The sequence below is a fragment of the Dipteris shenzhenensis genome, chromosome 8 (assembly GCF_047967505.1).
Source record: "Dipteris shenzhenensis isolate YYH24624 ecotype China chromosome 8, Dip_SZ_1.0, whole genome shotgun sequence".
NCBI classification, from domain to species: domain Eukaryota; kingdom Viridiplantae; phylum Streptophyta; class Polypodiopsida; order Gleicheniales; family Dipteridaceae; genus Dipteris; species Dipteris shenzhenensis.
In genome coordinates, this window is record NC_141603.1 from 18,413,601 (window position 1) to 18,550,747 (window position 137,147).

At 42.5% G+C, this 137,147-nt stretch overlaps 2 protein-coding genes across 2 annotated transcripts; both read right to left on the reverse strand.

Moving 5' to 3' along the window:
• Positions 1-3,470: 3,470 nt before the first annotated feature.
• On the reverse strand, positions 3,471-30,260 carry LOC147899217 (uncharacterized). The gene is made up of 5 exons (XM_087377662.1): positions 29,753-30,260; positions 5,944-6,211; positions 5,407-5,798; positions 4,477-5,303; positions 3,471-3,882 (listed from the first exon to the last, which is right to left on the reverse strand). The coding sequence occupies exons 1-5, from the start codon at positions 30,258-30,260 to the stop codon at positions 3,556-3,558; spliced, it is 2,322 nt and encodes a 773-aa protein (XP_087233788.1). The 3' UTR covers positions 3,471-3,555.
• Positions 30,261-37,080: 6,820 nt separating this feature from the next.
• LOC147899218 (uncharacterized) lies at positions 37,081-81,642 on the reverse strand. The gene is made up of 11 exons (XM_087377663.1): positions 77,957-81,642; positions 77,610-77,849; positions 77,364-77,496; positions 64,330-64,482; positions 63,870-64,129; positions 63,399-63,462; positions 63,038-63,244; positions 47,456-47,694; positions 39,296-39,374; positions 38,481-38,621; positions 37,081-38,334 (listed from the first exon to the last, which is right to left on the reverse strand). Exons 1-11 carry the CDS (start codon positions 81,640-81,642, stop codon positions 38,038-38,040), a joined length of 5,499 nt encoding a protein of 1,832 aa, XP_087233789.1. The 3' UTR covers positions 37,081-38,037.
• Positions 81,643-137,147: the final 55,505 nt, after the last annotated feature.

A 137,147-nucleotide genomic window follows, 5' to 3' on the forward strand; every position in this document is an offset into this window, starting at 1 on the left:
TAGCAATAGGAGCGAAAGTGATGATCACAGAAAATATAGATCTCATAATCGGAGCTACAAATGGCGCTATTGCAAGTGTCATATCACTAGAAATAGATAATAACACAAACAACATTTTAAAAATTCATGCCAAGATCTTATCAACAAATGAAAAAATCACACTAAGATGATCAAAACATAAACGGAAGGTATTAAACTCAATATGGTATCACAAAACAACTTTTCCAATCACACTAGCATATGCAATTACGAGACACAAGTCACAAGGATGCACACTCAAAGGAAAGGCTCTTGTAGTAATACAAAAATCATTTGCACCAAGACCAACATATGTCATGCTTTCACGAGTCACCACTCGAAAAAACTTAAGAATCTTAAATAAAATCAATCCATCTGACTTCATTCCAATGCTTAATCAATAGAAAATCCTTTTATAAAATATTCATCAATACAAGAGAAGAGAAACTATTGATATACAAACTAATATGCAGGATCTATCAAAAAACTTATTTGAAGAATAACCAACAATAAAATATGGCAACATCAGACGAGGTACATTTTCAATATTAAGCATTGTAGTATTTCTTCACATTAGTTTATATTCTAATTTATAATAGATTACTATTTCGCAAATCTTTAATCAAGTCAAAAGTAAAGCCCAATTGGCTCAACAAGATCAAGAGAAATCAACAAAAAGAACAAAGGGACAAAATTATTTCTTGTATATAGCTCAAATGCATCATGCAAACATGGCTGGAAAGGAACCAAATGAATACATTTATGGATGGAGCACACTACAAGACCTTAGGGATTTCATGGATAACAATCAACATGAAGTACAACAATGGAAGGCAGAACATGGGGACAAAGAAATAAGAGCAAACAGTTAGTAACCCAATTTTATTTATAAAAATTTATTAAAATTTAAAATTTAAAAATAGAATAAATAACATATACATAATATCAATTCAAACATAATGCAGGTCTAACTAAGTACATAATTTGAAAAATCACAAAAGAGGACGATAACACTACTCCAATGATGTTGAGAACAGAAGCACAAGCTATAATAGATAAGCACTCAGAAGGAATTTCAGCTTATTGCCTTGAACTTCTACACTTTGGCTACAATGTAAGCTTAGCGGAACTCCTCAAAATAGATCGTAAGACTGAAAATGTCATACTAGCGGAGTTTAACAACATGTAATTCCAAACAGATGATCAAAAAAAAGCAAAAGTGTTGCCATTTACCATAGAAGGTATAACTTCCATTATTGATTTAAATTTTGCAAAAGAAGCATACGGTGAACATTTTGAGTTTTTCTCGACTCCACCAAAGAACAATATATTTTAGCCCCCTACAGGTACATTCTTGACTCCATATCTTAAAATACATACAAACTTCATCTTCTAACACACAAGAAAAACTCATCGTACTGCATTTTGCTATTTCAAATAGGAAAGACACAGAAAAAGGCACAAAAGGCCGATATTACATGTATTCTATTCTATGTATTGCTACAGAAAAAAGATATATTGGACAAACTAGAAATCTTGAAAAACGGATAGCACAGCACCAAACCAATCCTCCATTAAAATTGAGCATGATGTTAACAGGTACAAACTGTTTCACTCGAACTTCAAAATAGAAATCCTAGCCACCACAAACTTTAAAAGCAAAGCGGATACACTCGAAGAGAAATACATAAGAGAACTCAACACAACCGACTCGAAATATGGCTACAATAACCTCAGTGGAAATCCAACATCTACAAAAAAATTTTACTTTCTCAAAAATAGAGACATAATCTAGTATATTTAAGTAGAAGCCCATTTTCAATACATGTAAAGGACTTCCTATTTCAAACTATAGTTAAATCATACTCTTAAAGGACTCTTAATTCATAACATATATTACTCAATTTTTTTCGTTTTCAAAGCATTTACTACTTTTTTTCAATACACATAAAATAATTCATGTATGAACTGTTATTTAAAAATGCTTATAAAAACGTCATGTTTTTAGTGATATATAACTCCATTTATAACAATTCCAATAATAACCACTTTTAGGTGTACTAGATAAATTTTCATGTATTGTTACTCTTATAATAATATTATAGTGTATTTCAAAAAATTCTACTATTATAGTGCTCTTCTTCATATCATAATTAGTTCTTCTCAAATTGCAAGTTTACATAAATCTAAGTTCTAAATTCACTTTAACAATCAAGTGAAGATCGAAAATATTATTTAACAATTTTTACAAAATAGCACTAAATTCATTTAAATATATAGTTAGATGAGGACCTTGCTCTCCATTTTTGTATGTCTCCATTTTGTAGGGTGTCCAAGCGAGTGGTGTGAACCAGCCTGATAATCTCAACCTCATTGATGAAGCCTGGGCTGGACTTTGGACTCTGGAGTCTTCAAAGATGTAATGATGAGAACGCACGAGCAAGGACAATGCATTAATTAGGGAAGATAACTCACGAGACATCATCAGTTGACATGAGAGATGTAGAAAGAGCAGCAATTCATCGGATATATGGATCTTGGTCAAGCGTTTCAGTCCATCATAAATTTAATCAAGAACTTAGAACTTAGAAGCATACACAGCAATCTGTCAACTTCTTTTGGGACGGCAATCCGTCAATTTCATGCAAAGTGCAACTCCAACTGATGATCTTTCGATCGACACTTAAAGCATTTAACCATGGCAACTTGGCAACTTGGCAACTGCAGCCAAGTTGCCAACAATCTACGCACAGTTCGAAGTTCAAACTTCAAAAGATCTCTGCAACTCCGGAAATTGAAGTACAGAAAGTCGCCGCCGAATCGCATCATATCATCTCTTGTAGCCTCTCAATTGTCAATTCGGCGCTATAATCTAATCGGTCGAGCGTCCGTATCAAACAGTGAACACCACTGATGAGAAACATAAAATTTCCAAAAGCATCGTGTACTACAAGAAATCTGGATGATAAATCGCATCAAATCACTGAGGAAAAGTCGTGAATCCACTGGTGATATGATATTCATGATATCAAATCAGCCAGGGCGGCAACATCAATCCAACCGCTACTGCAAAAGGTAAGCTGAATCTAGGGGAGCGAAAAACTAAAGAGAGATGAATCCAAGTTTGAATGTGTGCATTCATTCTGTAAAAACGATGTGTAAACAGATTTTGCGCAGCCACAGATAGATTGTACATCAAAACAGATCTTGTTGTAGAATTGTATATCAAGTTTGATCGATTGTACATCAAGACAGATCTTGCGCAGCCAGAAATGGATTGTAGAACTTTGATAGATTGTACATTAAAACTGATTTTGCGCAGCCAGAACTGGATTGTAGAATTAAATATCAAGTTTGATAGATTATGTATCAACTTTGTCTAAACCATCATCTTTGATTGATTGTATATCGACTTTAGAGTAGAAACTTTGTCTAAACAGATTTTGCGCAGCCATAATAGATAGTCAGATTGTAGTATCGTATATCAACGTTGTCTTAAGATAGATTGATTGTTATGAAGCATGCTAATTAAGTCTTTTACGTAGTTAGATTTTGGACAGAAGGGAGCCCCAGACGATGACGATGAATCTTCGAATGGGGCTGGTTGATGAGATTGTTGGCGAGCTCTGTCGACGACGGATTATTGTCGTAAGAATTGAGATGATCTAATTGTTGTTGCAGTGACGATGTTGTGATCCGACGTTTCTTGTAGCTGGCTTTGAAGCAAGCTTGCCGTAATCTCTTGGTCCTCTCGGCTAGCTCCAATCCTGGCATCTCCTCCATCGCCTTCTTCTGTTCCTCCAGCTCCTTCACTGCCGTCTTCAGCTGCTCCGACCACTTCACTCCTTGCTCCTTCGCCAGATCCTGCTTCATCATCATCATCGTCAATCATTCTCACTCACCCCTCCGTTCTACCATTTTCCATCCTTTTAGCCCCCCGCCTCCCCGTCCTCTCTCGCACATCATCTTTCGCTTCCCATCCTCCTCTCAGCCTCCCTCCTGCCTAGCCCGTCCTTCGTTGTTTAGCTCCCGGCCCCCATTTCCCTCGTGCCGGCCTACATCGTCGCATTGTCCTCTTCACCCCATAGCTTTCTCGTGTTTTGCTATATCCCCTATAATGACACCACAAGAACAAATCCTGACCTGCTCGCCCGGAAATTTGAGCACGACAATGACTACGTACTATCTCTAAAAATTGATAATGACAGATTGCTAGCCGGCCAGAACTATCGAGCACAGTCGATCCTGCTCGCAAGGATACGATTTACGCTATCGAACGAAGACTACCGCGATCCTATCCCCTGCGGGTTTAGTTTCTTGAAGCTAGAACGGGAGCGGCCGAAATTTCTGGCTCGCAATTCTTAGAAAAGCATTCGAGACGAAGAATCAGAGAACAAGCAAGAATATTTATTACCTCTCCCCGGAAACCCCTCTCAATCGCTAGGTATCGATCATCACCTGAATGTTATTGATGAGGCTGTCCAAGCTCTTCATCTTTCGATGCGGCCAACGGGGAATGCCAAACTCCCGGCACCTCTTCTTCAGGACTGTTAGGCCAACCTTAAGCTCCTTCGAAGCCTGGGTAATGGGCATGTGGAAATACTGAGAGAGCTCAGTCAAGGTTATCTCTGTGATCCTCTCGCTCGTACCTCTATGTTGCGAATGCCCTTCCGAATTCTGTCGGCTTTGAGTGCTTCTCCTATCTATTCTATTTGCTGGACTTGTCCAGTTATGATCGCTCGACGTTGCCGGAGAGTCGCTGGTTTCCTGAAACTGTGCCCCATAAATTTTCACACGATCACTTCCACCCGAAGTTGTTGGGGAGTTGGCACTCTCCTCGTTCTCGATGATTAATTGTGAGGGCAATACATGCTTCAAAGCCAATAGTTTGCCCACTTTCGCATCCTTTGGCTTGCTTCCAACGCTTACGTCGCTGCACAGAGAAGGTGCCTCTTGCACCTCCTCCTTGTCATTTTCGGACAAAATATAGTTTAGTCCTTCGAGCTCAAAACAATCAAGTGAAAAACGATCGATTTCAGCATCTACTTCAGTCAAGCCAGAGTTTTGCAGGCTCGCTGATGTGCGCCCCAGCTCAAGATTCAGGTTGCCACTGTCTACCGGACTCGAGTTTGAAAGTTGCAACGTGATATTGGACTGCTCCGCTGACGGGAAATCCGTAGGAGCTTGAGAATTTGAACCTAGGAGCGAGAGACTCCAAAGAGCAGGATCGGCTGCATTTTCGCTCACGAACGATGTCGACATGGGGCTTGAAGAACCAAGGGTCGCTGCGACGCACAAATTGTCAATTTCAATCGTAGTATTGGGAAACAAGCAACCAGCTGCTACCTGATTTTTGGATCCATGCAGGGTCTAAAAATCACGAAGTACCTTGATTGGAGTCTGCGAAACTCGTTCTCCTTGACCCCAGCTCAAAGGCTTCAGAAATCCGAGGACTTGCCAGCTCTAAATCCGAGCCCCACGCATGCCAGATATCCGACTGCATACCCTGAGGAGTCCTATCTGGTGTCTCGAGCCCAGGAATGTTATTCAGTTGATCAGAGAATGTTTCTCCCGAGAAGATCGATAAGTCTGGAGGGACGCAGTGGGAATTGGGTTGCTCCCCGTTATGGCCAATTGTATCCTCGCAGCCAATATCGTTGAGTTCAGCTACTGAGATGTAAGAAGATCCCAGCGTAGATTCGGAGCTATATGCTGCCATGGCTGCCTCCACCAAGCGAAGGTCATGAACAAGAGAGGGTAGGCTGTTCAATTCCGCATTTCTGCAGCGCGAGGGATGGACGAAGTCACAACTCACAAGATTACAAACTGACTCAGATCACAAACTACCTATTCAGAGGCATCGCAAATGACAGGATCCCATTCAGACAAACAAATCATGCGCAACAGCAACTGTCGGCTGCCGACCTAGAGGGACTCAGCAGCGCTACAATCGTCGTTTCCCTCGGACGATCGCTCCGAAAGTCGAGCACGCACTGCCACCCATCGCTCTGTTGCATCTGCTTGAGGGCATTGATGAAGGGCTTCCAGCCAGAGGACGTGAAGCTACGGAAATAAGCAGAAGGGAGGGGCTGGCTTATACATGAATAAGCGCCTGGATGCAGTAAGAATTCCTGCTGAAAAGTGGACACCAACCCATTGTACTGATCGTAGAAGTGGATGCTTCGAACGTACTCTGGAGCAGGAAAAAAAAACAAATGAAAAGCAGAAGCGAAAGGCTAGTGTTGAAGAAGCAAAAAAACGTGCAAGCGATGAGGTGGAAGGTGGGGGTGGAAACCTGGTTTGTGAGAGTTGGAGAAGATGGCAAGGGAGAGGAGGGAGGGGGGGGGGGGATCCATGGGAGGAAATTGGTCAAGGGAAAAAGGAGAGATGAGAAATGGGTTGAGGGGAAAGAGGCAGATGCTATGCTGGGAGGATGATCCGAGTGTGGATGGAGGAGGGCGAGGGAATCAAGAGAAGTGGGCAAGAGAAGAAAGAGACGCACAAACAGAAAGAAGAAGGCAGGGGAAGAAAATCTACAGTAAATAGAGCGAAAACGCACGCTCAGAAAGAGAGAGAAAACCAGAGCCTCACAGAAAACGCACGCTCAGAAGGAGAGAGAAAACCAAGGCTGAGAATTCTCTCTCTCTCTATCTCTCTCTCTCTCTCCCCTTATGGTTTGACCCCTCGCTAAATTTAGCGGTAAGCCTAAACGCCATCCGCCTTTCTAACGCCACCTTTAAATGTAGCACAGCAAATTATTTCCTTTTCCAGAAATTCAAAATTGAGATACATTTGGAGGTCCTTTTCCCTTTTCCCTCGGTGTTGTTTGTTGCCTCCAGCTCGAGCTAGAGTCTTTCCAAGCACGTGTTTCCCAAGGCTTGTTTTTCTTTGGTGTAAAGGAGTGTGGCACACAAGTCCGGAGGATTTTGTTTTCCCAGGTTGTTCTAAGAGTATTGCTCAAAGCCTCCTCGAGGGGATCGAATGCGGATACGCAAACTGCCTGAGCTGACCCTTAATACTTGTGCGTGCATGCATTTTTTGTGTGTCTGTGTGGTGAGTGTGCGCAAGTACACGTGTGTGCGTGCGTGCATGTGTGTGTGTGTGTGTGTGTGTGTGTGTGAGTGAGAGAGAGAGAAAGTCTCTTCAAGTGTGCTAAGGCGGGCAAGGGAAAGAAGGGGAAGGGGAGAGTCAACAATGGTGAGCATTAAATGGGCAAGCCTTGATCCGTATCCAAATAAATGGTGAGCACTAAATGGGCAAGCCATGATCTGTACCCAATATGGGCATCCTAATAGAAGAATTTTGAATGAGAGCCTCTCTCTCTCTCTCTCTCTCTCTCTCTCTCTCTCTCTCTCTCTCTCTCTCTCTCTCCCCCCCCCCCCCTCTTTCTGTCACTATGTCTCATACATCATAACATCCACCACTTATAATTCTAATGGCTTACTTTCTGCTACCATACATTCCATCCATCATCGCATCCACCACTTCCTACAATTCCTCTAATGCCTGCCCCCACTCCTCATGTATTTTCTATGGGTTCAAGCTACCCCACATGTATTTTCTACAAGTCAAGCTAGCAAACACTAGTTGGTATTATACTTACCCTCTACAGTGAAGGCTTATTTTTTATGCTCTTCCATTCAATCCATTGGAAACTTGCATACATTCAAAACCAAATGGGCTCAAGTGTCTTCCTTATGTTTCGAGGCTACAAAAGTATTTTAAGGGAAATTTCCACAACACCATTACGAATTATTATGTTTAAGTCCTAGTTAAGTGTTGGAGCTATGGGAAAGGTTGTGAAGAGAGAAGGATCAAGGGACATGAACAAGGGAAGACTTAGAGGATAGCATAGAACATGGGTGGCACATGGGGGGTTAGAAATTTTGCAAAGAGGTTAACTTGTTCAATGAATGAATTTCAATCTAGGATTCACGAGTATTAGTTTGCATATAGCTTGTGTGTTTAAGAGCTACAAGTAGCTTGTTCAAAGAATCCCAATGTCTAGGATTCACTAGTATAAGTTTGTACATGTAGCTTGTGGGTTTGTGGCGTACACTAATAAAGCACCTACTTGTCCTAGCTTCACTTTCTTAATAAAACTTTTCTTACTAAATTCAAATCCAATATTATATTTTATGATGCACCCTTGGGATTTCAATCAAAGCATGCCACCAACCTACACGTCTTGTCATTGTGCTAGCATAAGTGGGGCATAACTACGAGATTAGTTTCGTACATACAACTAAGAGCTAAATCTTTAGTGCTAAAAACACATAAATTAGGAGACTCAAATGGCAATTAGTAGAGGAGACTAGAGACGAGCATTTGGCTTCCAGTCACTATTCTAAGACCTTTATGGAACGTGCAATTAAGGTGATATTACTTGACCATATTCATTGAGAAATAAAAACGAAACTTCTATTTTGACAAGTTTGCGAGTTTTTTACTAGGATCTTATTCAAAAAAATAATCTATAAATCAAGAAATACTAGTCAATAATCAATAAAACCGCTTCTGTTACATGCACTCAACTTAATATATGTTCATGGTCGTAAGCAAAAAAGCAAGGAGCAAGCCATCTGGATGAGTGGAAAAGGAGAAAAGGAACAAAATCATGTGTGATAACTAATCTAATTGTCTGAGATAGCTTCATACAAAATCATGTGTGATAACTCATCTAATTGTCTGAGATATCTTCATACAAATGTCTACATTTTATAGAAGGTGAAGTTTAATGCAGGTGGGGCAACATTGATTAAAATTCAAATATGAGTGAGTTTTTCATTATTTGTCGAAAAGCACTAGCTTCTAGTGCCAATTCGAATAGAGTTCTTTCAAAGTTGAAAGAGTACAAATGTACATGTAGATGATGCTCAAGTACATGACTTGCAGTGCTTTATATATATATATATATAGTCCTACTGAATATAGTACGAGTCCAATAGCATCATCTAATGCTATATTTTGAAGAGTAATTTTGCTCGAGATTTGTATTTAGTATTGTCACTTTGGGAAAAACAATTCTGTATAGCTTGTTTTTAGAAATTTATGCATCATGAAAGATTTGGTTCACTTAAAGTTCATATATTCTAATTAGGGATAAGACATCAATGGTCCATAGGAATTGCACAAAATGTTTTCAATATTTAATTTACTCCTACTTCAATTGAAAGATTTCCTAATTAAAAGGCTAGGTTGTGAAAGATGTCCCGAACTCTACCAATATATATTCAATATACATTTAAAAACTTGTTCTTTTATAAAAGGCATCTTGTCCATAAAAATATGCAATTATAAATTTCAAGTACACATGCTTTAAATGATTATAATTATGTTTAATCTTCCTAAACATAAAGGCATGCTCATCCTATGCCTCTACTCACTCCCCACCTCCTTGGTTGCCGCCCTTCCCCTCTTGCTTTCCAAATGGTCCAAAACATTTACCAATTTTAAATTATGGCTCTATCCCAAAGGGGAAAGCTGAATTGTCAAAGAATCCTAACCAAATGATGACCCTTCTCTCCATTTTAATTTTTGTGTGCTGCATAAGGTAATAAATTCTTCTCTTGAATATGTGCATGCTCATGTGTGCCTATCTTGCAAATAATATATTACTTACCTATTGTTATTATGAAGATAAAAGTAGGAAATTCATGCTATTTCAAGTCAATTAATTTGAAGTTACTTATATCTTTTAATATATGCAATATTTAACAGAACTTTAAAGAGAGTGAGATTAGACTTATTGAAGGTTCTAATATACACTCTTCTCCATTATTGAGCTGTTATATACTTCTTCCAAGTTTTTCTACTAGATTGTATGAGATGTAACTAAGCTAAGTAGAATGAAGGAATGTGAGGATGACTACCAAATCACACAAACTATGGTAATCTTAAGCTTCCTAAGACGTTGATAACTTTGTAAGTAGCAGATGTTGCTTGCAGGATTGGTATTAAAGAACTAGAGACAATAGTATACTAAGTATACAAGTGAGGATGAACACTGGGGTCCCTAACCAAATGTAGTCAACCCAAATATGCAACTAGGGGTCCTATCAGATTAATGGTTGCATGAGCCTCCCTTGCTTTAGCATGATGATTTTGCATTAGTGGGCTTTCAACATTAATCCTATCATGTGGTGGTATACGATGCATTTCCTCCACCGTGACCAATCAACTAGCTGGCATGTTGTAGTTTGAGAAATTCACCAAGGCATTGTCAAAGAGTAGTTTGTTTTTTAGTTTTGTTTATCCGAAGAACTTGCTGCTTGGTATGGCTTTACTTTTCTTCCATTGTACAACTCAGAGAAAACAATGGCCTTTAGATCTTTGAGTTGGACTGTCTACCTTTTTAGGATGAAAGTGACATGATTGTGATTTGTTATATGCAATGTCTGTTGTATGCAATCCATTGCCATGTCATTCAAAATTCATGATGGCAGCATGATGTGTGTAGGATTTACATAATACATTTGCACTCCCTATGATGAAAATCCATTGCCAAGTGTTGTAAGCCAAAATTAGTAATATCTAAAATTTTATTGTTTATAAATCACTACTTCAATTCATTAACTTACAAGTCTGATTGAGGAAATTGTTTTTTCTTTTTTCTAGATTTAATGTATGAATTGTTTTATTTAAACTTTAGTTGACACACTTGCGTCGTTGAAAAGAGACAAATTGGATTGGTCACTTTAATCAAGATTTGACAAATGTAGCTTGCCAAAAAGGATTAGACACGAAGACTCTATTATATTGATCTCTTTTTCCATTGGTATGCTACTTGTACCACATTCAATGTAGCCATTTTTTGTGAAGCTTTGTGAATATGCCTTCAATCCATTGATTCCATTCAACTTTTGATGAAGAACAAGAAAATAGGATAGTTTTTGCACAATCCATTTGCACTTGTCTAGGAGTCTATTTCCCAAGTTTGTGATGTGTATGGCTGAAGTTGGCAAACTATGGTCTTTGCTTCTTGTTTTTTTCACATGTCTTGCATTGGATTTCAACATTTCATAATGTTGAAACCCAAAACGAAGGGTACCAACAAAGAGAAGGCCCAACTAAGAGAATGCAAGATGAAGAGATCAGTTAGAGGTTGAATCACAAGGTAGTGCATTGAGCAAAAGGCATCCCATGGGAACCTACCATATATTTTAGCACAAGTACTGCTCTAGTCTTGAGAGAATCTACCACAATCATGATTGAGGGGAATTAGAGGTGAGATTCCTGGCATGGAATACACACTGCCCACCCATTAAGAGGGAAAGAGTATTTAAGGAATAGTACTTAATAACATCATAATGCTGAAACCCAAAACGAAGGGTCCAACAAAGAGAAGGCCGAGTTAAGAGAATGCAAGATGAAGGAATTCGTTACCCAATGTATTCAAGTAATCTAGAGATAGAGGTTGAATCACAATGTAGTGCACTGAGCAAACACCCTAAGGGAACTTGCCATAAATTTTGGCACAAGTACTGCTCTAGTCTTGAGAGCATTTAGCAAAATCATGATTAAGGGGCATCAGAGGTAAGATTCCTGGCAAGGAATACACACCACCCATTAAGGAAAAGAGTATTTAAGTCATTGTACTTAATAACAAAAGGGGGGTCCTTGTTGTTGTTGTTATTATCTTGTTGAGGAGGTTTTGTCATTGCCATTATAAATAGTCATGTGAGGTGGTTACTAGACTTGTGAGTCTGGCACTGCCATAAATTATCGAGGGACAAGCTTTGTACTTAGTGTATAATGGGGTGATGAGAATATGAGTTTGTCAAAGGAAGAAGTGTGTAGAATTTGGCCTATGCTATTTGTATTTCCTTTTGTAGGCCCTCTATAGAGATGATGCTTTGGTTTAGTCACCCACGACCAACTTCGTTAGGGGAGAAATGGGGTCTCAAAGGACCTCCAATTAGTGTTTCCTAATTTCAAGGGATTAGAGAGGGATTTGAGGTGTACCAATGAGAGTGCTCCTTTGTGTGGGGCAATGGTATGTTGAGGTGGAGGGATGGCAAGCATGCATAGAGCCCTATTGGCTATTCCTCTTACATTGAGGACCACCCAAACCATCCTCCCCCCCCTTAACCCATGCTTGACCACCCTCCCATGTGCACCCACACCCTAGATCATCCCCAAATCTCATTTCAGTCTTTATGGGCCCTTATGGGTGAATTTCTCTTCTTCTTAAGTGTGTTGTAGGTCTGCCTTCAAGACTTACATTAGCAGCATCACAAGCTCTAGGCATCTCCTATGCATCACCATTCCCTTCAAGTCCTACATCACCTCCAAAACAACTTGCTCATGCATGACTTTGTGTCTTTTGATATGAAGAGTTCATATCATCCATGCCCACCATTCTCATATCATCCTCGATGAAGTTCTTGAAAGAACAACTAAGGGAACCTTAGCAAAAGCAATGCACCAGTGTGGATTATCGAAAGTAAGAAATTACATTGAAACACTACAAAATTAACATTTTAGCTCATGTTCTCCTCTTTAGAGCACCTCCTAAGGTTCAAGATGCTTCTTTTTTTGAAAAAAAAAAATCATGGATCACATATTGATCTTGCAACTGTACGGTCACATGGTAACGTGGGAGATCTCCTCAAATGGTGCCATCAATAGTCGCAAAGTTTACAGAGACTGTGATAGGCCATGATAGAAGGTAGGTGATGTTTGAGGAGAAATGAGAAGGACTATGAATGATTATGAGGGAGGCAAAGCAAGCGGAGGACTAGGTGTGAGGATGAGGACAGACGAATATGCATGAGTAGGAGGAGTAGAAGCTACAGAAGCAGGCGTGAGCATGAGGCAAGAGGAGCTTGCATGAGTAGGAGGAAGGAGGAGTAGGCATGAGCATGAGGGAAGAGGAGAATGGATGAGCATGAGGGAGCAGGAGGACTAGGAAAAAGCAACTGGGAGGGGAGAGGAGGAGGACGCATGTGGGAGGAGGGAGGAGGCATGTGGACAAAGGGAGGAGGAGGCAGGGAGGGAGGAGGGAGGAGGGAGGCACAGGGAGGGAGGAGGAGGAGGAGGAGGAGGAATGGGATGTGTGGAAGAGGAGGAGGGAGGATGGAGACAAGGAGGAGGATGGGGGGAGGAGGGAATTCAAATTCAAAATTCAAAATTCAAAAGTTTGACTTTGGAGGATGGGGGTAGGAGGGAGAGAGAGGGAATTCAAGTTCAAAGTTTGAAATTTTGACTTTGGGAAAAGTGCCCCCTTCTTGGTGTAAGAGGTGGCCCCCTCCTAAGTGTAAGAGGTGGGATCAACTGGGCTTAACCCAACTAGGTAGGGGGGTTAGGACTCACTTGGACCCCACAAGAGGGCTTGCATTAGGCCTAATCCATTTCTTAGCCCATTCCTTATGAGGCCCTTTTGAGACCCCAATTCTCCCCTAATGTAAGGTGCTCGATGCTTGTGCTATCCCAACCCTATACAATGCTTGGTGAAGATGCACTCACTCTTGCAATCCTTAGTGTAGCGTGATCAGGTGACAGAACAAATACCAATGTTAAACACTTAAAGTTCAAGGATAGTTGTGTTGAGAGTTGTGGTGCCATGAGCACATGTAGAGCAAAGGTATGAGCAAAGGATAAGCTGCCACATGGCATGGAGGAGATATCCCACATGTGAGCAAGCAAATGGATGTAAGTACCCTCACCTATAAAAGGGAGGTTCATTTGAAGTAATAAATCAAGCACTTTGCACTATCTCAAGATTCTCTTTATGAGTCCAAGCGAATCTATCTTGGAACCTAATTGACTTGAGATACATGTCATGAGCACTCTCTTCATCATGTTTCCACACAGGTTTCATCCACCTTAGAGTGCTCCATAGATCCTGAGGCACACATGTTTTGTCATGGTATCAGAGCTTACGTCTAGCTCTTCTTGATTAGTTGTAGGCACACCTTAGGTACTCATGGTTTCTCTTAGCTAAATATTGAAACTCCATTTAGAGATTTGAGTTTCCTCTAGAGTGAACTTCACTTCCATTCCAAGAGAGATCACTTTCTTCTTGAGAGAGAATTTCCGTCCACTTACTTCCGTTGTGTGTGAGAGAGAGAGAGAGTTTCATTCTGGTAGTCCCAAGGTTCAATATCTCCTTCTATTTGAGAAGGCTTGAAGGCTATTTGTCCCAAGAGGATCTCGTAACTAATCGGTCAACTCCTTCAACTCAGGCTACTCTACAACTTTCTCTGTAGTGGATTCTATCTACAACGACTATGGCCTATCAAGCTGCAACAACCATCGACAGATCAGCAACTCTAAGCCTAGACCCGACTCTAGTAGCATGACTCAAGCTGCCTTACAACAGTTCACAACAAAGAAGCTCCTTGTCGATTCTCTCTATTACATATCCTGTGTTTGCCTACCGTAGTAATCCACCAGCATACGGTTTCAAGTTTGGTACGAGGGCTTGCTCATCAAGCCTTGTCCACTCAAGCTGGAAGCAAGGGCTACAGCTTGCGAAGGTAGAGAGAAGGATACAAAGAGCGATGGTGTCGACGATGGAGATCCAGTAGATATGCCAAAGTCTCTCAACGACCAAAGCTCAACCTTCATGGACGACTGCAACAATAATCTTTAGTGCATCTTCTCCAAGCGCATCCAACAACAGTGGCAACGCGCTCAGCTTCTACTAGTGAGTCCTATCCACAACCGCAAAGAAGACTCTTGCATCAAATAGCTCCTACGACGACTCGCTGATCTCCAGCCTCCCGCAGCGCCATCGTCGTCACAGCGCAGAGAAGCTTCAAGCTTCCTCTTTCTTCTCCAAGGTCTCCACACAAAAAGACACATGGCAGATAGGACCCGTGGTTCAGTTTAGCTAACTCCAAGTTTGGTTTAGTGGTCTTTGGTTAGCAGAGTGCCAGTTGGCAGATAAGACTTAACTCTAGTAAGGTCAAACATAGCCATGGTTAAGTTATGTGGTTAGTTAAAAGTTCCACCTAAGCACACAGAGTCCCTTGCTAAGCACAATATGGAATTCAGCATGTGAATCCCTGTGCCACATCATCAAAGGCCCTTCTTCTTCACAAAAACTTCAACAAGCCATAACTTGCAATCCAGGAAGAATTTGGACACGGTCCAAAAAGGAAAAGTGATCGTCTTTTTGAGCTCTACGTGTCTGTTAGATCATAATCATTGCATGCAATTAGACACTGTTAATATTGAAAGAATTCAATTGGTAAGACCTTTGCAACCATTGGAAAAGCAAAGCATGAATGTAAACATCGATGTAAAAAGCAAGCCAAAAGCACAAGTGCATGAGATGACCATAGCACGAAGCATGGCATCCACACATAAAGCATCAAGGCACATGGAAGAACAAAGCATCATGCAGGTAGCTACACCAAACAAAGAATCAAACACTATCATCATCAAGCCATGAGCCAAAAGGTGACATCAATGGAATGTATTGAGAAACAAAAACCTTGCCAACCTTGCCTATATTTTGTAAATCAAACCTGACCACCTGAGAGTAGCTATGAAAGCACCCAGGGGAGGTATTGACATGTAAAAACCACACTTGACCACCTTAAGTAGCAATGCAAGCACTAAGGGGAGGTGATGGAATGTAACTCACATCTGACCACCTTGCAGTAGCCAAAGGATTATGGCACCAAGGGGAGGTGTTGAGAGTTGTGGTGCCATGAGCACATGTAGAGCAAAGGTATGAGCAAAGGATAAGCTGCCACATGGCATGGAGGAGATATCCCACATGTGAGCAAGCAAATGGATGTAAGTACCCTCACCTATAAAAGGGAGGTTCATTTGAAGTAATAAATCAAGCACTTTGCACTATCTCAAGATTCTCTTTATGAGTCCAAGCTAATCTATCTTGGAACCTAATTGACTTGAGATACATGTCATGAGCACTCTCTTCATCATGTTTCCACACAGGTTTCATCCACCTTAGAGTGCTCCATAGATCCTGAGGCACACATGTTTTGTCAAGTTGTTAAGGGGAAAACCATATGGTCATGGGAGAACTGAGTTCACATTACTTAGGAAATAACAATACTGAATGTACAACACCAAAGAAGAATAGTCACAAAAATCAACTTGTATTGATATAAAATTTGAACCAAGCCACGTTGGCTTGCAATGAATACTCAATAATAGCTTCCTAGCCTAGCAAGCTCAGGTGAGATAGAGTGTTTTTGTAACAATGCCACTGTAACCAGTTCCATGTTCTAAAGACTTTTTACTAACAAAGCAAACCACCTTCTAAAACGTAACGTGATCAGTGTGCCATACTGCTACTTGTCAAACTACCCATGATAACCCATACAATTGTGAGTGCTGCTCGAACCAAAAAGTTCCACCACTCTCGAGCACAGTAGCACTCCTCATTGTCTAACAGCACCCTCCTATGTTGGCCTTGACCAGCGCTCTTGTTGGCCTTAACCCCAAGGACCAACATTTCACCTCGGCTATCCTTGAACCGGATCCTCATGATGATGGGTTGGCAGGTACCAATTGTTGCTCAAACATCAAAGCTCGGGGGTTTGAAGCTGTGGGGATGCTGTGTAGGATGTTGACATCATCGAGGTGGTGGAGTGGAGTGGGATGGTGGAGTAGACGGTCCGACTTCATCTATGGGTTTCCCAGGGAGATGGAAAGGTAGTTGTCGGGTTGGGGTGAAACATTGTTGCTCATGAGGAGGCCATGGATACAATGAACTAATATCCAAGGGTGGCCTTTTTGGGTTGGTGAGCCAGTCCACCATCCAAAACTCGGCAAAGGGTCCATGAGGATTTCAAGTGCAAATTCAAAATGAGTTACATACCTATGGATAGGTGTGACTTGCTCTTGCCATTTAGTCCTAGGGTCCTTGCACAAATCTTGAATGTTGTGTATTGTCGCTACCTCTGTAACATGGCTACTTAATGATATTTCTAACTCCCTCTAAATCTGTGTAGTAGGATGGCAGCTCGAGCATAGTAGGCTTGGGGAGTTGACAGATGCGGGCAGCAATCAACCGTCATCACTTAGCCTTGAAAATGTTGTGCTGACAAGTAGCTCACTCCTATTGAAGGCCTTTATGGCTTGATCATAAATAGAGATGACGGGTTGTATTGACCCTAAAATGCCCTGGTGTAAAGACTATGGGGAGGGAGGATTAAACTTGATCTCCTCACTTTGCTCGCTATGCACAATAATAAAAAGGCAACCCTTTTCGACCTAGTACTCATATTGGCATGGCCTTGGGAAGATATTGTCTTAGCATCAAAAATCTACTCGAACGTTTGAATCCCCATGTCAAAATAGTTGTCCCCTAAAAATGAGACTTGCATTGTGGCCTTTGCAAAATTGTTGCAAGTCTGAGTGCCCACACTCTTTGATTCAACTCCTCCCACTAGATCAAGCAATAGTAGTGCCTAGTCCATTGCTTCCTCTATTGCTTTGGTTCGTGAGGTACCTCCACTTCTAGTAGGCTTTGGCTCCAAGGTGCATGTCTGAGTGTTGGCCTGAGACACTTAGTGCTTAGCTTGGCATATTTCCAAGTCATCATTGTCTAGTGGCTACCTCCTGGGTAACTTACGCAAATGCTTGTCAAGTGCTTGGAGGAGCCGGATAAGATATTGAAGTTGAGCATACTACTCCAACTTTGCTTGCACCCAAGCGCTCTCCTCCCTTAGGTCATCAGTGTCTACAACTGCCTAACCGCAGAGTTGAGCATTCTCTATCTACAATGCTTCCACCTAAGTCTGGGCTGCTTAGAGTGACTTTGGGTTGACCCTTTTCTGTTGCCTTTTTGCCAACCTATTTTGGAGCTTTATATTGGCCACTGCAACCTTTAGCAACTCATTTTGGGACTTGGTAGTAATTCTTTGCAGTCTATCCACCTCACACTTGAGGTTGCCAACAGTCCACCATCTGTAGCTCGATATGAGTTTGACTTAGGAGGAAAATGTTTAGGAGCAATTCATTATACATCCCTCTTGCTATCAAGTTGTTCGTGCAAACTCTTGCACTTGGCTATGAGACTCGCTTGGGGTCTCCTTAGTCTTACCATTTTCTCCTTAAAGAACCGAGCCAACTCCTCCCTGTACTATGCCTAAAGGAACAAATTGTGGTCCAAATTTTCTAAAATTTCTACTGCAAGTCTTTTGCCCATGCTCTCTAAGTGGTTGGTTAAGTATTCAAGGGGTTGAGCTGCATGGACCATGTTCACCCATAGGATCTGCCACTAGGACTCAGTGGCATTCTGATCTTGATGATTATCCTGTGCTAGAAAGGGGTCAAGGGAGAATGGCTCAAGGATACGTAAGCCTCATAAAGCAAACGGGGGAGGCAAGGAAAGTGTGATGGCACTGGTTGGCATCTCCATTATTATTCCTCCAGTCTTCTACTCAAGCTACTGCTACCGCTGCTTGGCAGGTGTCTGCTGTAACTCCTCAGTATCTCCCTCATCTACCCCCTTAGGAGAATTTTCAACTACCAATTTCTCCTTAAATATGCCATCACCACTATTCCCCTCTAGAGTCTGCTCCTTCTTCTTAATCCCTTGGTCAGTGTGGTCATTTTGCTCCTCCGAGCTCTGTTTTCCTAAGCATTGTTCTTCATCCTTGGCCCCTGATAAGCCCACATCACCAGGTGCTATAATTGCATCCTAATTAGATTTGGGCACTGTACCTAGCCAGTCATGAGTGTATAATGTAGCATGTAGAGATGGGACCAAGCTTGTAGTGGGTTTGTCCCTTGCTAACTGCCTTCAACTAAGACCCAAATGCCTTCTCAGAATTTGTGAGCCAATCCACTACAAGGTCATCCTCTAGAGCTACCACAACAGTCAAGCCCCATATTGTCATGGCGTATAGCCCACACTTTTCTTCAAGCCAATGAACTCTAATAGAAATTTGTATCCCAACAATAGTCCCTCCTCGAAATCCTTGCTAATCAAGTAGCCCTGCGAGCTTGAGTACGTATCTTCATAAAAGTAAGCATCACACCACTAAACAGAGGCTAACTGTCCTAGGTTTGGGTGTGCCTTGAATTGAAAAACTTCCTTTAGCAATGTTGTACTCAAACAAACATGGGCATCATTTTTTAATAATGACACTATGGTCCTCAGCATTGTAAGAGTCTAGTATCTCCTTTGCCAAAGTTTCATTCCACACATGCTTTTATGGTAGCCGTGATGTGTGGTCTCAATGGTGACTCACGTGTTGCGGGGATCTTGAAGAAATGCCTATGGAGCCTCCACTCCAAGCTACTCCTTTTGAGAGAATGCAAAGCATGAGCCATCCGGCAAGTGTCACTCAAGTGGCTTTCGGATTGTTGCAATGTGTTTCCACGAGAGAAAGAGGGAAAGGGGAGATGGGAGAAGGGGAAGATAAGAGGAGAATGAAGGGGGATGGAGTGGCAAACACAAAGGCACTACAAAGGAAACAAGAGAACATCCAAAAACACTCTTGAAAGAGAAGAGGGAGCTTGTATTCTAAACTTGTGCATCCAACAATGAAGACCAAAGTCAACCACTTGGCCTTTTATACATGTCACCTTTTGAAGGTAAGGCCAACCCTATTCCCTTTATACCACTCTCTTTCCTCATTCTTTTACAACCAATTTGGACCTATTAGGCTCCAAGGCACATCCTAGCTCTACGGACTTGCCACTATCCATCAAACGACATCACTAACCAGTGGTGGCATATTGTTAACCAATCAATTAACATGCCCCCCTTCCTGATCTCGATCCAGTCCTCTGGATCATGCAAAGTTCATGTTCATTAGAGTGTTGTCAATGAAGATCATGTAAAGTATTCTTTATTGTGCATTGGGATGAATCTTCTTTTGCGACATTGCATTAGAGGGATGTAGTGAATCCTTGTTATAGAATTGTTGCTGGAACTATGGATGAGTGATTCTTTTGGAACTGGCACCTCACAGTTTAAGTGAGCCAAATTGAGTACTTGTGTCCTTTTAATGAAGGAAGAAGAAAAAGAAAAAGAAAAAGAAAAAGAAAAAGCTAAGGGGTAAGTTATTAGAGAGAAGGTGTTAGTAGGATTGCTGTAAGATCCTAGTGGTGTCTATGTTAGCAAGGTAAGTATAGTGTATTCTCATGCTCCTCCTTATGTCCCATATTTGATTTGAGTAGAATATATTGGATTCTCATCAGATTATGTCTTTGACTTGCCATGCTTGTAAGTCCGAAGTTTTGCATGACATTTTTCCTTGCTTCTCTACGTTGAAGTTCATTCAAAATCCATTTTATGGATTATATTTCATTGAGGGATTTGCTTGGAATTATTTGAGCCCAATAAGGTTGTGGCACCATCTGGAGCTTTATTTTGATTGAGTCATAAAATCTAGAGGAGTCTAATAATACATCTTACAAACTCCTAAAATGAGGGCTATGGTTGAAGAGGTTTGTAGCATCTAGGATCTAGGAAAGGCTTCTAAGCTAGAAGTAATTTTTAAAAAAAAGGAAGGAAAAATAAAGAGAAGAGGATGATTCAGAGTTAGATACTTAATTATGGTGTTAGTAAGGAAATGTGGAAAAAAGCTCTGAGGGTCACAAGAAACTCATCTAGACCCCTTTTTTCATCATCAGAGTCACCCTGTAGAGATGTTGGTGTAGGATCACTTGTTGTTATGTATGTGAAGGAGTGCCTTGGGATACTAGTTAATGTGTCTTTGACTCGTCCCAGACCTTTGCTAGTGAGGAGCTTCTTCCATGGTAGCAATGTGTTGTGAAGGGCTTTAGCATCTTTTGTCATAGTAGGTTCTTGTGGATCTACTCCATTTTTTGAAGTTGGTTCTTGTGGGTCTACTGCTTTGGAGTTGAAAAAATGTCGTACTAAAGGAGTGGGTTTGTACTTCTTCATGGGAAAACTGATGAAGGCCTTGAACTAGCATTGTGTTGTCCTTTGTGGAGCTTGTAGTAGGTGATTATGTTACTCCTCCCTTTTTAGGAGCAGGTTCTTGTTTAGCTATTGCCTATGAATGCGTCATTGTTGGTTTTGTAGACTCAAACATTTCAAGTCTCTCCTCTTCTTTTTTGTAGCTCTAAAGGGCTTGATACAAGCACAAGAAGGTGGGCTGCCGTGTTAATGATGCTTGGGGATCCACATTGCCATTGTAAGATCTCTGAGCTTGAAGTAGTCCTTCCTGATCCCATCTTTCTGATGCCCTTGTCAATGACATCCTCAATTTCCATTGTCTCAACGTAATAAAGTGATGTATGTCCTCTGGAGCAAATGTGAGTAGGACCGTAGTGTCTTGCAGAGCTTCTATTTTATTGGGCCCAAGTTGCTTCTGAGAAATTTGCTAGTGAAAATAATTCCTCATTCTCATTGGAAGGTTCTTGTGTGACTTCCATTGTGTCTGGCATGGTTGGTGTGACATGTGTAGTTGCCACAAATCTTGATGCCAAATTGTGTACTAAGGAACGTTCTTGTGTAGCTACCAAAGTAGATTCCCTTCTTTTCATGGCAAGTTCTTGTGTTACTATGTCTTTTTTGGAGAAATTTTCTTGTGTAGTTGCCATTTGCCTTGAAGACATGAATCCAATGGCTTTTTGATAGATTAGTGATCGAGTAGGTTCTTTTATTCCTATCTCTTTTATGAGACAGGTTCTTGTGTAACTACTCAATAAGAGGTAGAGGATATCTATGGTATGTGATCCTCCTTTATTGGTGCTTTTACCTTGTCCTTTTGAGTAGGTTCTTACGGTTCTACCTTTTTCAAGGTAGGTTCTTGTGGTTTTTTTCTCCAATCTTTGTCTTGATTTTTCATAATCGATAGGCCCAAAGAAGTTGTTTGCCTCTCATTTGTTGAGGATGAAGATTTTAGAAGCTTAGGCCACCATTCCTTCTTTGGCTTTTTATTGAGCACATTATTGTCACTGCTGGAAGATGATGGAGGTGCTCTTGTTACCCTTAGTACCTTGGGTATCCAAATATAAGTGTTTCCAAGGTAATATCCCTAGGCCTCTAGTAATCTTATGGAAAACCAATGGTATTGTATGTTTCTTTTTGGATGGAATCATTTGGTTCTTCCATGTTGGGGCTTGTTGTATACATACTAAGGTAGCTTTTGATGTCGAGGTTTTGTTGAAACCCAAATGTATGATTCACCTTCAAAGTACCCTTGGGCCTCTAGTAGATCCTTTCGGACCCACACTTGCTTGGTTGCTCTTCTTCTTCATTTTCTTTGTTGATGAGGCTCTTACAGAGTTTGAGAGATGTAAGTAGACATTGATGATGATGCTTGAATGTTGGGATGGTTGGTAGTGATAATCTCATCTTGATGGGTGGATTCATCACCAAACAAGCCTTTGTAGGTGTCTTGCATCCAGCTTTTATCAAGAATCGCAACTTCCATTAAGGTGCCTGTAGGAGTTACAAAAAACTTGCAAGGCACAATGTAATTATCCATGGAAACATTCAGCAATAAAGAGCCAATAACCTTAATTGAGGTACCTCCTATGGATTGAATTTTAGAATCATATACTACAAGGTGTACTTGGCCAAGATGCTTTAATGTCTCCTCGAAGATGAGGTTATTGCTTGCTCGCCAATCTATCACGGCCTGTATTCGGCATGTGATGTCAACTCTACCCAAAGTCAAGATGGAGTCATATCTATCTTGTTAGGTTTTAAAACATTATCAATTGCAAATTCAACTTGATTAGGTAGTGCCACTCTTATGCTGTAAAAAGGTGTAATGGTAGTAGGTTTATCATTGTCTAGGTGCATTGTCTGAGTGCCTTTAGCAGTTGGTAGATCAATTGTTGCCAGTGTATGCATCCAATTTAGTGGGTCTTCTAACTCAAGTATTGGAGCACACCAAGAGTCTTCAATACCAAAGTATTGGCCCCGTTTGTTGACTATCACACTTGGGAAGCCTTGAGCTTGATATTGGGAGATTCAACATTCTCAGGATTAGTGGACCGGCATCTCACTATTTTCCCATTCATCCAATCCAATAGGTCTCTAAAAGAGTAGCATCAGGTTGTAATAGTGTCATGATGGGCATCTTGATCTCAGAGGACATGAATGAGGCTAATCCTGCAATGTCTTGAGGACCAGTGATAGGTTCCCTGCCTATCGATTCCAACTCTTCTAAGCCATATAAGGACATGTTGTCATCCTCCTTTAGTTGTTGGAAGGTGGGGTATTCTTCAAACATCCATTTCATTAGGGTGGATCCCTCTATTGAATGGCATGACACACCTTCTTCATCCACCCTTTCAATTATTTGCAAGACTTTTGAGGCTCAAGTGATTATCTCATGTCTTGGATGAACTGTATCGGCACTCTTGCTTGCTTGAGCCCCTGCTCACATTCCTCTTGGCACTTGCATACCAATTTCTGCATCTTGGTGAGACAGTGTTTTCCCACCCATGGGTTGGGATAGGTCTTGTACATGCACCCTCTACTTACCCATTGCAATTTAAGAGGGGGTGTTAAGGATAGTGTAAATTGCACTACCCACATAGGGCATAGGGGAAAACCCTAACCCTAAGGGGTTCACATATATATATATCTTCATGTTCATTGTCAATACACTTAGTGTACAAGTAGCTATATCATGTGCACTCCTCTATCTCTCCCTCTCTCACTTCTGCTATCAGGGCCCATACTCTGTGGAGGTAAGTCATTATCTAAAAGATGGCATCAACCTAGATAGGTGTCATGGTGAACTCCGCCTGTACTATCTGATGTGGAAGTGAGGGCTTATTCTAAATAACCACTTATAGCCACTCAAATTTCTTCCACTCTACTGCCAAGGTGTCACTCCTCAAGAAAGGTGTTGCATACATGGTAGTCTATCTCACTAGGGTGTCAAAAAGCTAATTCTTCATCAACGGGGTCCTGAAAATGAGCCTGAAAGAATTGCCTCTCTAGTCGAGACAAGGCTCCCTATCCATGTGTGAATCTAGCTCTGGCTGCATTTGTCATCCTATAAACTAGCCCTGTGAAAGACTATGCCCAAATATGTGTAGGACTATATTATCTCTACTAGCTCACCTTGGTAAGTGAAGCTATCTCTACTATACTATGTCTACTAGCTCACCTCAGTAAGTGAAGCTATGTTGGTGTAGCATAGCATGTGAGGTGTTGAATATCATGATCTTATTCTTCCCAAGGTTGACTGTCAAGTCTCTTTCCCTGTAGAACAGCTCTAGTGGCTCCAAATGCTTCATCATCTCTCTCCTCCTCTTGGATGAGTTTATTAGGGTAGGGTTATATCTAGAACTATACTTTAAACCTTAGATTAGTACAATCTAACTATATTTAGTCTTAAGCTAAATAAACTACCCCAACTAGTTAGAGAAATATAACTACCCTAAGTAGTTAGAGAAATCTAACTATCCCAATTAGTCTTAACGTAAGTAAGTTACCTCGATTAGTTAGATAAATCTAATTATCCCAATTAGTCTTAACCCAAGTAAGCTACCCCAATTAGTTAGATTTCTCTAGCTATCATTAGTCTTAACATAAATAAACTAATGCCAATTAGTTTGACTAACTAAGATAACAAAGGTTAAGCATATCACACTAGCTAAAAGTCCAAAGGATCCCACAAAACCAACGTAAATTTCAAAGGGCCTAATTCATCCATTTTACCACCAAGTTAAGCTTGATCTACACAAAATTACAACCATTATAAAATCATGCTTTTGGAGTATTTTCCAATCCATGTCATCATTATGTTGCCTAATCAAATCACCCTTTTTTAATACTATTTTGTGCGTATCTTATCATGACTTAGTCTAATCTTGTCCAAATTGATAAATAATCAAAAGAAACACTTTAAATTATGTTTTGAATACCAAGGCAAATGTGGATAACATTTCTCAAAGTAGGCACATATTGCATATATATTTGGAATCAAATCCTTCAAAATTTCTTGAAAGTATTGCACAAGGGACAATTAGGTGGTAATATATAATTATATTGTGGGGGCTCTTACCAAACATCTTAGACATGACATCACAATTTTAGTAGGAGACCATGCACCTATTTGTCTAAGAAATCCTACTTGATTCTTGCAATCCTACTTGATTCGAACAATCCTACTTAACTCTAGCAATGTACTCTCCTTAGGATCACAATCATAGGTATCCTAAAACACTCATAGGAAATAGATCCCATAGATAGATTCAAGAGAAACATTTAAATCCTATGAGCTAGTCATTTCATGAGATGGAGATGGTCATAAGATTAGTGGGGGTGGTATTGGATTGGTGGTAGTGAGAGTGGAAATGGTGATGGATGTGGAGGTGGAGGTGGAGGTGGAGGAGAAGAGAAGGAGAGTATTTTGTAAAGTTGGTGGAGGACATGGTAGTTGTGGAAAGGTGGAGTTGGAGGTGGAGGAGATAAGGATGATAAGAATTTGGCAAAGGTGGTACATGTGGATCTGGAGGAGGAGGAGGAGGAGGAAGATGGAAATTCATCGTTAAGATTTGGTTTCTATTAATTCTAAGGCTATATCTTGAACTATATGCTTCCACTGATATTCATAAGAATTTATTAAAGATCCCATAGGTTCCACTAGCTCTCGACAAACCTTAGTTGATGCATTTAGATCCATTGGCACAATAAAATTCATCATCAAGATTTGGTTTCCATTAGTTAAAGAAGATGAATTCCTTGATGCATCTAGACCCACTAGCACAAGAAGATTCATTATCAAGATTTGGTCTCCATTGATTAGAGAAGATGAATGCCTTGATGAGGTATAAACATTTATTTTATATCAATGAAGTGTTTTTAGTTAAAAATATATCCAATACAATATGTCAATGGAGCGAATGACATAGTAAATTCACTTTTCAATCTACAATGATAATATTTTCCTTTTTAAGAGTAATATAGATATTTTACTCCAATAGAGAAACTCAAACTTCAAAAGATTCTTTTGACCTTGTGTGACCATAATTAGCTTAAAAAAGATCCACTAGCAGCCATATGGATCAATCTCGATCCATAGAAACATTAGGAATATTCAAAGCCCGACTAAAGCAATAATAATGATAGATAGAGACCTACTAGCATCCCACGAGATCCATTAGGACCTACTTGGATAGCTAGGGCATATAGCTTGAATTGGGGACCATGAGCATATATTAGGACCCATCCATGCATTTAGAAGACTAGAGATTTGATGGACCTTTAAGTTCCCATAATGGGTCTGCTATGCCACACAAGGATATGTAAGGCCTAGTATCAAATTTTAAGGAATTTTTAGGATCTACAAGGTTCCATAAGGATCCTTAATGTCCCATATGGTTCTATTAAAATTTGTAACAATCATAAAGGTCCATGGTGTTCCTTGAGGATCAATTAGGACCCTAATTTCTTCTTTCAAAAGTCTTCCCTCTACAGGAATAGCATGAGCGATAAGGATATAGCAAACGGTCTCTACCAATAGCAAGAAAAGTTGCTTTCTCATTTTTTAATATCTCTTTATGGATACATTATGTATGTATGTGTTTTTGTGTGTATGTATGTACATGTGTATGTATGTATGTATGTACGAATATTCATACATACATACACTACCCTTCCAGAGTTGAATTCTATCCAAAACAAGTGTCTGGCTTTGGTTATTTAAACTTAACTCTCTCCTAATCTCAACCCAGGATTTTCATCTTAATTCAATTCTATTCCAAAGCTGACCCCAACATTGCAAACCCTTTTTGAAGGGAAGAGCAGCCTTAACAAATTCTTCATTAGACAAAACAGCTTCTTTGAAGATAACTGAAATCCAAATTGAGTCCCATGTCATAAAAGCTCCTTTTCCTGAAAAGACAATTTGCCTTTTAATACCTTTAAAGGCTGTCCATAGAGAGATCCAAAGCTGGCTACCTTTAGCTTTGCAGGGTTCAAGGTTACAAATAGCTAACAGCATGGGGTACTTTTCCCACTTGGGAGCTCTCAAAGGTCTTAGGCAGTTGATATTCCTTAGGAGAATTTGAGCCCAATCCTCAAGAGGGTGTAGGATTTCTTTAATTATCCATGTTGAGGAGAGTTTCAGAGCAGCCTGCTCGATATCAATAACCCCTAAGCCTCCTTCCTGCTTGGGTTTGATACAGAAGTCCCATCTGACCTTGTCTATCTTGCCTCCCCAAAGAAAAGATCTGCAAATTTTTATGAACCTGTCAATTCCAGTTTTAGAGGGGGACCATGATGTGAGGTAGAAGATGACAATAGGTGGTTGAGAACAGTTCTTCTTCCAGCCATACTAGCCTGGAATCCTCTCCATTTCTCAATCTTGTTTTGGAACCTATTCAAGAACCAATCCCATCTTTGCTTGAGGGAAATATCAAACCCCATGGGGATACCCAGTTCTCTAAAGACTGTGCCATGTTTGATTCTTTGGCAGCCCATTTCTTCCAAAACAGGCTGTTCATCCCCTTTGAGAGTTGCATATCCAGTTTTGGAGTGGTTGATTTTGGAACCAGAAGCTTTGCAAAATATCTTTAAGGACTCCATAGCCTCTTTAATATCTTGGGTATCATTCCTGAGGGTTAAGTTTGTATCATCAGCAAACTGTTGACATATAAGGTGCTTTCTAGAAGGTAGCTCAATACCTTTCACCTTTCCTTCTTGACTCTATCGCTGTAGAAGCCACCCCAAGGAGTCTGCAACAGCGATTGCAAAAAGTAGAGGAGCAATAGGGCATCCCTATCTTATAGAACTTTTAAGACCAAAGGGTTGGCTCATGATCCCATTAGCACGTATCTTGGCTATAGCATTAGTGAGAAGGAGTTTGATAAAAGAGATGAACAGAGGGCCAAGGCCCATGTCAGCCAGAGAGTGAATGATGAAGTCCCATTCAAGTCTATCATATGCTTTGTCAAAGTCAACCTTTAGAAAGCATATGTCCTGTTTTGTTTCTCTGGCATACTCACAACCCTCCCAGATATTGATGATGGCTTTCAGCAGATGTCTGCCCTTTATGAAGCCTTTCTGCTCTAGGAGTATCTACTTGGCCATTCTGTTCTTTTTACGCTCAGAGCCAGTGCTTTAGAAAAAAATTTATAGCTGCAGTTAAGCATAGTGAGAGGCCTCCAGTTTCTTACTCAGCCTTATCTCCTTCCTTAGGAATAAGTTTAATAACACTCCCATTGATGTAAGCAAGTTCCCATTTTTTACACTTTCTTTCCATAACAATAGGAGGTAGGGACCAACAGTGGACCAGAATTTTTCGTAGAATTCAATTGGTAGACCATCCTCTCCTGGTGTTTTACCATCTGCCATCACCTTGACAGCTTCAAAGAGCTCATCTATAGACAAAGGTTTTTCCAGGCACTTGTTATCAAAGCTGAGCACAGTGTTCTTTCTAGCTTCCTTGCAAAGTTCCTTGGCCTTTATCACTTCAGTGTCTACTTGTATGGTGGAAGAAAGTAAGTTTTGAAAGTGGAGCTGGATGAGGTCAATGTTCTCCTCAATAGAGAGAGCAAAAGAGTTGTCAGCTTTTCTAAGAAGGGGAACCTCTTCATTGGACCTTTTCCTTCTAATAAGTTTGAAGTACTCTTTGGTAGGTCTTTCAACTTTACCAGCCCACCAATCTCTGAAGTATATTTTGGAATCATTCAAAAGAATCTATTCTTGAATTCTAAATTCATTTCTTTTAAGAACCAAGTTAGCCTGAGCCTTAGCCTGAGCCTGTGGGTCCCCTGGCTAGGGTCTCCAAGGAAGTAATCATGTTTTGAATGTTGTCCATTCTCTTGGCCCTCATTTTAGCTCTGTCCCTTCTAGCTTTTTTGAGCAGTCTTTGAGTCTGTTCAACTGATGTACACCAAGATTCACTGGCTGAGGCTGAGTCAATGAAAGCTCTAAGCCAGATAGCTTTAACCCCTTCTTGGACACTTTTCAAGTCAAAGAAATTAGGATCAGCCTTAAACCATGATGTGGTTTTTTGACCCAAGCCAAAATCACATTTGAGAAGGATTGGCTTGTGATCTAAGAGAAAGAAAGAGGAGAAGACCTGAGTCTAAAGAGAGCTAGTCTATCTTACTAGTTCTTGAGAAGCATAGATCCTGTCCAATCTAGCCTCTCTTCTATTGTCTCCAACTTAACTATTTGACCAACTAAAGGTGCCCTTCATCCCCATGTCCAGTAGACTTAGGTCTTCTTTCAGATCCTCCCAAAGAGTGATCCTTGCCTCTGATAAATGTTTTTTTACCCATCCATCTATCAGTGGAACTTTCAACCATATTAAAATCCCCCACAACAAAACATTTATTTCCTGGTAGAAGTAGTGACTCCCAGCTCACCATTCTTTCCTGTGTACTGTTAGGGGCATATAAGGAGACCAGTCTGAAAGACTGTCCATGTATAATGTATTTAATCATTATCCATATGTTCTATGTGTCCAATTCAACATCAAGTATTCCATGAGCATAGTTAGAGAGTATCCCAATTGCTACTCCACCCTTTCCCTCCTCATGTTGAGTGAAGAGCCATTTCCTTCTCTTGTCAATAGCTATAACTCTCTTCTCCAAAGATAGTCCAGAAACTTTAACTTCTTGAAAAGTAAGGAAAGTAGGGGAAAGAGTGTTGGTTCTCAGCCAATAAGCTAACTCTTCTCCTCTGCCAAGGTCAGTAGGTCCTCAGAGACTGAGGGAGAGGATGGCTATTGGTTTACTTGACATTCTTCTTGGTTCCCTTTCTGGCCCTGGGATTGGGGCTGTTGATCTGGAGGGAAGCATTTTTACCTTGAGAGAGCTCTCTTGCTTTGCACCTGAGTAAAGGCCTTACCTTGGTCAACAGTATCCTTTTCAACAACCATGTCTTGTTCCACTTCTAGGTCTTCCTCATCACTGATCTTAGAAGAGGTTATCTCATCCTCTCTGTTTATGTCCTCTTCAAAATCCTTTGACCAGCCTGGCTTTATTTGAGAGTCCAGATCCAAATTTTGATTTTTCTTTATCCACTCTTTAGTTTCACTCTCTGCTAGGGTATTAAAAGCATTGTTGAGTGCTATAGTGTCATCAAGCTTCCCTTTGCCTTTCTCAAGAGAGAGCAAGGGTTTGGCAGGGTCTTCCTTTTGGATAAGGATTTTTTCAAAAGAAACTAGAACCTTGGGGATCCATTTTTCAGTTTGTTTACTGTTGGGAGGTGCAGGATCCTTGGGCTTAGTTTTGGCTCTCCTCTGTGGACAGTTTTTAACTGCATGACTTGAGAGTCCACAAAGGAAGTAGGAGTGTGGGAGATTTTTATAGAGAAGGAGATGCTCCCTGTACACACTACCATTCCTGTTCACCATTACCCTAAATTGAGGCCTCCTCTTCTACCCTAAAAGAAAGTGACTTTAGAGCACCATGTATTACTTTAGAGCATACTCACCTATGAGGACATTGTACTAAACAAGAAATTAGGGATTAACAAGTGGAAGTGTCATCACAATTGAGTCTCCTTGAAATTAATAGTGTTATCCTTCCATCAAGGTTTCAACCATAGAGCTATTTGAGATAAGGTCTTTAGCCTTCCCCTCATTCAAGATATGCTAGCTTTGGATGTCACAATAATTACTACTTGAAAATGTTGTGTTTTTCAACTAGATTTATGCATAGTACATTTGTGTTTTCTAGAAAATTGGTACGCACATAAGAAGCTATTTATCTTGCATGTAGATGGCTTGAAATGTGTCATTTGTTAGTTTTTGAAGTTGGCTACATAGAATCTTATAGATAGAATGAGAGCAATTATTTGTGTAACTAATAGTTTAGGATCAGGTTGTAGCAAGAGGATCTCTAACACGTGGATTTTTATTTGTGGTTTGGATAACTTCATCTTTGCATTAGTAAACAAAAGCTAGGAACTCAATTTATTGTCAAGGTTAATATTTCCTTTAATAAATGACTCTTTAGCAATATATAAATATTTACTACAATATAAGTCTCACTTTGATTTAAGGACCCCTAGATGATTCATCGTATCCACTTGACCACTGATGACCACTATTAGACTTCATACACTAGACTTTCTAGGAAGAGTACTATGAAGCTCAAAGAGTGGAGATCCTGTGAATAATTGATTATTTTTTTCATTTTTTAGGGCCCTAAATTCAGAAGTGGATAAGAGAAGAGAGAGAGAGAGAGAGAGAGAGAGAGAGAGAGAGAGAGAGAGAGAGAGAGAGAGAGAGTGTGTGTGTGTATGTATATGTATATGTATATATACATACATACATACTTGTAGATAGTTAATAATTTAATGGAAATTACATATCTATCAAAATTACTTGTACGTACCTTAAATGTTAAAATTATATGTATGCTCCAAATAGGATTAATTAGAGTCATTGGTTTATATATTTAAGTCTCTTGTTAAATTTGTTATAATATATTTGAAAAGATATTCTTCTTTATGGCTTGGTATGGAACTACTTTATATACATACATATATATATATATATATATATATATAATACACACACACATATAGATAGTCATGTATTGAGTTGTACTTATATAGGCATTTATATTGACATTTATACACACACTTGTTCTAACAGATTGTTATGTTGGATGGTGGTAGGTTAGTATCTGTCTTTAATTAAGGATGACGAATTTCACAAAGCTTGATGAGTATATTCGTCAAGTATTCATATCAACAGCATTATTTTAATTGATATTTGGATTTTTGGAAATTTATGTAAAGACAATACTAAAAAAAGAAATCTACCACTCGACTGAAATATTGTATGACAATTTGAAGCATTATATGATTTTACAAAGTAATGCTTAGAACTTGATATTTATTGAATCAATATGTTGAATTAAATTTCAATAAGATAGAGAATTGGTTTGCATATGTATTGTAAACACACACACACACACACACACACACACACATGCACGCACGCACGCACGCATGCACGCACACGCAACACACATGCATGCACACACTTTTTCTTGGGGTGAAATCCATATAATTTAATATTACAAAAGGTAGTTTCCAAAGAGTCAACTTGTAATCACAACATCAAAAGATCTCAATATAGGAGAAGTAAACATTGGAATCTATTTGTCAAACACATAGACAATCATGGAAAGATTGCTTGAGCAACATCTGGAAGTAGTGACTCTTGGAAAAAGTTGAATCTCCAAAGGCTCTATGATTTCTGTCTTTCCATAGAGTCCAAAGTCCCCAATATAAAACCCAAGTGTAGAAAAGATCAAAACGTGGCCTCTGAGGATGAATCCCAAGTTCTAAGGGGACCATTGACATGCCTTAGGCCTCCTTGGTAGGGACTCAGGAAAACGTCCCCAAAGCCAAAAATACATGAAAATTCGTGCATAAGTTGCTTATCAGTTGTGTGGTCAAAATTGTAAGATAAGGTTGAGGCTCACATAGCAAGAGAGCAGTGGATATACTACTTCTATCTTGTATCTTCTCACTTATTACTGGATAAGAAGACGCAGGATTGGATGTTTCTCTGTGGACGTAGCCCACACTGGGTGAACCATGTATATCAATGTTTATTTGTCTTTTCCATTCCGTGTGCTTTCTATATTGTGTATTTTATACATTTTGCTTCTCACATTGTTGCTCTGTTATCGTGTTGCTCCTAGCAGCAATAACCAATGTAGAAAATGCGTAAAGAGAGCCATTTTATCCATCAAAAAGTATTTTAGATGAATCCTCTCTTAGAAGCTATGCAACTTTCTCTTCCCTTCCCTTTTTCAACCATAAACCTATTCTACTCACAATGGATAGGGGGGTAGGCAAAGGGTCCAAGTCGTGGTTTGAAGCAAACCCCCACTCCCATATGTCAACGAGAAGGCAATCAAACTTTGGCAGTCAGCTTTTGGAGGCACAGCCTAGACAAATGGTTAAGAGCAATCAACAAGACCAAAATCTTCCTAAAACCCATTATCAAGAGAGCTAACAAAGCTCGTCTTAACAAGAGGAAAAACTTGGAGGAAAGGATACAAGCACTAGAAAAGGACGCATCTATAGAGGGTCATGCTAAATTATTAGAATGCCAAATTCAATTAAGACTAGAAGCCTCAATTGAGTCCCAACAAGCCCGAGTATATACCAGAGAGTGGTGGGCAGGAAAAGGAGACAGAGCAAATAAGGGCGTGCTAAAAATGCTGAGAAAAGAACATGCACAGGAGAGTATCGAGGAGATCTAGTTGAGGGGAAAATAGTCAAGGAAAATTCAAAATTGCTGAGGGCTGTGTCAGAGCATTGAAGGGGATTTTGGGGGAACCAGAGGTTATAACAACTTACAAATTGCTGGTGAGCGACCTATGCAATAGAGCTAGGCACAAGGCAGTGTCTAACTTTGACTCCCTCTACCTTGACAAAGACCTATCACTAGAAGAATTGGAGGGTGCAGTTAAAGAAATGGTGAAATGCAAAACTCCAAGAGAAGACGATCTACCCGTAGAGTTCTACCAAGTTTTTTGGGAAGTAGTAGGACCCTTCCTAGTACTACTTTGGCAAGAATCCCTTCAAAACGGCCATCTCAACCCACGAATTAACACTAGAATGATCAAGCTCTTGAGGGGTGTGGGGATCTAGAGGCTCAATTCTAAGTTTTGAAGACTTAACTTAGAACAAAGAAAATAGATGCCCAAATTTCAAATTCCAAATACCTTGCATATCCATACCATACCAGTATTTGTTTGCAATTTTAATTGCCTAACACATTATGATAGGCAAAAGATCACATCTAATTTTCAAAGTAGAATACTTTTATTCCGCAAATCAATTCTCTCTTTAGAAATCACAAGATATTTGTATCCTTAATAGGTACCCCCAGATGAAGTCTAGGGGCATTAATTCATTTGTGCGCACTGAGGGTGGGTAGTTTTGACAAAAATTAAGCCCAAAGAGAAGGCGTGATACTATATGTGTAAAAATTAAGCTCAAAAGCTTCGAGATAGGAGAGCAGCTTCTTAGAGAAACTTCTGCCCTCCAGAAGCTTCAACAGCTTCCTATAATGCCCAAAGAGGAAGGTAAAGCAAGAGGAGGGCCTGTGAAAGGCTCTCAGAGGAGGAGGGCATATGAAAGGCTCTCTATGCCTCAAAGGGGAGAGAGGGGAGGGAGATGCAAGGAGGGAGAGGGAGAGGGGAGGGAGCTGAGGTCGGGACAGGGACGGAGGAGAGGAGCTACGGGTGTGTTAATTGAGAATTAATGGAATAGCAATAGGTTAATTGAGGCACAGAGGAGATGAATTAATCGAACAGATAGAGAAGCTGAATCGAGGATAAAGTGGAGACCATATACCCAAACAAAGTGTTCATTTAGCAAGTACCATTCTAATGTTCATCTAGAGTTTTATGTATGTCCTAAGCAAAGCATATGGAGCCTTATCCTTAAGGCTTGCTTTATTAAGGCCGGTGATTCCCCTAATCTTAGGAAAGCACTCCTTGTTGCATGTAGAAATGCAAGGCACCAAGGTTTACAAAGAACTTTATGATTTCAAATGAATTTTTAAATCATTTGATTCTTTGGATAGAGTAGATGTACATAGAATGGGCATCTCATGGTGCATGATATGTGCATTTTCTTATGCATTATCATCTTCAACATCATACGAATGTTGTGGTGAACACAATGTTATTTAGCATTGCCAAACATGGATGTACCAATGTAAGGATCAACGCTTTTAAAGTGCAGAGTAATTGCAAACGATACATCCTATCATACAAAGATTAAACAATATATAATGAGAACCTTACATAAAAGAAACTATGATCCTTAGGTATTGCAAATGGAAACAATTAAGAAACATTGTCATCATAGCAAAAGCGATATATACCTAGATGAATCCAGGAACATTCCCAAACTCATCCTCTAAAAACACAACATAGTGCAGTTTCAATCTCATGATAGTCACTCACAAGGTTGAAAACCATAAACTCCATCATGCATAGCAGGGACTAGCTACTATGACATCCCCACTGACGTCATCAGCACCCAACAGTGGGTGTAGACCATAGTATAAAAATATGCTCTCACACATACAAATCCACACATCCACACATACTTGAGCATCCATTTATACAAAGTCTTCGTACTGAATTTCTGTCGGCACTCCGGAGGGGAAGGGCAGACTCAGCCATGATGAAGGCTAGCACTAAAGGAGAAGGCTAATCAAAAGGTAGTCCAAAACCTCTTCATTCAAGCTACAACTGCTTGTGAAGTCTACACATTTTCATTTTAGTCTCTCCCCAACGAGCATCTAAATCTAAATCTAACTGATAGGGCAACGCACCAATTAAGATAGAAAGAATTATCACAATACCAGCAGGCCGCAACTTGGACGAAAACTTCACAAGGTGAAATTTGCATGTCCGCTAATACGGCAGAAGCATATACCTAGATGAATCCAGGAACATTCCCAAACTCATCCTCTAAAAACACAACATAGTGCAGTTTCAATCTCATGATAGTCACTCACAAGGTTGAAAACCATAAACTCCATCATGCATAGCAGGGACTAGCTACTATGACATCCCCACTGACGTCATCAGCACCCAACAGTGGGTGTAGACCATAGTATAAAAATATGCTCTCACACATACAAATCCACACACCCACACATACTTGAGCATCCATTTATACAAAGTCTTCGTACTGAGTTTCTGTCGGCACTCCGGAGGTGAAGGGCAAACTCAGCCATGATGAAGGCTAGCACTAAAGGAGAAGGCTAATCAAAAGGTAGTCCAAAACCTCTTCATTCAAGCTACAACTGCTTGTGAAGTCTAAACATTTTCATTTTAGTCTCTCCCCAACGAGCATCTAAATCTAAATCTAGTTGATAGGGCAATGCACCAATTAAGATAGAAAGAATTATCACAATACCAGCAGGCCGCAACTTGGACGAAAACTTCACAAGGTGAAATTTGCATGTCCGCTAATACGACAGAAGCATATACCTAGATGAATCCAGGAACATTCCCAAACTCATCCTCTAAAAACACAACATAGTGCAGTTTCAATCTCATGATAGTCACTCACAAGGTTGAAAACCATAAACTCCATCATGCATAGTAGGGACTAGCTACTATGACATCCCCACTGACGTCATCAGCACCCAACAGTGGGTGTAGACCATAGTATAAAAATATGCTCTCACACATACAACAAATCCACACACACAAATAGCAAAAGCGATAGTCGATACATCTTGTGTTGAACAAGGGGAATCATCCAAAGCACCAAGAAGGAAGTGAGGTGCATAAGGACTCGTAAAGGAACAACAAGAGAGTGGTCACAATGCATGTATGATGGAAACGAAGCTGAACAACTTCCAATGAGTACCCACAAAAAATCAAGGGCTTTGAATTGCCCACACTCTAGACTCAGTAGTCAGACATGTTAAGACTCGAACACAATCACAGACGCAATAAACAAGTGCACTTGACAACCAAGAGCTCCTAAAAATCATTGTGCAGAGCCAGCAATCAAGAAGAGCGTTTGGAGATGGGATGACTGGTTTGGCAAATGCACCATAAAGCCCCTGCAACTGAATATAAAATTATATGTTTGGCAAAGGCGATACATACAGCTAAATATATTCACAAACTTACATTATTGCATCACAAGATGCATGTGGCCTGCCATTCTGAGTATCATCCAAAGTTCAGTCACGTGCCATCCTGCGTGAAGTAAACCAGCATATACAACCCACTCTAATCAACTTGGCCCCATGAAGAATCCTTCAACCTTTGCCTTGCGCCGAATAAATTGGCATAAAAGGTAATAAACCTGAACATTTAACGTCCTCTCTGTCTTTACTCAAGGGTACAAGCCATGGTCATATGAAACAATACAAATTTTTCAGGCCCGGGAATGTAAAATTGCCTCCTGTGTTCCATCCTCGCAATTGTAAGCTTCAAAGATAATTATCTAACTTACTAGGACCAAGCAACCACGTATTTGCATTAAAAGTGACTTGTCCTGGTCACCAAACAGTGTCACAATTTCTTGAAAAGAGACCATTTGAGATTGGAAATGATTATGCATCTGAACGCTAGTACATTTTTTGAAGTAGAACTAACACCAGTTTGAGTCTCAAAAGGAAACATTGTATGATACAGAAAACATAACATTGTCTTCCGTAAACCCAAATCGTGGCTTGTTCTCTACAGACTTTTTCCCTCAAAAGGCATTCACAGATGTAACTAGCATGCTACCTTACAACCTCAAAATCTTTCATACCCCACTATGTTGAGGCATGTTGAGCATACGTTTACAAGTTCCCCTACAATTATTCAGTCAACACTTATGTCGTCCAGTTTCCGAACAATATGCAATACTGATCAGATGTACTCACATTAGTATGCAAAAGCTTCTTACCCATTGCAAAAGTATGATCCAACTCCAGTCCAACTCCAGGTTACAGACAACACTCGTGCCGTCCAGTTTCCGAACAATATGCAATACTGATCAGATGTACTCACATTAGTATGCAAAAGCTTCTTACCCATTGCAAAAGTATGATCCGACTCCAGGTTACAGACAAACTCTGGCCAAGAGACAATTTTACCACAACAAATGAATATGGTGGCAGCCAGATTGCCCATCCTTATATTACATAACCAAAGAACACCCAATGAATGGTAGTTGACCTTCAAGAGTCGTGACAAGTCTCAATCTCCCTTAATAATAACCCTTCGATCTGGGTATGCAATACTTGTGAATATCTAAGCAGTGGTGGGAAAGGCCTACACATAGAAGTACGCTCGATGAAAGCTGTTGATGGGGTATAAGTCCAAGTTTACTAGTCCGAAGTGTGACTTTGATTGCAGGCAACGCTTCAGAAGAGAAGCACCCCTAGATTTTGCTTCTTTGAAATAATGGCACTTTTGGCAATTTATTCAAGTAATGAAACTTCACAATTTCTTCATATTTTTCTGAAGATACCCCCCACTACTAGCTGGAAATGAGTATACTTCCTTCAAATCAGAATCGGCACAAATATATAGAGATACCACTGCAAAGGCATATTTCAGAATGCCAAGAGGGCAAGTTAAAGAACCTCTAGGCTTAGGAACATAAAGCTGGTTTACAAAAATGCCAGGTTAGACGTCATCCCAATAAAAATCTGTGTTTCTGCTTCCACTTCCACTAGATTTGGAGGCAGTTGCAGCATAATTACTTCGACGAGCATAGGTATCTGGCTGAGCTGCATCTGGTCCATTCTGCCAACGCTGATACTGGGGACCATATCCATTCCAAGCTTCCCAGCGGTCTCGCTGCTGTCGGCGACTACCTTTCTCATACTGAGAACGATAAACCTCCGAGTTACCTGACATGGAGCCAGTGCCATCCTTCACCCTTAATTTGCGAAGCTCCTCCTCCGTATCATATCGAAGTCGCTGGAGAAAACATTTCAAACCATGAAAGGATTAATAATCACACCCATTCCCAAGCACACTCAAAACTCATAACAAAGCCAAATCACAACCACCAATGCCCATTATCCAACCTACACCTAGCTATTCAATGTGAAATGAAAACCAACCTTTGCTGGATCTGAAAGAATAGCATATGCTTCACCTATCATTTTGAACAACCTCTCAGCATCCCTGCGCACCTCATCACCCACTTCTTTCCACACACTTCCATCATCTCCACTCTCACCACGCACCAAAAATTGGCCAGCCTGCAAAGGATCTTGCTCATAAGCAAAGAACGTGGAAATACCATGAAGTGGAATTCTCTAAGAATGTCCTTAGAAGACCACGAGCGTGTAACTGACAGCCAAAAACATGCAAAATCGTAATTGCCTTGCTGCCGCTCTAGATAGCTGCTAGAACAATACACACCTGTTTTTCCTTTCCTTTTATTTTCTTTCCTTTTTCTTTTTTTCAAAGACCAAAGACGGTTGACCAAAAAAGACAAATGTACTCATCCAAGTTCTCCCATCTTTGCTCTTTTCCTACAAAAAGGCAGAGTGCAGGTTTGCAGAGCTTTGCGTGCATACGTGCGTACGCGCGCGCGCGTGTGTGTGTGTGTGAGAGAGAGAGAGAGAGAGCCGGACTTTGTGGAAAGACAGGAACCATGCAGTCTTTCAAAAGCTTACTTCTTCCATGTTCTCCTTTTTCCAGATGTCACTCTGTTCATCAGTTGGATTATAATGTCTACTTGTGCTACAATGAAATTTTCTGACCTTGTAATTGCTGATCTCCACTTTGGAGACAGCCTCCTTGTAATATAAAGACACATGGATTTCACACAAAAAAAAACTCTGTGTGTGTGTGTGTGTGTGTGTGTGTGTGTGTGTGAGAGAGAGAGAGAGAGAGACAGAGAGAGAGAGAGGGGACAGGTAAGCCTTACCTTATCCGGGTGATGCTTCAAAGCAGCCTTACGATACGCCTTCTTTATCTCATTAGCAGAGCATGAGAAATCTACACCACTGTGGTACAAAAATAAGAAGACTTTAACAAGAGTTATCTGTTAATTTGGCCAAAAAGCATGAGAAGTTGTCAAGTCCCAATGCTAAATACAACCACATATACTTCAAAAGCTTGCCTAAAACACTGAAGAACAATACCCTATTTCACAAACAGAAGCAGGACTACGGACACACTCCATAAAAGCCCTTCTGCATTTATTGATTTCACTATCCAAGAGGCCTAACCTTGTTGTCTCAGCCCTCTCATCAAGCTCAATATCCAAGCCCTTTTATCTTTGCCTCACCAGCATTTGAAATAAGAAGACCGTGCAAGTTCCCATAAAGTGATGGATCTAACATCTCAAGTTATATTTCTGCAATTAAACAAGGATTATGATGGACTTTGCAGGCTCACACTAGTTCCCATAAGCGTGACAGACCTAGAACCTCATCGTATATTTCTACAAAGATTATAAGGAGCTTTGATAAACCTGTCTGTCGTCTCACAACAATCCCTATCATATGAGCAACTCAATGGCTTCACTCTTTTCATTGTGTGTTGTAACTCAATGGCTTCACTCTTTTCATTGTGTTGTAAATCATTACTCAAAAATATTTACCCTACTGCAGGACATAATAGCTTCAATATACTCCTATGTGTATCCTTAATCAGTTTCACCAATTTCTACTTAACCTCACTGCATAAGGATCCTACAGCACTGAAGCAACATGATGTCATGGAATCAAAGACCTATTTGTACCTTACTAGGTATCTAAACCTGAAGCTTAAGTGACATACTCCAGTCACTGATTTGCATGGGTTGTCTCGTGCCACGTGTATGGATGCCCGTGGGCTCAGTAAAAAAGTTTCCCCTCTAAATGATGGCTAATTGAATGCCAAAAGTTTTGATTACAATGAAACATATATAAATCCACATGTGCAATGTTATTCACCATCAAACACAAGTACCTTTGACCGCCTACACGTGGAACATCTTTTGTGCTCAATCAGTCCACCTATTGTTGCTCTGTATATTCCAGATCGGAGTGTGCCTATATTCGTGCACATGCTAAATTCACACAGCAACTCAACAAGGTGAAAGGAGAGACACTGGAATGGAAAGAGGTGGTTACAAAAAGCAAATCGGCCAAGGATTAGAGGTTGATATATACGATAAACGTGAACAACCTGAATATAGTGGTTTACACATTATAAAAATGCCTCACATTGACTCAAACATTTCTGATTTGGTAAAATATGGAGTCATTTCTTCCCAATTCCATAGATTTTCCCGCCTTTGTACAACTAAGGAGTCTTTTATCACTCAATGTAGTAATTTGATCACTTTACTATTACACAAGAGGTATAATCCAAGGAAAATAATGAAAAAAGTTTGCACATTCTTAGATATGAAGTCTTTTATCTATTGTTTCGGCCTTAGGTTTGTTTAGAATGATTGAACATAAGCTGAAAGCAAAAAGCGAAGAGCTGAATAGCCCGTTTTTCTTTTAGTTTCAAAAGAGAGTTTGTTTAAGTATACTTGTGCTTTCTAAGTTAGAAATGTATTTTTGCCTCTATGTAGAAACGAGACATAAGTGTAAAGTGCCATTTAACTTTTTATGTTTTAAATAAGAGAGAGAGAGAGAGAGAGAGAGAGAGAGAGAGAGTTTCTAGTTTTTTGAAAGTTTTTGTTTCTTGACTTGCTTGTTTATTTTTGCTTAAGTCACCTGCTTCATTTCTTCTTTATTTCTTGTTTTCATTCTCTTTTGTTTATTTGACGTATTTTAGTAAGCACTGGGTTTGCCCAAGAGACTCCGCGGGTCTTTAGAAACCCAGTATAGCTGCTTATGCTTGGGCACTGATGACGACATAAGTGTTGCTTTGCTTGCTAAGTATGTCTTCCTTTTGCTTTTCATAAAAGTTTTTGTTTACCTCTTTTTTCTTCTCTTTCATTTTCTCTTTTATTTTCTTTGTAGATTTTTTATCTTTAGAACAACAAAAATTCTAAATTTGTATGATTCTAGTCTTACAAAGGTATATAAGGAGTTCATATCAGACAAATCAGCCAAGGAGTTCATATCAGATGCTCAAGGAGGATAAGAGACAGAACAGCGAGTCATTTAACTTAGTAGGCAAATCTATGATTGGGTTCTAGCATAGACAAACTGACCCTCTGTTCTTATTTGTGTAAAATCAAGCTCCATCTTGAGCCATGTGACAGTTTTCCATTGCAAATTGCAACATTTCTTGCTGCAATTGCAGAAAATCAGCAGCCGCCCTAACCTTAATGTTTTGCAAACCAATGGTCCCTGGAGCCTTAGGCTGGAATCCATACATAGAGACAAATGGATTGAGCTTAGTGGCTATGCAAACTCAGACATGGGAAGCTACTCTTTCCAATCAAATTACTTCCAAGAGACATATACCTAGATGAGTCCAAGAACATGCCCAAACTCATCCTCTAAACAGTAAAAACACAACATAGTGCAGTTTCAATCTCATGATAGTCACTCATAAGGTTGAAAACCATGAACTCCATCATGCATAGCAGGGACTAGCTACTATGACATCCCCACTGACGTCATCAGCACCCAACAGTCGGTGTAGACCAAAGTTGGTCACCACATCAGTACTCCCTCTTTTGTATCGCATTTCAAAGTCGAAATCCTGCATTAACTCAGCCATCTAGCCTTATGGCCATGCAAGTCTAAAACTACATAAGCACTTCAGTGGTGTGTTATTCACACACACCACAAACTCACAGCCCTATATGTATCCACTTCTTCAATGCATGAACTACAACAAATAGTCCCTTTTCATGCGTAAAATATTTCACTTGTGCCAGATAATAAAAGCTACAGTGTGAACATATATTGAAACAAGGCTGCACAATGGCATAATCGTTTTAATCATAAATGGTTTACTTGGATCCACCATATGCAACATAGGCACGGTAGTCACCGCATGCTTCAACTCCCTACCGCATTTTTCTGAAGATCAACCTTGACAGTGACCCTTGGTCTGGCAAGAGGGGCTCAAATGGCAGCACCTTCGACTCCCAATACTGTTAAGGTTTTGCTCTCTCCGGAGGATAAGCAACAGTTTCAAAGTGTAGTGGAGGCTCTTCAGGACAGGCCCTGGTAGGCCGGATTGTTGGGCTCACCCCCTCAAGGAGACAAATTCGGGATTGGCTTCAGGCAAGTTTAGCCCTAGGGGATGACCACATCCAAGAGGTCACCATCTATGGGACATGGGTCTTCCTTCTCTAGCTAAGCTCTCCAAAGACCACCTTGTCACTTGTGGAGCAGAGCCCTATCTTTCTTGGTCCTCATCTAGTCTTCCTCTTCCATTGGTACCATGGCTTTTCACAGTGGCGGACATGGACACGACTCACCACGTACCTCGCTTCCCGGTGACGCTCCGCTTCCCGAGGCTCCCAAAGAAGTATAGATCAATTCTCCACTCTATTGGAGGATGTTTTGGTACGATGTTGGAGTCTCCTCCTCCCTTGACAACCACAGTGATCGCAGATGATGGAGTCCCCAAATCGGCGGGACTTGGCCTCCATTGAGCATCTTCGGGAGCAGGATTCAGAGTCGCATTAATTAGCAAACCGGTATGAGTACACTCGCTTGGAGCTTTAGGATATTGAGGTGAGACGGGCTGAGTACTCCTACCACTCCTCTAGATCTCGATGGGTATAGCAAGGTAGCAGGATGACCACGCAGTTCTTTCAAGCCACTGGCCCTACATCAGCTAGTGCACAGTTGCAGAGATTGGGCGACTCTAGTGGGCAGATGCACTCGGATCCGCAGGAGATCTTGGAGTTGACCTCGGATTTCAATCGACGCTTGGCCGAGAAGGGGTCCCCACCAATTTTGGCAGCCCGAGATTCAGTTTGGACAGGCATTCCGGAGGTGGTCTCCCGGAATGTGAGCAGCCAATTAGATGCGCCTTTTTCGGATGTGGAGCTTTGGGAGGCCCTTCGGGCTCTTCCATCCCAGAAGTGCCCTAGGAGCCCCGCTTTCTTTAGGTGCTTCTGGGAGTGCATTCATACCCCCCTCCGCTTGGCTTTTCAAGAGATCTTCGGCTCGGGCTCTCTCCCTTCGACCCTGAGTTGTGGCTGGATATGCCTGATCCTGAAAGGGGGGGATCGCTCGGACCTAAGACAGTGGAGACCGATCACTCTCCTCGACACTGCGTACAAGATCTTGGCCAAGGTCTTCAACTTGCGGGTTCGCCCTCACCTAGTGTGGACATCATCCATGACACGCAGACAAGTTTTGTCCAGGAGCGTAGCATCTTAGACATCATCTTTACTTTCTGGGAGGCACTGTATTGGGCCAGAGAGGAGTCTTAGCGTCTCGCGATTTCGCTTTTGGATTTCGAGAAGGCCAATAACAGAGTGGAGTGGTCTTTCTTGGAGGGCACCATGTAGAAGCTTGGCTTTTCAGATTGCTGGATCAGGGGTGTCTCAGCCCTTTATGCAGGTAGTGCGAGCCAGATACTTATTGGTGGCTACATGGGGGAGGCCTTTTCGCTTTCCCGCTCGGTTCGGCAAGGATGCCCCCTTGCCCCTTTCTTATTCCTCTTTGTGGCCGAGGCCCTGGGGTATTTTCAGAGGTCTCAGTCGACGGGACTCGCGGGAATGAGGCCCGCGAGGCTCCCGATTCGGTAGGAGGAGGAGCTTTTGGACTCAGAGTTTGCAGATGACACAACCCTTTTTGTAGAGGGCTTAGTTCGGAGCTTGGATGCAATCAGGGAGGCCTTGGCAATGTATTGTCTAGCCTCAGGCTCCAGGATCAAGTGGACCAAATCAATCGGCTTTCTCGCAGCGACAGAGGCGGTACAAGAGATCCAAGATTAGGGCTCAGCACTAGGCTTACGGTGGATTCCGAGGGGGCAGGCAGCAAGATACCTTGGCTGCTAGGTTGGCATGGATATTTCAGCAGAGCAGCAGATCTGCCCGGTCCTAGAGTGTTCGGCACAAGCTTTTGTATTGGAGCTCGGCCAAACTCTCTCTTGCCGGAAGGGCCTTGGTGGCTAGCCAGGTCCTCCTTGCCACTACCTGGTACATAGCCTCGTGCTGGTGTTTTCACAGCGGATGCATGGGACAATTGAGGCGCTTCGTGCGCAATTTCCGCTGGTCAAGGTCAGATGGCACACGTAACACCCGAGCCAGGGTAGCCTGACAGGCAGTGATCCGCAGGTACCTCGAGAGGTGAGATCCAAGTTCTGGACACGCCTCTGGTCCAGTATCCAACCGCAAAAGATCTCCTACTTTTTCTGGATGATAGCGCGTGGAGGTCTTCCTGTTGGCCCTTGGTTGGAGCAGATGCGGGTGGATGCCAGCTGCCATGGATGCACGATAGGGACTTTGGAGACGATCCCCCAATGCCTTTGGAGCTGCCCAACAGCACAGAGGATATAATGAAGAGCGCTTCGGATCGTGGCGAGGCTTCAGGACACGCAGAGGGACTTCAAGTGGGGCATGGCTGCTTGGTTGTCAAAGGGTGGCCATGCCTTTCCCATTGACGTGGTCTCTCCAACATACAAGATACATGGCCTGTGCATTCACAACAATGAGTTTCATGAGGCAACCCCTCCCACTAGTCATCGACCTCTTCCTTCGTCGGAGGGCAGCGTATGGGAGACAGTAGCGAGCATTATGGCATGGAACATCTAGGTTGCTCACTGCAGCTGGGTTATGGGCGAGCACCATGTTCCACTGTCGGCCACCTTGGTAGCCATCTGGCAGGACATCATCTTCACGCTTCACGCCATTTGGGAGCGAGGCTCTCCACGTTCTTGAGCTACTGTCGCACGACGGGAACGTTTCTGCAAGGCTTGTCCTGCAGGTGTTTTCTACAACATCATCCTGAGAGGGATCAGATGGTTGTATAGTCCGCCACCCTGGTTGTTAGCCCCTGTTACATAGAATCCCTAGGTAGTGAGCTGGGATATCTAGCAACAGGAGTGTCTTTCTGACAGCCAGCATTTAATTTTTTGCTCATTTTCATGGTTGGCACCTTTATGGTATTTGCCAACTTGTATGATCGTTTTTTACAAGCATCATAGAAGTTCTTTTCTCTGGAAAAAAAACTCCCTAACGCATGCATCCAGTGCATTTGTCCAAGCAACATTGATCTGTGTGTAAGGAATTATTTTCTCTTTGCACTTTAATGAATGAATGTATGGCAACACTAAGTGAATCCTAAAAAGGAACTCAATTCCATGAAAGTACGTACCCTTTGAGTCCCTAGACCACCTCTGAGGCAATACGGATGCTGTCAACAAAAAATGATATCGGCAAGATATAAAATTCTCTTTTCAAGAGTCATACTTGGTCATCTTTGCCCATAGAACCTCTCTTGAAAGGAAAATCAAAATTACCTTCGGATGTTAAATGTACGAAGACAAACTTTTTCAGATATGGAAAAAATATATCATTCATCATCTGTTGGAAATTAGCGGGTGCATTCCTAAGTCCAAATGGTAAAACCAGGAACTCATAATGCCCAATTCTCCCTAATACGGATCTAATACTCCTACGTAGATCAAGCTTGGTAAAAAATGGCGCGCCATGCAAGCGATCTTTGAGGTCACCCATCTTATTTTTCACAGCCACTTTATTGAGACCTTTTTAGTCCATGCACATGGGCATGGTACAATCGATGTTGCCCACCCAAATGAGGGGTATTTCCCAAGGAGATTTAGTCAGCCGAGTATGTCTCATACAAACAAATTCTAATAATTGCCTAGCAATTTCTTCTTCTTCTTTCAGACTCAGCCTATACCATTGCTTGAAAATGGACTTAGGTCCAAAATAAAACTCTATCTTATGGTCCACAATCTGCTGAGGTGAAAGACCATCAGGTGACTCATATAGAAACACATCTGAAAACTCAGCTAGTAAAGAGTGGGAAGACTAGGAGAAAAGTGATGAACCATTGACCCCACACCGGGTAGGGAATGCCCAATGGCATTGGGAGGTCCATCCCTTGAGAGAGAGGCGATGGGACCTAGCAAAGTCTACCCATGTATGGTAATCCACAAGGACAATACAAGTGACTTTCTTCTATTACACAACGTGCAGTGGTAGACGTCACTAGCTAGTAGCCTCTCCTTGGACACTCTTATGAGAGAGGCACTGGTTGGAGCAGAAAGTGCCGCAACAATTTTTGGTCCCGCATATAGATCAACCTTCAGTTGCAAAAGATCTCTTTCCGTTGGTACGTGGTGCATGGTGGTCTCCCCATTGGACAATGACTATAACAAATGAGGGGCCATATATGATGAGAAACTTATTTGTTAATGAGAAACCTATTTGCTAATGAGAAACCTATTTGCTTGTTACCACCTACATATTTGCCCCCATCTATTTTGCATACCTAGCCTTCAGTACGATTTGCACAGCCAACCTCGCATAGTGGCCATAGGGCAAATCAGGGCCAAATCTACTATAAATTGACATAGTGATGAATGCACCCTCAGCCATGAGCAAGACCCCCAAAGAGTAAAAGCACCCTTACCTTACAAAGCCAGGGGGCAACCTGGCTGCACTCTCGTATGTAAATGCACACACTGCTAAATTGGCATCACACTTGATGATGAAAGGATCAACTTTGTGAAAAGGAAGTGACCAGCTATAGGTAGGAGGCACATCATGTATACAACCACACGTAAAAACAGAAGCAAAACCACTGAAGGAATGAATATAAATCAGAGAGGAGAGCAGTTGTATGTACTCCCCCCCACCAAAAAAATCATACAAAAACAAATGTAAACCACATCAAGTGTGGACAGAAATAGCAAGACATGAGTGCCAGCTTCTAGGCTTCACTAATTTCACTGTAGAAAAAGGAACACAATTTTATAGCAAAATTGAAACGTATGTCACTCTAGAAACACCAAGCGTCCACATATGCTTCATGAATAGCATTATAACAACCTCGTAAGCATTTTTGACAGATCCAACGCACTCCCAAATCAACATCATTATGTTTCTGGCAACAGTGAGCTTTTAGATGAACATTGTTCCCAAATCAAAGCTAAAGAAACACTTTCTTTTAAACAATACACCCAAAAAAAATGTACATACAAGATCAAATAGTGATCCACGGGGTGTCCCTTCTTCATCTCCTCTTCCGCCTTTACCAATCTGTCACGAGCCTGCCTTAGATCTTGTGTGTTGCTGTTTGGGCCACCCACTCTGCCGGATTGGGTGTTCTTCTCACGCTGTTGGGAACTTTCAAGCAGTGAGATAAGTCTCCTCAAGTCATTGCATGCTTGTCCATAATCTCGCACCATCTCATGTAACGTGGCCCTCCGAGAGATGGCCTGCAAATTGAGTGAAAACATCATTCTCTCTCTCTCTCTCTCTCTCTCTCTCTCTCTCTCTCTCTCTCTCTCGCGTGTTTCAGCAGCAGCAGCAGCAGCAGCAGTTGCAGGAGCAGCCAGGTCCTGGGAACAGCAGCAGAAAGGAGCAAGCGTAGGTCGGATTTAAGTCACAGCCCCGAGCTAAGCTGAGCCCCTGGCTCAGCTTGGGGTGTGTTAGACTCAGAAAAGGGGTTTTCAGATTCACAAAGGCCAATATGGAATTTCCCAAGACAAAACTGTTCGCTTCTACCCCAGCCAGCAAGCCCTCATACTCTGCTATTGCAGCAACACCTAGCCCCTACGCATTGACGTACAAGCGAAGGATTGGTGCACATCCAAATGAGCAAATTTATTAGCTACAGCAAGAAGTAAGAGAGCTGAGGCTTTTGGTTACAGCCTCGGAAGGAAAGTGAAGGAGATGGAAAGAAATGGCAAGAAAGAAATCATACAGGAAGTACTACAGATATACATAGAAGCAGCACCTACACCACAGTTGGTGACCAAAGTCCAGGACACGGTTACCAATCAGGTCACATCATTATTTATTTATTTCTTTCTCTCTGCATGCGTGCGTGGGGAAGCAAGCTCTAGAAGTACAGTGACAGCATATATGGCAGGGGTGCCACCTAAGAGCATATATGGCAGGGGTGCCACCTAAGGTCAGTTCTGATGTCATCACCCACCTCAATAAAATCTGCTTGGTCTTGACTGAAAAAATAGAAAATCTGGATGCTAAAAATGTGACCCTGCTAGCTGAAAATTCACAAATAGAAAAAGTATTATCTAAAGTGAAGAGGCAAGGAGGAAAGATATAAGAAGAATGGTGAAACATTGGAGGAAGAAAAGATGTGTGCATGCCCCTCTCTCCAGATCACCCCTCTCTCCAGATCACAGATATGACTGGTCTCAGATGTGCTCTGAAAAGGACAGCCACACCTCCAGAACCCGTACCCCATTGTCTCCTCTCATCTCCTTCCTGTGGGCCTATGAGACAAAGTACAATAACAAGAAAAAAAGAAAGAAAGATGTAGTAACGTCTTCAGAAGGCCTCGCGGGCCTATGAGACAGTACAAATTAGAGTGACACGTGCTCATACAAGCCACAATGGACTGAGGCAAAGGGCTTGCTAGGGCCCTTTGCTGAGTGCTATACTGAAAACTCAATAGTACAAAAAGAAAGTTCAGAGTCCAAAAGCTAGGGACTAATAACTAGACTCAATCTACCCCGACATGCCCAGGAGTAGACTCAACTATGTAGAAATTATTGACATGTTGCTCGGTTCGATCCACACCTATCTCCTGCAACACTGCCCTCTCCTGCTCTGTGATCCGGCGTAGAAGGATCTCTTTGTGTCACCTCATCTCCATCAAATAGAGGCCGGTGCAGACGTGATCCTGAAAGTGAATCAGTCGGGAGGGACGTCCGAAGCCTTGTCCCCTGGAAGGGACAGTGAAATCAGACAGCGACATAGGAAATGCTCCTCCGTCTCTATCTCCCCTAGAGTGCATAATCTGCAAATCCGTGCTCCCTAGGTGTACTTGTGGCTCTCCCTGTTTCAATCCTCAGCTGATGGGACGAGACCCGCATCTGACCAATGGCAATCCTGAGTGCATGTGAAACTTGCCTACTCCAGATACGGGGGCATGATGATCATTCCATCCTCTCACACTCTCAAGAAATGGCGCGGTAAGACCGGGTCTTGGTGGGGAGGTCCTGATCCCTTGGAGTAGGTCTAACCGTATAATACAGTTGATCTCATCTCGTGGGACCAAGGGATCGGGTGCATCCAAACTGTACCTTGAAGGGGGAAAGACGACCCATCTGAATGCCCTATCTGCCAAGCCATCTGGAATGCATGCATAACTTGTACATCGTGTGTGGTGGCCCGTCACTCCGCATTGTCTCTTCTCGCCGATCCATGCTGTCCTCATGTCGGCTTTCTCTTCCTCCACCCCACTGTGACCTAAGGTTGACTCAAAGTCATAGAAGCCGTTGTGCTTGATTAGCCTCCTGTGGCAATGTCACCTCTTGTTGTTTGATCTGCTACAATAGGGCCTCTCTATCTCGCCGTATCTCCATCATTAGAGGCCTCGACACAGACTTGGTCATGCAATGGTATCGTCGTCGGATCTCATCGTAGGTAACGTAAATGCATAGGAAGTGCTCCTTTGTCTCCACCTCTGCCAATGAGCATAGCTTGCAAATCCGTTGCTCTCTAGTTATGCATGTGGCTCTCCTTGCCTCGATCCTCAATTGATGGTACAAAACTTGCATCCGCCAAGATCTATGGATCAATGCTAGAGAGAGAGATCAACTCTTACACAAAGGCTGGTTTTTGGAGGCACCATTCCACTCTTGACCATATCCTCACTCTACGAGCCATCATCGAGGAGGTAAGATCAAGATCCCAAAAAGACTACACACACTTAGTCTGCACATATACCTAGATGAATCCAGGAACATTCCCAAACTCATCCTCTAAAAACACAACATAGTGCAGTTTCAATCTCATGATAGTCACTCATAAGATTGAAAACCATAAACTCCATCACGCATAGCAGGGACTAGCTAATACGACATCCCCACTGACATCATCAACACCCAATAGTGGGTGTAGACCATAGTATAAAAATATGCTCACACATACAAATCCACACACCCACACATACTTGAGCATCCATTTATACAAAGTCTTTGTATTGAGCTTCTGTCGGCACTCCGGAGGTTAAGGGCAAACTCAACCATGACAAAGGCTAGCACTAAAGGAGAAGGCTAATCAAAAAGTAGTCCAAAATCTCTTCATTCAAGCTACAACTACTTGTGAAGTCTAAACGATTTCATTTTAGTCTCTCCCAAACGAGCATCTAAACCTTAATAGACTTTCGGAAGGCCTTTGACACAGTTCCATGATCAGGAGACTCCAAGAGATGCAAATCCCAAAGGACATGATTTGGGGGGTGACAAGCATGCATGAGTAAGTCAGAGGGATTGCATTGAGAGGACGAATGGAGTGAAGCAAGGATGCCCCCTCTCACCTACACTTTTTGGGCTCTACACTGATGAGATCACGCCTTTCATTTATCGCCTATGGGGTCCAAGATGATTCAAACTAAGCCCTTCGTCCCACATCAGATCATACAAGCAGAGTTCGCTATGTCACCACATCAACATGAGGCCATCTTTTGAACAGTGACATACCTTCATAGGGTCTGAGCCTTACCTAGTTGGAGGTTGCCAACGTCCGCATTAGAGTTAACCACATGACTAGCCGCAAGTGGGGTTCGCATAGCTTGGTATGCACGTATATCCAGATGCTTTGACAACCATGGTTTTCAAATGGGCTGCCTTTCCCCCTTTCAATACAGCCTAAATGCTTCATCCCTTCAGATTCCCATGAGATGAGATCAACCATGTCATACGGTTGGATCTCTATGCACCACGAACGTTGGGGTGGGAACCAGGAACTTCCCCACCAAGGTCTAGCTCTACCATGACCACTGCTTGAGAGTGTCAAAGGATGGAGCAATTACCAGGCCCCAATATCTAGAGGACATACAGGTCCCACATGCACTGAGGATTGCCATTGGCAGGTGTGTGGTAAATCGCCATCCATGAGGAGGGCCCCTCGCCAACCACCCGTGTTCAAATCCATTTTGATCATACTCTTGACCCGGTGTACATGAGCCACCTGGCTTCTGAGCTCCCAATCCTACTTGGAGCGGGCATACACCTCGCACACCCATCAAATACCCTTGTCTCAATGATACAAGATGTTGCCACCAGATCCTTTCCCACGACTCGATCTACACGTGCCCCATAACCCCTGGTTTGACAATGAGTGCAGAGAGATGAGAGCCCACCTCACACGTGAGCAAGCGTTGTGGCATTTGACTTCATCAAAGGCATAGTGGATCTCACGCCGAGTGACACGGCATAAGAAGCGGGTTTTCCTCATACATCGGATGGATGAGGTGATCGTATCCTTTCGCAGAGGAGATCTTACCACGGGATGGGGGCTCTTGTAGGAGGGAAAGTTGCCCACCCCCATCACACCAGTAGTTTGGCATACATATGCATGCTCTCTCTATGATTTCCTGGGTCAGGCACCACCTGATATGTCCTCTATATGCCTAGACCCACTACCTGTCACTTGTTTACTGCACAGAATGTATGGGCTGCTCTTCTTCGGCTTCATAACCGGAGATCACAAGATCATGAGGGACTACGCACCAAGCACTTTGCACATGGACAGGAGGTCCTGACCTAGATCCTAGCATAGCTATTCAACCATGCCGTATGCCATGACTTCCTGCCTACTTGGAGTACCACCACCATAGTACCGATACACAAGGCAAGTGATTCCATGGACACTGAACTACCGCACTCTTACTATTGGCCACACTCTCGCTAAGATACATGGGACGCTACTAGAGAGGGAGATTAGCAGTAACACAGAGGGTCACACACAGCGGGCTCTTGGACAGGCACGTTTTTGAAGACAGCATTCCACCCTGGACTACAGTTTCACCTTGAGGGATATTATTGAACAGGCGAAGTCGAGGCATCAAAAAGTCTACACTTGCTTCCTAGACTTTTGTAAGACATTTGATATTGTCCTGCGTTCTCTCTTGATCAAGAGGTTACAAGAGTTGCAGCTCCCAAACATGAGCCTATATGAGTCCCTTAGGAGGAGGGTATGTGCCTCAGGAGGTCTATCAGATTGGGTTGAAAGCACTATCGGAGTGAAACAAGGCTGCCCCCTTTCACCGACTCTCTTTGGGCTCTATATCGATGAGATCACTTCTTTGTAGACCACCTAGGTGGACAGGATTCACTCCTGGCTGACTTGATGGTGCAAATACTATTGTACGCAGATGACAGAGTCCTCATATCATCCTCAGCAGAGGGATTGCAAAAACACTCTGGAGGCTCTGTAGATGTTCTGCAAAGAGAGAGAGACTTGACAGTTAACCTTGGGAAAACCAAGGTTATGATCTTCAACACCTGCCGAGCAATATCTCATCGCCATAGCTTCACATAGCGAGACGAGCTAGTTGAGATAGTGCAGTCTTACACATACTTAGGGGTTGTGTTCACTGGACCAGGTTTCACGAGGACCCATGCAGGTACGAGATGACTCACACAAGGGCGAGGTGCTCTAGCCCGACTAGAGAGGCGGTGCTTCTAGGCACACTTCCAGGACCCTCCGACGAAGGGTTGGCTTTTCGACACGCAAGTGAGACCGACTGCCATGTATGCAACAACTTTCTAGGGGAGTGATATTTCAGTGACAGAGTGGAAGAGATTTGAGAGGCTACAGGTGATTATGGGATCCAAGATGATTGGGAGCAAGCCCTCCATTCCCCATCAGATCATACAGGTAGAGTTCACCATGACCCCTCTCCAAGTTGATGCTATCTTTCAAACAATGAGTTTCCTCCATAGAATCTGGGTCTTATCCGGATGGAGATTACCGAGACAGTAGCATTAGAGTCTTCCAGGCGATTAGCAGGGAGCGGTGTTGATGCAGCATGGTATGCACCAGTATGTACATGGTTTGGTAGTCACGGCATTTAGATGAACAGACTTCCCCCCTTTCGGTACAGCATGGATGCACCACCTGAGATGATCCCACGAGATGAGATCAATCGTATAATACGGTTGTACCTCCTCCAGCTACATACATCTAGGGCTTTGGGGGGGGAGGGGGGGGGGGGGGGGAGTTTCCCACCATGGTTTGAAACTCTCAGGAAGTGGTCCTGGTAGAACTGAATCTTAGTACCTTGAGGATAGGAGAGTCTCACATGCATTGAGGATCGCCATCGGTCATCTACGAGTCTCGTCACATCAGTTGCGGGTCGAGGAAGGGAGAGCTACAGGCATACCCAGAGAGCAGAGGATCTGCACACTATCCAAATGGAGGAGATCGAGACAGAGGAGTACTTTCTATGTGTCTGCCCAGTCTACTATGAGATCAAAGGGCGATATCACTGCCTCTTTTAGGAGGGGCATGGCTTTGGTCCTCTTACGCGACTGATTTGTGTTGGGCTCTATCTGATTGAGATGCGACGACAGAGAGATACTACTGCGACAGACCCGAGAGCAACAGGGATAGATGCCATAGGCCGCTGAGATTGACAGAGCACAAACACTTGTTACAGATTTCTATGCATCTGAGTCAGCTGCCGGTGAGGCTGAGGGAGAGGAGCTTGATGAGATGAGAGATCATGGACTAGCAGTAGGAGTCCCCACCACGATACTGCCAAACGAGAGGCACGCACTCCGTGCGACACGGAGAGGGACCTGAGCCTGCATGATCATAGTTTGGTCTATTTCGGCCCTCCTCAGAGGTGACCACCAGACCGTTGACATAGCCCACCGAATCCCAAGATCGAGGAGACCACGCCCTCCACCACATCAAGAGACAACTCGACAGACAGATAAACGAGAGCTCCTCACATCTCATCAGAGAGCCACCAGGTTACATGGATATATGGAACTTGGGCATGTATTAGGGATGTTAGCTCTGAGCACCTGATACTCTTCTGAGATATTTTGCTACTCTACTATTTTGTTCACTAGCTTAGCATTTTTGCATTGAGCAAGGGCCTTAGTGAGCCCTTTACTTCAGCTCCTAGTGGCTTGCATGAGTTACCTTTTGGTTTTGCACTCTGTCGGCCCGCGAGGCCTCCTGCATACGTTAATACATCTTTCTTTCTTTCTTTTCTCCTCCAATCTCGTCGTAGCTCCTCCTCTCGTCCGTCGTAGCCCTCTCTCTCTCTCTCTCTCTCTCTCTCTCTCTCTCTCTCTCTCGCAGCCACCAAACAAAAACAGGTCTTCGAGCAACAAACCCTAGCCATCAAGAGTATAGCAGGGGGGAGTCGTTCTACAGCCAAGCCACCAAGGATAAGAAATTTGTAACCTCGACCCTTGCAACAAGGAAACTCTCCTTTGCTGCCATCACTGGCTTTGCCCCAACTCCCTCTCCTTATGATCTGAAATATCTCAATAGTCCACTGTTGGTGGTGAACTAGATTTGCAGCAAGCAATCTTTCCATCGTGGAGCAAGTAACTACTAACCCGAAATTGAAGCTGAATCCTACTATTTTATCAATTGTTTAAGGAAAAAAGAGAATGAGTAAAATAGTGGACATGACACGCAACAGAGGGTCCGTTAGGACCCGATCCTCCCTGCAAATGTCAGGGATAGTGATTTATTATTGATTTTGCGATGTCCATATTTTGGAAGCTGAAGTCCAACAAATACATAAATAAGGCGATACAAAAACTGATCTTCATTGCAGTTTTTACAATATTGTCACATGGACTACAACCATATGAATAAAGGTGTAGTCATCCTTCAATGTTGCATCCATCTTAGATTTCCTTGCTCTCTCGTATCAATAACATGCATTAAACGAGAGGAATGTTATAAGAATTCATATTGAAAACAAGAAATTTTGAATGGACGAGTAATTGAAAATATTTATATTATAATATATAATATATAATTATTATAACCACACATAGTGTAGACAAGGAGGCGGCGCGCTTCCTTCCCCAAAAAGTTATAATCCGAGGGAACGGACCCTTCCCTGGGTGCCGAGATAATGTCGAGAATATTAGCGCCAAGGATAAGTCTCACGAATGGATAAGAAATTCGCATATTACCTGAATGTCAATAGTCGTAATCGTAGTCTAACACCGAGAGACAATATCAGGAAAAGTTGCCAATGTGACCTTGAGAGGATCTATGTGTGTCCTTGAGTAGGATGATTCCAACATTCGCAGATCGTTCAGTAGACTCTTGACAGCACAAAAAGACAACTATCCTTAAAGGAAGTCCGAAGTAGAGCACGTAACATTCTCACTCACTCTCCACTTAGCTAGGGTTACGTGTCTCTCTAACCTCGAAAAAATGGGAGTTTGATCACTGTAGTAAATCGAGCTTTTAGGCTTGTGAGAGTAGAGCATAAGGTCATCGTGAGGCCCTTCAAAGCTTCACATGCCAATAAGCCCAAACTCACAAATCAAGTAGACCATCTCTTCAAATCAAATAGGTTTGAAACGTTTATATAGTCTTTTTATTGTGAAAAGCACCTATATGCTTTTAGTGCTTTAGTCAAAAGCTTAGCTTTTACATCAAACGAAATCAAGGGCATAAGATGAAGGGCTTAGATTCATGACAAGTGGCTAAAGGGGATGTGAGAAAACCTAAACATCTCCCTAGGCAGCCTGCCGTAAAGATTTCACAAGGATTCTTCATCGGTTGTTTTGTAAGTAACAATGCGTAGTCATTCTTTCATCCTTTCTGAGCAAGTAGGCTTAAAGAATTGTTCTTACAATGTCCCTCATGTATTTGTATCCAAACCTTTGCATGCTAGAAAGGAAACTAGCCACTTTGGTATGGCTGCTACATTTAGCCTTCCAAGAGTGACTAGAAGTGTGTGCAAGTGGCCACAATCATTCTAAGCTAGGTCCACACTTATGTGTTTTGAAGCAAAGGATAGACCTATCATCAACACTAGTGATGAGTAGGACATGTAATATTGCAAACGTTACCACTAACCATAGACGTGGCAATACAGCCAACTAAAGCCAAGTCCCAAGAGTTGCTCTATCAAATGAAAGCTTCATGTGCACTAGGAACCGGTAAAAGGTGGTTAACAAGGCAAAAGAAAGCCTGAGAAAACTAGTCATAGCATTGGCAAGCATTCAAGCAAATATCAATCATCAACATCTTTAGCAATGATGGTGCCACGGATGGGTGGGTGCTTGTAGGTCCTATATCAACGTTCTACTCACTTGGTGTGTCTTGAACTCAAGGTCACCTCCTAGTCTCTTCTTCTCTTGTGAAGATGAAGAAGTCAATGATCTCATAGTATCGGTGGGCCCGTGTCTATAAATCTGCTCGTATGTGCATCACTATTGAGTGATCAGACTGAGTGATCAGACACTGATATGTCCTCGAATCTCATAACATATGGGGCATCACATGAGAATATGCTCCTATTGTATACAAGCTGATAGATGCTGTGAGAGGCACTCATACAAACGAAGGCTTCCCTCAATGAAGGGGACTGAATACAATATCCTTTTGACCAATTGCTTGCCAATTGATCTAAGAATCTTCGCTTTCCCGAGGAAGTGGGTTGACTCTCCTCCCCCCATCATCATGGTGAACAGCTGAGTTAGGAGACTGGACATGTGTACGCTACATCCTTTAGTCTCAACTTATTCCCACTATCTGGATTTAAGAGAATTGTGACTTCCCTGTGGCATCTATCATGCAACAGGTTTCAGCTCCGTTCATTCCATCACCACCCAGATTTCCTTGGCCACTAGATGGCTCTAGATCTTTGCTTTCCAGATTTCCGTCTAAGAATCCAGCCTCACCAAAATGTAAAACGAGTCACGTGGACACCATGTACGGTGTATATTGGAAGTCTTTCAACCTTTCCTATACTCACTACAAGACAAACAATACACTCTTGAATGTGGAAGCTGCTCCCTCCAAGGCAAGGACACCACCCTTCAGTTTAAAGAAGGTCTCAGTTGTAGATCTACCCACAAGATTGACCGGAGACAACACCTATCCTTGATTGACAAGAGGGCTGCATTTTTTATTAAAACCGATGGCTCTACTTACCATGTCAGAGAAGAAAGTTGCTTGCTGAAGCCAACTCCCGTGCAACAGAAAGGGATAGATTGAAATCACACATCACCAACTATCTCCATGTGCATGCATGTATGAAAAGACACTTCAGATCTAGAGAGAGAATATTCAAATAAACAGCCAAGAGAATATCCATTGACATGACGAACGAAGTAGAAAATCGTGTTGGAGATATCATAGCCAAAGAGTGTGGTGATGTTGACGTGTAGTATTAGTAGTTCTAGTACTAGTTCATGTGTGAGTGCCACGTGTCACTCTAGGAGCTATTGCATATACACTTCGTACATGTGTGTGTGTGCGCGCACTTAGCCTATATAAGGCTTGTACTTCACTTATCATGTCATACTTGATGAATGAATGAAAGCCTTCTTTCATGTCTTCATTTGAGTATCATTTTCTCACACCCTAACCTTCTCTCTCTCTCTCTCTCTCTCTCTCTCTCTCTCTCTCTCTCTCTCTCTCCACCATGTTTCTAGCATGGTATCCGAGCAGGTTCACCTTGCCATACACCTAACCCTAACCCAAAACCCTAATTCTGTTCTAGTCTTTATTTCTGCAGCCGCCTCAGCCCAGCTCCATTTCGTCTCTGTCCTGTAGCCCACTTAGCTTCTCCATAGCCTACCTCTTCATAGCCGCTTCATTTCACCTCCTCTTCCCTGCTATCTGCACCTGTTTTGAGCACCTCCTCCTGCAACCTTGCTGCTGCTACATAGCCGCCTTGTGGCAGCTGCATATCCAAACACTTCTGGCCAGCTTTTCCAGCTTTTCGAAGTGTTTCAAACTACCTCCGAGCAGTTCCAGTCCCTGCCAGTGCAGCGTGGGGGCCACCCTCTGCATTTCAGAGCATTCTCAAAGGGTTGTGTGCATTTCTACCAGGCTTGCATGTGTGGAATTTCGAGCTATTTCAGAGCATCTTCAGTCCCGTTTTTAGGGTTTCCAGGCCACTGCAGCAGAACTGTCCATTCACGCACAGTGGTTGCAGATTCTAGAGTCATTTGGAGGCCTCTTCAACCTATTTTGGAGCAGTTGCTTGCATTTGCGAGCTGTTTCAGGGTTGCTGTTGCAGAGCCGCCGCCTCCACACTCATTTTCGGGGCTGCTTCTTGCCTCTCATTCATTCCAAAGCTGCCCTAGGCAGCTGCTGTGCATTTTGGAGCGCTCCTTTGGCTCTCTTTAGCCTTCTTCTTGCATTTCGGGCTTGCTGTCCGCCTTCATCAAGGTCCTTGCCATCATGACTTCATTGTCTTCCAGCTCTTTGCTCATGGAGAAGTTCAAAGGGGAAGGTTTTCCCACATGTCAAACCAAGATGCATATGCACGAAGGTGTTTGGGATGTTGAGGAGGATGACAAGGTTGACTTACTTGATCAGCAACACCAAAGGATTTGGAAGCAACGGAATGCTAAGGCCATTGCCCTCATTAGTCTTTGCTTGGGCGACACTCTTATCCAGCATGTGGACTTCAAGTCAACAGCTAAGGAGATTTGGGATCGCCTCAAGACATTGTTTGGTAATAAAATCACCAACTCTAAACTCCTTCTGGAGCTCAAGTTTTATGATTTGAAAATGGAAGAGAGTGATGAGTTGAGTGATCATCTAGCACGGTTTCAATCTCTTGTTCAACACTCTCAAGTTTGATAAGCGCACCAATGATGAAGATAAGATGGCTGTCCTTATGAAGAGAATGCATGGAATTTGTCGCATTGAGCAAACTCTTGAAGTCCTTCGCCTTGCCACTACCACGTTTGATGATATGGTGGCACTACTCATTGAGAAGGACCGTCACAATAAGGAAGCCTCTCTTGCCTCTCCTACTGATCAAGCAAAGGAGACCAACAAGAACATTATTTGCAGGTTTTGCAAGAGGAAAGGACACATTGAAGCTCACTGCTTCAAGAAGAAGGAACAAGAACAAGAGAAGCACCATGCCAATCTCCTTGATGAGAACCTGAAGAGCCCCCCAAGGAGATACATGCAGCTACAGCAAAGGTCCACGGCCTCTCTCTTGAGGACGAGGACCCAAATGACCAGGATTGGGCTTTCTAGGCCCTCTATGCTATGTGTGTTTATGTTGAGTCAATCAAGGTTCTCATCCTTGAGTTGTCCCTCTAAACTGAAGGTATTTGGAGTCAATAAGAGGTACTTTGCCCTGGGTTGTCCGCCAAAAGAGAATGTATTATCTTTTACTTTGGTTTGATGGTATTGACCACCCAATTCAGAGTAAGGGGGGGTGACGAGTGATAGTTTTCCCTTGCCGGTCGCAAGCTGACTAAGAAGTCACTATCACACGGGAGGTGTTGGATAGTTGGACTTGCTCTTTGTAGTATTGCGGTGGAGGGGAGATCAGTCTACTCTTTTTGTGTTGGGTCTCACACTCTTTGCTCTGAAGGGGGGTGTTGGAGATATCATAGCCAAAGAGTGTGGTGATGTGATGTGTTGATGTGTAGTATTAGTAGTTCTAGTACTAGTTCATGTGTGTGAGTCATGTGTGAGTGCCACGTGTCACTTTGGGAGTTATTCCATATACACTCGGTACATGTGTGTATCCTCTTAGCCTATATAAGGCTTGTACTTCACTTATCATGTCATACTTGATGAATGAATGAAAGCCTTCTTCATGTCTTCATTTGAGTATCATTTTCTCACACCCTAACCTTCTCTCTCTCTCTCTCTCCACCATGTTTCTAACAAATGTGCCAATACATGTAACAACACCTTCAGCACACTCTAACAGAGGTAAGGCACCAAAACCGGCTCCGTATGCTGTGCCACTGAGGTAAACTCTTCATCTTTGCCAGCCACCTTCCTGTAGGCTTCAGTAGCTACAAAAGTGAGTCCTCATGCTCACCCTCCTTGCAACATAATAGGGTGTAGATCTGCCTCAAGGTGTCCTCCTGAAGGCCCAGAATGACTGCCTAGAGTGTCCCCATAGTGACAACTCCTACTCACCCTCCTTGCACCACAATAGGCTCTTCTACTGCGTTGTATATCTGCTTCAAGGTGTGCTCCTCGAGGCCCAAAATCTCTCAGAATCACTGCCTAGACTACCCAAAGGAGGCATTTCATAAGGCTGAATGTCCCTCTGGATCAGCCGACAAGTGCCCAGATCTGACCAACAGATCTGGCTAACCATCTCACTACTGCAGCTTGTGCTACCGCCAACCTACCCCAGACCAGGCCCTGTGGGCCCTGCGCTGTAGCCAACCTGCTGCTGCAGCTGACCTGGGGCCAACCATATAAATGGATTCAGCCTCCCCACTCTATGCTGCTGCTTGTGCTGGCCTTTGCCGAGCCATCGGGCACTATATATGGCCCCATGACAGGCATGTTTCCGGCCCTACAGCCAGCCTTAACTGTGGGCTGACAGTCAGCCCATGATGATGACAGGGTGGCCCATGTGGCTGCCCTAACATAGTCATAAAAAGGACATGTACTTGCTCTCATGTGGAATAAGGACATGTACTTGCTCTCATGTGGCATAAGGACATGAAGTTGCTCCCATGTGGCAGCCAGTCTGCTGCCCACAAATTCTGCCCTGTCTTCCATCCCTTGCTGCATGTCAACCTCCCCTATGTCCTAGGAGACGGTCAATTTGCATGGACATTTGTTGGCGATGTCTGCTCGGAGTTGCTAAAATAGTCAACGGACAAGATGATATAAAGAAGGTGGCATGAAAGATGGAAGATCAACATCTAGCTGCCAGAATTAAAGTGTCTTGGGGGTTGCCAACAGAATAAAGTGCCAACCTACCAGTTATGATTGCACACAGGTCTAAAGAACTTGAAATAAATTTCAAAAGCCTTTGGACTGCCTGCAGCAATTTCGATTGATGTTCTTCCACCAAAACAATAAAAACCTTTTAAAACAGGCATATGAAGGGTCTTGGGACACACAAGGACTTAGAAGAGGTCCTAAGATGCCATGACTGATCTTGAGGAAGAGTCGTGCATGATTAGGCTATAAGAAGCCACCAAGTGGATCTTCAAGTGAGGGAGAACTCTTTTACTCTGCGCTGATTCCTCGTTCTCCCCCTTCCCTATCCTTGCCATGTTGGATGTCCTTGTGACTGCTAGCTATGTTGCAGTTTGGGGTTGCAGAAGGTGGTTCAACATGGAAGATAGGCCCACTTTGAAATGAACATTAAATTGGGAGCATAATTCATGGGCAGGTGGTTGCAAAGTGATGTGCTTCTCTATAAGGCCAGATCAGAATTAGCATTACTACTGTTGTTATGAATCTCTTAATCATGTGAAGAGTTACATGTGAAAACTTGTAAGAGGTTTACCAGGTATGAGCATTGGGACAAATACATCTCGGATAGATTTTAGATTCTGAAGACCAAAAAACCCCACCGAACAGTGAGTTCATCTAATAGACAAAAGGAGAAAGGTGGTACATAGAAGTTTTTGGGATATGTCCTGTCTGGTGGGAGGACGAGCCCTTGAAAGGTCACACCCTTTCATAGTAGCATGCCTCCCCATAAATAATCTCACCCTGTCATGGATAGTATAAACCATCAGAAGGGGCAAAAACCACTTTTCCCCAAGAGGACGGAAACAGATTGGATCCATGAATGAGACCAAAGCACTACGACATGTTCTCTGTCAGAAATCTATTGCCGAGCAGGCCCAACAACCACCAATATTAAGTCAAGTAAACCCTCTAGTTTTGGTAGGCTGCCTCACCACATGGTGAACTAGAGCCTCGCAAAATAAAAGCTACATATGATAAGATCATTTAAATTGTCATGTTTTAGTCTTCCCATCTAAATATTTAGAATTCTGAGTTGTTCTACCTGCCAGCCAGTGTCACCAATCCAAGTCCGTGTCCAGTTCGTGAGATTCTTTTTTGACCAGTTATTGTGTTTGCTCTGCTATTCAACCCAGCACAAGGAAATTATTCAGAATGTGATTTTTATTTCTTCCCCAAAGTATAGAAGAAGAGCGGGTTCAGCAAGTTAATTATATATGGAGAGTTTATGTGGCTTTAAAAACGAGGACCATTAGTGCCTATCAACTGCCCAATTGCTACTCATGCTTTGCTACCCCCAGACTCAACCTGCCAACAGGACATAATACTTTCCTCACTCGTAGAAATGAAAAGAAAGAGGTGCTTTCCTAACTAATAGAAATCAAATAGAAAGAGGCACTTCAAGCCACCCCTTTCCCGCAAAGCTTTGGCAGACATAATTGGGAGCAAGAATCCATAATTCAAACCATACTCTTACAGATTCTGGCTGCTCCTTAGAATTTCTTGTGACATGTAACTGACAAGCAGAACACTGCAATCCCACAAGACGAATGACAAAACTCCCACTGGCAGTGCTCAAACTCTTCAAAGTTTAACATATTTTCCCTCATTATATGTCCGTCAATACTCCAATTTCAGACCGGAAACTTATAAAAAAGAAATAAATATGCATATATTAGGAAAGCAGGATAACATTTCCATACAAGAGGCAAAGAATACAAACTTGAAAGTGACAAATAGAGGATATATCGATCTACCTCTGCATTCTGAAAGGAAGACGCAATATTCAATAGACAGACAAAGTGTAGAAACCTAATTTGAGACCTGATCAACCGAGCAGATTACAACAAATCATTCTAAAGATGAGCATGCCACACAAACCTTTGGATAATTTGAATCCAAAGCAATCGCTCGACTGCAATCTGCAATTGCATCTGCAATGTGACCCAAGGCTTGTGATGCAGCAGCACGGTTGCAAAAGCACACTGCATTGTATGGGCGTGATTCTCCATTGCATGCCAAAGCAGCAGTATAGTGCTCAACCGCTTCGGCATGTTTACCTGCCTGAAAAGCTTCGTTTCCAGCAGCCTGCAGTTTACCAGACAGAAGGGAGCAGACTGACTTCTCGGACGTGAGACTTGCAATTGAACTGAACAAAAGCCTCTCACAAGAAATAAACTTTAAAGACACATCTGATATCTGTGAAACGAAGATCTCTGTGAATGAAAATAAGAATACAAACCTTGTGTCGCAGCAGATCTCGAATGTTGGATACAAGTGATGCCAAGGAATCTGTGCTTCCAGACCTGAAAATTCTTACAGGACAATGCAATCTTCGTCAAAAAAACAGCCTGCTTTGATGGCATATCAGAAAGAGAATGTGGTAAGCATCAAGGAACCATATCAGAAAGAGAATATGGTAAGCATCAAGAAACCATATCAACAATCTGGAATAACTTTCAACTTTTGCCATGAAGCCTTTCTAAAGAATGACATGACTATGCAAATGCTAGAGCTTAGTTCAAATAGAGAAGCTAGCAAGGGAGCCCAACAGCTCTTGGGCAAAGCATCATATTGCAGTAATAAATTTGGGAGCTATGCAGTGTCAAGGAGAAACATGGCAGAGTAATTAGAGCCAACACTACTATCAAATTTTCTAACAGAGAGATCTAAATGCAGAAACATCAACATGAGTTAACTTAAGGAGCTTTACTTGTCTGTTGGATTGATGGAGATTTCTTCCTCATGTTTCAAAAGCAAAGTGAGTGACTCCTCCAGCCTGCCCAAGTGAAATAAAGATTTGGCACTCATCCGCCAACGCCAAAGTTTGAGAACGGAGTTCCCACTTCCCGCAGATGGCTCACCAACACAATTATCCTGATGCTGCTGATCAATTACCATAGCACCATGATTTCGTTCTGCAGAAGACAAACTTTGCTCGCACAGCTGGATAACCTCCTCATGCCTTCGCAACTACAGTTCAATTCTTTAGCATTAGTACTTGCATCTGCCAGTTAAAACACGACTGTACAAAACCATCTTCAGCTACTACAACAGATGTCAGTCATTCCTGACTGCTGTTCTCAATCATGCATTAGTTAAACAATACAAAAGCCATCTCAAAACTCTCTAACATCCTTTCAGAGGACATACAAACGCAATTAATTACTCACTGAGAAAAGAACTTGTGCCTTCATATCCAGCAGTGCCTCTGAATGCGGACTGATTAAAAGTGCCTCATTGAGTAGACGCAAGGCAGCTGTTGAATCCGCCGAATTGCCTTTTTCTAGAAGCTCCAATGCCCTATCTGAATAATCATCCAGTTGCTGTAATGTATATCCCAAGAAACAACATTAGTATCAACCCATCAGTCACCCTAATAGCACCTTCACTTCACACGGTAAACAAATTGCACTTCTCCAACTAAGCAGAGCACAGTCTTTGTAAGAGCTTTTGAAAACCCATCAGAAAGCAGAAACCAAGTAAAAGCTACTCAGAAGTTTCAAGCTAGAAAGAAACCAATGGAGAGATAGTAGAGTGTGGTGCCATATACCTAAACCCATCCTCTAAAAACACAACATAGTGCAGTTTCAATCTCATGATAGTCACTCACAAGGTTGAAAACCATAAACTCCATCATGCATAGCAGGGACTAGCTACTATGGCATCCCCACTGACATCATCAACGCCCAACAGTGGGTGTAGACCATAGTATAAAAATATGCTCTCACACATACAAATCCCTACACCCACACATACTTGAGCATCCATTTATACAAAGTCTTCGTACTGAGTTTCTATCAGCACTCTCGAGGTGAAGGGCAGACTCAGCCATGACTAAGGCTAGCACTCAACGAGTGTGGTGCCATGTCCACTTGTCTAGAACCTTACAGCCTGGAGTAGGCTGGTTGCATGGGTGGATTTTGAGAACACTCCCATTTAATGTCGCGGTTCTCCCCATGCTACTTATGCATCTTTTCTAGATGACCCACCATGGTATGGAACAGCATGGGAACTGACTAGGGATTCAATCTGAGCTGCCATGCCGACGCCTAGCCATGGCAGCAAGGCCTTCAATAGATAGTAGGATGGGGTCTACGGTTGGGTGTTCAAACAATTCTTTCAGGATGAGGCGTATAGTTCACCTAATCAGTGTGCTCAAGAAACGACCCTTGAAATGGCAACAGTACAGAATCAAAATCAGTACTTACTACGCCCAACCCCTCAAAGCCGTACGTGGTTAAGGCTAATTCGAGTGGCAGATGCATAGGCAGCAGCTTAATGCAGGATGGACAGGCAGCTGCTTGTGAAATCAAGAGACTCAATGACATTACATTATGATGTTTATGAGAAGGGTGCTTCATAAAACTGGAGGATTCGTGATAGGGGCCACTATGGGAGCTGTGAACTGAGGAGCTGCTGCTCCCCGTGACACCGCGCCGCCCCTGGCTGCCCCATCTGCCCCTCTGCACTCCCCTGCCCTCCTCGCCGCCTCTTCTGCTCCTGCCGCCCCTCCTGCGCCCGCTGCTGCGACCCCGCCCGCCCCTTCTTCTCTCACCTCCGCTGCCTCCCCGCCCGCTTGCTGCGCCACCCTCCGCTCGCTTCGCCTCCTGCCACCCCTCTTCCCTTCGCCTCCGCCTTCTCTTCCTCCATCTCCTCCACCTTCGCCCCCTGCCAACTCCACCTCTTCCACCTCCCGCGCCCTTCTCCTCTCCCCCGCCGGCTCCCCTCTCCGCCCTCTTGCCTCTCCTCGCCTTCTTCTCTCCTCCCCTCCTTCCCTCCCCCCTCGCCTTCTCACCCTCTCCGCCCTCCTTGCCTTCATTCTTCCTCTTATGTCCTTGCCCCCGCCTCGTCTCCGCCTCCCCCCTCCGATGTTTTTTCCCCCTTTTTCTTCTCCCTCCCTACAGCGGGAGCACTTGTGCTTGTGAAGGCGAAAGAAAAACCTTGGTGGTGACCCTTGGTCTGGCCAGAGGGGCTCTATGGCAGCACCCTCGAATCCCACAACCGTTAAGGTTCTTCTTTCCCCAACTAACAAGCAACAGGTACATCAGGCAGTTCAGTCCCTCCAAGACAAGGCACTTGTGGGCAGAATTGTGGGCCTCACGCCTACACAGAGACAGGTGCGAGAGTGGATCCAAGCAAGCTTGGCATTAGAGGGAGACCACATCCAGGAGGTCACCATCTATGAACAAGGCGTTTTCCTCATCTAGCTAAGCTCCCCTGACACCACCTCGACATTTGTGGAGCAGAGCCCCATACTCCTTGGCCCCCACCTTGTCTACCTCTTTCCTTGGTATCATGGGTTCACAGTCGAGGACATGGATACGACACACCATGTTCCACAGTTTCCGGTTACACTCCGCTTCCCAGGGCTCCCCAAGGAGTATCGAGTCATCCTCCCTTCCATTGGTCGGGCATTTGGCACAATGCTTACCCCACCAGAGACAACCGGCTCCGTTCTAGCAGATGATGGAGTCCCCAGGATCAGACTGGTGGTGGAGAGCCCTGAGTTGATCCTTCTAGAGACCCTGGAAGGGGGCACACTTTGCCAAAGGATGGAGATCTCTGGGTTACCAAGCCAGTGTCTTCGGTGCAAACAGATGAGTCACCTCACCAGAGATTGCCCCCGTGGCCTCCCCCGTGTGCCTCCCCTCCTCCTCCGCAGAGTAGGCAGAGTCAGCAGGCCCGAGTTCAGCGCCCTCTCAGGCAGAAGCAACAAGAGTCTCAGACCCCATGGGCTACCCCCTCAACAAGGGACTGGACACAGGTTAAAAAGAAAAAGAAACAAAGTAAGCAGGCCCAAAAACGCCGCAGGCAGAGGGCCAATCGCATAGAGAGGGACACGGTTGATCGAGAGGCCTCAAAGGAGGATCAGCAGGAGCCAGCCACCTTCTCCAGCAACAGGGGCCGCCGCCCACTCTGCCGATCCTCTAGCTTCAAAGGTTCAGCCTCCGCACCACCCTTGCAGCAACAGCGAGCCCCAGGAGCTCCAAACGCGGTGATGGCGGAAGCTGCAGTCGCTAGTTTGATGAGGACTGCCGAGGAGCCGATCCAAAGCCCTGGCGAGCCAAATCAACAGGGGGGACCTGATGTCGTCCTTGGACCTTATCCCTCCTCCTCCTCCTCCTCCTCCTCCCCCTCCCCCCCCAGACCCCTCCCCCTCCTCATCTTCACTTCCCCCTCCCCCTCCAGGGTTCCCCCCATCCCCTCCCCCCGTCCTCATCCCCCCGTTCTATAGTCACCCTCACCACCCGCCCCCCTCCCTCTTCCCCGCATCCCCCCCAGTCCCTCTCTTGCTGTCCCCCTCTCCACTTCAGCAGCAGGCTCTTCCGCTTCGACACCCCTACCAACTAGCAAGGGAATGATGACACCCCCTTCTGCTGCCTCATCGCAGCAGCAGGCCCGTTCAAGGAGGGATCCTAAGGGACGAGGCTCATCTTCCCAATCAACAGCCCCTAACCTCAAGCCTAAGCATCCCTTACCACGGGACTTCTGGAGGTTAGGACCTTGGAACTATCTTGAGGTTCCGGACTCTTATCCTCTACCATTGCAGGTAACGCTCATGGTCCTTCCGCCCCGAAAGGGGGGTTTGATTAGTGCAGTGGGATCTCCGACACACCCCGTTTGGAGTTTTCCATTTGCCTCCACAGGGGTGGAGAAATGGTCCCCAAAGGTGTTCGATGCTATTTTGGGGAATCAGATTACACTCATGCTGGATGAGTGGATGGGACCACATGGACTAGACCTTTGGTACGCCCATGGTGCAGAGGTGAACTTTCAGTTGAGCTTCACGCGCGAGGAGCCGGTGTGTGGTTTGGCGACAGGAGTTATCAGAATGCCGCTAGAGGCAAAGGCGGAGCATGCACACCTCTGGCCCCTCCAGAAGTGTGCGGAGCTGTTCGGGGTGGAAGCCTCCTTCATGCTGAAGTGGGCACGAAAGATCGGTATTGAGCCGGTATCCACACTAGTACGACGACGCACAGATACTGACTACTCGCCCTCTAAACCCCCGGAAAAATCACACAAAGTAGTCTTTTTGGGACAGTCACCCACTCACAAGAGAGCCTTGTTCCCGACTCCCCCGTCCTCATGAGCTAGACCATAGTGAGTTGGAATGTACACGGGCTCCACGACCGTGTTCGTGGCCAACCGCAGTACCTGATACTCTAGCAGGAGTTGCAAAGGGTAGTGATAGGACAGGCAGTGGACATCCTTATGATTCAGGTGCACATGTTTTCAACTTCAAACGTCAGACGACGACATCACCTTCTCCCAAGGAGAGGTCCAGAGGAGTGGTCCCCTGCGGTAGGACGGAGTGGATCTCAGTCTCACAGACTTTGGCCCCAGAGGTCTACGATAAGGGCGAGCTCATTTCACGACGTGCAGTTTGGATGGGAGTTTGGACAGGAGAGTCCAGGATCAAGATCCTGAACGTGTGTGCCCCAGCGTGCAGACAGCACCGCCCGGCCTTTTGGAGGCTGTCAGAGTGTCTTCCAGATGTAGACTCCTGGATTGTTGGAGGTGACTTCAACAACTTGGAGTTTGGGAAAGACAAGCAGGGCCGAGCCTCTTTTTCTGAGATGCCAGTAGAGCGTAGCACCTGGGAACATTTCATTTTCATGATCAGTGGCAGAGACCCATGGAGAGAGCCAGATTTCAGCAGGACACCTGGCAGCCTTCTCTTCTCCTTCGGACAGAGGAGACACGATGGATTGCTAGAGAGACTAGACCATTTCTATGTTGGGGACTGGGCACTACAGTGTACACAGAGGAGGATCTGGCAAGTACCACGATGTCAGACCACTCTCCAATGGTACTTCACTTTGATCAGCCCCGCCGAGGTCTCCCCTAGAAGGGGGTCTGCATTCCAAAGGACCTCTTGCAGGACAAGGAGATTCAGCAGGTCACGGCAGGGATTTGGGAGTAGTCAAAGACGGCACCATGTGAGGGCTAGGCTACGTGGGTGGCCAATGCGATTCAGAGGAGCAGTAAGGAGCTGCAAGCTCACGCCCTTCGGCGGAGGAGTACCCTTCAGGAGCGAGAGTGGACTTTGAGGAGAGACCTCGCCTCCATCCAGAGGCTCAGGGAGCAGGACCCAGTGTCTCAGTGGCTTAGTGACAGATGCGAGAGCGCTCGTCTTGAGCTCCAAGACATGGAGGTGCGGCGAACTGAGTTCTGCTATCATTCCTCCTAGGCCCGATGGGTGCAACAGGGGGACAAGATGACAAAGCAATTCTTTCATACCACTGGGTCCCGATCGCCAGGCACACAGCTACAGCATCTCCGTGACTCGCAGGGCATCATGCACACTGACCCGCAGGAGATTCTAGACATGACCACGGGCTTCTACAGCCAGCTCTTTCAGATAGAGAGGATGACCCCAGCTGGTCTTGTGGCCTGAGAGCTAGTTTGGGATCACGTTCCGCCAATAGTCTCGCAAGACTTATGCAACAGACTTGAGGAGCCTTTCACAGATGAGGAGCTCTGGGAAGCCCTCAAGGCTCTCCCGACCCAGAAGTGCCCAGGTGAGAATGGCTTGACTCCGGCCTTCTTCCGAAACTTTTGGGAGATTATCTCCGCCCCTTTCCGTCTAGCTTGCCAAGAGATTTTTGACATAGGCATTCTCCCTCAGTCTTTGAGCAGGGGGTGGATTTGTTTGATCCCAAAAGGGGGAGATAGGTCAGACATCCGACAGTGGAGGCCAATCACTCTGCTTAATACCGCATACAAGATCCTCGCCAAGGTCTTGAGTTTGCGGTTACGGCCCCATCTTACCGACATCATCCATGACACATAGGCTGGGTTGGTTCAAGTGCGTAGCATCCTAGACAACATCTTCATGTTCTGGGAGGCAGTGGATTGGTCCAGAGAGGAGTCACAGCCGTTGGCAGTCCTTCTCTTGGACTTTGAGAAGGCCTACGACAGGGTGGAGTGGTCTTTCTTGGAGGGCACTATGAGGAGATTGGGTTTCTTAGACAAATGGGTCAAAGGAGTTTCACTGCTATATGCAGGGAGCTCTAGCCAGATGCTTATCGGAGGACACACAGGCGAGGCCTTTCCTCTCTTTCGCTCAATCCGCCAGGGCCGCCTACTTGCTTCCTTCCTCTTCTTGTTTGTGGCGGAGACTTTGGGCTACTATTTGAAATCACAAATGGCGGGTCTCACAGGGTTGAAGCTCACAATGAGATAGGAGGAGGAGCTACTTGACTTGGAGTTTGCAGACGACACGGCCTTGTATGTTGAGGGCACCACAGCAAGTCTGGAGAGAGTCAGGGGCGCCCTAGCTATTTATTGTGAGGCCTCGGGGGAACAGATCAATCGAACGAAATGACACGGGAGATCCGGGAGTGGGGGAGTGACTTTGGCTTCAAATGGATACCACGGGGCCAGAGAGCGAGATACCTCGGATGCCAGGTGGGTATTGTGCCTGGTCCTTGAGAGTGTTCGGCGCAAGCTTCTCTATTGGAGCTCGACCAAACTCTCCTTAATAGGTCGCGCCTTAGTGGCAAACCAGGTCCTTCTTGCCACGGCCTGGTATATCGCCTCCTGCTGGTGCGTTCACAGAGGTTGCATTAGGCAGCCCCGACGGTTGGTACGGAACTTCCTTTGGGCAAGTTCAGATGGCAGGAGGAACACTAGGGCCCAAGTAGCTTGGCAAACAATGATCATGCCACAGGCACTGGGAGGCTTGAGTGTCATTGATCCGGACATGCAAAGCAACGCCCTTTTGGGCAAGTTGGTGGTTCGTGGCCTCACCCCAGGTGCAGAGCCTTGGAAGCTCCTCTTACAGCGAGAGCTTCTAAGGAGCACCCCACGCACTGGGGGACATTGGAAGCCTTCACATCGATGGATCTTCTCAGAGGCCCCCCTTATGGGGAAGGGCTCCCCCCTGATGAGGAGTCTTCACAGGGTATGGCAGAGACTGGCACGGGGTCTCATCCGTGCTCCGCCTAGATGCAAAGAGTTTGAGCGCCAGTTCCTTATGTGGCACCCAGAGATCAGAGATCAAGAGGGCCGTATGCTCGAACAACAGACTCACATTGGTTGGGCACAGTGGGACAGTGGTCCAGCAGGGTCCTTTGGCCGTTGGAGCAGACTACCTATGGAGACAGAGGCGAGGCTTGATGCCCTAGCGCATCTACGAGGGCCAGGGCAGCGGGGCAGGGCAACGGATGGGCGAGATTGACTTAACCATTCCGGAGTCCTGGTGGGAAGGACTTCACGTTTGGAGAGACAGCATATGGTTGGGGCAATTTTCCCATACTGGTGTTCCCTTGAGGATGTTGATGCAGCGCGGCAGCACACACGCCGGCTTCTTCCGTGTAGGTACTGGAGGCCTACTTTAGCCACTCACTGAGAGTGACCCCGAGATGGATGGGAGTCTTGATGGGATACATTGGCAGATGATCAGAGTGGTGGGCCGTTTGGGGAAGGAGTGGCACATTGACCCTCCCAGTATTTCAGAGCAGGATGCCTCTAGATGGCGCCTTTGGCTGTGGGAGGGTAGACCCCTGAGGGAGGTTAGACCCCTGAGGGAGGTCTAGTGGGATCCGGGAGAGTGGTTTTGGCCCTCCAAGGGCGGCCCAGTTGAGCAAGTGGATGAGGTGCCCTTCTTTTCCTACACCACACGGATTGGCAGGAGGCTTCCGATGGACTCGCCGAGGTGGACCCCTTCGAGGAAGAGACATTGGGTGACCCAACAAGTGCCCCGGAACGTGCGCTCCAGGTTCTAGACGCGGTTCTGGTCCGGCTTGCAACCGAGGAAGATCTCTTACTTCTTCTAACTGGCCACCCACGGAGGCTTGCCCATTGGACCGTGGTTGGAGCAGATGCGAGTGGACGGGCAATGCCATTGTTGCTCCGATGGTGTCCTGGAGACTATCCCGCATTGCCTGCGGAGCTCTCGTAGCACTACGAGGATCTGGATGGGAGCCCTCAGGATCATGACACGTATGCAGAGTCTTCATAGAGACTACACCTAGGGGATGGTGGCTTGGTTGACAAAGGGAGGACACACGTTTCAGATTGATGAGATCTCCCCAGCCTACCGGATACAGGGTCAGAGCATCCAAAGGATTGCACTCCACGAGGCAGTCCCCCCTAACAGTCTAGCTCCTCCTCCTCCTAAGGAGGACAGTGTCTGGGAGGTGGTAGCCAGCATCACAGCTTGGAACATTTGGGTGTCTCGCTGCAGTCTTGTGATGGGTGAGGTGAGCACCCGGTTCCACCCGCGGCTACCCAGTTGCCATATGGTAGGATATCATTTACATTCTACGGTCCACCTGGAAGCGCGAGACTCCAGGCTCCAAGGCCACTATCGAGAGGCGTGCTCGTTTCTGCAAGGCTTGGCCTGCAGGTGTTTTCTACATCTTCACTCTGCGAGGGATTCACTGGCTGTACAGTGCCGGCCCCCACTTGGCTGTTAGCCCCAGTTCCAGAGATCCCCTAGGCAGTGAGCTGGGTTTCTCTCGAACAGAACGGTTTTTCTTTCAGCCTTTTCCGGTTTTTTCCATACTCAGCACCTTCGGGGCTGCTGTCTTGTATGAAAATCTTTCAAGCATTAATAGAAGGTTCCTTTCTTTGAAAAAAAAAAAACTGGAGGATTCTGTTCGTCATGCTCAATCGATTGATTCATTAATTGATGGAGCTGTTTTGTTACAAGAACTAGAAGAAAATGCAGCAAGCGATCCAATAAGAATCCTAGACCGAAGAGAAAGGATTGTTCCAAACCGAAAGATACCTACAGTGCTGATTGCTTTAGCATGGTCTTCCTCTATCTGAGTCTTTACCAAATACAGAGAGCATTCCCTGAATTCATCATCAAGGACGCTAATGCTTGAAGAGGGAACGAATGTTACATACCACTTAGAATATAGCAAGACTTGAGATGGATCACTGACAAAAAGTTCTTAGAGGGACCACTGGTAAATGCATCAATCAAGGACTTTGATGACGGGATCCAAGGAGACTAGCAGGCCTTTGGGAACCTACATACATATTGATGCGGGTTAATTTGTTAGCCAGGCACCTAGGGGTAAGTGCCTAGGGGCAACAATGTGGTTATTAGGTTAGATGAAGACAAAAGAAACTAAATTTAATTGTCACAACCCTACAAACCAGTATCCACTTGTTTGGTAATTTTTATTGTGAGTTTCAAAATATGTATGCATGCTTTGCAAAAGAGAGTGAATGTTTTTCTTACAATTCACTTAGGTCATGGGGGCTAGGTCTAGCATTTGAGGGTGGACCCCTTGCCTAGGCTTATGGGCATTAGTGCCCCACAGAGTGATGCCCTCTCCTTGAGAGGGAACATTAGGAAATCACATATACCTAGATGAATCCAGGAACATTCCCAAACTCATCCTCTAAAAACACAACATAGTGCAGTTTCAATCTCACGAGAGTCACTCATAAGATTGAAAACCATAAACTCCATCACGCATAGCAGGGACTAGCTACTATGACATCCCCATTGACGTCATCGACGCCCAACAGTGGGTGTAGACCATAGTATAAAAGTATGCTCTCACACATACAAATCCACACACCCACACATACTTGAGCATTTATTTTTACAAAGTCTTCGTACTGAGTTTCTGTCGGCACTCCGGAGGTGAAGGGCAAACTCAGCCATGACGAAGGCTAGCACTAAAGGAGAAGGCTAATCAAAAAGTAGTCCAAATCTCTTCATTCAAGCTACAACTGCTTGTGAAGTCTAAACGAGTACACCCACCTGCTACAACTGCTTAGGAAATCACACCCCACCTGAGTACCCATTTATGGGACCAATCAAATGCACAGATTGTAGACCGACCCAACAAACCATACAAGAGAACGTTCTCAAGCCTTGGGTGTGAGCCAAGTCAAAATGTCTCAAATATGGTTTTAGAGTGTGTCATTGTATAGGTCTAGCTGCTAGGAACCCATGGGTGTAGTCAAATTCAATTTGACCACTTTTGATTTTTAGGGTTTTTGGGGTGCCACCTGGCAAGATTACACGTGTCAGCTGAGCTGGCAGCAAGGACAGCTGCCCCACAAGTGGCAGTGGCACAAGGGCAAGGGCTAGAGACAAATCAGATCTTCTTCCCTCTTTGGTCCAGCCAGCCCACCAACTACTCCAGCCAAGTGTCCACCTTTTATCCTTGGCTAAGGGACTATAAAAGAGGGGCTTCCCCCCTCCTTTCCTCCATGGAAAAACGTGCAGCAGCTCCTCTCCTCCTGCTCCGTTGATGCAGCAGCCCTCTTCCACCCTTTTGGGTTCAGCGAGCTCCTCTCCAAGACCTCCTCTCTCTACTGCACACATTCTCTCTCTAGTGTTCCAGCGCCTCTCCTGCAAGAATCAGCCTCTTCTTTGCATTTCTGAACAGCAGCAGCCTGCCCTCTCCTTCTCCTAATCCTCTTCTCTTGCTGCAGTCTTTCTCTCTCTACAGCAGCATACACTCTCTCTCTACTTTTCCAGCTCCTTTCTCCATACAGAAATCAGTCTCTGTGTGCACTTCTGGAACAGCAGCATGCATCTCTTTCCACCTCTTAGCTTGGGAGCACCCATAGCACACTCTCTCTAGAAGCATTACCCCCTTTCGATATTTCTCTCTCTAGCTTGCACCTCCCATTTCTGAGTTTTTCCCTCTCAGACCCAAGCTATCATCTATTCCAGCAAGAGGGGCTGCAAAGGCATCAAGGGTACCATAACCAAGGCAGCCAATGAGGGAAGGGAGCTTAAATCTGAGATTTATGGTCTTAAATTCAGTTTTGCATTGTGATCTAAAGTGTGCAACTAATGTGGGATGAAGTGGTGATTATGCAGGCATCTTCCTTGCGGATTGTGGTGCCCTTGGAGTCCAGTTCACTAGTTCCATCCTTTGAGTCATCTCTTGCATAAAGCTCGATTTGAGCCTTCTAGTTCTGCAGTTGTGTCTGAGTCTTATCTCTCTCAAGAGTCTGAGTCTAAGTTTGTGAGGTGTATTGCACCTCAGTCTTGTATCTCCATTCGAGCAATGAAAGACCCAGGGGGGGGGTTGGGTTGTGTTTCAAATGTTGTTCTAAAGTTCATTTCAGCATGCAAACTCTTATTCATGCAATCTTCCATTCCAGCATATTGAAAAGTTTGTAAAAGAAAGACAGCATATGGTTTAAAGTGTCAGAAAGCACATAGTGGTTTCATTAATGCATTGGGTTGGGGAAGAGGTTGCAGAGGAGGGGGGGAGTGGAGCAGACCTGGACAGAAATTTACACACACACATACACACAGAGAACAAACCTTACACACATACCACTGAGAGCGAGAGAGAAACAAGAGAGAACTGCAAGTGATCTCAGGCAAAAGCCCCTCTAGTGCTGGGAAAAACCTCTGCACAACAGGCTGCTCAAAAGCTGGACAAAGCTGCTCAACAACCACCAAGATGAGATGATGAATGAGGGCTGAGGGGGGGCCTATAAATAGCCCCCAGCCCCTCCCTAGTCGGGAGCAGCATGCTGGCCGACCAGCCTGCACAGGGGCCAACCCACCCTCCAACCCATGAGGCTGGCACACAGCCCTATATGAGGGCACCCCTATATGCCTAGGGGACCGACTAAGCAGCCCCTATAGGGGCCAACCAGGCTGCCTCAATGAGGCTAGCCACACCCCTATATAAGGGGCTCACCTCCCCCTATGTGGGCTGACCAAGAGCCCTATAGGACCGACTCCACGGGCCTCCAAGAGAGCCGACTGGCTGCTCTCCTCGATGCCCTATAAGGGCTGCCCACAGTCATTAGGGGCTGAGCTCCTGCCCCGACTGGGCTGCTCCACCTGCCCTGTGCGCCTCACAATGGGGCTAGTGCCTGGCAGCAAGCGGGCCCAGAAGGACCTCTCTCCCACTCTACCCTCACGAGGGGCGGGCACACCCACAACAAAGCCCTCTCTCTGGACTAGCCTAGCCTCACGGGGGCAGGCACACCCACAAGCACTCCTCTCTCACTAAGGTGACATCAGGAGATGTTGACCTCCAACCGGGGGGCAGGGAAGGAAGGATCTAGGAATAGAATAGAGTCTTCTAAGGGATTGGAGTGAGTTTTGTTACATGCTGCAGAGAAGAAAATACGAATTGTTATCACGATTTGACATGGGTGAGACCCAAGCTGGGTTGTTGCAGTAGTTGTTGCAGTAGAAGTGTTGTGCAGGGCGTGTTAGCTGGGTGGAGAAATTGTTTCGGACACCTGTGATTGTAGATGATTGGACTCTGAAACTTCTGTAGATGATTGGACTCTGAAACTTCTGACTCCTGAGGCATTAGTGATTTTGATTCCTGGCCTCCCTGCTACTCTGCAATGCAGCCAATTGTGGGAGTCTATGAATGCCAAGACTAGACAGTCCAGGAGCACACAGAGGGGCAGATCTACCACTGTAGAAAAGCCCGATCATGGTGCACAGGAAGAAGAGTAGCAGACTCACCTAGAGCAGCCACTGAAGTCCATCGAGGACACGCGGTGATCCAAGAGAGGTCGACGGCAGAAGGATCAGCAAACAGAGCCAGTTCTTGGTGGCTTAACTCAGTCTTGTTTGCTCAAGGTGTTGTCACAGTTTCTGGCTATATTTTATACTTGGACATCACTCTATTTATGGAATTTTTTGGGCTGCATATGTTTCTTCACTTGAAATGCTATGTAAGGCATTACAAGGCTGTATATCCTGCATCTTTGGGTAATTTATTTGTTTGGAATATGGAGCAATGTACTTGAGTTTTATCATATTGAATCAAAACCGATCATTCTCCACTTCCAGAAATTTATTCCACCTTCAAACTGGTGTCAAATGCTTAATGACTCAATGTTTACAAACTTATTTCACCTTTGAACAAAAGCTTATGCTTAACTTCCATCAATGGAGAATTTAGATTCCGACTTCCAAAATGAACAATGTCACAATTATTATAAAATGAGCAGTTAAGTACATTGAGTACTTGGCACTCTAGTGAAGCCCAAACCTTCCAAAACTTGAAAGATATTTGAAAACGTTTCTGCTTAATGAAATGTGTCTCGCAAAATTTCCAAGATAAGGTGCTTTTGCCACCAAGAATTTACCAAAACAACTTGGACATTTCAGTTTCCAATGACATGTCTCGTTGTCACTATGGATTTAACATCCCGCTTATCAGTTTCAATGAGATGTGGTTCACTTTACCATTACACAAAATTAAAGGTTCTTCAAACCTGAGACACGGCTTACCTGAGTCCTTTTCACTCCATCCATAGCTTCCATTACAATCTTTGAGTCAGATTTGTTACCCTCTTTTGCATGCTTCAAGCACTCCTTAAACATGTTTGCAGCCGCCTTGCTTTCGCCCAGTGCAAGGTGGCAACTACAACAAAAGTTCATTTATTTTCATTGTGCTTAGTACAATTCAGTGTAGTTGAAAACCATTCAATAATACTGTGCGACTTCTCAAAATCTTAAATAAAAAAACAGACTTACCTTGCAGCACGCAGCCTAACACGAAGAAAATTAGGATCAACAACCATGGCCCGCATACAATCAGCAAGAGCCTCCCTCATTCTACCTACTGCCATTCGTGTGGCTGCACGATTACTATAACACAGCATGGAGGCTCTTATACAGCTCTGTGAAGTTTCATTTGGTGAAACACTGCTTGCACCACGAGAATAATATTCTTCGGCTCTGGGGAAATCCCCATTAGCATATGCCTGATTTCCCCTGCATGATTTTAGCAAATGCATTAAGGTCCAAAAAGAAAGAAACCCACATCACTGAATCAGCAAAAACATCTAAAGCTATTGTCAGGATCGAGGACAGATACTGACCTTAATCGCCATCTCTCACATACTTGCTCTGCTGCAGCACTTTTCACTGCACTTGGACTAGCAGGCATGCCAGCATCAAAACCCTGTCCAGAAACGGACTCCGAGTCTATCACTTTTGTGGAAAGAATGTCTTCAGAATCCTTGTGAAAGGTAAGAGGTTCTTTACTTTTAACAATAGCAGCCCTTGGTACCCCAACCTGCCCTTTCTCATTAACTATGGCTGAGGAACTATGGGAAAGCCCATGTTTAGCTGATGTGATTCCCTTAGGCACACAGCCTAGACCCGCTGTTCCAGGAGCATCTGCTCTGACCGTTGCTGGATTTGCATATCCTTCTGAATGAGAAGCAGAATGTTTCACAGTTTCAGCTGCAATGCCAGCTGCCCTTTCTCTCTGAATCCTTCGAGAATGCCGACGTAGCATGGAGGAGGAGACAGTGGGAGGGGAATTGGCATTGAATAAACACCGCCTACGCTGGTTGCTCCCTTCGAAATTCAACATAATGTGACTACAATCAGCTTCAGCATCTACTTCTATTTCGCCCTGCGAGTTCATCCATGGGTTCTCCAACCCTACAGATGCATTCTGCTCCCCCTCAAAACCTGACCTCTTCCATTTTCCATTCCTCTGACATAAGTTTTCAGAACCATTCCATCCATTTGGTTGTCCAAACGATACATACGCCCCCTGGTGAGCAACCTTGCTCGGGTCATTACCTTGCGCATTCTGTATACATAAATTCGCAGCAGCAGCTCTGAGCTCTTCAACCCTTGGATCCTCGAGTGTATGCTCCCATCCCACCTTGTCATCAGCTTCTGACTCGACAGAGTGTACTGTGGCATTTTCCCAAAAGGAGGAGCGTTGCTCCAAGTTTGCCTCACAGAAGCCATCCCCTAGAGCAGGTTCCACTTCAGGCTCCCTCTGAATGTGAGGAGAAAAATCCATTGGTGAGCCTGTCCTCTCTGCTGAATTTGAAAAAGTTGAGTACAGTCCATCCTTTGCAATTGAGCTCGTCATGCCTTTGTACTTGCCCTGCCTCCGTGCATTAGAGGATACTCGGGCCTTTTTCTTCCTCATGGCTATGCCAGTAGTCATCCCTTTACTACTGCCTCGAAACTCAAAAGAATGGCTTGTATTAGATGACAGTTCTGCTTCTGGCCATTGTTCACCTCTGTTGGGCAAACCTTCAGAAGCAGAGGATTCGGAAGAGGATAGTGGGGCTGAGAACTCTCCTATTGGAACTTCATTATGACCCTCATCAGAGGGAGATTGTTGCCTTGCTTTAAATTGAAATATGCCAGGAACAGAAGTCGACGCACTTAGCTGAGAGACTACACTCGATTGTCCCCAGGATACATCCTGAAAGCCCACTTCAATGTTCTTCGCAGCATTGAATGATGTATACGATGAGGAAGTTGGCCAATTTTCACCAGTAATATGCAAATTATCACGATAAGGATTTTCCTCAATTCCTCTTCCAGAATATTCACCCATGTTTTTTACACTATCAGTCTTTAAATTCTCGATCTTTTTACTAACTGATTGCAAAGGAATATCGGATCCATTATACACACCAAACACAGTTCTTGACTCAGTCTGCGCTGCACTGGTTGAACGCCCAGTACATGACCTGGAAGCACGAAAAACAAAAGGTTGTTGAGCTTCTGTGCTTGGCGTTGGTTCATGGTCCTTTTTCTGTCCATCTGGAGAGGCATCCAAGTTGCCCATCTTAGCAAATTCTTCCAGCAGCGCCTCACATTTCAGATCATCTTTACTGTCTTGAACAAAGGGCTTACCAGAAGAATTCAAGCCAAATTTCCATCCATCCAAAAATTCTGACCCTGCCGCAGCTCTTCCGTTCTGGGTCGGCAAATCGTTGGCGAGAGTTGGTGCATTAGTTGCTTCTGAACCTGCCATCCAATTCCCAAATCTGGCGTCAATATTGACTCTTCTTCCGGTCTTTCCCTGGTCTCCCAGAGGTTGTGCACAGCTTCGAATCCTCTCTAGGAGATCAGCCATATTAGCCTCCGAGAGCAAATCATCAGGCAATTCACCAGTTCCAGAATCATCGACGACTCCTGATCTGGAAGGCATGCCTTCCTTTGATGAGGGGAAGACTTGCGGTCTGGCTTGCTCACTACCATTATTATAACTTTCTGCCGTGTTCTGTTCAAATGGATGCCAAGAATCAAAATGCTCCCTAACATCTACGTGCTGGTTTTCAAAAATTCTTTGTTGATAAGTCTGGCGCTGCCAACTGGTCTGCACATTTAACTTCTCAGCTTCAGGGCCCAAACTAACTTCTGGCTTTGACATATGTGGAGGATGCAAAGACCCAATGCTTCCAAACTTCAAATCTGGATTTCCCGCAAGGGGATCACCAGCATCTGTATATCCTGAGCATTCACCACTGTCGAAATCCGAAACCTCTGCAGGTGAGCCGGCTCCATCAGTTGAAAGAGGAACTGAATCCATCAATTCAGATGCCATTCGTCCAACAGCGATGCCTGTAACTGCAGCTGGACCTTTCCCCTTAACAGAATTGCTATGTTTCTTAACCTTGGCAGTACGTGACCTCAGAGCAAGTCCTGTAACAGAAGAGGGAAGAATCTTCGTCTGTGATGCCCCAGCCCTCGAGCCACTTCCAGAAGCCGACGATGCACCAAAAACAAAGACTCCTTCGTCTTTCTTCTGGCTAGTTAATGGCTGCAATCCATTGAGTCTCACAGGTGCAGGATTAACATAGGCACCATCACTCGCCTCAGATGTGGATTGTGCAGTTGTCCTAAACTCATGAGCCATGTTCATGTTACCAGTGTTTGATACTGGTTGCCCCCCCCCTTCTGAAAGATTTGAATTACCTGTCGAGGTCATAGGTCCCAAAACAAAGCTGGATGGATTTTGGGCAGTTGTTTGGGTATAGGGAAAACTGGATTGTGTACTCTGCAACCGTAAACCCCTTTCCAAATCACTGGTAAGGTTTTTTACATTGTAAGCTGTCTGAAAAACAAAACCTTCACTCAACCCGCAGTCAGGCAGTCCACCGGAGGAGGCTTTATGATTGTTTACATCGGCATTAGCCCCCACAAAACCCTCCGAAATCCCCCCCTCATTTCCCCCAGCCTGATTCCCGTGAGATCTAGAATCCTTCTCATGCCCTTGCACCGAGCTGATGCTTGAAAACTGAAAAGGATCCAAACCCTTTGACCAACCTTGTCCATGAATGGAAGAAGTGGATTGGGCTGGAAATCCAAAGCTAAAAAAAGAATTTAAGGAGTCAGATGAAGCGGTCCCTGCCAAATTTACCAATTGTTCAGGAGGCCTGTCTTGCCTGAATTTAGATCCTTCTGCTCTTCGGCTAGTACCTGTTTCATTCAGCTCCTCTTCACCGCTCCCAGTCTCCTCCAGGATTTGCTGCCCTTGACCTTCAAGAACACCGTACTGCCACTGTCTTTCCATGCGTGTACCAGGTGTGGGGAAAGAAGATGCTGATGCAAATGATGATGACGATGAGGACGATGAAGCATTGGGTAAGGGGGAATCACGCCAGAGAGGAGGGGTGGGAGGATTGCTATTGCTCCAGATATAAGAAGAAGGATTGCCATTAAAGAAAGGGCCAGGTTGCTGAATGATAGGTTGACCCTCGTTCTCTCGACTTGAACCCCTAACTCCCACCAGCATTGACATGATTAGAGAAACGATAGAATCAGCGCTATATGCTATGCTCCGATCATACCAGCTTATCAGCCTTTTCTTGTCAAAATCCAAGAGGGATCGGAAGCAACGACATTCTCTGCTTGATGATCACATTTGCCTGGTGGCTGACTATGATCTCGTCGTGCAACCTCATCCCTTCAATTTAAGTCCCCTCCGATAGAAATGAGCACAAACTATTTAGTAAAGGTGCTTCATTTTGTATTACGCTCTGGCCGGAAACAACCCGTCGCTCGGATCAAAAACAGACAACGGCAAGAACAACGACGATCCGCAATGCGCTGAAAGGCTATAATATGGAGTAAGTGGTATTTACGATTGAGAAGGCGGTCTGTGCGTTCACGAGAAAACAAAATAAAAGGAAGTCTGTATGGATGCGACGATTAGAGCGTTGTGAGCGGCAGGGAAAACGACTGGAACCAATGGAAGAAGGGGGCCGACGTACAAGAAAGCAATCAAGCGAGGGCCGTGCGGCGGTGAGCGGGCGATCCGGCAACAGAGGCGATCCTTGAGGAGGGAAGCAGGGGAGGGAGAGAGAGAGAGAGAGAGAGAGAGAGAGAGGGATAGAAGAAGAAAAAAAAGATAAGGAAGGAGCAAGGAAAAGCGGAAGGGAGAAGGAGCTAGGAAGGGGGACTGAGGAAGGGAGGGAGGGAGGCAAGGAAACTAAAGGGGAAGGGGAAGGAAGGAAGGGAGGGGAAGGGGAGGCGAAGGCAAGGGCAGGGCAAGCGCCATAGCCATAGCCATAGCCATAGCCATAGCCATCGCCATAGCCAGCCACAGAGACACAGAGAAGAAGCAAAATGAAGAAGAAGACGATGATGAAGAAGAAGAAGAAGAAGAAGAAACAGCAAAAGAGGACCCCCAACGTTATAATCAACCCCTGGTTTATTCCACCGGCCCCTCCCGGTCACCCCCCCCCCAACCGGCTCTCCCGGTCTCTCCCCCCCCCCCCCCCAAAGAAGAACCTAATCGCACATTAATTAACACCCTCCTCGCCTTTAATCCGGTTTAGTTTTTGAGCCCTCCCCATTGGCACGAACCAAAAAAAAAAAAGATATTTCAAACCACCTCTCTTCTTTCTTCCCCCCCCCCCCATTTTGTGTAGATGATGGTTTTCCTTTGAGAAGAGTCGTTTTGACTTGTTTACGCTGCTATTAGGTGTAATTATAGCGGTAATTGTAGTTAGTTGGAACTTTATGTTATTGCCCCAGCGTAACTCCTCTTTCCTGTTGCAGGCATTGCCACCTTGTTTTTGCATGCCTTGCTTGCTTGCTTGCTTGCTTCTTACTCCATTCCACTCGCTCGCTCGCTCAACACTTGGCTCACTTTGCACGCTCCCCCACTGCGCTTTCCCTCGCCGCTTACTCGTGCCCTTCTCCATCCTCCGATCGCTTCCGTCAAAACCCATCCAGCGTTCTTCACAAATGGGCACATGTGCACGCACCTCCAAAATCTCCAGCCTACTTGCTCGTTGCTTACTCCATGGTCACACATGGCAAGGTTGTGTTCACATCCATCTAGATGCTCATATCGGGAAATTCACGAAGGGCAAATGCACACGTCCCTCTTAATCTCGTTAAATGTGAAGTGGTTCATAAGAATGTTCCAAGAAAAGCTCTCTGACTTCAAACTTGGAAAAGCTCCAATTGGAAAGGCTCTCCTCCTCCTTAGAATGTTCAAGAAAGCTTCTCCTCCTTCAAACTTGGACTCTTAGCTTTGCTCTAGTTTTCCCTCTCGATCCAAGCTAGTTCCCCCTTCTACCTTGTCCAACTCTTTTTTAATTGAGTGACCTTTGAGACACTCTATGAGAAAGAGCCTTAAAACCCCAACATACAGAGCCTAAGCTTATCTAGCCATTCTAAGAAGCCCAAGGACAGAGTGAGCAACACTCATGCCAACCTCTGATCCTTCTAGCCCTTAAATCAAAAGCGTGATACACATGGCCCCCTCCCTCCTCTTTGAAAGCTACTACTATGGTTGGCTTTTCCTTAAACATCACATGTGTACATGTGGTTCCTTGAATCAATTCACAATTTGAATCCATTGAATTTCCCATTTTTCACTATAGGTCGAGGGGGGCATACTGAATCCATTGAATGATATATATTATGAAACCATTAGGTAAATGTTGAAATGCTACTATACAAAGGTAATAAATCTTCTCTTGATTTTGTTTGTTCATAGAGTCCCTTATAACTTACACCTAAATAGCACCTTTATGGTGCCTCTTTCAAAAATATTGCTCCTCATTTATAAACTAACATTAAATATCTAGATAAGACATTCAATGTGTAATACAAATTATGGTTTTATTGGAAAACAATTAAGGCGTGATGAAGGGAAAGCTTGGGGGCGGTCACTATGTAAAAATTCCATATAGCATGTGTGATCACCCATGGGGTATTTATATAGCCCTAAATTATGTATATTTTATGTGATTCCACAAGAAATTTAAACCCCTTCTATCCATGTAAATGTTGTTGCCTAAACTTAGCCATAATAATAAATCTCATGCATGCCAAACACTCCCCAAAGACAAAGAATGGGAACTGGTGGACAAAAAGAACACAATAAATAATGGTGATTGGGAGGCCTTTTAAAGTTATGATAATGTTGGCTTAGTGCAAGGGTGTAATATTGAATATTGTGAGGCACATCGAATAGCTCTAGAAAGAAAGAATACTTTGATAAACTCATAATTTGCTTAATGAATTATGTAGTTATGACTTTGTTTACCTTGCAATCATGGCTTTACTATCTAGTAGTTTCGTTGGCACACCTAAGTATATGCTCAAACATCTAATCAACCTGTTAGGTCAAAACATATACCATACTATAGCACTTCTTTATATTCTAGGGAAAATCTTATAGAAAAGACGAAAGCATGATTCGTTCATATACAATTTGTGTATGCAAACAACATTACTTGCTGACAAAGAGCAAGGGATGGGAACAAGTGAACTCGTGCAAGAAGAGTGGGAGAGACAAAACATGGGTATAAAGGACAATGAGCAACAAGCAAGATCCACAACTAAAGCACAAACTATGGCATTTGCAAGACTATAGGATCACCAAATAGGATTTTCATGTAGCAAGACGTATTACATGTGTGACATAGCCACAACCAACGCAGCTTAACTAAACCCATCACTTAGCCACAATTTAGCCATGGACTCAAAAGCATCACTTGGAAACAATTTAATGACCACAATCAAAACACTTAATGAATCCTTGTGAAATTTCCATCACTTGGCAATTTCTTTATATTTGTGAAAGCATAGGTATCAGCTCAACATTAAATTTTTATCACTTGGCAATTTTTTTGTATTTGTAAAAGCATAGGAATCAACTCAACATTAAAGCCTAATGATGCATGTATTATCTAGTCATATACCTATACCAACACTCTAAATTTTTCAAACCAATCATCACTTGCCACATAAATCTTTCAAACTTATCAACTAAGACATGGTACTGTAATTTCCATATTTCTAAGGATTGTCAACTAGACATCAAAGTATGGTTAAAAAAATTTTACCTACATTTTTGTTAAAGAGGACTTTAATGCTTTTTAACATCTAAGAGAGGTGTTATTCTACTCTCCATAGGCCTCGGCTTTAAATCTTTAAAGATCATATGTTGGGCTTTAAAATGTGAGTGTAGACGGTACCTCTCCTATATGTTTGGCAAGATGATTCTAAAGTTGAGAAGGCTTACTATTGATTAAAAATTTTGGTATCTTATTGTGCATCTGCAAAGTTGCTAACTACTTTTGTCATGTAGTTCTAGAGAACAAAAATTGAGATCTAATGGAAAGATGTTCTTGTACCTCAGAATTTGATCAATTCTTATGCCACTAACTTTTGTCACCTAATGGCCAGTTAATATGTCAAAAACCGACTTCTTGTTTGTAAATAAATGAGTGGCAAGGAAGGGATTCCCAAATTGTAGGGCCCCCAAGGCTTATGAGTTGGTCCATGCACTTCACTCATAAGGTGTTTGTTAGTGTAATGTTTTAGAACCTATTTGAGGATGCTTCAAAAAGGAGGGTTTAATGATAGGTATGTAGTCTAAAACATCTTGCATTGACATAAACCACAATAATGTGATGTGGTATTACCACCACCAGTTACATTATCCACATAATCTACTATGGGTGGGAAGATCATTGACTCATATCATCTATACAATTATCACTTAAAAGACACCTAAAAACTTTAATATAAAATTAGTTCGGAGGATGGAGATGGACTCTGGAGGGAAGGAGACTCCCCCCAACTTAGTGACAACTATCCCTCTTCGCTCAGAGATACTGCTGAAGCGACACCTTTCTCATCTCTGCATGGATTTGCTACCGGCTCACTGAACTACATGACGTCCTCAACTCATCATGAGAAAGAGCTTTGGAGACAACGATTTGACTTGACAAAGAAGCTTGACACTTCCATGCATTTCCCTCCTCTACACAGCCTAAACGATGATTAGAATAGAGGAGATGAACTACGAGAAAAATGTAGTAGCCCTATCCACCCACCAGCTTATGTCGGTGGACCATTGCAAAAGACTCCAAGGCCCTCTTACACAGGAGTCATGCAAGAATTTAAGGGAGGGCTCTTCACTCCTCCCTTTGCGTGCAGTTTTGCTAGCCCTCCCAGCGGTGAACGAAGCAAGAAAGGTGACGTCGCTATTGCAGGAAACATGCTCTCTTGCGTCAATCATAGAATGCCAGTCGAACGTGATATTAAATTCTTAGGAGCCCTAAAAGATTGAGACAAACCTGGAAAAAGAGTAGCTTCAACCTCTCCACGCTCCCCATGAAAGGAAGGCTTTCAAAGCTAGAAAAAAAAGGATGTGCAGCAGACCAACAAAGACTCTTCCCAATCTCGACGAGGGGATGGATCAGATGGAGGTGCAACAGACCTTGTCAGTAGTAGATGTGATGAGAGAAGAGAAGTACCAGTGGTGGCAGAGCCAGTGCAACTAACACAAGCATCTTAGGGACCTTCAATGCACTAGCAGACCCATGCCCATCTTAACTCAGATTAAAGATGAGGAGAGCTCATATTTTAAAGGTAAAGTGGATGCCTTCTTGGATGAAGATAGATTAGATCAATCTATTGAATGGCATTCCTCCCACACCCTAATAGGTTTTCTTCATGGCCCAAGGTCCCTAGCTGTCTTTCTTGAAAAATTGGCTTAGAAATAACTAAATTAGAAAGGGCCTTGTGGAAAGGGATTCTATTTTTTCCTATTTGAAATAGAGGATATGGCCTGGAAAGCTCTCCACCATGGTCTTTGGACCATTAGACACCAACCCTTATATTTAGAGTTTTTGTCCCAAGAGTTCTCATCAGATAGACCTAGATCTACTTTCTTACTAGTGTGGGTGGAACTCCTTGATCTCCCCTTTTCTTTAGTCAATCAACCTCCCAACCTCTGTAGGAGCTTGGTTCAAGTGATTGATGTTGAGAAAGAATAGTTTATCATCCCTAGAGGGCACCCCCAAGTTTGTGTCAAACTTGATGTGGCTGAGGAGCTCCCTGACACCTTGGTGATTGTCAATAGAAATGGGAGCATTTTTATGGAACAACCTCTAGTTTATAAAAATTTACCAAATTCTTGTTTCCTTTATGGTTTATCCTCCCATGTTGTCAAAAACTTCCCTTTAAAGAGAAGTAAAGCAAAGACTCCCAAGAAGAATCCCCAGCAACCTCCCAAGCAGCCCTCTAAGCCCAAATGGTCTGCCAAGGAAAAGCAAAAGCCTCATGTACAAGAAGGTGTTGAAGGGAAAAGAGACAGTAATGTCTTAGTTAAGGGTATAGAAGCAGTCAAGGACCTCAAGAACCAGGTGTTGAGTGAAACAATCACCTTTCCTTTGGTAACAAACAATGCATATGAGACCTTGATAGAGCAGGAAATTGAACAGTGGATTCAGGAGGCCAAGATGGAAGAGGATGAGGTAAAACCTGGATGGTCTAAGGAATTTGAGGATTATGTAAATAAGCAAGATGCAAGTATGAGTCACACTAATTTGGATGACTTAGAGGAGGAACTACCTTTGGGTAAACAAAGGAAAAGTATAATGTGGTTCAAGCAAATCCAAAAGCTATGGTACAAAACAAAGAAGAATTTCCCAAGTTAAAGGCCAGGGAGTCCCACCTAAAAGCCTTGCCCCCAAGGATAAAAAGGGGAAGAATAAAAATGGTAAGCAGTCCTTTTTCTTTCCTCACATTGAATGTGTGTGGATTTAGTGACCTTTTGAGAAGTCCGGAGCTAGCTATTTGGCTGAGAGGAAACTCTCTTTCGCCTACTTTTCTTGTTCTGCAAGAAGTGAAGGTTAAAAATGAAGTTTTGGAGAATAGACTGAAAAGTAGTGATAATAGAAGGGCATGGTTTTATTCCTCTCAATAAGAGGGTAGGGGAGGGACTGCAATAGGTGTCCTTTCTCACTACAAAGACTGTGTGTCCAATTCTCAGCAAGACATAAGCCACAGATGGATCTCCATCAAGTGCAACACGAGGAGGGTGACTCTCACAGTGGCTTCAGTATATGACCCTATTAGTTCTATGGTCAGAAGAGCTATTGGTATATGTCCCTATTAGTTCTATGGCCAGAAGAGCTACTTGGGAATCTTTAGTTGAAATTGGCAGTGATTGTGTTGTTTTAGGAGATTTCAATATGGTTGAGTGGTCTCATGAGAGATGGTTGCATAAACGATCTATCCTGAGAGTGCCTGAGCTTCAAATTTGGGAAGACTCAAGGAAAACCTACAACTTGTTGACATAGGATCTACTGGTCTTTTTACCTAGTGCAACACATAGATAGGAGAGCTTGGAAGGGCAAATCTAGTAGGCAAAAGGATAGACATACTAAGAGGCTTGTAGGCAAATATAGTAAGCAAAAGAGTTGTTTTTAATCATTGTATCCAGCCAATTCCTTTCCTACTGGTGCCCGTCTAAATCAAGTTTAGAAAATTTTATTAGAACTTGCGTATCATTCCTTTGGGGGGGAAGTGACACGAGAAGAGGGATCTCAAAGGTCAGATGGTCTTAATGTACCAGGCCCAAAAGTGAAGGGGGATTGGGAGTAGTCAATATACAGCTAGGTGCCTAATTACTCCACAGAATTTAATTGGGCGGGTAACTCCTCTCTATTGCCCATTCCCACCCCAATTGAAAATATAGAAGAGGTAGTACTCACTCACAACACCAGATGGAAGCTCTCTGACAATGAGAGAAAGTGGAAAACAAGATTTACTTTGATCTGGGAAAAAAAGATTCTAGAAAAAATGTCCACTCCTGTGTTAATCCTTCACACAACTGTCTGGACCAACTGCAAGAGTCTGAGTAAAGGAGATGGAATGTGCAAGCTTGAAGGAAGACATTGTTCACCTGTTCATAACTTGCCCTAGAGCTAGGAAAGTCTAGAAGGTGATCCAGATCAAGATAGGAGAGCCTGTCAACTGGAAGTCTCTGCTTTTGGGAGACACTCTGAAGATACCTTATGCCTTGTGGGTCATTATCAAGGCACATGCACTATGTTTTATATGGATTGCTAGAAATGCCTTTCAGTTTAATGATGAGTACTTAAATGCTGAATAGTTATTTGCAAGTTGGTATGATAAGAATGTACATGTGCTTGTTTTTAATGATAAGTTTTCTTAGCTACAAAGTTGATGATCATCTCAAATCCTTTGACAGCTACACTAACTCCCCTCGGGATTGTTAAACCCTACCTATTCCTTCTCTCTTTCTTGTTAAAAAAAAAAGAAGAGCCAGATGTTTGATTTCTTTAACCTGAACTTGAGGTGTTCTTCTTAGAGTATACAGGGTTCATCAGCCTTCAACAAAAGTGGCAGATCTATTCTTTCCTAGTTTTCTCTGCTAGTAGAGAAGAGCAATTGGACTAAAGTTTTTTGGTTGCTCACTATTCAGTGGGACTTTTTGTTGCTTGGAAGTTATCCCTCCTTTGTGGAGACTTTTTTGTACCAGATCTTATGATTCTAATATAAACATCAACTCTTCTTTTTGCCCCAAGAAAAAAAAAAAAAGATATAATCTTTCTATATGGTGTTCACGGAGACCCTCCTAGCCCTACATATAAAGAGGTGCCAACTCTTATCATCGACAATGAAATCTAATATGTTTCATGTGGAGCACTGATTAACTAAGCATATCAGCAAGTAACCATGCATTGCACATAAATAATCAATATTAAAAAGTGAATCATTCTAACACCACATTTATGTGTTTAATCCAACATCTCCTTACTTTAGCCTACCCTTAGCCTATCAATCCAATTGGGAATTTCAAAAACTTGTATCATTCAAATTTCCAACATTATTACATTAAATTATTAAGGGGAGCCTCCTTGCAATTCTCAGCTTAAATCCACATCATAATTCCCCTACGCATCCTTTTGCAAGACTCGCATATGGGTGAAGGGAGATCCTAGAGGGTGAAGTCAAGAGGTTAGGACAAGTAATCCTACCATAAATTTGGATGGAGGTCTAAAAGGGAATGGCACCTATATTCTAATTATAGTTGTGGACGATGGCTCAATGTTGGGGGGACTAATTAGTACATCATCAATGATTCCTACTAGAGGCATGGTTGTACTGGCTAGCCGTGTCAATGCATATCTCATGAGAATAGGGCTTCCATGCTATGGGACACATGGTCTACCAACCTAGGGTTGGGCCATGTATCTTCGGGGTAAATAGATTGCTCTATGGTTGGGTGGTGAGCTCCATGTGAAGCACTTTATAGTTCAACTCCTAGTATGTGGTTCAATGAAGGTGATCTTGGTTAGGTCTCAGTGGTTAGCCATAGGGTTAGTGGAGGCCTCAGAGTGTGAGCCTATCAGCATCAAGTGGAAGGATAAGGGAAGGCCTTAGTGGAGGCCTTAGAGTGTGAGTCTATTAGCCTAGGGTGGAAAGGCTAAGGGAAGGCGTTAGGGTGCAAGATTAAGAAATACCATCTAGATTAGAGGTTAGTTGTGGCCTAGGCTATATAATGGCATGAGGGCTTGGGACATGGGCGTTCATAGATCATTACTTGGATTTCACATGCATGGAAGGCTGGCAATGACTCCCTTGTGGAGGGGACATCTGCAGTATGGGATGTGGTTGTCTTTTGGGCTAGGGTTAGGCTATAGACCTTACCCATGAATGTCATAACAAGACTAACTAGTAGCCATGCACAATACTATGGCTCTCAAATGTGCATATGAGGAGAGGATTACATGTAGGCATGTAGGCTTAGTATAAAGGCATTCTAAAGCACAAAAATGTGCATATGTATTTGAGGAAAGGATCTACAAAGGTTAATGTCTAGATGCTCCTAATTTAAATTCTATTACATTTATTTGAGGAAAGGATCTTGATGTCTAGATGCTCCTAATTCAAATTCTATTACATTTGTTTGAGGAAAGGATCTACAAAGGTTGATGTCTAGATGCTGCTAAATCAAATTCAAAGGTCGATGTTTAGATGCTCCTGATTCAAATACTATTACATTTATTTTTGTGCTTGGAAAATAATAGTTTGTGTATAGAAGCTCTTAGGACACATCTAATACTACACTAGCTATACATAGTTTAGTAAGTGATCCAATCAAGATATGCTACATGCCAAAATTGAAGCACGTCGTGAGACATCATAGGCAAACCATTTTGCACCTACCAACTAGTGTTAACAATGGAATTGCAATCACTATTATGATTGCTACTTTTATTTTTGCAAAGATGCTTGAAGACTACCTCCCTAATTCTCTCAAAAGTATTCATGAAGATATACAATTGGCCAACATATAGTGTATGGTTAGAGAATGATTTGCCTAGGGAAGGAGACGAGCTTAGTCTGAGCGGCATCAATACACGCTAGTACCATCTATGATCTTAGGTGTAGATCATGGATTGTAAGAGTTATAGCATGTTCGTATCTTTGAAGGCATGCAACGTCCCCAATTGGTGGAATGCATCAACTTTCTCTATATATATGTAGTATATCTATATATGTTTTATTCAAATGACAGATTTTGAAAAAGAGAGAGGAGGGGAAATCCATCATTTAGAGTACATGCATGTACCTGGAGAGACGAGCATGTACAAGGTAACATAGCTAGTTTAAGAAATAGTTCATGAGGCTACATACAATTGATAAACTCCATGAGGAGTGAAGAATCACAAGAGAGGATCTATGCCTTGACATGTTGGCTAATATGGGAGAACTTGTTCATCTACCCTTACCAAAGTAGACCTCATCAACATGACTCAAGAATTTTGGATGTTCTCATGGTTAGACCTTTCTAAACCTCTTTATAGTATGCGTTATGCTATGGCACCCAGTACCGTATGAGAAACACTTTCTAATATGGTTTTTGGTCATGCATCGGCATATAATGTTATTTATAGTTGCAAGCAAGTTTCACATATTTATAATATACAAGTCTTTTTCATTGATATATTATCATAAATTTGGTGAATTCACGTATGCACACACACACACACACACACACACACACTTCATGTTCATTTTTTCCTTTACTGTTACTTTACATTTTTCCTCTACCCCCCCCCCTTCTTTTTCCTTTTTCCATTCTAAATTCCTCTCCCCCCTTAGATTTACACTCTTAGTCCTTTCTCTCTCATTTACACTCCCTAATTTCCCTATTTTCCCCTAAATTTCCCCAAATTTCCTAACCCCCTATTAATTTTTCATATTTTATCTATTTTCCTATCTTTCTATTTCTCTAAATTACCCTATTTCCTATTTTCATATTCTCCCTATTTTCCTAATTCCTTAATCTCTTATTTTTTCAATTTCCCTATTTCTCCTATTTTTATAATTTCCCTATTCATCCTATTTTCCTAATTTCCCAGTTTTCCTTTTTTTTTCCCTATGTTCCCCTAAATTTCCTATGTCTTTTAACTAAACCTAAAAGAAACTAGCCCTATTGTTTATTTCCCTATGTCTTTTAACTAAGCCTAAAAGGAAATTACCCCCCCTTCTTTCCTTAATTCCTCTATTTTTTTAAAACCTCTCTCACCACGTGCGCTGCCCCTTATACCTCCCTTTCCACTCTCCTTGCTATGCAAACTAACCACCTCCCACTCTCACTTCCTCGCAGCGGTCCTTTTGCCTCACAATGTGCGCTTCCACTCCCTCTAGCCCCTGGGGGCCTGGACCTCTCACCTCCCTAACTCTCCCTACCTGACTGTCTCTCCTATATATTAACCCCTCACATCACTCACCATTTACTACTCTTACCTGTACTCACTCCTCCCACGCTTGTGCATCCCTCTTGGCTCCAGTCTCTCCTACTCTCTGCACGCACAATCATGCACTAACTACTCGCTTGCCCGCTCCCCAAAGTACCCTCCGCTAGCTACTGTCATGGCCTTTACCTCACCACTGCCAGCTGCCAATATTGCCACTGCTCACGGGCTGTGCCTTCCAATAGTACCTACAACTCATGCCTTGTACTTGCAAGCCTTCTACTCGTTTCTTGCGCACCCGCACGGATCACTGTGCATGGTGACATGGTCTTCTGTCCACATTCCTCACTACTCAGTGTTTTTGCGTGCTTCACCCGTCAGCTTCTTCACGTGCTGCCATGGACTCTCAAGTCCTCTCGTCTTCTCTTGCTTGTTTATTAAACCAAAACAACCCCCCCCTCCCCCTCAATTTTTGTAATTTTTAGTGCCATTTCATTTTATTTTTCCTTTTATATTTCTTCCTTTCTAACTTTGTAAAATTTTAGTGCCTTTTCTTTTATAGCTCCTTTGTTAAAAACGATTCTAGTTAACAAACCCTTAAAAATGCTCCCTTTTCTTAACCTAATCCCTTCCTTTCCTTCTATCCTCTAAAAACTCCCTATCCCCTTCTTTCTCTTTTTATTTCTTTAAATTATCTACCCCTCCCTTCCTTTCTTCCATCATTTTTATCTCTTCCACCTATTACTTTTTCATGCTTCCCTTAAATCTATTAACAACCCCCCCCCCCCCCTTTTTTCCTTGCCTTTCTTATATTTCCCCCTCATCTTAAATTAAACCCTTAATCCTACTTACCTCACTTAAACACTTGTTCACTTATAGCCAATTTTTTATGCATCTAGCTTTATAAGTTTGTTGTTAAGCATTAAATTTATTGCGACTCCGATAACAAGGGAGGGGTGTTTATGACACTTGTCTTCCTAACTAAAGTTTAAATGGGTTCTCACCACGTTTTTCTTGTTGGATGGTGGCAAGTAGGTAGACTCCACTCTTCAATAAAAGTGATGCTACCAATGACTTATCAATGCTTCACTGCTCACATTTTCTCTTTTAGATAAAATTGTTCATCCTTTAATGATGCTACTTCGTTTTTTGTGATGTGTATTGAAAAGTTTATCTATTAAACATTTCTCTTTCCTACTCCAAATTGGTCTACTCTTCACTATGGAAAGGGGTGTCATAAATGTCTACTACACACACACACACACACACACACACACATATGGATACTTTCTAACTATGATTTATTCTTTTATGTACCCTGTGAAATCTTTCCTTTACATTTTCCTTTTAATCACCCCACATACTAAGCCCACTAATCGTCCCATACCTCCTCTAATCCCTTCTTAACCCATGCAGCCATTCGCTCCTTACTCCACTTGTGACTTAAACTTTAAATGTGGCTAAATTGTTTTTTTAATTATCTAAGAATCCATATGGTTATCTATATTTCTAGGTAAAGCAATAACAAGCCATGGAAAATAGGCATTACCTATCTACCCAAATGTAACTATGATGTTCTAACACCTAGTTTGCTTGGATGGTGGTAGGTAAGTGGACCTCGACCTCGAAACTTGGACTGCCTGAGGATTCGACATCTTTTTTCAATATTATGTTTGTCAAACTCAATATTATTAAAAATTCTTAATTTTGATTGAAATTTTTGCAAACTCTAGTTGCGTTTTTCAACTTAGATATCTCAAACATTTTCTCCTTATATGTTTATCTTTTTTAACTTTTTATCCAATTGATGGAATTAATTGTATGGCTCAATTATTGATGGGACTTTTTAATCTAAACACACACACACAAGTTTGTGTTATCATTGTGTGGTGATTGGTACATGCACACTCACATGTGCTATATATGTTCCAAAGAAGGTACAATTGATGTGAAACATTGATACCTTTGAGTCATACAATGATTTGGATACAGTGATGATTATGGCATGTGTCCGATAGGAAAAGTTTTCCATAATCATGTGTACTACCATTATCCCAAACTGAGCTATATGGTCTTTATGTGGATATGATCTATTCCAAAGACATTAATAGAGTGTGCTCCATGAATATGATGAAATTATTTCATGCACTATATTTATGCCAAGAACTGTACTTGTTCCATGGATGACATAATATGATCATGATGAAACATTTTTTATGATAATGGATAGGGGAATTTGGCAAGTAAAATTCATTGTCACTTCATCAGAATATGAAGGGTATCCATACACTTGGTAAGATTACTCTACCATGATACAATTCAAACTTGATCTTGATTCCTAGGAGCTAATATCCAAAACTATGGGGAGATATCTAAGGCTCATTGGATAATAGAATACAGGCAAAAATGGAGATAGAAGGTTGTCAACTAGGCCAACTATTTTTATGGGGGAGTGGTGGCAAAACCATACAATCATGCATAGCCTCCCCATGTTATTCATACAATCATGCATGGGCATGCCATGTGAATAATCAAATCCACTAATGCAGGGATCTCAACTTTCCAAAATTTGTGCCACATATGAACTAAGTTGACTAGTCGGATATAATTGACTTGATTCACACAATCGGATCGATCCATAGGACAAGATAGTTGCATGTGGTTTGTAACTAGACTAGGCATACATAACCAAAATCAGGGTTACATACATAATACCCCTGTGTTAAGTCCTTGGAATAAAACCAACCTTACAAAACTTAGCGGAAATCTCTATGAAGGTGATTGCGTGGTAATCTGAGAGCTTGGGTGAAGAATTGCAATAAGAGGCTGGCTATACAAGAGCCACCCAAAGTGATGAGATTGAAGGCGATTGGTGTACTTTGGAGCAATGAACTGACCTAGTCGGTCTCTATGTAGTAATGCTATATAAACACATCTTATGGCATCTCCACAGAGACACAGGTCAACAATTCCAAATCACCGTTGGAATAAGCTGAATACCTGCAAGGATTCTTGTTGTAGTTTGGCAACCTTCCTACCATAGCAAATATGACTGGCGCAGCTTCATCTCGATCACATACTAGCCAGTTGCTTAGCAAATTGAGAAGCCAAGTGCTTGTTTCTCCCTGGCGAGTACTATGGACTCTCCATCCTCTAAGCCTTCACAGATAGGGAGCAGCAAGAAGAAGATGCATCACCCTGGCTTGATTGAGATCACGAAAGAAGATGCATCACCCTAAAGAAGATGCTTGCTTTGCTAATGCATGGTTGATTCGTCCTCCTTCCAAAAGCTTGTTCAACTTTCACTCACAATTAGTCGAGCGGTCGCATATGTGGGTAGGCTCTTATGCAGGGCCTCAAAGGATTTGGTTTCATGTAGTAGTGATGGCCAAGTGGGCAACTTGCTAAAGTCAGTAGGTGGGCAACTTGCAAAACTTAGCGATGGCAGGTTTCATGTAGTAGTGATGGGCAAGCGGGCGACTTATAAAAGTCAACAGGTGGGCGACTTGCAAAACTCAGTGATGGTAGGGTGGGCTTGCAAACTCAATGATAGCAAGGTGGGCGACTTGCAATACAAGCATGTTTGAGACATTGCTCATGTACTCGACCGTCTTCTTAACTAGATTTCAAGCTCCAAGGAATTGATAGCGTTGACAGTAGAATCAAGATGGGGGTCGGTCACCATCCTCAAAGTTATATCACAAGTTCCTTGGATGAGGTATTTTTCTGTTAAATAACATGGTATGGTGACCCACTTACATCTCATTCCATTTTATTGGCTATATAAGGCTCCTTATACACTAACAATAGCATAATGGACTCATAACCAAGAGTTTTTACAAATTGGAGGTGCATCGTTTACAATTTTGATCATGGATATGCATATAACTTTAATGTTGTCTACCTTTTTCTTATTCATGGATAATAAAGCTATTATAAAGTGTGAGACAACTTTTCTTTTGTTTTGTTTATATCTAGTAGGAATCAAAAGATTACCTATTCATGAGTTAGATTGGTCTAGTGATATATGCCAATATATTGCAATTCTTAGGCCGAGTACTCAGAAAGCTTGATATATCATAAATGTCCTTGATAGTTCCTTGAATACATGGGGTATGATGGATCCCCAAATACACAGGAAATTGATGGTTTTGTTTTGCCCTTTGTGGACTATGGATGGGAAATACTTGCTTACAACACTATGGATTAGCAATGCTTGCTTAAAAGACTATGGATTGGCAATGTTTGATTTATGAATCTTGGTTGAGTATTTCTTTTTAAGACTCCAATCTTAGAGTTATATGGCAAGGTCCAAATCTGAATACTTGGTATGAAAATTTTGTCTTCTCTTGATTGAAAATTATTGTGAAGGAACATGGCTTGTAGTGGGATGGTTCAAAAGGGTCTTGTATGCTCTCACTTTGGAGGAACATATGGCTAATAACTCAAAGTATAAAGGGCCTTATGTTGACTCATGATTAGTATTAGCTTCTCACACTGCTTTGCCATTGGTCATGTATTGTCTGTACATCGATGACTTTGCATATCCTCTACTTATAAATGTTATAGTGTCCTTGGACACATGGGAATGATGTATCTCTAAATACATGGAGACTTCATGGGAATAATGTATCTCCCTAGTCACATGGGAATGATGTATCTCCTAATACATGGATGACTTCATGGTATGCTGACTTGTTTTGGAACATCTTGAAGACGATGACTCAAACACTAAGTTTTCGCCATAGTGTACCTCTTGCTAAGGATATATTGATTTGATTTGGTTTGTAATTACATTTGATATTGTGACATTGATAACAAGTGGAGCTCTACAGTCCCACAATAAAAGGTTCTTGTTCTAACATATCTTTTTTGTGGATGGATGCAGGTGAGTGGAGCTCCTTCGATATTATCTACTCTCTACAATAGATTCAATATTCCTTAGCTATGCTAAGTTGAACAATCTGATAAACCTTACATCTTCGGCCAAGTATTTCATGCCTTGTATAGTGGAAATCATGTACATTCTTGTAATGAAATTTTAAAGTTTTCTCCAACTTGTCTTTTTATGACATGTCCTAAATGGATTGAGATGGATTGTGTCAGTATTGAAATGTCACACACACACACACACACACACACGCATGCGTGCACACACACACACACATGTATACTTCCTCAACGATGAATTATTCTTTTATGTACACCCTGGGAAATCTCCCTTTTACACTCTTTTTAAACCACCCTACACACCAAGCACACTAATCCTCCCATACCTCCACTAATCCCTTCTCAACCCTTGCTCTCATTCGCTCCTTACTCCACTTGTGACTTAAACATTTTTAAAATTATGTAAGAATCCATATGATTGTCTATATTCCTAAGTAAAGTGATAACAAGCTGGGGAAAATAGGCATTACCTGTCTACCCAAATGTAACTATGTTGTTCTAACACCTAGTTTGTTTGGATGGTGGCGGCGGGTAAGTGGACCCTGACCTTGGAACCTGGACTATTTGAGGATTCGACATCATTTTTCAATATTGTGTTTGTCAAGCTCAATATTATTAAACTTTCTTAATTTTGGTGAAAATTTTTGCAAACTCGAGTTGTTGCATTTTTCAACTTAAATGTCTCAAAGATTTTTTCCTTATATGTTTCTTCTTTGTTTTCTTTTTATCCAATTGATGGAATTAATTGTATGGCTCAATTATTGATGGGCTAAACACACAGACACACACACACACACACACACACACACACACACACACACACACACACACACACACACACACACAAAATATTCTCCTTTTTCTTTTGCATCCACTTAATTTCTTAAATTTTTCTTTTTTATTTTTTCTAATTCCTGTTCCTTCTCTCTGTCATTCTAACCCCTCCAGGAGACCAAATTTAGTGATTCCAAAGTCGTTTTGGGGGTTTTCACCTCTTGAAGGGCTACAAAATGGGGGGAGAGATAATTATCTCTTAGCCAAAACATGAGCTCCTCACTTCTTCTAGGGTCTGTTAGTCCCTTAACATTGAAGGTGAGGAAATAAATCATTTTCCTTACCATTCTTTTTGGATCCCTTTTGAGCCCTGGGATTTGGGCTATCACTTTAAGGACTAGATATTTTGGACTGCCTTCTTTTATTTTGAACAACAATAAAAGATTTGCCCTAAAGGGTGGTTTCCTTGTCTTCTTGGGAGTCCCTCTTTAGAGTTAGAACCCGCCATGTTGTCAGTGACCATCTCATCATTTTTGTTAATGTCCTCTTCAAAATCCTTGGACCATCTAGGGTCAAAGTCATTGTCTTGCATTCTGTCTTAATTTTCTTTGATCCACTCTTCAGTCTCATCCTCAACTAAAGCTTTGAAGGAGTTTTTTGTGAAAGGGACGTGAGGGGACTTAGGTAATTCTTGCTTTGGAGTAGATTTAGGACTAGAGGGAGATCCCACTTCTACAAGTGGCCTCTCTACATTTTTGCTAAGGTGGGGACCTTGGGCACCCATTTCTCTATCTATGCCATAGGATTCTTAGGAGTGGAGGGCACCTATAGTGTAGGCTTATTATTTTTCTTAGGGCAATTCTTCACAGCGTGGCTTGCAAGTCCAAACAAGAAGCATGAGTTAGGAAGATTCTTATATAGAGGTTGTTGTTCCTAAAAAACACTTCCATTTCTTTTGAGGATCTCCAGAGAGTTAGGTAAGTCTTTAGCTATATCCATCTGGACGCAGATTTAAGGATTTCCCCTTGGTTTGATAAAATTTTTAGTTTTAACACCCAACGCCTTTCCCAACTCACTACAAAGGGTAGGAAGTTGATTATAGAGAAACAATAGTAAGTTTGGAAACTTCACTCAGATTGGAATTTTAGTGGACCTCGGATTGTCTAGGGAGAAATCATGAGACCACTAGGAGAGATACAGAGGTTAGTTTTGGATGGTCCACATCCCATGTTGCAAAGCTCTTGCTGGCCATATCAACCCATTCAAAGAGAAAGACAAAATAGCCCTTTTTGAGGAATCTAACAGTCATGATGAATAGACCCTTCCTCAACCAATTGGTTCTAATCCAAGTTTCTATCATTGTCAAGGGGGGTATAATTCGTGGCTAAGGGGGTGTGGGACTAGGAAGGAAGCCTATAAGTGCATGGGTGCTAAGCTAGTCTATAGAATCAGAGAGAAGGTCCTCGTTTACAAAGGCTACAACTTGCTTACCTCTTGCAGAACCTTGACTCTCATCACTAGGAGAAGTCTTTGTCTTTTCAACACTCTTTCTTCCTCCATATGGGTTGTTAGTGGCGGGGGGCTATGGGTCTTCCTTTTTGATCTCGCAATGAAAATTCCTTGTGCTTCTTTCAACCGCTTCACCAAGTCTGCTTCATTCATCGATTTTTGGGTTTCTTTGCTTGTCTGGGGACTATGCTTGACCCATCTTTGGCGACGCTGCCTCCATCAAGAGACTCTCCACCGTTTGTTGGCTCTTTCTTTACTTCTTTCACTTTGAACATAATCTTGAGCTTGATGTTGGAGCGCTCTGGCTCCCTGCTGGCTTGCTTTGGAGCTAGCGAATCATTCAATGTCATCAGACTTAGTCCACACTAGAATTCCTCTGGGATTGGCAAAGCAAGAAGGAGAGTCCTTTCTTGCAGGTAGCAAAAATTACCCTCCTCTATACTTCTGCACTGTAGCCGTGTAAGATATTATGGCCCCTCCCCTCCCAGCTCGGATAGCTAGATGTGTAAGTCCATTCCTGCCAGGTGGTAGAGGATCATCAATCAAAATGGCAAATGTTCTATCGTGACTCAGGGATGCTTTGCCTCTATTAAAAAAAGGCTAGGCAAAGTATTCTTTTCACCAAGCTCAAGGAAAATATCATCACTTGTCAAATCGCTAGACCGGTCTTGGTAAGGTCAAAGAGAGTGATGTGACAGGCTGCCACCGTCACCATTTCCATTCTCATCCTCCATCTTTTCACCCATGTCCTTTCCATGTGTGTATTCATGGTTCTTGCTAATGAGTCCTAACCAGATGGGTGAGTTGGTGGTCTCTAGCATGAGCCTACAGTAGTTTAAGGAATTCTAGGCCATGTTGGAGAGGTCACTATTCCCTCTCCTTTGAGTCCGTACATTAGGCCACCTTGTATTAAGGGGAAGATGCTGCATAGTGAGGCATCATTGGCTAAGGGCCGATGTCATTGTAGGAGAGGGAGTGGTGGTGGATGTTGCAATAAATGTTGAGACTCAAACAATGTGTTAGAATCCAGACATCAAAGTTGAGATATTGATCCTAAGACTTAGCCCACTATTAGAGTCACCATTGGCCCCATGGGTGGAAGAGCTACAGGAGCCACAATAACCCTATCTTTGCTACAAGAGCCATAGATATTGCCACACCATCTTCCACCACATTTGGCAGCCCAAGCCCACCATCCATACCTTTTTGGAAACCCTCTCCCATTGATCTGCCATATGACCTCGATGAGTCATAACAGATCCTCAAGGATGCTAGAGGGTCCAGATTCATAGCTCGCATGAGGAAGCTAATGCAAGTGACCTTTGAGGCAAACTTATTAATACATGGAAACACTAGAGTCAAGAGGAAAATTATGTCATAGACCAAATCCATAAGGAGTTCCTAGTACCTCCCAATTATGAGTTGATACGGAGTATATGCTGTCACACATGTGAGAAGTAATGAAACATTTCTGATTGGAGATCTAGTGTGTGGTGAGTAAAATAAGATGAACCTCCTTATGTGAGTAAGTTAGATTGGAGGAGGGACAAAAATTAGTGCTATGATTATCAAGAGAAGTGGGACAAGTAGCACAAAGTGACATAAGAGGTGCTTCACATCTCAAGAGTGGTAGCAAGTGAGTACTTAGAGCACAAGTGGTGAGTATGTGTGATACATAATCCTTTTGTAATTTTTAGTTTGGTTTGAATACATTATTTTGCTCATAGCACTTCATCTGATGTTTTTGATTTGGATTCACAAGTATTCTATGCTTGGGTGAAATTCTACGGATGAGGAGCATGACTATGCATATACTCATGGCATGTAATCTCTCCTCAATAGGGTAGATTATGAGGAATTCCCTATCGATTGGATGGAAGTTGCATGCAGTGAAAGGAGAGTGTAAGTCTCCAATCCTGCTTGTTCTCAATCATTTTTCTTTCCATTTTTAAAATCAAGCACTCACAACATTCTTAGGGATGCACTTGGATGAGGATGTAGGAAAGGGCAAGGGAGGACACGAGAACAAAGGTGTATATGAGGAGGATGAGGATCGCAAGGATGAATAGATTTAGCTTAGATATAGCTATCTTTACCTATGATGTAGTACATAGCCACCTTTCAGACATTTTGCCATTTTGTAGCTCTCTTTTAACATGTATTCACATTTTGTATTGACCCTCTTTTGAAGGGGAATTTTGTAATACATTATATGAGATTTTATATAGTATTTTTATCATGTAGCCAAACACAACAGGATTTTCCACATGGTACATGAGACTAATTTTGATTTTCAATTGTAGTGGGGCAAAATGGGGCTAAAATAAGCCCCAATCTACTACAACCCCCCCAAAAGCGAACATAGCATCAGTGCTAGATGCATAGACTGACATAGTCAGGTTCTATTGGGGCTCAATGCAGATACCAACAAGGCTTTTTTAATGGACATACCAACGTGTATACTAGTGTTTCCACACTTAGGGAAAAAAAATCAATGTAGTTTGTGCTCATTTTGTGCCAAAATGTTTGTTTAAAAAGCGGCATATATCTTATAGTGACTTCGAGGATCTTTAGGTAGTTGTCTTGTGGAAATATGCCCCTAGGATTTGGCTATAGTATGGGGAGGTATCTAGTGCATTGAAGTATCAATGACAACTATGTCCCATATTTGGATGTGATCATGCTTGAGGTTTGCAAGTGCATTAATGTAATTGCACTTGAAGATGTTACTCACTTGTTTGCTTGGATTTTTGGGGGTGATGGAGCTTAAACCATGAGGTGACATCAAGAAGATACACCATTTGAGCTTGCAAGCTCACAAGTAGAGATTGAGACTTATATACTTGAGCATAACTACCCCCTCCCCAATCTCATGTAGAAGGAGAAAAAATGACTTTGCCACAACGAAATGGAGAAATGAACATGGCATGGGATTTATAAATACATAGCTTTAAAAAAGAACAAAATACGTGTGCTCAACCCCCCTAAAAATGGAACCCAAAAATACAAAACTACATCTACAAATGGGTTTCTAACTTTTTCAAACAAAAGTGTGAATATAATTACTTCATTTTCAAATAATAAACCCTAGACTTTAAATACTGATTTATGTTGACTTGATTATCTTAATCTATACAAATCCAAATCCTTGACATCTAGAAATGACTTTTTGACTTCCTCAAATAAAAGTGTTAAGAACATAATTACTTTTTTCTAAAAAAGAACATAATTACTTCATCTTAAAAGACATCCTAAACTTCAACACTTATTTACATTGACTGATTACTTTAGTTTATATAAATCCAAATCCTTGACCTTTTCTCTCTTGCTCACTCTTCCCAAGCATTCCCATCAAGGACACCTTGTGAGGATCCACATTACCTTACACTGACTGATTACCTTAGTCTATAGAAATCCAAATTCTTGACTTAATCTCTCTTGCTCATTGTTCCCAAGCATTCCCATTAAGGACACCTTGTGAGGATCCACATTATCTTACATTAACTAATTACCTTAGTCTGTAGAAATCCAAATTCTTGACCTAATGTCTCTTGCTCATTGTTCCCAAGCATTCCCATCATTGACATCTTGTGAGGATCCACATTCCAAGATGGACTGAGAAGACCAAGTAGGGACGAATGGATCAAGGCTGAACAATTGGTACCATGAGGACACGGCTTCAAGAACAAGGTCAACCCCGAAGCAAAGTTTCTCAACAACAATGCAAAGACTCATAATTTTGTATTTGATTGTCACAATGGAAAATTTATTTAATGGCTATTTAGGAAGGTCATGCTTCTAAAAAGAATTGAGTAAATTACATCTTCTTGATTTTTACCTACATAATTGTCATGTTTGGCATTCTCAATTTTTGTTTCAATATCATTGAATTCCAATATATAGACAAGCTGAATTTCAATATCATTGAACTTCAACATGAAAACAACACATGATGACATAACAATCATAAGTTTCAAATATCATTATATTTTATGAATCTAACACCTAATCTTTTTAGAGATCTAGCACCTAAGCTCAATATTTAGTAAGCAATATGACATGTTTTTAGGATCACATTAAATGTGACAAAGTCAATCATTTAGGTTGTCTAATACCATGAATACATCAAAAGTATTTCAAGTACACACAAAATATGTTATAGCTTACTTTGTTTCTAAAGTATTGTGCTCTACTTTTATGGTCACATTCATGAATATGTGATCAAGCTATCCAAGTAAATCATGGCAACTTTTCAATAATCTTAGTACAGTTTTGCTGATGCATTGAGTGTTAAATAAGAGCCTTAAAAAGAACCTAGGTTGCAAGCAATGGTGATGAATTGCACATCCTAAGAGGCACATGTGCCTCGCTGTAGATACTATAGATCAAAACACTATCCCATTTCCTCATCTTATTGCCATACATCTAAAGCTACAAGGAAATGCTTTCCTAAAATTGATTTGTTGTGGGATATTGGTGCACGGTATCAAACTTTACCCAGAGATGTGGATCGATTCCTTACACCAACCTGCTAACAATTGAATTGTAAATAGACTATGCTTGATCACTTATAAACTCTATGGGACATACAAAATGACAAACAATATATTTAAAGAGTAATTATATTTTACTGGAAGATTAAATTGTCTCAAAGTGCCTTAGTTTTTCATCCATGATAATGTATTTATTTTAAGCTAGCTAGGTACCATTCTTGAATGGACCCATAAAACTAGGCCCACACCTTTGGAAGGCTTCCCAAATCAACTTACTTGTAATGAAATGTAGTTGGTTAGCAAGGGGTTTCCTACTTATTGAGAGACATCACATCGCTTGTAGTACTTGGATGCATCTCAAACCACCACAAAAACAAAATTTGTTGTCATTAAATAAACATCAATGATCAATGTGATGTGTTAGAATAGGTAAGTTATGTGCTCTGTGCATCCATTACTATGTGGGTTGAGGTTACCTATTGCCAAGTCTGACTTATATATAGAGTCTTGTTTTCCTTAACATATATATTATTGAATGTTTTGTTGTGTGCTCTGCCATGTCCTCTCTCATGATTTTTTACAAGGTATCAAAGTAGCTGTTATACCTCCTTGTCTCCATTCATTTTCACCCACTAATTTGCCACCGTACTCAATATCAAAGCATTTTATATAGCTTTGCAATACTCCTATAGCCAATTGCAGCTTTAGATACTGAGAGGATAAAATTTAGAAAAATCCATGTATCATGACATGAGACCTTCAACTAAAGGGGAACTACTAAACCCATTTTTACATAAGATTTTATTTTCCTTAATAGATATACATTTGTGATTTTGTAGGTCATGCTCGATGTACATGTGGTGCGCTCTATTATGTCCTCTCTCTGTTTTTAAAATGGTCATTTTCTACATTTTTATTTGCATGGTAGTTGTAGGTACTTCACAAAAACTACAAAGGGGGGTGCTTAATCAATGTAACAACTCCCCCCACCCATGTAGTACATATTTTTTTAGCCTTATTATTGTTGTACTATGTGTTGAGTCGATGAAGGCAGTGTGACAGCAGGCCATAGCTTTAGAGTATTAAATTATTTGTTGATGCTATAATGGCCATGAAAAGATGTGTGTGTGTGTGTGTGTTTAGATTTAAAAATCCCATCAATAATTGAGCCATATAATTAATTCCATCAATTCAATAAAAAGTACAAAAAAGGAGCAATATATAAGGGAAAAATCTTTAAGACATTTAAGTTGAAAAATGCAACATTTTTTACCAAATTAAGATTTTTAATAAAAATGAGTTTGACAAACATAATATTGAAAAATGATGTTAAATCCTTAGGCACATTTTAGGTTTCGAAGTCAGGGTTCACTAACCTACCACCATCCAAACAAACCAGGTGTTAGAACAACATAGTTACGTTTGGGTAGATAGGCAATGCCTATTTTCCCTGGCTTGTTATTGCTTTACCTAGGAATATAGACAACCATATGGATCCTTACATAATTTTAAAAATGATTAAGTCACAAGTGGAGTAAGGAGCAAATGAGAGCATGGGTTGAGAAGGGACTAGTGGAGGTATGAGTGTGCTTGGTGTGTGGGGTGGTTAAAAAAAGAGTGTAAAGGGGAGATTTCATGGGGTGTAGATAAAAGAATAATTCATCATTGGGGAAGTATACACCTGTGTGTGTGTGTGAAGAAATAAGGGGATGTGTGTGTGAGATATATTTACTAATCAAAATTATTATGTGTGTGTGTGTGCATGCATGCACGTGTGTGTGTGCTCACAAAAAAGAAGATGCACATGCATGCGTGCATGCGTGGTGTGTGTGTGTCTGTGTATGGCAGGAGAGAGAGAGAGAGAGAGAGAGAGAGAGAGAGAGAGAGAGAGAGAGAGAGAGATTTAATTAGCACTACTTGTCCTCGTAGTCACAAGTCCATGAGACCTTGTGCAACAACAATTAATTTAGGCCCAAAGTCTAAGAAATCAATTTAGGCCGAAAGTCCAATTGAGGCCTTGACAAAGACAAGGATGGAGCCCCTTGTGTTTAAGGCCCACAAGGGGCTTATGTCCTTCTGGGAGTAGGTAGAGGCCATGCAGAGGCCTTTACTTCATGTGAAAGTGATGAGCAATGAAGCTGCAAGTTACTTTTACATGGGGCAAAGGTTAACCTACGGCTTCTAGTGGCCATCAAAGTAGATGTGATGGGCGCATGTGGAAGTTTCAAACACGTGAGCATCAAAGAAATTTTTAACGATGATTTCATTGCGAGTGGGAAAGTTGTGGACACGACAACAATCTTGAAGTGCCCACCATTTTATGGGTTTTAGGGGGCTTGATCACCAGCCCAACTTGAGCCTCTGAGACCCAATAATTTTGACGGTTTAAGTCATGAATGCAGGTTGCATGCATCTAGGTGTGCATGATAAACCAAGTATAAGAAGACTGTACCCATGTAAATTACAATGCGATTAAGCCTAAGAGACTAAAGATCATGAACACTCAAAAAAATTCAATCATAGGCACATGGGAAAACTTTGTGCTATTGGCATCAAAATGAATCAATCCCTTTGGCACAGTGTCATCCCTTATTAACATCAATTTAAATACATATGTTCACTCTTTTTTTTTTTGGTGCCCCCCCCCCAAAACATACACACACACACACACGTAACTCGTATATATTAAAGTAATTTGTCTCTAATATGCACAAGAAACATAATTTGCAACAGCCAAGTAATATCATGTCATGGTCTAGAGTCAGCCCAACCTATACTCCATCTTCCTAGTCATTGGATCCAAGGTGAACCGACATTGATTCCATTTGTGAAGCTACACCAAAAACAAAAGTGCCATCTTGGACTCAATTCTCAAGGGCACCATACTCAATTCTCAAGGTTCAAGACAATAGTACACACTGCTTGAAGAACTTTTGTAATAAGTTCATCATGAAACATACATTTACATTCTTTTTGGGGCTTTTTTCCCTTTGCCCAATAAATGATGTCTAAAGTGTTAAGAAATATGATAGCTCTTGGCTCTCAAGAATGTACATTAGGTACCCATGCTAAAATACTACACTCCTTGAAGCAAAGAATCAGATAAATAGAGCAAACTCTACAATATGGCAAAGTGTCATGAGACTTTGGATGCTCAAAAATAGATACTTGTTGATTTTTACCGAATCTGGAATTGTATTAAGATCATTCTTTAAGTTTTTAATGTCCCCATTAGTTTTATTGCATTCAAAACTTTAGACATATACGACAATTATGAACTCCAGGTAACATCATCACTTCCCAAACAGATGAATGGCAGAATCTCTACCTGGCAAGACTAGAGATCTGGGGTGCGCAAAAACAAGACTTACGGTTTTCGATCGCAACCGCAGAAAATTATAATGTGTAAAAAGTTTTGCATGCCAATGGTAGGTTTGTAACCCGCAGCCCGGGAGAGTCGAACTCGCACCACGAGAATTAAACTCGTGGTTAAGACACTATGAGTGATATCGCTACATCGGCAATGTTAATCGTTGATATTTTAATTATATTCTGTATTTACGATCGCAATGTGGAGCTTCTCTCATGGGTATAATTCCAAGGCTAATAGCACCCCAGGAGGGGCAGGCAAGGGGACTAGGTGGGCAAGCACGAGGGGCTAGGGAGGGCTAGGAGTGGCTCGAGAGAAGGAGGAAGAAGGGGGAGAGATTAAAAAAGAGGAGAGGGGAAGAGATCACAAGGGGGAGGGATGCGTAGGGGGTGTGATGATGAGGGGTAGTACATATGGACATAGTAATGGAATTTCCAAATTTTCATTTGAAGGGGAAACATATGGGCCACCAATACTTTTAACTTGGATAAAAATTATAGTGTAGCTGGTATCGATTGACTTTTCATTCATGATGCATTGCTAAATTTGTTGTGTGCTTCATAGAAAGTTTAACTAATCTCATGAATCACCACCACAAGTAGAGCCACGAAGAAGCAAATTGAGAATCATAAGGTGGAGAGACACAAGGAAGGGAAAGCGTGTGTCAAAGAGTCCCCTCCCAACTTGGGAAAAGTAGAATAGGAAATAACATCCAACATCAATTGCCTATAGTGAGGAGCCACACACATAGGAGAACGATGGTTCCCTTTGGAAGCCACTAGAAGGACCTCCACATCATTGATTGTAACCTTTCTTTAACATGCTTTTTTAACAAATGCCCCTAAATGAAACATGCCACTATTACGACACCAATTATGACCCAACTAAGTCCCCAAGGGCCAACATTCAAGAGAAGATATCTTTGGGACCAACATTCAAGAGAGGATACGCCATCTTCTACAAATTACTCTCATGTGTAGTGAGAATCTGGTTTCATTACAATGTTGTGATTCATATATATCATAGTGAAACTCATTCTCTAGATTTTTGGTAGGAAAAACGATGCCAATTAATATGAAACAAATTAAATGTATTAATACAACTGTACATCTAGGAAAGTGGATCAAATAGCATGGGTGTTAAACAATAAATCAAGTCTTGTAATGGATAAATGAGTGATTTATTAGGTACACTAACCAAGTTAGATCTCAATTGAATCGATAGTTTCCAATGTTAAATTGGACTTAGCATTTTCCATCCATTACTGCATGCTTGAAATTCCATGTGTTAGGACACACACCTTTCCCTGTCCCCATTGGAGGAGACTTTCAAAGAATTCCAAAATTGCATTTGCTTTGGTTAGAGCATGATGGGACTACAATGTTGTGGAGTGAGGAGGGACCTAATTTGCATGAGATATATCTAAACCACAAGTGGGAAAGGGTAGTTTTATCAATGATAGAACAAATAAAGTCAGTCACTTATTTTTTTAGTCATCGCCCTATGCCCACCCCACCAGTTGCATTTTGCTCAAGTCCATGCAAAGACATTTTCAAAAAGTTTCATTGGATCCACGTATCCTATAGATTTAAATCCACCTTGAACACTCTTGTTGCTCCTACTTAACGTAAGCTCTCCTTGTATGCACATGAGTAATGTAAGGCCTCAAGTCACATTTCCTATGTTGTGTAACTATTTCCATATTTCAATACATATTGAACATGTATTTTGCTCATGTTGCTGGCTGAATATCTATAAGATGACTACTTTCATTTTGTATGAAGGAGTTGTGATATGCAAATCTTGTCAAAGACAATGAAGATGAAGAAGAACCAATAGGTGTTGAGGCCACAGAGAACATGAATGGCCTTTAATGGCCTTTTTAGAGCTTAGTGATTGTTGGAACAAGGGTTTTCTGCCTTAGGTAGTCCCCCTGAAATGATTGTATTGCTTTGAGTATTAGTGTGAGTTTGTCTTGTTTTGAGTAATTCATAGTATCTAGGGCTCTACTCTAGTCATCTTGCCAAAGAAACCCCAAGGGGATTGTAAACAAAGAGACCAAATTTAGAGTGAGATCATGTTGGGGTGAGGATCCTCAAATGAGTCCTAGAGTGAGTGCGAAGTCAGGATCATGAATGTTGCCATTAGAGGTAAGCAAGCCGTGAAGTTTCACATGGACTACTGCTAGGGTGGAGGTCATCAATTTGGGGGGGTATGTTGGGAAAGATGATGTAATTAGGATAGAGTCTATGGGACACGTGAGTGTGTATGTGGACAGATGTGTACGTCTATCTAGATTTTATATGACTTAGTCATGGATGGTGGATTGAATGGAGGCTGGCTAAGTCAATTGAGATGATCTCATCCATGAGGCCAAGATCCATTGTACTTGTCTATATGATGCTCTCTTTCTTCCTGAAATAACATGTGTGGTTTTGTGTAGTGTCTAGTGACCATGCTCTCCCTCTTTCATCCCCCATGTGAGCACTCTCTTGCTTATCCTCTCAGAACTAACATTTCCATGCTCTGTGTGTGGTCTCAATGGTGACTCACTTGTTGTGGGGGTGTTGAAGAGATGCCGATGGAGCCTCCACTCCAAGCTACTCCTTGTGAGAGCAATGCAAGGCATGAGCCATCTGCATGTGTCACTCAAGCGGCTCCGGATTGTTGCAATGGTTTCCACAAGAGAAAGAGGGAAGGGGGAGAGGGGAGAAGAGAGGGAGAAGGAGAAGGGAAGAGGACAGTGAAGAGGGATGGAGTGGCAAACAAAAGGGCACTACAATGGAAACGAGGGAACACCCAAAACACTCTTGGGAGAGAAGAGAAAGCTTGTATTCAAACTTGTGCAAACAACAATAAAGACCAAAGTCAACCATTTGGCCTTTTATACAAGTCACCTTTTGAAGGGAGGGCCAACCCTAATCTCTTTATACCACTCTCTCTTCTCATTCTTTTACCATCCTCTTGGGCCCATCTAGCTCAAAGACACAATCCTGGCTCTATGGACTTGCCACTGTCCATTAAATCACATCATATGGTGGCATATTGTTAACCAATCTGTTAACATGCCCCCCTTCCTGATCTCAATCCAGTCCTTTGGATCGTGCAACGTTCATGGTTGTTGGAGTGTTGTCAATGAAGATAACGCAAAGTAGTCTTTCATGTGCACTGGGCTGAATCTTATCTTGGTCCATTGCAGCAGTGGGATGTAGTAGCTCCTTGTTATGGAATGCTTACTGGAAGTATGGATGAGTGATTCTTCTAGAACTAGTACCTCAAGGTTTGTGTGAGCCGAGTTGAGTACTTGTGACCATTCAAAGAAGGAATAAGAAAAATAAAAAAAAAGTATAAGGGTTAAGTAATTAGGAAGAAGGTGTTAGTAGGGATTGATGTAAGATCCTAGTGGTGTTAGTGTTAGTAGAGTAAGTAAAGTGCATTATCATGCTCCTCTTAGGTCCCATATTTTATTTGAGTGGGACTTCTAATGGATTCTCATCAGACTATGTCTTTGTCATGCCATGTTTAAACATCTGGAGTTGTGCATGACATTTCATCTTGCTTCTCTACATTGAAGTTCCTTTAAAATCCATTTCATTAAGGGCTTTGCTTGGAACTATTTGAACCCAATAAGGTTATGGCACCATTTGGAGCTTTATTTTTTTGAATCATCAAATTGAGATGAGTCTGATAATATACCATACAAACCCCTAAAATGAGGACTATGGCTGAAGAGGTCTATAGAAGGAGGATTCTAGGAAGGTTTCTAAGCTAGAATTGAAAGAAAAGGAAAATAAAGAAAAGAGGATGAGTAGAAGTTAGATAGTTAATGGTGATGTTAGTAAAGGAATGTGAAAAAAGCTTGGAGGGTCACAAGAAACTCATCCAAACCCATATTGGTGTAATCACCTTCACCCTGGATTTGAATGCATCCTCTAGAGTTGCTTGTGGGGAACTACTTGTCGTTCCATGTGTGAACTCAAATTCAAGACCCTGATGACTTAGGCATAAGTCCATGCCATGTTCTGTTTTGGCTTTGCTGATGGGATTTATTGTTGATCTTGATTGGTGTATTGATGTTCCCTAATGTTTAGAGCTTATCTTTTTGGCCAAGGAGCCCTTGGGTTGATGTAGTTGTGATTTGTTGAATGTGCCATGTTGAGGACCGCTGATTGCCTATTTTCACCCAGGACTCCCACATGTGAGCAAAGAGGTAGGACTTCCACATGTTCTAACTTTATTGCCCTTTATGGTGGACACACCTAGACCTAGCACTTGGAACTAAGTTCCTATTCACCTTAATGAACTTAGTACCTATGAATACATCAGAAGGTGAGTGCAGTGACATATTGACCAATTGTGACCTCATGTAAGTGTGATAATCACTTCGAAGGTGAGTCACTAAGACATTACTGGAGATCTTTGTTGGCGAGTAGTTGTCATCCTGTTGGCAGCAATGTTGCTTGAAGTTCTTTAAGATCCTTGATTGCAACAGCATGTTCTTGTGGAGCTACTCCATTTTTAGGAGCAGGTTCTTATGGATCTACTATTGGCATGCTTCTTCTTGTTGGTGTTGCACCATTGAACATTGCAATCTCCCACATGTAACACTTCTAAGATACTCATTGTAATAAGTGATATATGTTCTATGTATCAAATGTGAGTAGGATTGCAATGTCTCAGAGATCTTTTGCTTAGCGATGAAGATAATTCGTTGTTCACATTGGAAGGTTCTTGTGGGACTTCAGTTTTGATGGGCATTACTTGTGTGGTTGATTCTTGCAGCAGCTACCTTGATGATAGATTCCAAATTTCTCAGTAAGGAAGGTTCTTGTGAGGCTCCCAACATGGATTCAGCTTTTGTCTTGGTAGGTTCTTGTGTTACTATCTTTCTTTTCAAGATAGGTTCTTGTGTTACTACCAGATTGCTGATTGGCACCCTTGGAAGGTCTTGAGTGTGATTGAGAGATTCAACATTATCACGATTTGTGGGTTGGGGTGTCACTATTTTCCCATTCATCCAATCCAAGAGGTCTCTCCATAGAGTAGGATTACTCCATAATAATGTTGTGATGGCCATCTTGATCTCAGTGGACAAGAATGAGGCTAATCCTGTAATGTCTCAAGGACCAGTGATAGATTATGTGCCTATTGGTTTAGACTCTTCTAAGCCATATAAGGACATGTTGTCATCCTCCTTTAGTTGTTGCAAGTCAGGGTCTTCATTTTGGGGACAATTGTGTCCATTGTAGGTAGGTTTGGGGTCTCCCCAATCACTAGATAGCTCTTCCACCAATACTTGATTTAGAGGAGTAATTCATGGTGGTGGTGGTTGAGGTCCTAGTACTAATGAGGGTAATGGAATATTTTGAGCCATAAATTGCCCTTCATTGGCTGATGTGGCTCCTTGTATTGCTAATTGTGCCTGATTGGATGGATTGGGTAGTGCTTGCAATGGTAGATGTGGCCTTTATTGATAAATGGGTCAAGGAATCACCCTAGGATAATGACATTGGGATGTGTCATGATTTCCCCAATGAACACAATGGGCACAATAGAGTGTTGGCCTAGCTGAGACAAGGGCATTCCTTAGTGGGATGATTTCGAGTGCATACCCTCTCTTTGTGGAAATAAATGGGGGTTGCTAGGAGCATCTTTTGGTGCTTCTATCTTCCATTGCTGGCTCAACTTGTTTAATAGATATGTGGCTAACTCTTCCATGTCGAGCACCTTGGGCATAATGCTTGCATCCCTAGTTGCTTCTAAGGTTGAAGCCTGTGCTATTTGGGACATATCTAAGGAAGCTAAGGATTTATCCTTTTGGGGTGTCTCCCGCAGGTTATCCCCTAAGCATATCACCATCTTGCTGCATAGCTCAAACAATGTGGGATTCATAGCGAACAAATGATCATGCAACTTAGCATCCCATAGCCCTATGAGGAAGCATGGAAGAAGCTACACATCACTCATCCTCTCATGGGGTTCCCATTGTGATTTTGGATGTTTAATCCTAGTGATATATTCTCTTAAGGACTCAGTGTCCTTTTGCTTCACCTCATAAAGCTGTAGTAAGCCGACTCCACTTGGGATCACTGGGGACAAACCCCACAATGAAGGATTTATGCAAGGTGACCCAATTTATTTTCTCCTCAGGGTTTAAGGCTCTAAACCATTGTTCAACCCTGCCATCAAGACTCAAGATAAAAGCATCAACCTTGTCTAGATCTTTGATATCACCAAAGGTCTCACAAATTTGTTCAAATCTCTCAACATGGGAGACTAAGTCTCCTTCTTCTACAAACTTGGTGATTAGCTTGGAGATTGTGATAGGCTTGCTCGTTGAGGGGTTGTTATCCCTTCCTAGAAAAGTTGGAGGTGGCATGGCGGACCTCCTTCCTAGCACTTGCACTAGGATTCTCATAGCTTCGTCTGTAAGGACCGTTTGCGATATAGGAGGAGGTTGTGGAGTGGTGGGCCACGCCTAGGGCGCCAACTCCCTTTAGTAAGAAAACCTATCAAAATCTTGAGTATGAGATGAATTTAAAAATATACCATAAGTAGAACTTATTCAAATTAACATGGTTGTGTTCTACAGTAAAAGAGCCTCAAATATGTTTTTACATCTTGAAATTTGGGTAACACATGAAAAAGTTACATTGATATGAAAGGAGATGGGTTTTCATATTTTAGTTTATTTTTTGTTTCCCCCCCCCCCCTTTGGATCTCACATATTATGAAAAATATGTACAAATCTTAAAATCTTGCATATTTTTCAAGGTATATACCTTATATTTTGTGGGAGGGGGACATGAAATTTTCATATTTTTCCCTTGCATATTTGATATTTTTAAAGGAAATCCATGCATATTATATATGGACCTTGTCCCCCCATACACTGTATTTTGGACAAGGGTAGTAACATATTACACATTGAGTTGGTGCCCCAGGGGGCCATGTCCTGTACATTGGTGGTCCTGATGAAGGGTTCCATGGATTTGATGGCATGAGGTTGGGATGGGAGGATCCATGCCCACTAGTAGGTATTTGCTTCATGATTTGGGCCAGGTTGGGCCTAACAGATTGGACTAGAGGTCCTTTAGGGATGTTCTCTATAGGCATAGGCTTATAAGGGGCACTTATTGGGTAGGGAATATCTCCCATGTTTTGTTGCCAAGGAGGCATCATAGGGGATTCTGAGGTGGAGGGTATTAACTGTGAGCCTTCAAGGTTACTCCTCTGCCCTCTTTGCTCTAGCATTTGGGACCCTTGTGAGAATGTGGGTCTAACTCCATCCCCATAGCATTGTCTATCATCAAAGAGTTGGTACGATGGGGGTTGATTGCCATTAGGTATCGTGGGACTTGGCTCCCTGAGTATTGCTTCTAACATCAATGGTTGGGCTGGCATTTGGGCCTTTGATATTGCCCTAGTCTATCCAGCAAATGGGTTTAGCCACTCTATTGGATTTGTCAATCCAAACCTTCCCATGATATTGGAAAAGGTTTCCCTTAATGTAGTTGCTGTTGTAGATGGGGTAGGAGAGTAGAGATCGATGGGGATGGAGTCCAGAGCTACTGAGACTCTAACATTGGAGAGTTCACCGATGTCTTTGCAGGATAGTCATTTAGGAAACAGGAAGATGGGGACAGACACTGGAGGTTGAGTACCTCCAAATCTAGCCCTCTCTCATGGCACTATTGACGTGACTTCACCTCTACATGGATTCGACAAGGACCACTACGACAATGACGTTCTGATAGGAAATGCCTCACACTTTTTGCTACTGAAAGAACTAGCTCCCTCTCCACCTTCAAAGAATGGACCATCAAGACCTCTCGCTTCAAGCTCTCTCTCTCCAACCTCTATCGATATAGACACCCAACAGGCTGCAAGTCCCTCTTATGTGAGGGTGGTACAAGAGTTTAGAGGAGGGTTATTCACCCCCCGTTTCATGCATCATGCAAAGGGGGGTATGATAAAATAGGAGGAACCTACAACCCCCTCAAGCCTCGAAACATCGGCAATGGAGAAGACTGGAGCACAGCAAACTCAGCTGGAGGAGGAGCTGAATGAGGGACAGGTGGTACTAATACCAACGGTGAGACTAATGGGCTCATTAAGAGCCAAAAAGAAGCGGATGTACCGATGCCCAATAAAAGCCCTTCTCCCCACCACCTGGATGAAGCAAATGCACATGGAGACACAGGGGTTGGATGCCCCAACTCTTAGCCAAAGGATGGTATGGGAAGCCCCTCTAAGTCAGTAGGAGCAGATAGAGGAACTAAACCAATGGACCTCATAAGAGAAATTGACGGCAATCCACCAGAGAATGCACGACAATATCAATTTCAGACTCAATAGCCTGAAGTTGAGGAGAAATCACCTTCTAAAGGTAAGGTGGCAGCTTTTCTACATGAGGATAGACTTGAACAATTAATAGATTGGCTTGAATCACATGCCTTAATTGGTTATTTGCCTAGCCCCAGACCCCCTGTTGCCTTTTTAGAGGGATGGCTTAGAAAAAATTGGACAAGAAAGGGCTTGTAGTCACTAGTGTCAGATTTCTAAGAAAAGATTTCTTTTTTTTTCTGTTTGAAACTGAGGATATGGCTTGGAAGGCCCTTCACCATGCCCTGTGGACTATAAGACACCAACCCCTATACTTAGAGTTATGGTCCCAAGATTTCAACCCTGATAAACCAAGATCCACCTTTGTTCCTGTTTGGGTAGAACTCCCTGACCTTCCCTTTTCCTTAGTAAATCAAGCTCCTAATCTTTGTAAAAGCTTAGGCCAAGTGATAGACGTGGAAAAGGAGCAATTCATTAACCCTAGAGGTCATCCTCAGGTGTGTGTTAGATTGGATATGGCTGAGGAACTTCCAAAAACCCTGGTGATAGTTAACAGAATTGGAAGTGTCTTTATGGAGCAGCCCCTTGTATACAAGAACCTCCCCAATTCATGCTTTTTGTGTGGGCTCTCAACAAACACAGTCAAAAATTGCCCATTCAAGAGAAATGGGCCTAAACCAGTATAGGAGCCAGCTCAATAGCAACCCAGTTTTCCTCCTAAAGCAAAATGGACTATCAAAGGTAGGGCAAAAGACCAAGACTTGGAGAAAACTACAAAAATAGGGACAGATAACATATCAAACAAGAAGGTAGAGGTTCATAAAAACTTGCTGCACCACAAGAAAATGAGAGAGTAACCTTTCCTTTGGCTACCAACAATACTTTTGAAGCTTTTATTGACCAAGAAACTGAAAAGTGGATTCAAGATGCTCAAATGGAGGAAGCTGATATCAAACCTGGATGGTCCAGAGAGTTTGAGGAAGATGTAAATCAAGTAGATGCCAGCATGAGTGAATCAGAGTTAGGAGACTCAGAGGAAGAACTTCCCTTGGCCCAGAAACATAATAACTCTCTTGGACTCCAGCCAAACCTTAAGCCACAACTCTAAATAAGAGAAGGATCTCCCAAGTAAAGGGTCAGAGTGCCCCACCCAAAAGCCCAACCCCCAAGGTTGAAAAGGGGAAGAGTAAGAATGGTAAACAAACCATTCCCTTTTCTCACTTTTAATGTCTGTGGATTAACTGACCCAGGGAGGAGTCAAGAACTAGCTAAGTGTCTGAGAGACAACTCTTTGTCTCCAACATTTTTTGCATTACAAGAGGTGAAAGTTACAAATGACACCCTAAAAAATAGGTTAAAAAAGGTAGATAGCAGAAGAATTCGGTATTTCACAAGTCATGATGAAGGAAGGGATGGCACTACAATTGGGGTATTGTCTCACTACAAGGACTGTGTCATTAGGTGTAGGTAGGACCCAAACCACAAATGGCTTGCTTTGGAATGTAGAATAAAAAGCTTTCTCTTCACAATGGTTTCAGTTTATGCCCCAATAGGCTCTATGGAAATAAGAATCACTTAGGATTCAATGTTGAAACTAGGAAGTGATTGTATTATTATGGGGGACTTCAATATGGTTGAGAATATCAAAGATAGATGGATGCAAAAGGGATTAGTATTCAGGAGTTCTGAACATCGAATTTGGGAAGATCTCAAAGAAAATCTACAAGTGGTTGACATTGGGACTCCCAACATCTTTACTTGGAGCAATAGATAGGTAGGTAATTTGAGGGGAGAAGCGAGACTAGATAGAGTCTACATTGCTCAATCCATGATTGACCAAGCCCTAGAAGTCAAGCATACCACATTTTCTTACCTCACTTTATCAGATCACAAGGCAGTGTTAGCCTGTATAGATTTGGGATTTGGGAAGAAAGGAAACTCTTGGTTTAAGGTTGATCCTTCCCTTTTCAAGCTTCAGAAGATCATAGAGAGCTGGCATCTTTCTTTTGCAGCAGCTGGATCTTTGTCCAAGGGTTGGAAGGATGCTATTGAAAAGGTCCAGACAATCTTAAAGGAAGTTAGAAAGAATAGAGTAGCCATTAGAGTAAGAAGAATGGACAAGCTTACAAAGGATATTGAGGATCTTGAACAAAGAGCTAGAAGCAATGATATCAATGCCTAGCATTAGTTATTGATCAAAAGAAAAGAAGTCAGAGTACAAGAACAGATTAAGCTTCATAATGCCAATATCTACTTTAGAGAATGGTGGGCAGGCAAGATAGACAGACCAACTAAAGAGAATTTTAGAAGGATAAAAAAAAAGAGGAAGCATGAGGAAATCCCTTGGTTACAAAAGGAGGATGGAGAATTGGCTAAATCAGAAATAGAAAATATGGAGATCATAGTCAGCCATTTCAAAAACCTTTTAAGCACAGTGGACTTAACAGACAATAATGTCCTGGAGGCCAGAAATAAGTGCCATGCAGCAAACAACCATCTGTATCTAACTTAGACAAAAATGAGTTAGAAATAGATTTATCTCTTTAAGAGCTTAAAGAGGCTGTGTTTGCAATGGCTGATGGTGGTAAAACACCTGGGGAAGATGGGCTACCTGCTGAATTCTACAAAGTCTTTTGGGATGCTATTGGCCCCTCCTTACTGGCTGTTGGAGGGAGAGTGTTAACCAGGGGCTGCTACTAGAGCATTTAAATGGAGGGGTCATTAAACTTGTACCAAAGGAAGGGGACATGACATTTTTAAAAAACTGGAGGCCCCTCACTATGCTAAACTGTTCATATAAGATATATGATAAAGCAATTGCTCTGAGACTGAGACATAAGATGGACAAGTGGATCCTAGAGGAGCAGAAAGGATTTATCAAGAACGGACGTTTATTAGAGGCAATCATCAATTTATGGGAAGGGTGCACTCATGCTAAAGAAAGCAATCAAGAGATATGTCTCATTAAAATAGACTTTGATAAGGCATATGATAGACTGAATTAGGACTTTCCACTACAGTCACTCAACAGCCTGGGATTGGGAAAGAAATTTATCTCCTATGTAGCTCTGCTACTATCAAATGCGTCTACAAAGGTGTGTGTGAATGGTGAGATGTCTTAGAGCTTTATGTTGAAAAGGTCCATCAGACAAGGTTGCCCTCTAGCCCCCCTCTTATTTACTATTGCTACAGATGCCTAGGGACGGCTGATAAAAGAACAAGTAATTGCAGGAGAAATCAATGGTATAGAAATCAACAAGTAAAAGAACAAGTAATTGCATGAATAATCAATGGTATAGAACTCCCCTTAGGAAATCAGTTGGTGAACCGGCAATTTGTAGATGACACTACCCTAACAATCAGAAACACAGATGTAGACATACAAAAAGCTATGGAATGCATGCATCTGGGTCAAGAATAAACCACTCCAAAATAGGTTATGCTTTATTATCTTGGGACAACCTAAACCTTTTGGACTAGCTTGGATGCAAGAAGATCCCCCATGGGTAGATATTCAGGCTTCTAGGTATCCCTATGGGATTCAATTTCAAGATGAAAGACAGATGGGAGTGGTTCCTAGAAAAGTTCAAAAAGAAATTAAACAATATCAGGGGACTACAGGCAAACCTAGCAGGGAGAAGGGTAGTCCTAAATCACTATATCTATCCAATTGCCATCTTTTATCTCTCTTGCTAGTGTCCATCCAAAATAGGGTTAGAAAAATTCATAAGGATCTGCAGATCCTTCTTATGGGGTGGGAGTGACACCAGAAGAAGGATAGACAAAGTTAAACGGGCTTTTTGCACTAGACCAAGAAAGGAAGGAGGACTGGGTGTCATAAATATCCAACTAGTAGCATACAAATTAGTAGCTACATGGATAATTAAAGCCATCACTAACCTTGAAAGGGATTGGCCTAACCTTCTCCTCAGAAACTTCAAGCATGTCAGACCTCTCAGAGCTCCTAGATGGAAGGACTATTATTAATAGCCATTGGAAACCCAGAACCTTGCACTACCAAAAGGAGCCAGTTGTGGAAATCCTTGTGGGGGGGCCTTTGAACAGATCAAATGATTTATCACTCTCTCTGGGAAAGGAAGCTTCATGACTTTGGATTCCATATGGGTGTCTACCTTCTTCCTAAAACAACAACTAAGTGACAATGACTTTCTGAAAGCATGGCACTTGGTGAAGAAGGGAATTTCTTGTTGGGGGGACCTATGGGACAAGAATAATATTAGATGGAAAAACTAGTTGGAGATAATAAGAGAATCCAAACTGCAAAATTTAGACCAAGAGCTGCTGATCATGGGAGGAATACAATTGTGGGATGGGGACATCACTTGGAAGGGGGGCATAATAATTAATTACACAAGAGAGTTTGGATGGGTTGGTAGCTCATCCCTCTTGCCTATACCCACACCATCTAAAGGTATAGAGGAGATTGTTGCTAAGCCAAACAATAGGTGGAACAGCTCTGATAATGAAAGAAAATGGACACTCAGATTTGAGCTGATATGGAACAGAGGAATCCCTGAGAAAATGTCTACTCTTTTATGGTTAACTTTACATAAGGTAGCAGTCTAGACCAATTGTAGAAGTCTCAACATTGACAAGGGAGATGGCACATGCAAATACTATGTAAAGCCTAAGGAATACATCTTCCATCTCTTCATTACTTGCCCCAGAGTAAGAAAAGTTTGGAAGTATGTGCAAATAAGAATTGGGGAACCTATAAATTGGAAGGCCATTCTATTGGGGGATGCTCTCAAAATACCTTATGCCACATGGACACACATTAGAGCATATGTACTATGGTTTATGTGGATATCCAGAAATGCTTTTCAATTCAGTGATGAGATCATGCATGCTGATCAGCTCTTTTTTAATTGGTATGAATGCTTTATGCTTACTAACTGATCATTATCTGTTGTGGCCCATGCTAAGTTTCTTTTGGACCAAGAATAACATAACTACAATGATCAGGTATCCCAACTTTAAATAGAACTAGAAGAGCACATCCAAGAGGCAGGGAGATGCTCTAATTTAGAAGTGGACATGCAGGCCCAACTCCTCCCTTCACTCTTTCAGTCAAATAAGAACCTGCAAATTAGAGTACCTCAGTTGGCTACTGTTTCTCTGCTACTGCTGATCCTCTGTGTACAGGTCCAGGACACTACTGATCATTGCTGCCTTGAAGGATGCCAGATCAACAACTCTATTTTGGATCTCTCTGTTAATTATAGCATAGTGTCTCTTTCTTGGTTAGGCAAGGAGTCAAACTTGGGATCATATTATGAGACATAGCCTCCTCTTTTTAAGTTTATCTTACGGGTTTGCTTTCTCTTACTACCAAACAGAGGTCATTTTGTATGCAGCTATCCCTCTGTAGAGGGAAACATTTTGTCAAGTTTTGATAACATTGTACAAATCATATGATTATAATATAATCAAATTTTCTTTGCCCAAAAAAAGGAAAATCTCTATCACCATCAAATCTATAAGCTTACAAATGAGCACGTGAAACATGATCTGGCTTGGTGCCATGATGGATAATTGAACATTGATCCAAAGCATAAATCAATAATTTTGTAAGAGAGCAATTTTGTCTAAATAATAAATCATATAACCAACCATTCCAATCAAAATCATCACAACAAGGATAAGTCATCAAATACCAGGATAGTATTGCACATATCATAGACAGCAATGCCATAGAGGGAGATCTTGGTTTGGAAACCCTCGCTGGCTAGCTAAATATGGTGTTTGGTTTTTGATAGATTTACAGTCAGTATTGGTGCTATGCTAGGGCTTTGGATTACCTTTCAATAATGCAAACTACGGCAATTACTTTATTAACAAAGCCAGTGGTGAATCCTAACTGCACACCAACTTAACTAGCCCTCCATGTAATGTAATACTTTATTTAGAACATTTTCTTCTTCAAATATATAGTCTACCCCCTCCCTTGTTTCACTAAGATGCCGTCTCTCACACAAATCCTTATGCCTTGCATGATAGGCAGTTGCTATGTATACTTGGTGTCAATGCAAGCTTTGCTCCCAATAGAATATGCACGAGCACTCCCTTCCTGCCATATCAACACCTCCATTAAATACCTACCCCACGGCCAACCACATAATTAAAATTGCCACCTATTCTTCAAAACACAATTAAAAATTACCTCACTATCGTAAATAAAACTTTTTAAATCTATATATTTTTTATCATCTAACATGAGAAATGGACTCGTTCATATCATTCTGATCATGTTGATTGCAAACATGACCATATTTGAAGTCATATGGGCCAAGTTATGGGAAAAATAAATTTGGTCACAAGCCAGTTCTGGGCTTTTACCCAGCGAAATGCCATAGATTGGGTCATGATTTAAAAAATTTATTCTATATTTACTTCAATTGCTTTGGCTCAAATTGCATTAAAATTTTTTCATGAGCCAATCTGGAATTTTCACTGGGTGAATGAGAAAAACAAATTGCCAATCACTTGCTTTGTGCACTAGCTTAAAGTGCACCAAAAGTTACTTGTCATGAGCAAATCTATGGCTTTTGTCCGACAAAAACCGTAGATTGGCTCATGGAAAAAAACATTGATGCAGTTTGAGCCAAAGTAGTTGAAGAAACTATAGACAAATTCTTTAGTCATGAGCCAATCTATGGCAAATTCTTTAGTCATGAGCCAATCTATGGCTTTCACCTGGCCCCAAACTGGCTTTTGACCAAATTTCTATTTGCCATAAGTTGGTCCATATGACTCCAAATATGATCATGTTTGCAATCAAAATGATTGGAATGATGTGAACGAGTCCATTTCTCAAGTTAGATTGTCAAAACCCTGCATATTTTAAATGACTCCATTTCTCATGTTAGATTGTCAAAACTCTACAGATTTAAAATACTCATGTTAGATTGTCAAAACCCTACATTTAAAAAATGTGGGGTTTTGACAATCTAACATGAGTATTTTAAATAATACTCATGTTAGATTGTCAAAACCCCACATTTAAAAAATGTAGGGTTTTGACAATCTAACATGAGTATTTTAAATCTATAGAGTTTTGACAATCTAACATGAGAAATGGACTTGTGTTAAAAAATGTAGGGTTTTGACAATCTAACATGAGTATTTTAAATCTGTAGAGTTTTGACAATCTAACATGAGAAATGGACTCGTTTAAAATATGTAACCCTACATATTTTTAACGAGTCCATTTCAACATGACACTCATTTAAAATCTGTAGGGTTTTGACAATCTAACATGAGACTCATTTAAAATCTGTAGGGTTTTGACAATCTAACATGAGTATTTTAAATCTGTAGAGTTTTGACAATCTAACATGAGAAATGGAATCATTTGAAATCTGTAGGGTTTTGACAATCTAACATGAGAAATGGACTCGTTCACATCATTCTAATCATTTTGATTGCAAACATGATCATATGGACCAAGTTATGGGGAATTTTTTTTTGGTCACGAGCTAGTTTGGGGCTTTCGCCTGGCAAAGCCATAGATTGTTGGCTCATGGAAAGTTAAGTATTTTAAATAAAACTTTTTTAATTTGTACATTTTTTAACAATCTAACACAAGAAATGGACTCATTCATATCATTCTGATCATTTTGACTGTAAACATAACCATATTTGGAGTCGTATAGACTGAAATTTTCTTTTGGTGATGAGCCAGTCTATGACTTTCGTCCGGATAAAGCCATAGACTGGCTCATGATGTTTTTGTCGGGCAAAGGCCATAGATTGGCTCATGAGAAAAAGGATTGCCATCATTTGCTGCAAGTGCACTGGCTTAAAGTGCACCAATTTTTCTTGTCATGAGCCAACTATGGATTTCGCCTAGTGAAAACCATAGATTAGCTCATGAAAAAAAAAGATGCAGTTTCAGCCAAAGTAGTCGAAGCAAATTTAGACAAATGTTTTTAGTCATGAGCCAATCTATGGCTTTCGCCAGGAGAAAGCCATAGACTGGCTCATTACCAAAAAAATGTTTCCCATAACTTGGTCCATATGACTCCAAATACGGCCATGTTTGTAGTCAAAATGCCACAATGATTCAAAAATCTACATCTATATTTTTTTAAAATTTAAAATACTTAAGTTTGTCATGAGCGAATAAATTGAAGCAAATGATGACAATTTTTTTCCCTTATGAGCCAATCTATGGTTTTCATCTCACCAATCGCATATCTGTGTGCAGGCTTGCCCATCTGCATGTCCCACACAAAATAGCACATGACATCTTCATGATGCAAACATTTGGCACGATAAATAGGGACATGCTCATGCGCTACTTTGCCAACAAGTACAAAAGACCATTGGAGGTCATGCTTGTGAAGGAGAGGAGTGGGTTCACTAAGGCTTGATACAACTTGCCCATGGTTGTTCTTGCACAATTTCTTTTTAGTGTAAGTGCATTAGAGATATCCATTCCTTGCATGGAAATGCTTTGTAAAACCCACATGTTATCTTAAGAACTTGCAAGTGGTTCTTCTATAGGAGGAGTACCAACGTAAGTATAAGATGATTATATTGAGATCGAGATTGCATTATCTGTCTTGATTTTATAGGATAGGTTTGCATTTTATTGCCATACCTTTCAAGCTTGTTGTTTGTGACTCATCTTTACTAATCATTAATTCTAGTTTTGGAACAATGTTTGGGGACTTTTATTGTCACAACATTCCTTCTTACTTAGAGTATGAGATACTTGAGATAGTGGGACAAAGTACATATGATTGTACAAGGGAGGTTATGATGGATTATTTTATATTCAATGGAGCTTATGATAAATCATTTTATTGTTGTGGAATAATGTCTTTGGGTTGTAATTTTTTTTTATTTTTTAATTGTAGCATTCCTTCTTATTTAGAACAAAAAATGCTTAATAAGTGGAATGAAGAATATATGCTTGACCTAGTGGGCTAAAGGAGATATTCACAGGAAAGACCTTATCCTATGTTGTCAATGACAGGTGACATACTGGATGTCCAAAAATAAAACCCAATGAATTAGTTTTCCCTCCCATCTTGATTAACCTATGTTAGTAATCCCCCCTCAACAATTAACTCATTTATCCTATGCTCCCTCCCCCTCCATGCAGCTCAGCTGCTCCCTCTTAGCTGCTCATCCCCTCTCTCGCCCTCTCCCTCTCTGTTCCATCTCGCCCTCCTCCCCTCTCTCCGTTCCCTAGTCCATCCTCCCCCTATCTCACCATTGCCCTTAGCATGCCTCTCTTCCTCTACATGCCCCTTCCCTCTACATGATCCTCCCCTCTCCCTCCCCCTTTCTCTCTCTGCTCAAGCCCCACATCTCTCATTGCATCCGACTCCCTCTCCCTCCTCGCTCAGCCCCCCTCCTTTCTCTCTTCGGTCAGTTTGAAAAAATATGAAGAGGGGAGAGGAGAAGAGTGGAGATGAGGAGATAGGGCACAGCTAGAGAGCACACCACAAATGACTAACTGTACACTAGGTTTAGTTGAACATGTAGAATATATACAAACCCATTTAGGGTTAGGGTTAGGGTTAGGGCATCTAACCCTTTCCATTATAGCACTCTATTGGGTTAGTGCTATGCACATATGATCACATGCTGGCGCTATGCACACATAATCACATGATGTTGAGCATGAACTCTCAACATCTTCCCTCAAGATCAACATCATGAAGTAAGCCTTCCCTCAAGATGATGAATCTGGGGAATTGAAGAAGGACTAAGCATTACATTCCATCACACCTCTTTAATGGGAATGTCCTTCCTCGGTGTCAAACCAAAAGCTAGTCGGTGTTTCTCGAATAGCTCTTTACCGAGTGGTTTGGTAAAGATGTCTGCAACATTCTCTTTGCTATCACAATGTTGCAATGTGATGTCATTTAGTAACACTCTTTCTCTGATTGTTGGCTTTGACTCATCAAAGTAATCTGTTTCTGAACATAGTCTTTTGAGCCATATAGCTACACATGCACCTGTAGTGAGTGCTCTATATTCTGCTTCAGTCAAAGACAAAGAAACAGTTGGTTGTTTGTTTGAAAACCATGATATAGCAACTTGACCAAGGAAAAATGCATATCCCTGTGTTGATCTCCTGGTCTCATGATCTCCGGCATAGTCACTGTCACAGTATCCACGCAATTGTGGATGACTTCCTTTGTATTCTATTCCAAACTGTCTTGTACCTCTGATGTGTCTCAAGAATCTTTTGGCTGTATTCCAGTGAGAGTGTTTTGGATTTGCCATAAACTATGCTAGTGAGCTTACTACATAACAAATATCTGGCCGTGTGATAGTTAGATATATAAGAGATCCGATGAGTTTCCTGTAGTATCTATCATTGATTGTAGGCTTTTCTAAATCTTTTGTAAGTTTCAAACTTTGTTCCACGAGAATGGCTGCAATCTTGCAATCTGCCATATGAAACTTTTTCAGGAGACTATCAACATACTTGAGCTGACTCATGAATGTGCTATCTGAATCTCTCCAGAACTCAATTCCAAGACAACAGTGCATAAGTCCAAGATCTTTCATGTCGAACTCTGCAAGTAAGTCTTGTTTTAGCTTTCTGATGAAGCTATCCTTCAGTTCCAATCACAATCACATCATCTGTGTACAAAAGAGGAATAGTGATGTCTTCCCCTTGAACTTTGTAGTAGAGTGTACGATCTGCATTGGACTTCATGTATCCCAGATCAGCAAAATACTTGTCGATTCTGCTGTATCAAATTCTGGGTGCTTGCTTTAAGCCGTAGAGATGGCAAACCTTACTCTCCTATCCTGGTTCAACATAACCTGCTGGTTGTTGCATGTGGGCTTTCTCGTCTAGATAACCATTGAGAAATGCATTCTTGACATCAAGCTGGTACACATTCCATCTGCTGAGTGTCGCTAGTGATATCAAGAACCGTATGGAATCCATCTTTGCTATTGGAGCATAAGTCTCATCATAGTCTTAACCATATTGCTATGCAAATCCTTTTGCAACTATTTTGGCTTTGTATCTTTGAATACTGCCATTTGGATTGTACTTCACTTTGTATACCCATTTGTTTGCTATGGCCTTCTTTGCTAGATAAAGGTCGCATAATTCCCAAGTATTATTCTTATACAAAGCATCCATTTCTTCATTCATAGCAGTTTGTCATTCTGGCTTGTCTACTGCGTCTTCGAAGTACACTAGCTCTTCTGTAGCCATGATGGTAGTCATAAGAGCATAGTTAGTGATTTCAACCTGAATTGCTTTGCCTTTCTGAGCATATGTTAATCCTGCTAGCAGTTTGCTTTCCCTAGTAGACCGTCAGAGCTGCTGTGGCTCTACTTGGGGTGTTTTCGGCAATTCTTGCTCTTCTTCATCAACCTGTTCTATAGATGATTGTGAAATCGGTGCGTCTATCTCCTATGTGTTTGAGGTTTTCCATTCTGATTCCTCATCGAAGATTACATCTCTGGAGATAATAACCTTGCGGTTGATGGGATCATACAACTTGTATGCTTTGCTTTCTTTACTGTAGCCAACCATGATGCATTTGCGTGACTTCGCATCTAATTTTCTACGATGATGGGCATATGCTATGCAACCAAATATGCAGAGATGCCCAATGTGTGGCTTGTGTCTAGTGAATGCTTCATAAGGTGTCATACCTTGTATTGGATGAGTAGAAAGCCGATTAAGTAAATAGTTTGCAATGGCTATTGCTCCTACCCAATATTGATTCGGAAGATGCTTCTCACTAAGCATTGCTCTAGCACTGTCTGCTAGAGTCCCATTCTTCCTTTCAGCTCTTGCATTCTGCTGAGGAGTATCTACACATGTGAATTATCTTCGAATGCCGTGACTTCTTCAAAAGTTCATGAATACTGAAGACATGTATTCACCTCCTCTATCTGATCTCATGACTTTGATCTTTCTGCCTGTCTGGTTTTCTACCATGGCTTTGAATTCTTGAAATCTGGAAAAGACTTCAGATTTCTCTTTCAAAAAGTAGACCCAACAATATCTGCTGTAGTCATCGATGAAAGTCAAGTAGTAAAGTGAACCATTGATGCTGGGGTTCTGGGCATAATCCCATACATCTGTATGTATCAAATCAAGAATACCTTGTGTTCGAGAGGTACTTCTGCCGAAGTTGGTTCGCTTTTGTTTGCCGAAGTTGGTTCGCTTTTGTTTGCCGAAGCGGCATGCTTCGCAAACTTTTCCAAGAAATTGTAGCTTAGGAATCCTGATTGCCATATTTTGATTCGTGAGATCTAACAAGTACTTGAAATTGGCATGACCATATCTCTTATGCCATTTTGCAGGTAGTGGCATCTGTTGCGGTAGAGCTGGCATGGCATGCTTATCTAGTACTGTAGCTAGCATTTTGTACAAATGTCCTTCCTTGACACCTTTTGCTACTAGCTGACATCTTCTGGATTTATCTCTGATAGTGCATTCATCTCCATCGAAAATGACTTGATAGTTGTGTTTTATCATTTGACCTATTGACAAGAGGTTCTTGCTGAGCTTCGGAACATAGAGTACATCTTTCACCAATCCTTTTATACCAGTGAAATTGTTCATAGGGATAACACCTGTCCCTTGAACTGGATTTAGTGTATTATGTGCTGTGTAGATGACATTTTTCTGACCTTCTAATGGTTTCATCTTTGTGAAACATTCCTAATGATTTGTCATGTGAGATGATGCACTACTGTCGATATACCAAGGATCTTGATTTGATTGGTCGACTTGATAGCTGAAATCCTCTTTGGGATTGCAACTCGATTAGAATGATTTTCTTTTTGCAGATGCTGATGTTGCTAAGGATAATGTTGATGCTGATTCTGACTTTGTTGATAATTTTGTTGTTGATGATGACCACTTTTTTGGAATGATCTACTTCTGCTTCTGCCTCTGACTCTGCCTCTGCTTCTGTTTGAAGTTGTGAATGCCTGATCTTTGCGTGCTTGAATGGCTTGCGTCTTGAGTTCTTCACCAAGTAAGACTAACTGAAGTTCTTCTAGTGTGATGACAATATTCTAGACTAGATTCTCGTATCCTCCCTCTCTTAGTCCATTTAGGATGACTTGAACCATTTCTACTGAATTCATGGTCTCTCCTGCTGCTGCGAGTTGATTTTTGTAGTCTTTGATCCGGAGTACCTCAGCATGACCGGTTTTGATGCTGTTGCGAAAACTCTTGTTGATTAGGTTTCTCAATGTGAGACTCTTGGATGTGTTCTTGGACTCGTAGAGAGATGCAAACATATCCCATGCTTCTATTGATGTCTTGACTGTGTTGAGCTGTCCTAGCATGACATCTTGCACATTCTGCTTGATCTGATAATTGTTAGAATCCAAGAGCATGTGCCTAGCGTGCCCCCCGCCAAGACCGCTAGCACCTCACGGAAGTGCACAACCTTCATGGCCACTACGGAGGCTCTGGCATGTGTGTATGGCAGGTCCCCACCCCTGCCATAAGGCACCCTTGCCTAGCCAGCCCTCCAACCTCCACAAAAGGCAAGCTTGGGGGAATTGAAGATAGGAGGGGCAACTTGGACTATTTATGTCCCTTCATCTTCCACACACCTTTGTATGTGGGATAATTCAACCCTTTCTCCTTCTTCTTATCCCCTTTGTCCATGAGAGATTTGCACCTCCAACACCCCCCTCCAATCGATCATGGAGAGAGGTGGCCGGGGATCAGACCCGGGCTCTGATACCATGTTAGAATCCAAGAGCATGTGCCTAGCGTGCCCCCCGCCAAGACCGCTAGCACCTCACGGAAGTGCACAACCTTCATGGCCACTACGGAGGCTCTGGCATGTGTGTATGGCAGGTCCCCACCCCTGCCATAAGGCACCCTTGCCTAGCCAGCCCTCCAACCTCCACAAAAGGCAAGCTTGGGGGAATTGAAGATAGGAGGGGCAACTTGGACTATTTATGTCCCTTCATCTTCCACACACCTTTGTATGTGGGATAATTCAACCCTTTCTCCTTCTTCTTATCCCCTTTGTCCATGAGAGATTTGCACCTCCAACAATAATATGCGTACTTATCTTTCTTATCCCATTTAGCCTGTGCTCGAGCAATGGTAGGATCTGCTACAGGTGCGAAAATTGTTTGTGTAGCTGTAGATCCTGCTGTTGATGTTGTGACAACAAGTGGAGTAGAGCTACTGATGGCTGGATCCTCCAATAGTCTAGGTGTAAATCCATCGACATACTTCCATTTGTCTTGAAGTACAAGAATGGTCTCCATTCAGTATTTCCATGTGCCGTAATTGGAGTTGTCTAAGATGCCTCCAGATTGAGATTGCTAGTTGTAGACATGGTGCAAGAAATGTACTGAAGTGTCGTGAAAATCAATGTATGAATCAACTGCAAAACACTGACTGTAGCAAGTGAAATCTGAACTGTCAATGAAGGTAGAATTGCAATATATAAAATCCGATCTGTATTACAAGGCTTGTGAGGCAAATGATGCCGGGAATAGCCAAGAGGCTTTACAAGGCTAAAATGATGTGCATAATGCCGTGAAATAGCCAAGTAGGCTTTACAATGATGGCATGTGTGTGTGAATTAAATCATGTGCTACCTGCCCACTGAACAATCGGTAATGCCTCTGAACACTCTGAAGTCGGCTCACTGAATTGATGAACATCAGGTTTGTGAAACCATATGTGAGCATAGGAACTAACTCCGAGTAGGTACTAGTAGAGAATTTTGAGCATGGCTTAGATTGGCAACTTGGGGAGATTCGAAATGTCCCCTCTACGGTGATCTAGTCTACTCTAATCTAGATCTATACCAACCGTCGATCGATGAAAGAATAACAAATAATTTCTTTTCTTTGGTTCTTTTTAAGTGCTGGGTCAGATGCGTCAATGTAGAGGTTGATGTGTGTGTAGGAAGTGGATGTTTTGACGAAGCTCAAAAGTGAGTGATACTTGCACCGAAATGTACGCATGATGTGACGAGTGCGTAGAGCACAAAAAATCGATCGTTTTTCCTTTTTGAAGCGCCCTCAAATTCTTCAAGAGATATAGCTTGATCTAGATGGAGGGGTAAGAGGAGTGCAAATGTGCTCAATGATAATGTGGTAGTCAGGGGGTCACGTGTAGTGGCTGTCTCTACCAGGGACTGTGCCTGTGGAGCCCTATGTTGAGGTGGTAGGAGTGGTCACATGCAATGCTGTGTGTGCCTGCAGAGGTCAATGCTGACTGTGTTGCTGATGTGGCACTGGCTGACCTAACCCAAAGTCATGCTGACCTAACTAGGGTCAGACTGACTAACCCAAGTTTGATTGACTAACCTAGGGTCAAGTTGACCAGGGTCAATTGCTAACGTGGCTATGCTAACGTGGTAGCTAACGTGGCAGTTGATGTGGATGATGATGTGGTAGCTAACGTGGATGATGATGTGGACCTGATGACGTGGTTGCCACCATGACAAATGACGTGGCAGATGGCCCTTGGAGACGATAAGACTGATGTGGCAATCAACTGCCATGTGTTAGCGAAGGATGATGTGGCACACAGGTGCCTAATGGTGATGTGGCACGATAAGGTGCCACGTGTCGATTTGCTAACCACCACTGTATGGCCAAGCAAGCAGTGGGATAAGGTTAGCCCCTTATCTGCCACGTGCAGGCTTGGAGATCTTTTGAAGATTCTGACAAAATATTAAGGATTCCGTCGTCTTCCCATTAGAGCAATGGTATAGAGGTTCTGTCAGATGCCCAAGAGATCGAGTGAGTAGTGGAGCAAAGCCACGTTGCCAGCCACCATGAAGGAGTCACCCGTGGAGAGGCTTGTTGCATGTCTTGTTGGAGTGGAGGTCGTTGAAGCTATCACGAAGAGATTGCTCGCTGTTGCGCTGGAGCTTGGAGGTGCATGGATGGAGTCGGCTTGGAGAGACGTGAGTGCTGGGAATGCTTGTGCGCTTCCTTGCTGTTGGAGGGCTGAGCCTTTCCTCTGCTGTTTGGAGATAGTGTGCGGGTCGAGTGCTAGAGCTACGGAGTGCTAGAGGCGATTGCTCTTTTTGATGTTGGTTGATTAGGTGGAGATGTGGGTGCACCGGTTGACTGCGCCCCTTAGAAGAGCCACTATGCCATGCATTGTATGTGGCTGGAGCATGGCAGTGGCGCTGTGCGGCCAGAGAGCGTAGGAGCATGTGGACGTCCAAGCTCCTATCGCTGCGTATGGAGAGCAGGGAGCCACCTTGCTGCTCGTTGTGTAGGAACGTCGCACCTTAAGGCTTGCAGTAAAGGCTTGGCTAGATTCAGCCATCGGTGGGCTGGCTAGATCGTTGGAGAGGCTTGGTTTCTACAGGTCATTTACATCCATTGAAGGAGTACTCGCTACTTTGCTTTGTTGCAATCAAAGGCTTTGCCTTAAGAGTTAAGGCTTGTATTGCCTTGTGGTTGAAGAAGAGCGTTTGGAGAGTCGCCTCTCATTTCTACTGTGTATAGCTGAGCCTGTGAGTCTCAGTCTTCTCTCTGCAAGTAGTTTGTAAAGCCAAGTCATCTTCCTTCCTTTGTTGTTCTTGCATGGAGTCAGCCAAGTCTTGCTATAGTTACTCCCTCTTACTGTCTCTCAAAAAACTCTCTCTCAAGACAAATACCTATCTTTCTTTCTCTCTCTCTCTCTCTCTCTCTCTCAGAATGAATGGGCGGAAATTTCTCAAAATGAATGGAAATTTTCTCAAATGGACGAAAATTTTCTCTCACTCTACGGAAGTGAGAATGGAATACTCAATCTCTCAATCGATCACTCAATCTCTCTTACGATGATCTCAATGCCTCAACACAAGGCAAGGGAGCTCTAAAACCATGACAAAATATGAAGAGGAGAGAGGAGAATAGTGCAGATGAGGAGAGAGGGCACAGCTAGAGAGCACATCACAAATGACTAACTGTACACTAGATTTAGTTGAAAATGTAGAATACATACAAACCCATTCAGGGTTAGGGTTAGGGCATCGAACCCTTTCCTTTATAGCACTCTATTGGGTTAGTGCTATGCACATATGATCACATGATGTTAGTGCTATGCACATATGATCATATGATGGTGCTATGCACACATGATCACATGATGTTGAGCATGAACTCTTAACACATTCTCTCTTCCTCCCTCAACCTCAACCTGCCTCCGCCTCTCCACCTTGAAGGAGGTGTTGTTGAGCGGAAGAATCGTACCATGGTTAAAATGTCTCCGACCATGCTGGCTCACCAGGAGGTTCCTTGGTTGCTTTGGGCTGAGGCCACTGCCCCTAACTGTTTCTCTCATTCTACCAATCTTGATACTCAGGACAATTGGTAGCAGGCGAGGTACTTCTCAAGGCCAAAGAGGGAGGGATGGAGAGGCACATAGAGGGAGGCGGGCTAGGCGACTCAAAGGGGAAGGGGGAGAGGGGGTTGAGAAGGACCAGGGGAGAGCAAGGCCGAGGGGTAGCAAGAACGGGTAAGGGCAACTGGGCGATGCAACACGAAGGAGTAGCGTTGGCGAGAGAGCCACCAACAAGATCCACACCGAGCTACAAATATCTAGATCAAGTTGGAAATATCAAGGAGTAGAAAGCGACTCAGAAAGGACAACGAATAACTAGAAAGAGGAAGCTTAGGATAGTGGATGAATTCGGAGAACTACTTAGCTTAATCATACCACCAATTTGAAAGGCTCAACTAATTAATATGATTTTTTGCTTTTTCAATAACAGGGGGAACATACAAAAGCAACTATTTTAAGTGTTGGAAGAGATTGACTTCATTAATGACACAAGTGTACACAAACATGCCAAGGACATCTCAAAGACTAGTCATGTAATATTTCAAAAAAATAAAAGACTAACATGATGCACTACTAATATGGGTTTTTTTTCCAAAATACATTTAACAATACTAACTAAATAAGAATTATGACATGAAATAGCAATCAGAAATCGAGATTGTCTAGATCAACCTTTTCGAATCACTAGTTTAATTAGGTTGGTTGTTTTTGAGGTCATACAGGTTGCAATTATGAGCCACGCACCATCCATCAACCAAGCAAATGCATGACTATTCTAAATTGTCATTATTTAACTAGTTAGTAAAAGGGGATATAAGATAGCGATGGCTCGACCCTTGGTTCCAACAACCACACTCCTTTTCTTATTAGCACTGCCTTGCAAGGGCAGAGCTCTACTGAGAATTTTTTGCACTTCCCCCAATCAACTCTCTCTCTCTCTCTCTCTCTCTCTCTCCACCCCAATCAACTCATCAACATTACCCTCCTTACTCCAATGCTCCATAAAAGCTTAAAAAATCAAAATAATGAAGACAGTCACACGTATGCACACACACACACACACACACACACACACACAAAGTTTGCACATCACTTTACATTTGCAAGTGGTTGCATTATAGCACTCTCAAACTTTCCAATGGTTCTACACAAAGGCTTCCATCGCAAGTGCTACAAAGTAATCATCCATTCATCTTCACGACCATTTGCATTTTGCAGAACATAAGGCATGCTCACGAGTACTTGTACTCGCTTGTTTTCTCTACTTGTTGATTAAGATGAGGTAATACAAACCACCAATGGTGAGTCACAACCTAGCCCTAACCAAACGTGCGTGTGTGCGTGCGCGCAAATTCCACAAAAAAGAAAAAAGTGTGCACATGCGCGAGCCACACACTTGGTTCCAACAACCACACTCCTTTCTTATTTTCTCTACTTGTTGATTAAGACGAGGTAATACAAACCAACAATAGTGAGTCACAACCTAGCCCTAACTACACGCGTACGTGCACGTGTGTTCCACTCTTCGTCTCTTACAGCTTGTGTTGGATTTGGGTCGGTTCTAGATCTAGATAGCTACGTTCGACTGTTCTGAATCCGACCTATTCTGAATCCGGCTCTGGTCTGATCTGCTTCCATGACCTGGGTCTTGACCTGTTCTTGATGCTAATCTTCCCATGAATAGAAAAGGTGAAGATCCCATGAGCATGGTTTTGTTTGGTTTGGATCTGGATCTGATCTGGTTGAGTTTAGCTTGATCACATAATAGGTGGCTCTTGATCTAGGTTTGGTATTGCTTGGGTTTGAGTTCGATCGATTCTTATAGCACATGTGCCTGATGGGTCAAGACATTAGAGGGATGAGAAGGCAAGATTCCAAGGCAAATGTATTGATGTGCATTCTATTGATTGGGGTTTTTAAGGGAAGCCTTTAGATTTTAGGCATAAGTATACATTGATGGGTAAGCTTAAACAATTAGTATCCAAAGGTTTGGTTTATGCACTCCATCCTTAAGCTGTACATGGGTATGGTGTCTCTTGTTTGAAGCGTTGTTTATAACAATCTTGCTTGCCAAGGTTTGCACCTTTGTTTTATGGTGGTCTATGACAAGTGGGCTTGCAATCAGATATTATCCATCATCATCAGTTTTAATTGAGCAATCCTTCATGCCTATGCGATTTCCAAACATCCCCTCTTCTAAAATTCTCTTACCTTGATTGTTGTCCAATGGACTTGAGAGACAAATAGGCTATTGGGTGGATCTGTTGCTTTTTCTTATCTGCCTCTTTTCCACTAGGAAATGTGTATTGATTTGGCCACGTTTACAGATGGCGTTTATGGCATATATAGATGAATCCAGGAACATGCCCAAACTCATCCTCTAAAAACACAACATGGTGCAGTTTCAATCTCATGATCGTCACTCGTAAGGTTGAAAACCATAAACTCCATCACGCATAGCAGGGACTAGCTACTATGACATCCTCACTGACATCATCAGCGCCCAATGTATTTTGTATTCTTCTTGTACGTCTGATTTTGGCCTTTACCTACTGTATCTACGAGCTTATGGAGCTAGAATCTGTGTCGTGGCTTCATCTCCATGTTACTGCTGTCATTATAAGTTGTGCACCATTGGCCTGTCCAAGAATGAGCTTTTACAAATTCCTTAGTTTGGCCCAGATTGAAGGCTCTCACCCTTCGGGATTCCCTGTAGTTCAGCTTTGTTGAGAGCTGACAGAGTAGTGGAGGCCATTAATGCATTCTAACTAGAATTGGTAACACAATACTTCAACCTCCACGCAGCACCAGCCTGGCATCCATTCCCAATAGATTAATCATGGTATCAGTCTATTGATGTTGCTCCTCACTAGCATCATCACTAGCAGATAGTCAAAAATAAAGACGTTAGCACATCTTCAGTGTATCAAGTAATCAGTCACTTGCACAGAGTGCAAAACATTGTTGTTGGGCTAGCACTCAGCTTAAGCATACTTGATTTGGCATAAGCAATTGACTTCAGACAGATGTCACCCATCAATCACTATTGCTTCGGGTCATACTTTATGAGGTCCATGGCTGGACAGTTGTGCTCGTTGAGGAAGATCCCTTTTACAGAATATTATCACCCTAGGTCAGCTTCACAACCAAGCTTATTGTGGCATTTGCAGACTTCCTTTTCAGCACATCCATCCTCACTTGCCTCCACAGATGTACTTGATGCAATATCATCTCCAGCAATTCTCGTGTGCCAAATATTTACATGTCACCAACCCGACGACTCTGGAAATAGATTACACGTGCTTTCAGTAGTCAATGGGATAGTCGCACTAAATTCTCTTAGGCAGCCCTAGACAGTGTATTGGTTTTCCTCAACGTGTGGGATATGGGAGTCTTCTTTTGGCTTTGCTAAGAATGGCATGAAGGGTCCCTCACCTGAAGTACTTTATGAGGGTTTGAAGACAAGCTGATTGGAGGCTTTTGTTTTCTGAGATGTATTGCATGGATAAAAGCCCAACAGCATGA

What these genes read in the sequence shown, in the direction of transcription:
- LOC147899217 (XM_087377662.1), bottom strand. Translation starts at nt 30,260, where the DNA reads ATGGTGAACAGGAATGGTAGTGTGTACAGGGAGCATCTCCTTCTCTAT. An exon ending in TTTCGCAGACTCCAATCAAG is followed by an intron (nt 5,304 to 5,406) that starts GTACTTCGTGAT and finishes TGTGCGTCGCAG; the next exon opens with CGACCCTTGGTTCTTCAAGC. An exon ending in GCCTCATCAATAACATTCAG is followed by an intron (nt 3,883 to 4,476) that starts GTGATGATCGAT and finishes ATGATGAAGCAG; the next exon opens with GATCTGGCGAAGGAGCAAGG.
- LOC147899218 (XM_087377663.1), bottom strand. Translation starts at nt 81,642, where the DNA reads ATGTCAATGCTGGTGGGAGTTAGGGGTTCAAGTCGAGAGAACGAGGGT. An exon ending in AGGCACAAGTTCTTTTCTCA is followed by an intron (nt 64,130 to 64,329) that starts GTGAGTAATTAA and finishes ATTGAACTGTAG; the next exon opens with TTGCGAAGGCATGAGGAGGT. An exon ending in TCCATCAATCCAACAGACAA is followed by an intron (nt 63,463 to 63,869) that starts GTAAAGCTCCTT and finishes AAGAATTTTCAG; the next exon opens with GTCTGGAAGCACAGATTCCT.